This window comes from Ranitomeya imitator, chromosome 2, assembly GCF_032444005.1.
Source record: "Ranitomeya imitator isolate aRanImi1 chromosome 2, aRanImi1.pri, whole genome shotgun sequence".
In the NCBI taxonomy this organism is placed as follows: domain Eukaryota; kingdom Metazoa; phylum Chordata; class Amphibia; order Anura; family Dendrobatidae; genus Ranitomeya; species Ranitomeya imitator.
In genome coordinates this window covers 580,275,115-580,411,058 of record NC_091283.1, presented here as the reverse complement: position 1 = coordinate 580,411,058, position 135,944 = coordinate 580,275,115, and the positions used below count along the sequence as shown (strand labels likewise).

At 46.2% G+C, this 135,944-nt stretch overlaps 2 protein-coding genes across 5 annotated transcripts; one reads left to right on the top strand and one right to left on the bottom strand.

Moving 5' to 3' along the window:
- The first annotated feature begins 35,403 nt into the window (after positions 1 to 35,403).
- Positions 35,404 to 44,773, top strand: UBE2C (ubiquitin conjugating enzyme E2 C). The gene is made up of 6 exons (XM_069752223.1): positions 35,404 to 35,655; positions 35,902 to 35,929; positions 35,998 to 36,084; positions 42,391 to 42,595; positions 43,951 to 44,010; positions 44,538 to 44,773. Exons 1-6 carry the CDS (start codon positions 35,555 to 35,557, stop codon positions 44,594 to 44,596), a joined length of 540 nt encoding a protein of 179 aa, XP_069608324.1. The 5' UTR covers positions 35,404 to 35,554; the 3' UTR covers positions 44,597 to 44,773.
- A 31,812-nt stretch (positions 44,774 to 76,585) lies between these two features.
- On the bottom strand, positions 76,586 to 109,001 carry LOC138665062 (regulator of G-protein signaling 9-binding protein-like). 4 transcript variants are annotated; one of them, XM_069752221.1, is made up of 4 exons: positions 108,890 to 108,990; positions 105,400 to 105,645; positions 88,322 to 88,620; positions 76,586 to 81,590 (listed from the first exon to the last, which is right to left on the bottom strand). In XM_069752221.1, exons 3-4 carry the CDS (start codon positions 88,584 to 88,586, stop codon positions 81,058 to 81,060), a joined length of 798 nt encoding a protein of 265 aa, XP_069608322.1. In that variant the 5' UTR covers positions 88,587 to 88,620; positions 105,400 to 105,645; positions 108,890 to 108,990; the 3' UTR covers positions 76,586 to 81,057. The 4 variants fall into 4 exon arrangements, with proteins under 4 accessions (XP_069608322.1, XP_069608319.1, XP_069608320.1 ...); XM_069752218.1 differs by lacking the exon at positions 105,400 to 105,645 and having other exon boundaries at positions 108,890 to 109,001; XM_069752219.1 differs by lacking the exons at positions 105,400 to 105,645; positions 108,890 to 108,990 and adding an exon at positions 94,997 to 95,092.
- Positions 109,002 to 135,944: the final 26,943 nt, after the last annotated feature.

The following is a 135,944-nucleotide window of genomic DNA, read 5'->3' as shown; positions in this document are numbered from 1 at the left end:
CATGTAGTTGTTTGTGTGTGTCTCCCTAGTCCCTGTTCCCATTTGTCTTGCCTCATCCTCTCCATTCTTATTTCCCACTCAATTGTTTGTGAGTGGTTTTGTATGATTACGGTTTTCTTTTATCCCTGACTATTTCCCCTCTGTCTTTACAGTAGAGCAGGACTAATATTCCTGCTGTCCTACTCACGAAGCAGGGTGGTACTTCAGGTAAGACAGGGATAGGAATGTGATCTCTGCATGGGGTGAAAGAACCTGCCAGGGTGGCTCAGGGTAAGTATCAGGTGTGCCCCCTTATATTCTTCACTAGTGGCAGAGCTTCCTCTCCCTCCTGTTTTGCCTTTGGCCATCTTGCCTTGGGCAGAAGCTTGACAATGATTACATACACCTTTCATCTCAGGGCAGTCAGAGTGGGGTGAGGGGATACAGCAGAGCTGGCAGCACTGTTAGAGGAGAGCTGCTGCTGATACATGTTTGTAATGAGACATAGCAAGTAATGGTAAACAGAAAACTAGAAGACACAAAAACACATAGAGAAGTCAAAAATACTCTGTTGTAAAAAAAAAAGTCACAGTAAATAAGCAAGTGCTAGTCAAAAAATGAAAAAAATACAGGGTATTTAGTTAATACATTTTTTTGCAAAAAAACGTATGTTAAGCTGCTCCACCAATCGCCAAGGTATACCCATAATAGAGCAGTCCTATCTAATGTATATAATCCCTATCTGATGTATTTAAAAACCTGATCATCTGTATAGTACCTATATAAGCAGGGTTCAGAGAGAAAAAATATATACATGTGGACATGCAGGGTGGAACAGCTACAATGCAAATGACCCACAGAGGAGTGGTGGACTCCCCAGTCTTGTAGAAACAAGAGAACAATTATAGGACCAAAAACACATGGGCTACTTGCATAGTGAACAAGCCTGTAGAAACCTGTTCACACCACCAAAGAACTTGAAGACACAAAAACGCACAGAGAGGTCAAAAATACTCTGTTGTAAAAAAAAAGTCACAGTAAATAAGCAAGTGCTAGTCAAAATATGAAATGTACTATACAGATGATCAGGTTTTTAAATACATCAGATAGGGATTGTATACATTAGATAGGACTGCTCTATTATGGGTATACCTTGGCGATTGGTGGAGCAGCTTAACATACATTTTTTTGCAAAAAAACGTATTAACTAAATAACCTGTATTTTTTTCATTTTTTTGACTAGCACTTGCTTATTTAGTGTGACTTTTTTTTTACAGCAGAGTATTTTTGACCTCTCTGTGCGTTTTTGTGTCTTCAAGTTCTTTGGTGGTGTGAACAGGTTTCTACAGACTTGTTCACTATGCAAGTAGCCCATGTGTTTTTGGTTCTAAACAGAAAACTAGTCTGAATTGGTGCATAACCAAAAACAACTTACATAGCAAATAGCTAAATGGCTGCACTCAATTGTACCAAAGCAAGGGAATGTGTAATACATGAATTGTGAATAGCATAATGGCTTGTGAAGTCTATGAAAAAACACATGAGATGCTTAGCATAAAATTTGGCCAAAAAAATGTGAGCCCATCCACCAACATCAAGATAATCTCATGGATCGGATGGGTCCCTGACCTAACTGCCTAGTGTGAACACTTACCTCTGGCTAATGTCATGGTAAAGCCTGCATTTATAGGAAGGTCGGAACCATCTGTGTTTGGATGTAATTAAAATCACAGCTTGGTGAAGAGCGGGGCGTTCAAGTAAAAAAAAAAAAAAAATAGTACATCTACAGCTCCTACTGTTATTAGCAGCAGCAGGGGAAGGCTGATGGGAGTAATGGTCTCATCAGCCGCCGCCTGTTGTCTCTTTTATTACTTAAATGTAACTCTCATCATTCTCCCCTGCTTGCGCCGATCGCCGGCAGAGCAGGGAAGAATGAGGAGAGCCGTGTTCAGCATCCGGCGCCGGGCAACAGTGCTTACTGTTACACTTTTTCCCTGGTGCCGATGCGTGTCACGTGGATGACATCCATGTGTGTTATGTGTATTCACGTGTGTGGGACGTTTCATGGCCCGTGCTGACATTAAAAAAAATGGACATGTCAGCGTGTTTTGCCCATGGACACACGGTCCGTGGAAACACACTAAGGCTACGTTCACATTAGCGTTCCGCTAATGTGCGTCGCTGTTGCGTCGGCGACGCAGCGGCGACGCGCCCCTATGTTTAACATGGGGGACGCGTGCGTTTTTTTGTTGCGTTTTCCGACACGTACGTCGTTTCCGACGCTAGCGTCGGACGCAAGAAAATGCAACAAGTTGCATTTTTCGTGTGTCCGATTTTCGTCAAAAAACGACGCACGCGTCGCAAAACGCAGCGTTTTTGCGCGCGTTTTTTTGTGCGTCGTGCGTTGCGTCGCCGACGCAGCGGCGCGCAACGCTAATGTGAACGTAGCCTAACATGCACAGACCCATTCACTTCAACAGGCAAATAGCACTCCGTTCCTCCCGAGTCTCTCCGTATGGCTAAGTAGCACTGTACAGCCACATATGGGGTATTGCACATTCAGTAGAAATTGTGGGACACATTTTGTTGCCATTTTTACCCACTACTTGTGTGAAAATGTAAAATCTTTGGCTAATACAAAATTTTGATGATAAAAATGTAGTTTTGTTCTCACTGCTCAATGGTTTAAAATTCTGTGACACACCCATGGTGTCAATATGATCACTGCACCCCTAGATGAATTCATTGAGAGGTGTAGTTCGTAAAATGGAGTCACTTATGGGGGGGTTCTGCTGTCCTGGCACCTCATGGGCTCTCCCAGTGGGTCATGGCACCTGCAAACCATAACAGTAAAATCTGGCCTCCTTGCCTTCCGAGCTCTGCCATGCGCCCAAACAGTGGTTTATCCCCACACATGTGATATTAGCATACTCAGGACAAATTGCTCAATAACTTTTGGGGTTCAATTTCTTTTGTTACCCTTGGGAAAATAAAAAATTGGGGGCGAAAAGATAATTTTTGTGAAATTTTTTTTTTATTTTTACAGCTCTACGTTATAAACTTCTGTGAAGTTCCTTGGGGGTCTAGTTTCCAAAATGGTGTCACTTGTGGGGGGTTTCTACAAAAGGTATAGTGTGCACTACACAGATAGGCATAAATGACCTATAGATGGGTGCAACACCATGCATGAACGGAAATGTGCCAGAAAAAAAGAAAAAGATCAATGCGTGGAAATGGTGCACTCAAGAAAAAAATATTTTTTTTGCAAAAAGGTATAAATTTATTAACTCCGTGACATACAGAAACACCCAAAAATGATTAAAAACAGCACAACCACATCCCTAGGATTAATCCATAGAAAAGTCAATAAAGACTATAATATAAGTGGACAATAAATAGGACTGTCTCCGTTTATACAACTCTGGAATAACAAGGCAGATATCCTGCCTTGTGGGGGGTTTCCACTGTTTAGGCGCATCAGGGGCTCTCCAAACGCGACATGGCGTCCGATCTCAATTCTAGACAATTCTGCATTGAAAAAGTAAAACGGCACTCCTTCTCCTCTGAGCTCTGCCATGCGCCCAAACAGTGGTTTACCTGCACATATGGGGTATCGGCGTACTCAGGGCAAATTGTACAACAACTTTGCACAAAAATTGCACAACAACTTTTGGGGTCCAAAAAATTGGTCTGAATTTAATTTTTTGTGAAAAAAAGATAAATGTTCATTTTTTTTTTTTTTTTTTTTTAAACATTCAAAAAACTTCTGTGAAGCACCTGAAGGGTTAATAAATATCTTGAACGGTACTGGAGAAATCGGTACCGGAGTTATCCATGTCCGTGTGCTCACGTAGCACATCAGTGTGGCACACGTTCGGCAGCTGTGTGCCGACTGAGGACCACATGGACCGTGCAGGAGACAGCGCTACAGTTAAGCGCTGTCCCCTGCTTTTGGTGCTGAAGTCAGCATTCATTCCTTCTCCCCATCAGCATTCGCTGGAGAGAAGGAATGAAAAATCAAGGTTTTTTTTTTTTTTGTGTTAAAAATAAAGTTTGTGGGTCACCTCCCGCCTCCCATCCCCTGTGCGCCCGCCCGCTTGCCGAGAAATACTCACCCAGCTCCTGTGATGTATGCTCTCAGCGCCGGCAGCAGGTCCTGTGTGAGCGGTCACATGGTACCACTCATTACAGTTATGAATATGCGCATGCGAATGCTGCTGGGGAGAAGGAATGAATGCCGGCTTCAGCACCACACGCAGGGGATAGCGCTTAACTGTAGCGCTGTCTCCTGCACGGTCAGTGTGGTCCTCGGGCGGCACATGGCTGCCGCACGTGTGCCACACTGATGTGCTACGTGAGCACACGGACACAGATAACTCCGGTACCGGAATTATCTGGACGTGTGAAAGAGGCCTAAGGCTGCATTCTGTGAAGGTGGTTCTTATGTTGTTTTATCCCTATTACCGCAGAAATAATGACTTTTATAAATTTGGCGCCAATTTGGTACATTTTCTCCCCCTGACTCAGCCGCCTTGCAACCATCCATCATCCCCTCAGTGCATCGGGCGCCTCCTTCTCTGTGTCTCCTCACGTCACCGTGCGCGCTGCCCTGGAACTTACACGAACTGATGTACGGAGATTGCGCCTGCGTGTAGCGCAGGCCTCAGATCCCACCCCGCAGTGTGCTATGATTTATTCACACTGCGGGGCTGGGAATCTGGCACCTGCACCGTGAGTCTCTCTTCAGCTGTCCCTATCTCCCTCCTGCGGGGCTGGTAATCTGGCGCCTGCGCAGAGACTCACTGCGCAGGCTCCAGATTCCCAGCCCCGCAGTGTGAATAAATCATAGCACACTGCGGGGCGGGATCTGGGGCCTGCTACACGCAGGCGCAATCTCCGTACATCAGTTCGTGTAAGTTCCAGGGCAGCGCGCAAGGCGCATGCCCGAAAAATGGTTGCACAGCGCAGGCGCCGGTGACGTGAGGAGGCGGCGCCCGGTGGCCAAAGGAGGATGATGGACGGATGTGAGGCGCTTGAGTCAGGGGGAGAAAACGTACCCCCTGGATTCAATACAGGTATGGCACCAAATTTATAAAATACATTATTTCTGCAGTAATAGGGATAAAAAAACAGAACAGCCACCTTCACAGAATGCAGCCGTCGTGCTGCAGAAGATGTCTCTTTTACCTTAATAGGGCCTGGGGGTGACAGGTTCCTTTTAAAGTTGTTTTGATTAAACTACTTTTTTTTTTTTATATGGCTCATGTTTTCTGTCTGGAAAGAAGGAACAATTTGGATTGTGTGACTTGAGAAGTGCGGCTCCAGGAAAGCAGGAGGATAGCTCTGTCTATGTTCCCATATTTAAACAGTGTCCTGATTGGATTGAAGCAGATGCCTAGAAAAGAAAGATATGCAAATTGCCTCTCCAGAGAAAAAGAGGACTTGAACTCTATAGCGCCACCTGTTGGAAGTAGCGATCCTACAAGTCACAATCAACCCTTTAACAAGTCTTGCAATATGACTAAGGCCGGAGTCACACTAGACCGTAATACGAACGAGTGCTATGCGATAACAAATCGCATAGCACTCGGCCCAATGTTAATCTATGGGGCAGCGCCTATCATCCGTTGTTTTCTCGGCCGTATTCAGGATCCGAGTGAAATCGCAGCATGCTGCGATTGTCAGCGTATCTCGGCCGAGACTCGCCAATGCAAGTCTATGGGTGCGAGAAAAACTTGCACACCACACGGACCATCAGTGTGACATCCGTATGGCATCCGTATGCAATGCGATTTTAACATGAGCTTTTACATAGAGAGAACTGCTGTATGTAAAAGCTCATGTTAAAATCGCATTGCATACGGATGCCTTAGGGATGTCACACTGTTACTAGATGCGATGAAATCACATCCTCGCATTGCACACCGATGACATACGGATCACTGTTCAGGAACATTTGTGCGAGTTTCGGCCGTCAAAATCGGACCGTTTTTTTTTTGTTTTTTTTATACGGTAAGTGTGACTCCAGCCTAAGGCTACTTTCACACATCAGGTTTTTTCCCTCTGGCCCAATACGGCTCTTTTTTGAAAAACCGGAACCGGCGAAATCAAAAGCCGGATCAGGTTTTTCCCCATTGACTTGTATTAGCACCCGATTGTGCCGCATGGCCCACCATTCCTTACTTTATTTTTTCTGGATCTGGCGAAAAATTCCATTCCGGCGTATTGAAAAAACGTCTGCAGGAACTTTTTTTTGTCTGTGGCGAAAAAATGGAAAACATCGGATCCAGAAAAAGACGACTCATCCGTTTTTTTTAATCTGAGCATGCTCAGAATCAATTGGCCGGCCCCCAGGAAACATATATAAACAATGCCAGTGAGACTCTCACTCATTACCAGCCAGCAAGTCAGCCAGCCACAGAAGACCACGGCCATCAGCCATGTCTTCTTGGAGCCCTCCCCCGCGATGGCAGCGCACTGAAGTAAATAAACTTTTGTTTTTAATGTTTTGGTTTTTTTTTGCCATATCTATCTATCCCATATCTATCTATCCCATATCTATGTAATATATATATATACCGGTGTATATATACAGTGCGTACAAGTAGTATTCAACCCCCTGCAGATTTTGCAGGTTTAATAAGATGCAAATAAATTAGAGCCTTCAAACTTCAAACAAGAGCAGGATTTATTAACAGATGCATAAATCTTACAAACAAAAAAGTTTTGTTGCTCAGTTAAATTTTTGTAAATTTTAAACATAAAAGTGTGGGTCAATTATTATTCAACCCCTAGGTTTAATATTTTGTGGAATAACCTTTGTTTGCAATTACAGCTAATAATCGTCTTTTATAAGACCTGATCAGGCCGGCACAGGTCTCTGAAGTTATCTTGGCCCACTCCTCCATGCAGATCTTCTCCAAGTTATCTAGGTTCTTTGGGTGTCTCATGTGGACTTTAATCTTGAGCTCCTTCCACAAGTTTTCAATTGGGTTAAGGTCAGGAGACTGACTAGGCCACTGCAACACCTTGATTTTTTGCCTCTTGAACCAGGCCTTGGTTTTCTTGGCTGTGTGCTTTGGGTCGTTGTCTTGTTGGAAGATGAAATGACGACCCATCTTAAGATCCTTGATGGAGGAGCGGAGGTTCTTGGCCAAAATCTCCAGGTAGGCCGTGCTATCCATCTTCCCATGGATGCGGACCAGATGGCCAGGCCCCTTGGCTGAGAAACAGCCCCACAGCATGATGCTGCCACCACCATGCTTGACTGTAGGGATGGTATTCTTGGGGTCGTATGCAGTGCCATCCAGTCTCCAAACGTCACGTGTGTGGTTGGCACCAAAGATCTCGATCTTGGTTTCATCAGACCAGAGAACCTTGAACCAGTCAATCTCAGAGTCCTCCAAGTGATCAGGAGCAAACTGTAGACGAGCCTTGACATGATGCTTTGAAAGTAAAGGTACCTTACGGGCTCGTCTGGAACGGAGACCATTGCGGTGGAGTACGTTACTTATGGTATTGACTGAAACCAATGTTCCCACTGCCATGAGATCTTCCCGGAGCTCCTTCCTTGTTGTCCTTGGGTTAGCCTTGACTCTTCGGACAAGCCTGGCCTCGGCACGGGAGGAAACTTTCAAAGGCTGTCCAGGTCGTGGAAGGCTAACAGTAGTTCCATAAGCCTTCCACTTCCAGATGATGCTCCCAACAGTGGAGACAGGTAGGCCCAACTCCTTGGAAAGGGTTTTGTACCCCTTGCCAGCCTTGTGACCCTCCATGATCTTGTCTCTGATGGCCTTGGAATGCTCCGTTGTCTTTCCCATGTTGACCATGTATGAGTGCTGTTCACAAGTTTGGGGAGGGTCTTAAATAGTCAGAAAAGGCTGGAAAAAGAGATAATTAATCCAAACATGTGAAGCTCATTGTTCTTTGTGCCTGAACTACTTCTTAATACTTTAGGGGAGCCAAACAGAATTCTGGTGGGTTGAGGGGTTGAATAATAAGTGACCCTCTGAAAAGACTTTTCACAATTTAAAAAAAAAATAAACAGAGAAATAACATTCTTTTTTGCTGCAGTGCATTTCACACTTCCAGGCTGATCTACAGTCCAAATGTCACAATGCCAAGTTAATTCCAAATGTGTAAACCTGCTAAATCTGCAGGGGGTTGAATACTACTTGTAGGCTCTGTATATATATATATATATATATATATATATATTCATGGCCAAAAGTATTGACACCCCTCCAATTCTGTCAGATAATACTCATTTTCTTCCTGAAAATGATTGCAAACACAAATTATTTGGTATTATTATCTTCATTTAATTTATCTTAAATGAAAAAACACAAAAAGAATTGTCCTAAAGCCAAATTGGATATAATTCCACACCAAACATAAAAAAGGGGGTGGACAAAAGTATTGGCACTGTTCGAAAAATCATGTGATGCCTCTCTAATTTGTGTAATTAACAGCACCTGTAACTTACCTGTGGCACCTAACAGGTGTTGGCAATAACTAAATCACACTTGCAGCCAGTTGACATGGATTAAAGTTGACTCAACCTCTGTCCTGTGTCCTTGTGTGTACCACATTGAGCATGGAGAAAAGAAAGAAGACCATGAACTGTCTGAGGACTTGAGAAACCAAATTGTGAGGAAGCATGAGTAATCTCAAGGCTACAAGTCCATCTCCAAAGACCTGAATGTTCCTGTGTCTACTGTGCACAGTGTCATCAAGAAGTGACAAGAGATTTCAACGCAAGATTGTGCGAATGTTGGATAAAGAACCTCGACTAACATCCAAACAAGTTCAAGCTGCCCTGCAGTCCGAGGATACAAAGTGTCAACCCATACTATCCATCGGCGTCTGAATGAAAAGGGACTGTATGGTAGGAGACCCAGGAAGACCCCACTTCTTACCCCGAGACATAAAAAAGCCAGGCTGGAGTTTGCCAAAACTTACCTGAAAAAGCATAAAACGTTTTGGAAGAATGTTCTCTGGTCAGATGAGACAAAAGTAGAGCTTTTTGGGCAAAGGCATCAACAGAGTTTACAGGAGGAAAAAGGCATTCAAAGAAAAGAACATGGTCCCTACAGTCAAACATGGCGGAGGTTCCCTGATGTTTTGGGGTTGTTTTGCTGCCTCTGGCACTGGACTGCTTGACCGTGTGCATGGCATTATGAAGTCTGAAGACTACCAACAAATTTTGCAGCATAATGGAGGGCCCAGTGTGAGAAAGCTGGGTCTCCCTCAGAGGTCATGGGTCTTCCAGCAGGACAAAGACCCAAAACACACTTCAAAAAGCACTAGAAAATGGTTTGAGAGAAAGCACTGGAGACTTCTAAGGTGGCCAGCAATGAGTCCAGACCTGAATCCCATAGAACACCTGTGGAGAGATCTAAAAATGGCAGTTTGGAGAAGGCACCCTTCAAATATCAGGGACCTAGAGCAGTTTGCCAAAGAACAATGGTCTAAAATTCCAGCAGAGCATTGTAACAAACTCATTGATGGTTACCGGAAGCAGTTGGTCGCAGTTATTTTGGCTAAAGGTTGTGCAACCAAGTATTAGGCTGAGGGTGCCAATACTTTTGTCTGGCCCATTTTTGGAGTTTTGTGTGAAATGATCAATTTCAAACTATTACAACACCATGTGTCTTTATTTCATTAAAATACTTTTTTCCTAATGTGTGTGTGTTTTATTAACCATTTACCAGTATTGGATTAATAATGGATTGGTGTCTTATTGACATCTCTCCATTATTAACCAGGCTTAATGTCACTTTACAATAGCAAGGTGACGTTAACCCTTTATTACCCCACATCCTACCGCTACACGGGAGTGGGAAGAGAGTGGCCAAGTGCCAGAATAGGTGCATCTTCCAGATGTGCCTTTTCTGGGGTGGCTGGGGGCAGATGTTTTTAGCCAGGGGGGGCCAATATCCATGGTCCCTTTCTTGGCTATTAATATCTGCCCTCAGTCACTGGCTTTATCACTCTGGCGGAGAAAATTGCGCGGGAGCCCACTCCAATTTTTTCCATGATTTAACTCTTTATTTTAACAGCCCCAAATTTTACACAAAGACACTTACATTAGTAGTCATGTATATGTAATAAAATAAGGGATATGAAATGGTTTACTGTATGTAAACCATTTTTCATCCTGTCGGGTTTGTGAAGGAGATAGCAAAAGCCGTCAATTGAATTACTGGCTTTTCTGCTATCTATCTCTGCATTAAAAAAATAGAATTATTCTTACCGTTAATTCGGTTTCTAGGAACCTTCCACGACAGCAGTACTGGAGGATGTCTCCCCGCCCTAATGGGGGACAGGAAACACAAAGAGGTTAAATACCCTCCCCTTCCTGCCACCTCCAGTGTTTTTTCTGGACACAGTAGTATGTATAGTTACCACTTAAGTGCAGGAATCATCCAATAAAATCATCAGATAGGGAGGGAAATTAGTGCTGTCGTGGAAGGTTCCTAGAAACCGAATTAACGGTAAGAATAATTCTATTTTCTCCAGTCACCTTCCACGACAGCGGTACTGGAGTAGTACCAACAAATAATTTCTAGGGGGGGACAACCGCTTGCAGAACTGTTCTGCCGAAAGTTAAATCCCGATTGAAATCAAGCCTGTAGTGCCTGGTGAACGTATGTACTGATGACCAGGTGGCGGCTCTGCAAATCTGCTCCATAGAAGCATCACCTCTCTCTGCCCATGATGTTGACACCGACCGTGTAGAATGGGCCTTCAGTGATGGAGGAGGTGGTAGATTCTGGGATGAGTATGCCAGAGATATGGCTTGTTTAATCCAGTTGGCGATAGTATTTTTCGTAGCCTTTCTGCCTTTGTTCTTCCCGGAGAGTTGAATGAAGAGATTTTGGTCAATCCTCCAACTCTCTGTTTGTGAAAGATAATGTAGAACCACTCTGCGAACATCCAGAGTGTGGAAGGACTCCTCTTTTATATTAGAAGGATCCGGGTAGAATGAGGGCAACACTATGTCCTGACCTCTATGAAAGTCTGATGTTACTTTAGGTAGGAAGGTAGGATCTAGACGAAGGATTATACTATCAGATGTTACCCTTAAGTAAGGCTCTTGTATGGATAGGGCATGTAGTTCTCCTATCCGTCTGGCAGAGGTAATAGCCACTAAAAAGACCGTTTTTAGGGTAAGAACCTTTAATGAAGACTGAGATAAAGGTTCGAAGGGGTCCCGAGTTAGACTATTAAGGACCAAATTAAGGTCCCAAGGAGGAGTATTGTTGAGAACTCTGGGACGGATTCTACTTGCTGAAGTTACAAAACGCCTGATCCACCGATGTTTGGCTAGTTCCTGATCGAAATAGGAGCTAAGTGCTGAAATCTGTACTTTTAAGGTGTTAGGCCTAAGACCCAACTCTAGACCCTTCTGTAAGAAGTCCAGAATTTTGGCAATATTTGGATGAAATGGGTCTGGAATATCTGGAAGATACCACGATGAAAACTTCTTCCAGATTTTGGCATAAATGGCATTTGTTATGGGTTTTCTACTGTTCTGGAGAGTATGAATTACTCCATCTGAGAGACCTCTTGCCTTTAGTATCTCGGCTTCAGAAGCCATGCTGAAAGATTCAATCTGTGAAGGTTTGGATGCAGCAACGGTCCCTGATGAAGAAGATTTTCCTTCTGAGGTAGACATATTGGACCTTCCTGGGCCATGTCTAACAGGGCGCTGTACCAACTCCTCCCTGGCCATGTTGGTGCGATTAGAATCGCCGTAACTCGTTCCGATCGGATCTTCTGTAGAGTTTTTGATAGCAATGGGATCGGAGGAAATGCATAAACGAGGTTGAACCTCCACGGGTGAGAGAACGCATCCATGCCCAGAGCTCTGTCATATTTAGGGAGAAATAAGTTTGCAGCTTGGCATTCTGACTGTTGGCAAAAAGGTCTACCTCTGGGATCCCCCATCTGGAAATCAGGGAGAGAAAGACCTCCTGGTCCAGACACCATTCCCCTGGATGTACATCCCTTCTGCTCAGGAAATCTGCCTGGGTATTGGCTGACCCCTTCAGGTGAACTGCTGAAATAGAGAGGACGTGCTTCTCTGCCCAGAAAAAAATGTTTGAGGCTAAGGTTTTTAGTTTCCTGAATCTTGTGCCTCCTTGATGACGAAGGTATGCTACCGTGGTCATATTGTCGGAATATATTCTGACATGGTGTCCCTGAACAATGGAGGATGCAGCTTTTAATGCTTCTTCCACCGCTTTCAGTTCTCTGAAGTTTGAAGAGCTTGTTCTGATGTCTGGGCCCCAGGTGCCCTGGATTTAGGATCCCTCGACTATAGCTCCCCATCCCCTTTGACTGGCATCCGATGTTAGTGTCTTTAGCGGGATTTGATACCAACTGACCCCCTGTTGGAGGTTTCGGAGCCGTAGCCACCATGTCAGGGATGTTTTGACATGATTGGGAAGGCAAATTCTCTTGGAGAGAGAACTCTGCTGTCCATCCCAGGATGATAGGATATGGGTTTGGAGGACTCTCGTGTGGGCTTGAGCCCAAGGTACCATCTGGATACAAGATGTTAGAGATCCCAGTATAGACATGGAATGTCGTAGAGTAGGAGCCTTCAGGGTTCTGAATGCTGTTATCTTCTGTACCAGATCGAGTTGACATTCTCTGGGCAGAAAGGAACTCCTCGCCTCTGAGTCCAGAAGGACTCCTAGGAACTTCTTCCTCCTGGAGGGACGAAGGTCCGATTTCTCTAGATTTGGGATCCAACCCAACGACTTTAGGATTTCTAGAGATCTTGTTAAGTCGGCTCTGAGGCGGGAGACTGAGGGAGCGACAATGAGTAGATCGTCTAGATAGGGTACTATGCAGATCCCATGAAGACGGATGAATATAATGGCTTCTGTCATGATCTTTGTAAAGACTCTGGGAGCTGAGGCGATTCCGAAGGGAAGGGAGTTGAACTGGTAGTGTACTATCTCCCGATCCTGAGATATTGCGAATCTTAGGTACTTCCGGAATTCTGGATGGATTGGGACGTGGTAATAAGCGTCCCTCAGATCCACTGTAGCCATCGCCCAGTCCTGTCCTATCAGAGGGATCGCTGTTTTGACCGACTCCATCTTGAACCTCCTGTAGGTTATTACTTGATTCAGGGGTTTCAAGTTGATTATTATTCGGTGCTTCCCCGAAGGTTTCTTGATCAGAAACAGGTGGGAATAGTGTCCTCTGCCAATTTCTTGCTGAGGTACTGGGGAAATTACTCCTTCCTGGAGTAAGTTCTGGAGGCCGGAAACGAATGCGCCCTGAGGGCTGAGACTCTGCAATGAGGTTATCCTTATGTGATGAGGGGGAGGGCTCTCGAACTCTAATTTTAGTCCATTCTGGATAGTGTCGAGTACCCACTGGTTCGACGAAATGGACCTCCACTGGTTGATGAAGCTCGAGAGACGCCCCCCAACGCCCTGGGCGTAGTCACTGTTTGTCCGGGGTCTGCTGGGACTGGGGAACCAGGATGTTCCTACCCTTCCCTCCTTTAGGATAGCTCCAGCGTCCTGTTTTGCCTTTCCCTTTGAATTCCCATTGGAAGTGTTGCTCTTTTGAGGGACGAAAAAACGTTTCTTCGGATTTCTCTGTTCCGGAAGCGCTTTCTTCTTGTCCGTTGCTTTATCCAGAATATCATCTAGGGCCTGCCCGAACAGATAGCGGCCCTGAAAGGGAATGGCACAGAGTTTTGTTTTGGACGTTATATCCCCACTCCAAGACTTGAGCCATAGAGCTCTTCTGGCTGAGTTAGAAAGAACTGCCGACTTTGCAGCCACTCTTACGGACTCTGCCGAAGCATCGGCAAGGAAGCCCGTAGCTTTTTGGAGAAGCGGGAGAGAATCTAAGATTACTTCTCTAGATGTTCCCTGGGTAAGGTGGTCTTCCAGCGTGCGGAGCCAACGAAATAGGGATCTAGCCACGCAGGTGGACGCAACGTTTGTTTTAAGGAGATTGGTAGAAGTCTCCCACGATCTTCTTAGTAAACTCTCCATCTTGCGGTCCATAGGGTCTCTGAGTTGGGAAGAATCCTCGAAAGGGAGGGTCGTCTTTTTTGACACTCTAGAGACCTGCACGTCTACTTTAGGAGTATCCCACAGGGAGACATCTCCATCGAGAGAAAAACGATTTTTAAGCTCAGAGGGAACAGTAAGACCCTTTTCAGGTGATTCCCATTCATGAAGGATGAGACTCTGTACATTCTCATGTACAGGAAACCCCTTTAATTTTTTAGGTTTTAACCCACCGAACATCTCATCCTGCACTGATGGCTTCTCCTCCTCCTCCTCGACACCCATTGTCCCCCTGACCATACCAATTAACTCCTGTATGTCCTCTGAGGCAAAGTAATATTTTTTACTCTCCTCTTTGGGGGTGGAAGTGGAGCCCTCATTCTCCCACAAATCCTCCGAGCCGGAGGAATGAAGTTCACCAGAATCTGAATCAGAAGTAACCGTTGCCATCTTCCTTTTTTTAGGAGGAGGTGGCGGAGGTAACAGAGACTGGGAAAGGGCCGATACCGAGGACTGAACTTCCTGTTTAATGAGGGATTTAATGCTCTCAAACAAGGATGGCTGTTCTGAGCGAATTATTTCGTCAGTGCAGGGCTGGCACAGTCTCTTCTTGTAAGAAGAAGGTAGCTTTGATGCACAAACGCCACATTTTCGATCTTCCGATTTTGTCTTGGAAGATCTGTCCTTCCTAGGGGCAGAGGCCTTGTCTCCCTAAAAAAGAGAGAGAAGGGGGACTAAGTATATGGCACCCTAAGGAATACAGGGATAGAGGGACCTTATCCCACTACTCACGGTAGGAGGGAGGACGCAGGGCTCGGCAGAAGCAGAGATAGATCTGTCACCGTCCATGGTCAGTCAGTACTGTAGTCCAGTCAGTCAGACAGGGGGCCTTACCTGGAGGTGACTACCAGGGTTAAATACCGTGGAAGCTGCGTCCGATCTTGTGCTCCTCCTCCCGGTCCCAGGCGTAGGGGAAAGACCGCTATGCCGCCATCAACTGTAGTCCGACGCGCATGCGTTCCACCGCTGGAATGCACAAGCCATGAACCGGAAGTTCGGGTACTTCCGGTTCGCGCGTCCACCGTATCCGGCCATGAGGAGAGGAGGAAATGCCGGGGAGCCGCGCGGGGACCCCGGCTGCACCACACCGCTCCGCTTTACTTCCGAAGGAGCGCGGGAGGAGCGGAGAAAGGGTCCCGAGTCCGCATCATGTGGGGAGACGGGAGCAGCGCCGCAGGGAGGAGACACATCCCGACCCAGGCTGCCCGGCTAGGTAAGACCTGAGTGCTCCGATCGCCGGCCACGGCAGCACTACCGCAGGACCTCTTCATGCCCCATAGGGGACAGGAAAAACACTGGAGGTGGCAGGAAGGGGAGGGTATTTAACCTCTTTGTGTTTCCTGTCCCCCATTAGGGCGGGGAGACATCCTCCAGTACCGCTGTCGTGGAAGGTGACTGGAGAAAATATATATATATGTGTCTCACTGACATAGAATAGGTATATACACATAAAATATATATATTCTAACCTGTCAGTGTGATTTTACTGTACACCGCGCTGAATTGCCGGCTTTTCAAAGGACATCGGTGCGTAAAAATCGGACAGAACTCGCATGGTGCGAGTGCTGTGCGATTTTTTTTTTTTTTTTTTTTTTTTCCTCGCACCCATTGACTTACATTGGTGAGTCTCGTCCGAGAATCGCAGCAATACGCAGCATGCTGCGATTTTTTTCTCAGTCTGATTTCAGCTGAGAAAAAAATCGCAGATGAGATGTCACATATTGAATAACATTGGTCCGAGTGCAATCCGTTTTTTTTTTTATCGGATTGCACTCGTTCGTTTTTCCCGCAAGTGGAAAGGAACCCTAAAGGTTAAATACTCTGGGTACAACCCAAACAGGTACACAACTTTGGTAAAATACATAAGGTAAAATACTTTGGGTAAAACAAACTGGTACACAACTTTGGTATAAAATAAGGTAAAATACTTTTGAGTACAAGGTCCAAGACAAGTTTTTCAAACTCTCTCATCCTGCCAGTCTACTCTTCCTTCAGGTGAAATAAAGTATTCTGCAAATTTGTCCCTCATTCTGGAAACTGCCACAGAACTTCTATACGTAATGTTCCGATAATCAGGCAAGGTGGTTTCTTCAGAGTGGTCATCAATGGAAATATGTTCCTTGCATATCACATAATTGTGCAGGACCACACAAGCTTTCACCACCTCGTCATCAGTGTCAGTCTTCAAGTTGATAGCGGTCAATAGAACTCGCCATTTGGCCGTCAAAATCCCAAAAGCGCACTGCACCATTCTCTGTGCTTGTGTGAGGCAGTAATTAAAAATTCTTTTAGTTGGCATTAATCCACTACTGGATAGATGGAAAGCTTCATCCCCAACACAAGCATATGGCATTGGTGGCCCAGAGACTTGAGGCAGTGGTCAGGGGGGGGAAGGAGGGGGTAATTGGAAGGTGTTTCCATAGAGATGACGCCCCATTGCAGACAATTTGAAAACTTGGGAGTCATTGGAGCGGCCATACGCCTCAATATCCACCGCTACAAATTTGTATTCCGCGTCGGCGATAGCCATCAGCACGATGGAGAAATATTTTTTATAGTTAAAATATTCCGATTCAGATCCAGCCAGTTTCACGATGCGGATATGTTTCTCGTCCACTGCACCCAAGCAATTGGGAAACTGACAAACTTGGTGGAATTTTTCAGCTATTTACAACCAACTCTCCATTGGGGGATGTGGTGTAAATTCGCCGTGCAAAGAGTCCCACAATCCACGGCACGTGTGCTTGACAATTCCCGATTTGGTGGAAATTCCCAGTCGAAATTGAAAATGTAGTGACGATAGGGATTCTCCAGTTGCAAGGAATCTGGGAATAAAAGCAAGGCAAAAATTATTACAAAATACCATCAATAACATTACAGTTAGAAGTCAGCTTTAACTGTAGGAGATACAATAAAAATAATTATTAAAAACTACCAGCAACAACATTAAGGCTATGTGTACATGTCAGGATTTCTTGCAGAAATTTCCTGAACAAAACCAGACATTTTCTGCAAGAAATCCGCATGCGGGTTTTTTTTTTTGCGTTTTTCTCACGAGTTTTGCGCAGGTTTTTTTGCGGGCTTTTTTGGAGGTTCCCAATGCAATAATATAGTGGGAAATCCGCAAAATTAATGAACATGCTGCGTTTTTTTCCGCAATGCGTTTTTTTCACGAGAAAAAAACGCGATAAAAACTCTTTAAAAATGCATACCTATGCATCCCATCATTTATAATGCATTCAGCAATTTTTGTGAAAAAACGCAACATATGCACAAAAATTGCTGAATGCATTATAAATGATGGGATGCATAGGTATGCATTTTTAAAGAGTTTTTATCGCGTTTTTATAGCGAAAAATCCTGAATGTGTGCACACAGCCTAAAGTTGTAAATGTGCTTTAACAGGAGGAGATACAACAAAAATGGCTTACCGAAGAGTGACCATCAGACGCTCCGCCGGTGAAATGGAGAATCGGCAATACGTGTCACTCCTTCGGATGAGATGTCCAATTCGGTCCACCAATAGATCGAAGTTCTCCGCTTTCATCCGCACATGTGAGAAAAATTTCTCAGGGTCTCATCGTAGCTCCAGGTACAGTGTAGATAACACCCCACGCCTCATTCTCTGTGCGGTGATGGGGTGGATCCACAAACGCCTTCGGCGCAGACGCATAATGCATTGTCTCTCTCGCTCCTCCAGAACAAGCTTTCAAACGATTCGCCTCCACAGTAAAATCCACGTTGATCTTCACAATATTCGCAATAACGCTTTCCATCTTGCTCTCCAACCTGCTCCTCTACAACCTGTCACAGATGGGCTGTAGGAACACTGTATATATAGGTTTTCAGTAGACAATCACATTTTGGAGCCTCCCAGGGGCGTTTTTTAAAAATGGATCCGTCAAAAAATGGATACAAAACTGATGAAACTGATCCGATTTTTCGCCGGTTACACTAGTTGCATCCGGCGGAAAACCGGATCTGTTTCATCAGTGTTCCACATTTTACGCCGGATCCGGCGCGACGCCGAAGTCAGCATGACTGCAAAAACCTGATGGGTGAAAGTAGCCTTAGGGTAAGAGCCAAATCAGTATCTCAATTCGCCGACATGCAGAAATAATCGCTCTGGAATATTTGTGACTGTGGTAATTTGCTACTTACAAAGAGTAAGTGCTTTAATTTTTATGTTTTTTTTTCTTAACTTTTTCTGCTGTCAGTGTACAGCTGGGTGAGTGTGAGTGATCCCAATAAGATTTAACTTTTTTTTATTTTTACCTTGCATATATAGCCTATTTCTCATGACTTTACAAAGTAAATACACCAGTCTCATCAGATCTTTGATATCCGTTTAACCACTTCACGACATATGAAGTACATTTTTGTCATATAGCGTGTCCCTGCTTTTGATGCAGACTTGCACACTGAGCCCACATCTTTCCTAGAACATGACAGCTGATTTAATCATCCATTATGTGCCTTTAACAGCGGTATGCGGAGCGGTGCTCTGCCGAGGGATATTCATCTGTTAAATCCCGTGGCATTTAACAAGCATTGAGCACGTCATTCCTAGCTGCCATAAGCTCACCCATGATGTGCTCGTGGGGCGCCAAAAGTTGCCATGACAGCTGGGGCTCTGCTGATGACCCCGTTCCTGTCATTATGATCCTACCATGAACGCTGGCCCGTGGTCGGCGTTTATAGGAGATCGTCATTTCTGCTATACATAGCAGGGTTGAAGCGCTGTTATGTGTAGCAAAAGCGATCAGATGATTTCAGCTTCAACTCTCCATGCGGGACCATTAAATACACATAAAAATAAAACAAAAAAAAGGTTTATAAAAATAAAAAAACAAAAAAGTTCAAATCACCCCGTTTGCTCCATTGAAAATAAAATAATTAAAAAAAGGTGAAAAATACACATTTTGTATCACTGGGTTCATAAATGTCCAATCTATTAAAATATTAAATAAATTAATCCAATTGGTAAGCGGCGTAATGAAGAAAAAAAAATTCAAGAATTACATGTTTTTGGCAGCTGCAACATTGCAATAAAATGCAACAAGAGGCGATTAAAGCATCATATCTACCTTAACATGGTATCAGTAAAAATGTCAGCTAAGGGCACTGAAACTAAACCATCACCCAGCCCCAAAACCCAGAAAATGAAAACGCTATGGGTCTAGGAAAATGGTGACAAAATTTCTTACAAATTTCTACATTTTTTTCACCACTTAAATAAAAAAAACTATGCATGTTTGCAGGGCCGCCATCGGGCATTACTGCCCTTACTGCTGTATGGGGCCCGGTGAGCAGCAGCGCACACAGGGGGGCCCGGTCCCATCTCTTATGCTTCTGCTCACCGGACCCCATCGCACTAAAGTGCTGTGCGCTGTGGTGCACACCTTGGCGCTGGGGCCTCGGAGCTCCACAGCCATTAATCTTGATGGCTTTGCAGCTCCCGCTCCCTCCGCCTTCTCTGCACTTCCAGTCAGGTGACGTCCGACATGTATGAGGATGCCAGAAGCAGAGCTGCGCCTGCAGGGGATCATCAGTGAGGTAAGTATGAAAAACATTGGTGAAGGGACAGGGACTGAAAATCATGAAGTGAGGGGGACAGCAAATGATGAAGTGAAAGGGGATTGCAAGTGATGAAATGAAGGGGGAAGGGGACTGCAAATGATGAAGGGGAGGGGGACTGCACATGATGAATTTGGGGAGAGGGACTGCAAATGATGAAGTAGTGGGACTGAAAATTATGAATTGGGGGTGGGGGACTGCAAATGATAAATTGAAGGTGGGGAAGGGGACTGCACATGATGGGGGACTGCAAATGATGAATAGAAGTGGGGGAAGCAAATGATAACCTGAGGGGATAGCAAATAATGATGAATTTTGAGGGTGGGGGAGAGTAAATGATGTATTGAATGTGGGGGTGGGTGAGAGAGAGAGAAGGCAAATTATCATGAATTGGGTCGGGGGCATGAATCAGGGTTAAGGTTAGAGCGGAAGGTACATAGTGGGGGGGTTTCAGGATGCAGTGACTGATAATGAATTGATGGAAAGAGTACAGGTGCTAATTAATTTATATATTAGGTGGGGAAACTGGCTATGTATAGTTAGTAGGGGCACAGTGGCAGATTATAATTTGTATGTGGAATGGTGGATTGCATAATAACCAATTATATATTAATGGTGGGTGCACATCTGTATTCAGATGTGTAGTATAGAAGAAATGGAAAAAGTGGGGAATGTGCTCTGGAAGCAGTGCTCTAAGTAACTGTGTTATTTTATGCAGAGGTGAGTCCTGGCTGGAAGTAGTGATGGCGGTCTGCACTGCATGAAAAAGAAAAGCAAAGATGAACTACTTCAGCTAGAGACATCACTGGTGAGTTAGTGTGTTACCTGTACACTGACACTATACACTGTATATTATATATAGCGGTCCTGTGTATAATGTCAGTGGGGATCACTGTATTATGTGTGCACTGACATTATAAACAGAGCTCCTGTGTATAATGCCACTGGTGATCCCTGTATTACCTGTACAAAGACACTATATACAGAGCTCCTGTGTACAATTTCACCAGTGATCACTGTATTACCTGTACACTGACACTATATACAGAGCTCCTGTGTACAATTTTTCACTTGGACAAATATATACATATTTGCACTCTGCTTACCCATGTATTCTTTTGGGTCAAGTTGCAGAATATCGTATCAACTTTTTTCTGGGTACCATTACTCCTTGAGAGATATCTGAATTATTAATTTTTGGTTTTTTTTTTGGTTACTTTTTTCATTTTTTTCTTACGGGTACCAGGGTGGTATTTGGGACATTACTTTCTGTCTATCTTGATTGTAGGGATTGTGAGGGACCCTAGGATCAGCCACCGCTGAGTGGGGGCACCTACCGCAGTAAATTAGGGTGTCTACCTCCACTGCCAGGCAGATGGTATCATAGGGATTGCGCTTCAGGGCTCACCAGTTTTCCTGTATTGCAGGTACTCTTTAGGGATTTAAAGGGTGAGCCGTCGAGGAGTGGGGGCGCCTACCACAGTAAATTAGGGTGCCAACCTCCACTGTCAGGCAGGATTCATTGTAGCTTGATATAGGGTTTTGTTGAGGTATCCTTGTTGTTCTTCTTGGTTTTGATATGTTTCTAGGATTCTGATTCATTATATCTTGTTTTTTTCTGATCCCTGTATTACCTGTACACTAACACTATGTACAGAGATCCTGAGTATAATGTCACCGCCGGTGATCACTGTATTATCTGTACACTATGCAAAAGGAGGCTAAGCGCCACACTCCAAAAAGACTGGGTGCACAAATAGGAATTCACTCATTAAATAATAGAAAAAGAATTTGGCACTCCCGATGTCAAATGCAGTGAATTTGTTTCACAAGTAAGTCCATTAGCAGTGCAAAGACAGGTGATGTAGTATTCAATTTAACATTTCTGCCATAATGGCCTTCCTCAGAACTTCAAAAGAAAAATAATCCCAACGCTTCTGTACACTATGCACAATATATAGAACTCCTGTGTATAATGTCACCAGTGATCCCTGTATTACCTGTACAATAACACTATATACAGAGCTCCTGTGTATAATGTCACCGGTGATCAATGTATTATATTTACACTGACACTATATTCAGAGCTCCTGTGTATAATGTCACTGGTGATCCCTGTATTACCTGTACACTGACACTATATACATAGCTCCTGTGTATAATGTCACCGGTGATCCCTGTATTACCTGTACACTGACACTATATACAGATCTCCTGTGTATAATTGTTACTGGTGATCACTGTATTACCTGTACACTGACACTATATACAGAGCTCCTGTGTATGTCACTGGTGATCCCTGAATTACCTGTACACTGACAGTATATATTATTATTATTATTATTTATTATTATAGCGCCATTTATTCCATGGCGCTTTACATGTGAGGAGGGGTATACATAATAAACAAGTACAATAATCTTGAACAATACAAGTCACAACTGGTACAGGAGGAGAGAGGACCCTGCCCGCGAGGGCTCACAATCTACAAGGGATGGGTGAGGATACAGTAGGTAGAGTAGAGCTGGCCATGCAGCGGTTTGGTCGATCGGTGGATACAGAGCTCCTGTGTATGTCACTGGTGAGTCGCTGTATTATCTGTACACTATACACTATATTGCGCTCCTGTATATAATGTGATCACTGTATTACATGTACACTGACACTACACTATGTTCCACATTATTATGCAGATGACATTTTTCTCGGATTTTCCTAAATGGTCGGTGCAAATGACAGTCAGTCTGATAAAAGTCATCACTAGTGTTGAGCATTCCGATACTGCAAGTATCGGGTATCGGCCGATACTTGCGGTATCGGAATTCTGATACCGAGATCCGATACTTTTGTGGTATCGGGTATCGGTATCGGATCAATAGGGATGTGTAAAATAAAGAATTAAAATAAAAAATATTGATATGCTCACCTCTCCGGCGGCCCCTGGACATCACGCTGGTAACCGGCCGGCTTCTTTGTTTAAAATGAGCGCGTTTAGGACCTGCGAGTGACGTCGCGGCTTCTGATTGGTCGCGTGCCGCTCATGTGACCGCCACACGACCAATCAGAATATATGACATATATATGGACAATATACTACGTGACTGGGCAATATACTACATGACTAGGCAATATACTACGTGGCTGGGCAATATACTACGTGGCTGGGCAATATACGTGACTGGGCAATATACTACGTGACTGGGCAATATACTACGTGACTGGGCAATATACTACGTGGCTGGGCAATATACTACGTGGCTAGGCAATATACTACGTGGCTGGGCAATATACTACGTGACTGGGCAATATACTATGTGACTGGGCAATATACTACGTGGCTGGGCAATATACTACGTGACTGGGCAATATACTACGTGACTGGGCAATATACTACGTGGCTGGGCAATATACTACGTAGCTGGGCAATATACTACGTGACTGGCCAATATACTACGTGGCTGGGCAATATACTACATGGCTCTGTGCTGTATACTACGTTGCTGTGCAATATACTACGTGGCTCTGTGCTGTATACTACATCACTGGGCAATATACTACGTGCCTGGGCAAAATACTACGTGACTGGGCAATATACTACGTGACTGGGCAATATACTACGTGACTGGGCAATATACTACGTGACTGGGCAATATACTACATCACTGGGCAATATACTACGTGACTGGGCAATATACTACGCCACTGGGCAATATACTACGCCACTGGGAAATATACTACGCCACTGGGCAATATACTACGCCACTGGGCAATATACTACCCGACTGGGCAATATACTATGTGACTGGGCAATATACTATGTGACTGGGCAATATACTACGTGGCTGGGCAATATACTACGTGGCTGGGCAATATACTACGTGACTGGGCAATATACTACGTGACTGGGCAATATACTACGTGACTGGACAATATACTACGCCACTGGGCAATATACAGGTCCTTCTCAAAAAATTAGCATATAGTGTTAAATTTCATTATTTACCATAATGTAATGATTACAATTAAACTTTCATATATTATAGATTCATTATCCACCAACTGAAATTTGTCAGGTCTTTTATTGTTCTAATACTGATGATTTTGGCATACAACTCCTGATAACCCAAAAAACCTGTCTCAATAAATTAGCATATCAAGAAAAGGTTCTCTAAACGACCTATTACCCTAATCTTTTGAATCAACTAATTAACTCTAAACACATGCAAAAGATACCTGAGGCTTTTATAAACTCCCTGCCTGGTTCATTACTCAAAACCCCCATCATGGGTAAGACTAGCGACCTGACAGATGTCAAGAAGGCCATCATTGACACCCTCAAGCAAGAGGGTAAGACCCAGAAAGAAATCTCTCAACAAATAGGCTGTTCCCAGAGTGCTGTATCAAGGCACCTCAATGGTAAGTCTGTTGGAAGGAAACAATGTGGCAGAAAACGCTGTACAACGAGAAGAGGAGACCGGACCCTGAGGAAGATTGGGGAGAAGGACCGATTCCAGACCTTGGGGAACCTGAGGAAGCAGTGGACTGAGTCTGGTGTGGAAACATCCAGAGCCACCGTGCACAGGCGTGTGCAGGAAATGGGCTACAGGTGCCGCATTCCCCAGGTAAAGCCACTTTTGAACCATAAACAGCGGCAGAGGCGCCTGACCTGGGCTACAGAGAAGCAGCACTGGACTGTTGCTAAGTGGTCCCAAGTACTTTTTTCTGATGAAAGCAAATTTTGCATGTTATTCGGAAATCAAGGAGCCAGAGTCTGGAGGAAGACTGGGGAGAAGGAAATGCCAAAATGCCTGAAGTCCAGTGTCAAGTACCCACAGTCAGTGATGGTGTGGGGTGCCATGTCAGCTGCTGGTGTTGGTCCACTGTGTTTCATCAAGGGCAGGGTCAATGCAGCTAGCTATCAGGAGATTTTGGAGCACTTCATGCTTCCATCGGCTGAAATGCTTTATGGAGATGAAGATTTCATTTTTCAGCACGACCTGGCACCTGCTCACAGTGCCAAAACCACTGGTAAATGGTTTACTGACCATGGTATTACTGTGCTCAATTGGCCTGCCAACTCTCCTGACCTGAACCCCATAGAGAATCTGTGGGATATTGTGAAGAGAAAGTTGAGAGACGCAAGACCCAACACTCTGGATGAGCTTAAGGCCGCTATTGAAGCATCCTGGGCCTCCATAACATCTCAGCAGTGTCACAGGCTGATTGCCTCCATGCCACGCCGCATTGAAGCAGTCATTTCTGCCAAAGGATTCCCGACCAAGTATTGAGTGCATAACTGAACATTATTATTTGTTGGTTTTTTTGTTTGTTATTAAAAAACACTTTTATTTGATTGGATGGGTGAAATATGCTAATTTATTGAGACAGGTTTTTTGGGTTATCAGGAGTTGTATGCCAAAATCATCAGTATTAAAACAATAAAAGACCTGACAAATTTCAGTTGGTGGATAATGAATCTATAATATATGAAAGTTTAATTGTAATCATTACATTATGGTAAATAATGAAATTTAACACTATATGCTAATTTTTTGAGAAGGACCTGTACTACGCCACTGGGCAATATACTATGTGACTGGGCAATATACTACGTGACTGGGCAATATACTACGTGACTGGGCAATATACTACATCACTGGGCAATATACTACGTGACTGGGCAATATACTACGCCACTGGGCAATATACTACGCCACTGGGGAATATACTACGCCACTGGGCAATATACTACGCCACTGGGCAATATACTACCCGACTGGGCAATATACTATGTGACTGGGCAATATACTATGTGACTGGGCAATATACTACGTGGCTGGGCAATATACTACGTGGCTGGGCAATATACTACGTGGCTGGGCAATATACTACGTGACTGGGCAATATACTACGTGACTGGGCAATATACTACGTGACTGGGCAATATACTACGCCACTGGGCAATATACTACGCCACTGGGCAATATACTATGTGACTGGGCAATATACTATGTGACTGGGCAATATACTATGTGACTGGGCAATATACTATGTGGCTGGGCAATATACTACGTGGCTGGGCAATATACTACGTGGCTGGGCAATATACTACATCACTGGGCAATATACTACGTAACTGGGCAATATACTATGTGCCTGGGCAATATACTACGTGACTGGGCACCCTTACAATTTTTTACGTGTGTATCTCCATGCTGGTGTGCCTTTTAGTCATTCACCTTATCCTCAATATTGGTATTATCTGATGTTTCACTTTTTTGTTTTTGTACTTTGTTAATAAAATTTATATGTTTCACATGAAACTGATGATGTTACGCATTATTTTTCTGAGGCATTATGCTCTTGGTTGTTTATTGGTATATATGTATGTGGGAGTTTTGCCCCTCCCCCTCCCCATTGGAGTGCAATGGGCACTTCCAGTAGAAGGGATTATGTTACTAACAATTGTATCCGCAAGATCGGTGTTTGTTATAAGGTACATACAAATATACCTAAAAACTAGTATTGGATATTATAGGAAATATTTAATAGGTTAGAGTAGGGCCTGGCCAAAAGAGTCTACCTTGTCGTGGTGGCGGCTTAAAAATTCTTTTGGCCAGAACAAAAGCTGCTGATTATGAATGTTATCTTTTGTTTGCTGGGAACTGTTAATATATGATTGGTGAGAACTGGTGGAGAAGTTGAGTTTTTCTAAAGGTACCTTCACACTAAACAACTTCACAACGATATCGCTAGTGATCCGTGACGTTGCAGCGTCCTGGCTAGCGATATCGTTGTGTTTGACACGCAGCAGCGATCAGGATCCTGCTGTGATGTCATTGGTCGCTGCAGAAAGTCCAGAACTTTATTTCGTCGCTGGACTCCCTGCAGACATCGCTGAATCGGCGTGTGTGACGCCGATTCAGCGATGTCTTCACTGGTAACCAGGGTAAACATCGGGTTACTAAGCGCAGGGCCGCGCTTAGTAACCCAATGTTTACCCTGGTTACCATCGTAAAAATAAAAAAAACAAACACTACATACTTACCTTCTGCTGTCTGTCCCCGGCGCTCTGCTTCTCTGCACTCCTCCTGCATCCTGTGTCAGCGTCGGCCAGTCGGAAAGCACAGTGGTGACGTCACCGCTCTGCTTTCCGGCCGCTGTGCTCACAGTCAGTGCAGGAAAGCAGAGCGCCGGGGACAGACAGCTGAAGGTAAGTATGTAGTGTTTGTTTTTTTACTTTTAAGATGGTAACCATGGTAAACATCGGGTTACTAAGCGCAGCCCTGCGCTTAGTAACCCGATGTTTACCCTGGTTACCGGCATCGTTGGTCGCTGGAGAGCTGTCTGTGTAACAGCTCTCCAGCGACCAAACAGCGACGCTGCAGCGATCGACATCGTTGTCGGTATCGCTGCAGCGTCGCTTAGTGTGAAGGTACCTTAAAGGGAACCTGTCACCTGAATTTGGCGGGACCAGTTTTGGGTCATATGGGCGGAGTTTTCAGGTGTTTGATTCACCCTTTCCTTACCCGCTGGCTGCATGCTGGACGAAATATTGGATTGAAGTTCATTCTCTGTCCTCCGTAGTACACGCCTGCGCAAGGCAAGATTACCTTGCGCAGGCGTGTACTATGGAGGACAGAGAATGAACTTCAATCCAATATTGCGGCCAGCATGCAGCCAGCGGGTAAGGAAAGGGTGAATCAAACACCTGAAAACTCCGCCCATATGACCCAAAACTGGTCCCGCCAAATTCAGGTGACAGGTTCCCTTTAAGAGTGGGTGGTGGGACTGTGGAAGGTTAGAAGGGTGGAGGTGAAGCCTGGGCGAAGTCACAAGGGAGCCCGAATATTTTGCCAGTATGGGTCCACAAAATTCCAAGTGGCAACCTTGGAAGAGCCACATACAGCAGAGTGCATCATGTAGAGCAGGGGTCCCCAACTCCAGTCCTCAAGGCCCACCAACACGTCATGTTTTCAGGATTTCCTTTGCATTGCACAGGTGATGCAATTATTACCTGGGCAAGACTAAGGAAATCCTGAAAACATGACATGTTGGTGGGCCTTGAGGACTGGAGTTGGGGACCCCTGATGTAGAGGACCTGTCACCAGGATGAGGACGGGGGTCACACTACCATTATTCTCTCATGCTAATGACACTGCTCAGTCTCTGGTCATAGTGTCACTTTACTGTGATCCCATTCTCTCACATGAGAGAATTGCAGCGCAGGTGCAGAGATGAAAAACTTAATTTTTCCGCTGAAAAACATTATAAAATCTTCAAAGCTTTATTTCAAAACATTTCAGGTATGAACTGCCCTTGATCACTGAGTATGAGCACTTAGCCTTTCTATTTAGTCTTAAAGGGAAGGTACCGCGTTTGTAGATCATTAATTAATCAATGTAATGTAGCATAACATGCTGTTATAACCCAGATATGAATGCATGTAAAACAGATTCCGTGTGATATATGAGTAGAAAGAAGGAACTGGGGGCTGACATCTTGGTTTTGCAGCAGTAGCAGGTCACTATCAGTGTCAGATTACGGCACACCATGGACATAGGAGATAATAGACCGGCTCGGACCCTATCTGTAACATTGTAGCAGCATTAGCAGTGAGCTGGGCACGCCTCTGTGGGCTGCACAACTCACTGCTGTAGGTGTGACTAGCTGCCATTTTATTAGAGCCCTGTGCTATCTGCCGAGCTTCACTTACTCTCTATCGCAGGACAGAAGCACTGACTGCTCCTCTGTACTTCAGGCACTGCAGGTTCTGGGCAGACATCCTCTGCTCTCACACTCTGCCGTGTGCTTCTCCTGCTCTGTCTCCGCCTCCCCACTTGCACAGAGTCCCAGTGATCTCCGGTAAACTGCACTCTCCCCCTGTGTCGCTCTCCCTCTCTGTGCGGCGTGTTGGGGTCTCTGTGCGGCGTGTTGGGGTCTCTGTGCGACGTGGGGGGGTCTCTGTGCGGCGTGGGGGGGTCTCTGTGCGGCGTGGGGGGGTCTCTGTGCGGCGTGGGGGGGTCTCTGCGGTGTGGGGGGATCTCTGCGGCGTGGGGGGATCTCTGTGCGGCGTGGGCGTGGCCATTCTGAAGTCTGGAAGGAGGGGGCGGAGTTTTGGCAGCGCATGCGCGGTAGAAAATGGCGGACGCGCTGGACAAAAAAAGTTCACTTGAACGTTTTTTCGTGCCGACGGTCCGCCAAAACACGACGGATCCGTTGCACGACGGACGCGACCACGCGACGTGTGGCCATCCGTCACGATCTGTCGCTAATACAAGTTTATGGGAAAAAAACGCATCCTGCGAGCACATTTGCAGAATCCGTTTTTTTCCGCCAGACCCGTTTTTTCCACCGGATCCATTTTTTCCCGCCGGATCCGTTTTTTTCCGCCGGATCCGTTTTTTCCCGCCGGATCCATTTTTTCCTGCTGGATCCGTTAATTCCCGCCAGATCCGTTTTTTTCCGCCGGATCCGTTTTTTTCCACAATTTCCTTTTTTTTTCTGCCAGATCAGGTTTTTTTCCCATTGGATCCTTTTTTTCTCGCCGGATCCGTTTTTTTTCCACAATTTCCTTTTTTTTCTGTCAGATCAGTTTTTTTTCCCATCGGATCCTTTTTTTTCCCGCCTGATCCGTTTTTTCCCGCCAGATCCGTTTTTTTCCACAATTTTCTTTTTTCTCTGCCAGATCAGTTTTTTTCCATCGGATCCTTTTTTTCCCGCCTGATCCGTTTTTTTTTTCCGCCGGATCCGTTTTTTTTCCACAAGTTCCTTTTTTTTCTGCCAGATCAGTTTTTTTCGCCGGATCCGTTTTTTCCTGCCAGATCCATTTTTTTCCGCCTTATCCGTTTTTTTCCGCCTTATCCGTTTTCTCCCACAATTTCCTTTTTTTTTCTGCCAGATCAGTTTTTTTTTCCATCGGATCCTTTTTTTCCCGCCTAATCCGTTTTTTCCCGCCGGATCCGTTTTTTTTCCACAAGTTCCTTTTTTTTCTGCCAGATCAGTTTTTTTTCCATCGGATCCTTTTTTTCCCGCCTAATCCGTTTTTTTCCGCCAGATCCGTTTTTTTTTTCCACAATTTACTTTTTTTTCTGCCAGATAAGTTTTTTTTTCGCCGGATCCATTATTTTCTCATTGAGTTGTATTAGCGCCGGATGGCCACACGTTTCATCCGTTTTTTGCAGGATCCGTCAAAACAGCTGTTTCCGCCGGACGGAAAACACATACAGAGGAACGGTTGAATCGCGATCTCACCCGCCGCTATTGCGGGCACATGTCAGTCATGTTTTTTTTTATTGACAGATTGGGCGATTTTGAATGCGGCGATACTAAATATGTGTAGGTTTGATTTTTTTATTGTTTTATTTTTGATGGGGCAAAAGGGGGGTGATTTAAACTTTAATTTTTTTTTTTTCATATTTTTAAAAACATTTTTTTTTACATTTGCCATGCATCAATAGCCTCCATGGGAAACTAGAAGCTGGCACAACTCGATCGGCTCAGCTACATAGCAGCGATCATCAGATTGCTGCTCCGTAGCTGAATTACAGGCTTGCTATGAGCGCCGACCACAGGGTGGCGCTCACAGCAGGCCGGCATCAGTAGCTATAGAGGTCTCAAGGACCTCTATGGTGACCATCCTGACGCATCGCCAACCCCTGATCATGTGACGGGGGTGGACGATGCGCTCATTTCTGGCCGCGCGGCTGGAAGCGGTAGTTAAATGCCGCTGTCAGCATTTGACAGCGGCATTTAACAGGTTAATAGCGGCGGGTGAATTGCGATTTCACCTGCCGCTATTGCGCGCACATGTCAGCTGTACAAAACAGCCGACATGTCGTGACTTTGATGTGGGCTCACCGCCAGAGCCCACATCAAAGGAGGAGACACGACATGCGCAGAACATGTTGCGTTTCTTACTGCGATGCGTTTTTCCCCCAGAAAAAATGCAGCATATGCACAAAAAATGCGGAATGCATTATAAATGATGTATGCATTTTTAAATTGTTTTTATCACATTTTTATAGCGAACAAACGCAAAAAAATGCGAAAAATCCTGAACGTGTGCACACAGCCTCAAGGTGTATCTCCCCATCACACTCCATATGTGTCTCACTCATCATACTTCACGTCTCTTTCTCTCCCATCAGTCACTCTTAGGCCGGGGACACACACAACGTATAAAAAAACGGTCCGTTTTTGACGGACGAGAATCGCACAAATGTTACCAAAACAGTGATCCGTGTGCAGTGCGAGGATGCGATTTTCTCGCATCCAATGATCCGTGTGACATCCGTATGGCGTCCGTATGGTGAGATTTTCTCACACACTTGCAAAATGAGCAAATAATGGCTGAACCTTTCCTGTCACCTGCCCAATGCCTGAGAATTTCTCACAAGTCACACTGATGGGCCGTGTGCTGTGCTATTTTTTCTCGCCCCCATAGACTTCCATTGGCGATTCTCAGCCGAGAAACGCTGACAATCGCAGCATGCTGCGATTTCACTCGGATCCTGAATACGGCTGAGAAAATATCGGATGATGGGAGCTGCCCTATAGATTAACATTGGGACGAGCGCTATGCGATTTTTTTTATTGCATTGCACTCGTCCGTATTACGATCTAGTGTGACCCCGGCCTTAGCCATACAATGCATCTCTCCCCTCCCTCCATAATGCCTGGCTATTCACTGCAGAGCTGGAGCTCCCACACAGCTCCTAATGCTGCTCCATGCACACCACATGTCTTCACTCTTCTGGGGTCCAGATGCTGCTGAGCCCACTGTGTTCTGCTCCTCTGATGCAGTAACTGCTGGTGATAGCAGGTCACAGGGCAGTCACACACAAAATGGCCCTGCCCTGTGATGCTGCTCTTCATTCTTACTGTTGGGGCAGTAACTGCTGACATCACCATTTCCCTCCCCTTTTGGGTGGTCTAATATCCCTGGGGCAGAGCTGCTAAATCTTACTATAGCTGCTTGAGGTCTAAAACAGAAAATGCTCCCCCTAGTGGTAAATATGTATATTTGTAGAAAAATATATAATATTTTTCATATAGAAATGTTTGCAAACAGTGCAAACATTGCATTAATACATTTTAATTACTATTTTAAGCTTAATTTCACAAAAAAACAAAATACAAGAAAACTGGTGGCACCTTCCCTTTAATGCTTATCGTCTTTACAAGAGGGCAGTGCTAATAGAGTAATAATGCAGAGTAGCCTAAAGACACGTCCCCTAGAGGATCCGGCAATACACGCCCCTAGATAATCCTGCAATACACACCATCAGAGAATCCTGTAAGACAAGCTCCTAGAGAATCCTGTAAGACATGCCCACGGGAATCCAGTAAGACACGCCCCCAGATGATCCTGTAAGACATGCACCCAGATAATCATGTAAGACACGCCCCAGATGATCCTGTAAGACGCGCCCCAGAGAATCTTGTAAGACACGCACCCAAAGAATCCTGTAAGACACGCCCCAGATGATCCTGTAAGACACGCCCCCAAGAATCCTGTAAGACACGCCCCCAGAGAATCCTGCATTACATGCCCCTAGAAAATCCTGTAAGACATGCTCCTACAGAATTCTATAAGACATGCCCCAGAGAATCTTGTAAGACATGCCTCCAGAGAATCCTGTAGGACATGCTCCCAGGGAATCCTGTAAGACATGCCCTCAGAGAATCCTGCAATATATGCCCCAGAGAATACTGTAAGACACGCCCTCAGAGAATCCTGTAAGACACGCCTCCAGAGATTCCTGCAATATACGCCCCAGAGAATCCTGTAAGACCTGCCCCCAGAGAATCCTGCATTACATGCCCCCAAGAATCCTGCAATACATGCCCCTAGAAAATCCTGCAAGACAAGCTAGAGAATCCTGTAAGACATGCTCCTAGAGAATTCTATATGACATGCCCCAGAGAATCTTGTAAGACATGCCTCCAGAGAATCCTGTAGGACATGCTCCCAGGGAATACTGTAAGACACGCCCTCAGAGGATCCTGTAAGGCACGCCCCCAGAGAATCCTACAATATGCACCCCAGAGATTCCTGTAAGACACGCCTCCAGAGAATCCTGTAGGAGGCGCCCCCATGGAATCCTGTAAGACACGCCCCCAGAGAATCCTGCATTACATGCCCCCAAGAATCCTGCAATACATGCCCCTAGAAAATCCTGCAAGACAAGCTAGAGAATCCTGTAAGACATGCTCCTAGAGAATTCTATATGACATGCCCCAGAGAATCTTGTAAGACATGCCTCCAGAGAATCCTGTAGGACATGCTCCCAGGGAATACTGTAAGACACGCCCTCAGAGGATCCTGTAAGGCACGCCCCCAGAGAATCCTACAATATGCACCCCAGAGATTCCTGTAAGACACGCCTCCAGAGAATCCTGTAGGAGGCGCCCCCATGGAATCCTGTAAGACACGCCCCCAGAGCATCCTGTAAGACACGCCCCCAGAGCATCCTGTAAGACACGCCCCCATAGAATCCTGTAAGAGGTGCCCCATAGAATCCTGTAAGACACGCCCTCATAGAATCCTGTAAGACACGCCCCCAGAGAATCCTGTAAGACACGCCTCCACAGAATCCTGTAAGACACGCCCCAGAGAATCCTGTAAGACACGCCCCAGAGAATTCTGTAAGACACGCCTCCAGAGAATCCTGCAAGACGTGCCCCCATAGAATCCTGTAAGACACGCCTCCAGAGAATCCTCTAAGACGTGCCCCCAGAGAATCCTGTAAGACGTGCCCCCAGAGAATCCTGTAAGACGTGCCCCCAGAGAATCCTGTAAGACGTGCCCCCAGAGAATCCTGTAAGACACGCCCCAGAGAATCCTGTAAGACACGCCCCAGAGAATCCTGTAAGACACGCCCCCAGAGAATCCTGTAAGACACGCCCCCAGAGATTCCTGTAAGACACGCCTCCAGAGAATCCTGTAAGAGGCGCCCCCATAGAATCCTGTAAGACACGCCCCAGAGAATCCTGTAAGACACGCCTCCAGAGAATCCTGTAAGAGGCGCGACCATAGAATCCTGTAAGACACGCCTCCAGAGAATCCTGTAAGACACGCCCCCAGAGATTCCTGTAAGACACGCCTCCAGAGAATCCTGTAAGAGGCGCCCCCATAGAATCCTGTAAGACACTCTCCCAGAGAATCCTGTAAGACACCCCCCCGAGAATCCTGTAAGACACGCCCCAGAGAATCCTGTAAGACACGCCTCCAGAGAATCCTGCAAGAGGTGCCCTCATAGAATCATGTAAGACACGCCCCCATAGAATCCTGTAAGACACGCCCCAGAGAATCCTGTAAGATGTGCCTCCGAGAATCCTGTAAGACATGGCCCAAGAATCACGTAAGACCCGCCCCCTTTTAAGGTCCTTCAGAATTAGCCCTACATAAGGTACCAGAACCAGATCACTGAAACCAGATGGTGGATTTACACTAAACTGAATACTCAGCAAAAATGAAATAAAAGCACAATCGAACCCAGGGCCGGCGTCAGCACCCGGCGTTCCCGGGCAAGTGCCGGGGCCCTGGCGAGACAGGGGGGCCCATTCAGGGCTGGCGTTAGGGGCAGGCAGCTGCCAGTGCCTAGAGTTCCCGCTCCCCCAGGGGCCCTCAGCTAGCGCCACATCACACAGCTGCTATGGGGCCCCTGTGAGGCAGGGGGGCCCACCTGTCGCAAGCGCCAACTCCCCCGCCGCTGCTTTGAACTTTACCGGCGTCCGCCGGGAAAAGTTCAAAGCAAATGATGGAGGAGAGGCGTCACCTGACGCTCCCTCTCCCCTCATTCCCCACTCTGACACTGCGGGTGTGCGATGACGTCATCGCGCACTCACTGTGTGTCAGGCAGTGCAGCGGCAGCCCCGAGACAGAAGCAGGGAGGGAGCAGCGAGGCTCTGGAACGTGGAGAGGTGAGGAGTGTTTTTTTTTTATTTGTAACTATAACAGTGAGTACTGGACTATGGGGCCATTCTTGGGGGGCTGTGCTGTATACTACATGTCTGTGCTACATGGCTGTTCTATGTACTATATGGCTGTGCTATATACTACACGGCTGTTATATACTACGTGGCTGTGCTATATACTACGTGGGCTGTGATATATGCGATCATGAATCATGTTATGTGTTAAAGGGGGGGGGGGAGGGGGGGCACTGAGACTCTTTCACCCGGGGCCCTCGAAAACCTGGAGCCAGCCCTGATCGGACCCCTTGGGTGGGTGACAGGGGTTATCCCAGTTACATCTGTCACCTATCCCCAAGCTAGGTGGCACCTGTTTGTCTCAGACCCCCCACCTAGCTCAAGACCTGGGGCCCAAAGTGCACTATGCGCCCCCAGCACCCTGCTGCCAGTGAGAGGACCACTTGTGCACATGCTCACTAGGGCTCCAGGTCCTGTGTGTGGAGGGGTCCCAGCGCAGGACCCTCAGCATATAGGTGACAGATGGTGTATACATGGCACGGCAGCCATCTGCTATCAGTATAGTTCCGTGCAGGCTGCACCCCAGTATCAGCGCCCTGCGGCGGCAGCGACCAGGAAGCAGTGACTAATCAATCCTCTCTTATTTCCGGCACCCAACGGGTTAGTGACGCCAGGGGAGGGGATGATGGACGTTCAGCTCCACGTATCACAGTGAGCACACCAGCAGCCAATCGTTGGCCTCCTTTTTAAACGTTCCCTATGAGCCCAAGCCACTTATCACCTTGGTGACTACCGAAACAACGCACACTGATTGGTGGAGTCAAAGCCTTTCACACAGGCGATTGGTTGGCGAGAACGAAGTTTAAAGCTTTCAAACTGAGAGCGGTAGGATCAGTGGTGAAGCGTCCGGAGAGGAGAGCGCAGCTCGGCAGCAGTCCCAGCCTCATACACTAATGGCCTCACAGAATGTAGATCCAGCGGCGGCGCCTTCCGCCACTGCCCGGAAAGGGACGGAGGCCGGAACCCAGGCGGCCCGCGGGTCTGTCGGGAAGAGGTAGGAGAGGGGGGGAGCGGGCACCCGGGGTAACGCTGCTGCCGGGGGTAACGCTGCTGCCGGGGGTAACGCTGCTGCCGGGGGTAACGCTGCTGCCGGGGGTAACGCTGCTGCCGGGGGTAACGCTGCTGCCGGGGGTAACGCTGCTGCCGGGGGTAACGCTGCTGCCGTGGGTAACGCTGCTGCCGTGGCCGGGGGTAACGCTGCTGCCGTGGCCGGGGGTAACGCTGCTGTGTTGTGTTGCAGGCTGCAGCAGGAGCTGATGACGCTGATGGTGAGTACACGCTGTGCGGCGCTGCCGGGGCTGCGGATTGGAGGCTCACTGTGCTGTGTTGTCCGCAGATGTCTGGAGATAAGGGGATCTCCGCCTTCCCCGAGTCCGACAATCTCTTCCGGTGGATCGGGACCATAGACGGAGCTGAGGGGACGGTGAGGAGGCGCTGTGTGCGCGGGGGCTCTGCCCACCCTGTACCTGCGGGCATGTATGATATACGGGCTGTGGGGAAAGGGCCTTATTCCTTCCCATCCCTGGTGGGCGGTCCTGTGGGTGAGTGACAGCTTTCTCTACCTGTACGCAAGGAGCAAAACCAAAAAACTGACAAGAGACCTAAAAAATATGTTTTAATATAATGATTAAAACCAAACAACGATAATACCATATAGACCAATAGTAGAGAACCTGCAGGATTTAAGGTCTCCGGTGTGTGTGTGTGTGTATATATATATATATGTTTTTTTTTTTTTTTTTTAAATCGGATTTTTTTTCAATAAACTGCTTTTTGAGGAAAATATCTTACCATCCAAAGGTTCTTCCATCATGAGATAAAGCTGAGTTGTTTAACTCAGTAGAATAAAGGCTGTATATGTGTAACATTCACAATGCCATGCTCTTCCAGAGGTTTCTGTAGGATTAGTGGGCAGTTTCTCTCCTATATTATCACAGACGATCGCTTTACTTACACAGTTCTCAAAACTGAATTTGACTCCGCAGAGGTCCCAGCCTCTTCTTCACGGCAAAAATGTTACAACATGAACAGAGTTGAGAAAAAGATCTTAATCCTATTGTTCTACAAACCTATGAATACAGAATCAACCCCTTCAGTGCCAAGTCCAGCCTCTTCTTCAACATCATGAGAAGTGCGGTGATGAAGATGAGTCATCTTCATCACCGCACTTCTCATGATGTTGCCTCATTCGCACCACCAGGCCTTGCATCTCTTTGTTGCATCGTTTGCATTTTGCACGCATGCCTGCCTTACCAATAGGCGAAGGAGCTTCATTAAAATATTCCCAAACTGGGTCTCTTTTACGGCCTGCTGCCATTATAACGAAAGAATGAAATAAACCTCAGATCGTACACACAAACAGATCCAGACTTGTCTGTCTGTGGCTATGCTGCAGTATTGTGCTCAAAGTTTCACTTTCATTTTCTTGTCTGCTTGCCCTTCCTCCTCCTCACACTTAGATTCACATTCTTCTTGTGTTGTGCAGATCTATTCCACTCCAAACAATCGGAAACATATTGTCTAATTTCTTGGACTTGGCACTGAAGGGGTTGATTCTGTATTCATAGGTTTGTAGAACAATAGGGTTAAGGTCTTTTTCTCAACTCTGTTCATGTTGTAACATTTTTGCCGTGAAGAAGAGGCTGGGACCTCTGCGGAGTCAAATTCAGTTAGGTAGAAACCTTGATTTAAATCACTGATTTAAATCAAGCCTTACTGACTAGTGATTTAAATCGTGATTTAAATCAGTTAGATTTAAATCAAATCCACCCTGTTTTATATCTATCATTTTTTTTTTTTTTTTTTGCCAGAAAAAATATAAATATCGGAAAAGGCTAGGGAAGATAGACGTGCCTATCCCTAAAAGATTTCCCTTCCTGACAGCGGAGGTTGGCACCCTGGGATACGATATGGCGCCCCCGCTCATTGTAGGCTGACCCTAGAAGACCCTAACAAGGTATCCCTACCAAAAAGCCACCACCAAAAACTCCACCACAAAAAAGAAAAAGTGTGATAGTGTAAACTAACAGTGCTGCTAAGTGCTGGCTATTGGTGCAGAGGTAGCACAAGTAAGCTAATATTCAGTTCACTCTGGCGTATAACGTGAGCTGAAGATGAATAATGGTGCTTACAGAGATTAATAGTGATGTTATATTCAAATATCAAGAAAATCTCAAAAAAATGCTCTTATTGTGTAGTGTGCAAGCACTACAGAGAGGAGAGACCAATATAGTGCCCAATATGTCCCAAGTACATTCACTTTGATATTAAGGACATAAAAAAGGTCTCAAACCCCTCTATATGGTATTGCCCTTTCAGAACAGTATGACTTATATGGATGACAAAATAAACAATGCTATAGAAAGTAAGTCACATCTGAAAGTATTGGCATTACTGCCATAATATCAAAGGCATAACCACCAAAAAGAATGCTCATTAGAACGCACCTCATATGATAACTCATATATGGACTAGATTTGTCATACTGCAGACTTTGATGAATGCAGAAATAAACGAGTTAGTTACTCAGTTTTATAACCTAATGGCATCACCGCCAGATAAGAAAATTCATTCAGATGTAATGAGGGGCATCCTCGCCAGAGATAATAAAATACTTGATGGCATCAACGCCAGAAATATATGCACGGAGTATCGATCACCTGGTCACAAGGGCTAATAGGTTCACATATAAGGGCATCCCCGCCAGCTAAAAAAATAGTTTGCAGATAAATACTTATATGGCATCAACGCCAGAGAAAAAGAAAAGGAAATGCCCAAATAGTCACCTAATCAAAATCCCAATGGCATCTTCGCCAGACAAAAACAATGTTTCCTGCATATAGAGGCACCATTGCCAGGGATATGATTAATCAGGGCAAATAGCCCCTCAACCAGGACCGGTATGTACTCCACACAGTGATAAACAGGTAGTCAAGTAAAGTTAACGTTTGTGCTTAATAGCCAACAGTATTCATATGGCGTAATGGACGAGCGCCAGCCCAACAGCACATGTGTGTACTTTCAATGCGCTTATCTCAAAGAGACTGATGTCTCATCTGACGCGTTTCGCCCCATAAGGAGGTCCAGAGGGGCTCATCAGGGGATTGCCAATCATAGGCATAAGCAGCGGGCGATGTGGGCGCTGCACGCGGTCCAGAGAAAGCTGTCAATCACTGGTAGGACCACCCTCTGAAGATTAATGAAGCCATATCAAATTTATTAACAGAAATGTTCAAATATATAATGGCGAGAGGCAGGGGCGGAAGTGCCAATCCCTTTGGGCCGGTCATGGAGGGGTATAAGAGTAGACAGGACCACAGGACAGGTAGTGGCTACATGAGTGTATTGGTGACGTGTGGCAGGGGATAAGAGGATGGCCTCAGCTGGCGTGGCTTCCTCCGCTTAACAAGTGTGTGTGTGTGTATAAATGATTGGCCACACCGAGCGCCTGTACTTGGTTTGCACAGTCATTCTGTGCTGACAGTCCCTGTAAAGTGGTTGTCTGAGACTTTTATATCGATGGTCTATTTTTAAAATAGGTGATCAATATCTGATCGATGGGGGTGCGACACCCAACACGCTTGCCGATCTGCTGTTCCCAGTGCCAGTTGAATGTGTACAGCACCACTAATTGCATAGTGGCCGCGATCAGGTACTGCACATTTCCCCCTATTCAAATCAGTAAGGGGCAGACGTGCAGTAGCCGGCAGCAGCCACTGATGGAGCTGTGCAGCTCAGCCCCACTAGCCACCAGGATAAGGTGATCAGCGGGGGATGTCCGGTGTTGCATCCCCACCAACCAGATATTGACCATAGGTGTAAAAGTCCCAGACAACCTGCTGTGACACTGCACAGCTTCTAAAGATGACTTATTAAGTTTGCTGTTTGGGGGGTTTGACATACTTGTGGAAACAGTACCTATATGGCCGACCGACCGTTTGCCTACCGGATTTTGATGGTCAGGCTCTTGCCTGTTGTGAGTGAAGCAGTGCTCCTCTAAGTTGGGGTGCTCTTACTTTGGCTGATTATTGAGCATTATCAGGAACACTTGTTTCCCAATAACAGACTGCTGATCCTCGCGCAGCTCCTTACAGAGTGTAGTGGCCGCGGCAGTGCATCTATGCTGAATTTTAGCACCTGGCAGTGGCTGCTACTCTTTGAACAGAGCAGCTGAGCACATCTTTATTCAAAGTGTTTACATTCAACCATGGGTTAAGCAAAAAAACAAGCTGATCAATGGGGGCGCCTCACTAATCTGGAGCTAGGCCATCAAATCCCCTATGCCCGGATTACCCCTTTAATGGTCACAGGTCAGCCAGTGGAAATATGGATAAAGGTGCATGCACACAAGATATAGATAACCTGAACTAAAAGATTTGTACTTCTAAAGTTCATATCACAAGGCCTCATTAAAGCGCCACTCCAGTGTTTTTTTATTGCATGGTTGGAGTGGTGCTTTAATTGTAAGTTCCCTGTCTGATACTCGCCTTCCAGTGTGTTTCACCGCCGCTCCCGTCAATCTCCGGCAAAAAGTGACCTGCCTGCAGCACCAGTATTTCATGGAGTGGCGCAGAGGTCACTTTTACATACCGTATATACTCGAGTATAAGCTGAGATTTTCAGCCCAAATTTTTGGGCTGAAAGTGCCCCTCTCTGCTTATACTCGAGTCACGGTCGGCGGGTGAGGGGGAGAGAGCGTGTCACATACTTACTTGCTCCTGGCGCTGTCCCTGCAGTCCCATGGTCTCCGGGTGCCGCAGCTCTTCCCCTTTTCAGCGGTCACGTGGGACCGCTCATTAGAGAAATGAATATGGACTCCACTCCCATAGGGGTGGAGTCGCATATTCATTTCTCTAATGAGCGGTAACGGTGACCGCTGATAGAGGAAGAGGCTGCGGCACCGAAGACCAGCTGTCCGGGGGAAGGAGCGGGACGCCGGGAGCAGGTAAGTATTACATATTCACCTGTCCACGTTCCACACGCCGGGCGCCGCTCTGTCTTCGCGTCTGTTCAGGTCAGAGGGCGCGATGACGCATATAGTGTGCGCGCCGCCCTCTGCCTGATCAGTCAGAACGGAGAGACGCCGGGACGAGACGCCGGGAGCTGCAAGCAAGAGAGGTGAGTATGGCTTTTTTTTTTATTTTATTTTTTTTATTGCAGCAGCAATGGCACAGCTTTATACGGAGCATCTATGGGGCAATAATGAACGGTGCAGAGCACTATATGGCACAGCTTTCTATGGTACATCTATGTGGGGCAATAATGAACGGTGCAGAGCACTATATGGCACAGCTATGGGGCAATAATGAACGGTGCAGAGCACTATATGGCACAGCTTTCTATGGTACAGCTATGTGGGGCAATAATGAATGGTGCAGAGCACTATATGGCACAGCTATGGGGCAATAATGAACGGTGCAGAGCACTATATGGCACAGCTTTCTATAGTACAGCTATGGGGCCATAATGAACGATATGGAGCATTTATTTTTGAAATTCACCGGTAGCTGCTGCATTTTCCACCCTAGGCTTATACTCGAGTCAATAAGTTTTCCCAGTTTTTTTTTTTTTGTTTTTTTTTGTGGCAAAATTAGGGGGGGTCGGCTTATACTCTAGTAGATATGGTACAAGTCTGATGGTCTCGTTCTGGTTCTCATTGACTTACACTGAGAGCTTGTGATGCAACTTCTCACTCCTGGCCACTCAGAAGCTGCTGTGTTACAAGATGGCGCCACAGTGAAAAACGGGGAACACATCGGAGGGTGAGTATCTGACCTGGGACAGAGGACTTAGATTTAAAGCGCCAGTCATTGGGGCTGCTGCTGTATAAATACAAATAATGTTCTACTTACCGTAACATGACATGACGCACTGCCGCTTCTAGCACTGTTCCAGTCTTGGACCCATTTCCTTCAGCCAGTGTGACAACATGCTTTAAGGCTAGGGGTATATTTTAATGGGATTTTTCATTGCTCTTCCAAGAGTGCCAGTGAACATGAATTCCTGTAAAGTAAAGCATCACTTGCCTCTATGAACCACTTCTAGCCCATTGGGGTCCATCAGACCCAGAACTGTTGCTATCCGGTCTATAAGTCACCTAACTGACGCAAGGACAGGATGGCGTTACTTTTCACCCAGCAAAGACCACTGAAGCGGTGCGGCTCAGAAATGAGGAATCCGTTCTCTATTTTCCAACAGTTCTTCTCCTTTGGTCTCTTTTGAAAGAGGGCTGCTGCTTTCTGATTAATCTTGATGAGCTGCACCTTCAGGTAGTTTGCAGTCCGCTCACCATGTCCTATGAGGAACAGATAAAGGATCTGGGAATGTTTAGCTTTCCAAAAAAGGCTGCAAGGAGACTTAATAGCTGTCTACAAATATCTGAAGGGCTGTCAGTGTAGAGGGATCATAATTCTCATTTGCACATGGAAACACGAGAATCAATGGAATGAAATGGAAAGGGAGAAGATACAGATTAGATATTAGAAAATTTTGACAGGGTGATCAATGAGTGGAACAGGCTGCCACGAGATGGTGAGTTCTCCTTCAATGGAAGTCTTAAAACAGAGGCTGGACAGACATCTGTCTGAGATGGTTTAGTTACTGGGGGTTGAATACGAGGACCCTGGAGGTCCCTTCCAGCTCTAACATTCTGAGATCTTTAGTTTGTAACTTGACAAGAAGAGGAAATGTGGGAATCCAGGTGCCGGTATTCATTGTCTTTCATTTTTAGGTTTATGAGAGCTTAAGGTACAAGCTGTCTCTGGAGTTTCCGAGTGGCTACCCCTACAATGCTCCCACTGTGAAATTTATCACCCCGTGCTTTCACCCGAATGTGGACAGTCATGGGAACATCTGCTTGGACATCCTAAAGGACAAATGGTCGGCTTTATATGATGTCAGGACCATCCTGCTTTCTCTACAAAGCCTTCTAGGAGGTGAGATTTGTTCCATCTATTCCTGACTCTGTGTATAGGTTGACATGAGTAGTCTTGTGATAGATATGACTGTGATTAGTGATGAGCGAATATACTCGTTACTTGAGTTTCTCCGAGCATGCTCGGGTGTCCTCCGAGTATTTGTAACTGCTCGGAGATTTAGTTTTTAACGCAGCTGCATGATTTACGGCTGCTAGCCAGCCTGAGTACATGTGGGGGTTGCCTGGTTTCTAGGGAACCCCCACATGTACTTATGCTGGCTAACAGATGTAAATCATTCAGCTGCATCGATGAGCACTAAAAATACTCATCACTAGTTATTTGGCATACTGAATTCTGCGCTGGAGCATGGCCGTAATCTTGTGTTCTCATGGTTCTCTGCGCACATCCAGTGGCTCTTCTCTCAGATAAATTATTTACTCACTTCTGAAATATGAATGTCTGTGTGCAGATGCACTGACCTAGACCAGTGAGCAGGGTGCTGGTGGGCTCTGGCCGGGGCTTCTGCACTAGGGGCGGCAGACTGCCCTTATCAAAGTAGGCAGCTCTCGATCGGATGGTATACCTTGCCCACATCTCGGCATCACAAGACCGCTGTGATGAGTCCCTGGATTGGATACAAACTGGTTTGTGAGTAACAAGGTTGAACTTGAGTCTTCTTTCGTGGAGAATGAAGCCAGCCTTACACATTAGAGCTTTGGTCTGCTGACTGCTATCCCTGCCCCCTCTCCCATACACGGTGCGCTCTCTCGACCCAGCCCTCCTGTATTCTCTGAGAAAGCCGCTGACAGACATCTCTGGGAGAAGGAGATCATGCCCCATAAACATCAGTGTTGGCCCCATTGGTCTGTAGTGGTGTTCAGCTGACATTAGTCTGTGTATGGTGTACATTTAGATTATACTGTCTAATCTAAGATATTCCGTGATATTACCATTGAAATGAGAGGGTTTGGGGGTCTCATTAGACAAACGTGTTTTGTGGCACCTTGGAAGCTGACAGATCTGTGAGGGCACAATTCAGTGTTCTTAGTATTCAGTATTGCAGTCTAAGGCCGGGTTTACACGTGATCTCACTGTAATCGGATGCACGAACTGACTGGGGTCTCCTGACTCAAACGTGACCTCCCCTTTGAATTTTAATAAGGCTGAGTTCAAGTCAGGAGACCCGCGGCCGGTCTGTGCACCGCGGCTCCAGGGCGTTCAGAGAAACACAGATGTGATCTTGGGCTATGAAGTGCTATAAGAAACTGGTGTCACTCTGCTTTCAGAACTGCTCACATTTGTGACGTGTTCTCTGAACAGAGTTAATCTCTTGAGCATTTTGTGACTTGTGCTGTTTTTTTTTTTTTTTCCAGAGCCCAATAATGAGAGCCCCTTGAATCCACATGCTGCAGAACTCTGGCAGAATCAGATAGGTAAGCGCCCAGCTCCGTATACATTGCCATTAGCGTTATTCATCGGGATCAGATTGGATTTAGTCTCCATCTGTAGTTTTCACACCACACAGGTGTTGTACGTAGTTGTAGATTATCAAATTTTTGGACTGCTTTCACAAGTGGCATAAATATTAGTCAATAAGCCTGCATAAGATTCAATATCCAACCGGTCGCTCCTTTCTAACAGGGATAAACGTTTCCTGTTCTGCTGATCACTGCGGCTACCAGCGGTCAAACCCCCACAATCCACACGTTATCCCCCCCCATCCTGTGTCTAGGTGGCCTTGTTTCCACCACACAACCCCTTCTCACTCTAATAAATCATTACCCTCCTATATTCCTGCACTGTGCTGACCCGCTGCTATAGTAATCTTGTTACCAGGGATTTTAGGAAATGTCAACCATGTAGATTATCTCTCCCCCTTCCCCGTCTCAATCCTGGGGTTGGTCTATTTACTACCCAAGAATTCTATAGCTTTTATGTTGAGACTTTTCTGTTCTTGCAGCATACAAGAAGCACCTACATGAGCAATACAAGAAACAGGTGAAGGAGAAAGACATCTGATGTGCCAGCTGTATGTTTTGCACTGTACATGACTGCTGTAATATATGCCTAAGTTAATACGAGTTTTCTTTGTTTGTACAATATAAGTGGTTTTATGATTGTTTTTTGGAAGTGCGCTCTGTTTACATGTGTCTTGTTGGAAGCGGAGTTAAATAAAAAGTGAATATTTTTACATCATTATTGCAAGCTTTGGTCTTTGTCTTTGTGCAGTCCTCACCCAATTATGGTGCATGTTACTGATTAGGCTATGTGTACACGATGTATTTTCACGTGTGTAATTAGTCCAAAAATGCAATGGAATGCTAAAGCAAGGTAATGCAATGACAATCCTGAAATGTTGTGCACATGATCTGTAAATTTCCATCCGTATTTATAGCGTTTTATTTCCTGCGATTTGTCAAAGGGAAATGTCAGAAGGAGGAAGAGTGTGTGTGTGTGTGTGTGTGTGTGTACACCCAGGTGTTGTCTGATGGGACTACTACTCCCGTCCGGCTACATCTTTTAGTCACATATAACACCGCATGAGCCGATGATGGAAGAATAGTCTCATCATCTGGCGCTTGTGTTCAACTGTTAAAAAAAAAAAAAATGTACATACTCGCCAAACACCTAATCCCTGACTACAAACAACCAAAAATAATAAACCAACATATACCTAACTTTTCCATCATAGTCCATTTTAATACAAAGTGTCCCACGTCGACCTCACCCAGCTCAGGCGATACTGTGGGAGCGATTACCTCCCGTCAGTGTATCACTGAGCTGCCGTGAGTTCACCGGAGTACATCAGCTCCGGTGATCTCACGGCACCACTGCAGGGGAAAGTTCTCACACAGTGGTGCTATATAAGTGAGAGCACCGGAGCTGATGAACTCCGGTGAACTCTCACAGCGGCTCACTGATAACACTGACGGGAGGTAATCACTACCGCAGTGTATCGCCAGGGGCCGGGTAGAGCAGTCACATCTCCCGATGTGACTGTTCTACACGTCTGATCGATGTGGGACACTTTGTATTAAATGGACTCAATCAGACAGAATAGTAAATGTTGGTTTATTTTTTGATTGTTTGCAGGAGACAAGGGCGTCGGGGAATTAGGCGTTCAGTAAGTATGGTAAATTTAGACTCCATAAAGGAGTCTGTGAGATTATTTCATATAAAGGACTTTTTTACCCCTCGCCACGACAGCACCCTACAGGAGAGAGAGGGATCTGCCCCACAGGAACAGGAAACCTACAGAAAGATAAAAGGGGGCGGTCCGCCTTTCCTCCTCAGTTTAGGTTTCCTGTTCCTGCGGGAACGACAGGACTCTAGAAGCTACAGAAGTACCTGGGCATGCACGCCGCCTGTGCAGTCTCTTCGGAACGGCAGGGGCTGCAGCCTGGAAGCAGCGTCGGGGGAGTTCCGCTAGACGGCTCCCTCCTCGTCTGGGAGGCATACAGATGGCCGGGTCTGGAGAAAGCCGCCCGGCATCTGCATTATGCGGCGGCTTCAGCGTGGGAGTTCCTCACCCGGCAGAAGGGGTGAGTGAGAGGAGCTTCCTGCATGGCGGTCCGGGGACTGGAGGCCGCTCCGCGCGCGCTGACTGCCATTAGCAAGTTCACCCCGGAAGTAGATGCTAAACTTCCGGGGTAAGCAGGCCGAGATCAGCGGTGGGGGTAGCGTGAGTTCGCGCATGCGCAGTACCGCTTAAAAAAAAAAAAAAAATGGCGCTCTATATAAACTGGCTAACCACTGTTACCTGCGATGCAAGATGTCCTCTCCAGGTGCCATGGATCCTGCAGCAGGAGACCCAGTTCCCTCCAAGGACCGCTCCAGCAGAGGATCATCAGATGCCGGTCGAAAGAGCGACACAGTGGATAAATCCAAAGGATCTCGGCCGTCTGATCCGGTAATAAAAAGCTTCACTGGGTGAGTTTATAACTCTGCCTATTAAGCTGACGCCGTCTCACCTCCTTTCTCTCTTTCTCCTCCTCTCGCTATGTCTTATCTGGATCAGGCCAAAAAACGACAAAAAAACAAACATAAGGAATGCGCCTTATGTAGCCAGCCCCTACCAGACTCATACCCCAAAAAACTCTGCAAAGATTGTATAGCAGAAACCACACAAGGAGTAGCGGTGTCTATTACGGACTTACGCGCCATTATAAGAGAGGAGTTAAAGGCTATGTCACAGGATAAACCACAAAAAAGTAAATCCAAAAAGCCAATACCTTTATCAGACTCTGATAGTGAGCAAGCCGTACTCTCAGATATCTCTATAGCCTCTTCATCATCATCATCTTCAGAAATTGAGGGACGTTCATGTTTCCCTTTAGATAGTGTGGATAATCTAGTGAAATCAATAAGAGACACTATGGGGTGTGAGGAGACAAATGGCGCACAAACCACGCAGGATATAATGTTTGGCGGAGAGGAAAAGGAAATGCTTTCCAGTCATTTCAGCAGTGAAAGCATTAATAAAAAGAGAATGGGAGAAACAAGATCAGAGAAGTTTTTTGCCCTCGGCGTCAAAACGGAAATACCCGTTTAGTGACGATGAGTTACTTACGTGGACCAAAATCCCTAAGGTTGACGCAGCTGTTGCCTCTACCTCTAAGCCGTCCACATTGCCTGTTGAAGACGCGGGGTTACTCTCAGACCCTCCAGATCGTAAAGCCGAGTCGTCCCTTAAAAGATCCTGGGAGGCAACTACAGGCATATTTAAGCCAGCAATAGCGAGCACTTGTACCGCCAGGTCAATGCTCATCTGGATTGACCAGCTAGACCAAAGCATTGAGAATAAAATGACACGGGAAAAATTACGAGCTGCTATTCCCTTAATACGAGGTGCAGCAGCCTTTATGGCGGACGCGTCTGCAGATTCTCTCCGCCTAGCAGCTAGATCCGCAGGTCTGGTAAACAATGCAAGACGGGCGTTATGGATGAAGAGCTGGAGAGGGGACGCACAATCAAAATCTAAGATATGCGCAATCCCATGTGAGGGTGAGTTCCTCTTTGGAAAAACCTTAGACGACATACTCAAGAAGGCAAAAGACAGGAAAAAGGCTTTTCCTGATACCTCTATTCCCTTTTTATAGGAGAGCCTTTTAAGAGAAGGCCATTCGGCAAGAGAAGGCAGACGGACAGGTCAGCAACATGGTTCCCTAAAGGTACTGTCACACTAGACGATATCGCTAGCGATCCGTGACGTAGCAGCGTCCTCGCTAGCGATATCGTCCAGTGTGACAGGCAGCAGCGATCAGGCCCCTGCTGGGAGATCGCTGGTCGGGGAAGAAAGTCCAGAACTTTATTTCGTCGCTGGACTCCCCGTAGACATCGCTGAATCGGCGTGTGTGACACCGATTCAGCGATGTCTTTGCTGGTAACCAGGGTAAACATCGGGTAACTAAGCGCAGGGCTGCGCTTAGTAACCCGATGTTTACCCTGGTTACCATCCTAAAAGTAAAAAAACAAACAGTACATACTTACCTACAGCCGTCTGTCCTCAAGCGCTGTGCTCTGCTCTCCTGCACTGGCTGTGAGCGTCGGTCAGCCGGAAAGCAGAGCGGTGACGTCACCGCTCTGCTTTCTGGCTGCCCGGCGCTCACAGCCAGACCAGAGAAGCAGAGCGCCGAGGACAGACAGCGGTAGGTAAGTATGTAGTGTTTGTTTTTTTACTTTTTAGGATGGTAACCAGGGTAAACATCGGGTTACTAAGCGCGGCCCTGCGCTTAGTTACCCGATGTTTACCCTGGTTACCGGGGATCGCTGGTCGCTGGAGAGCTGTCTGTGTGACAGCTCTCCAGCGACCAAACAGCGACGCTGCAGCGATCCGGATCGTTGTCGGTATCGCTGCAGCGTCGCTATGTGTGACGGTACCTTAAGGAAGATAAACAAAGAGGTACCATGTTCAGAAGACCCAACCCCCCCAAAAGAAAGCAAATACTGAGGATATAACCATTCCAGTAGGGGGCAGATTAAAATTTTTCACTCCCCAGTGGGAAAATATTACAACTAGTTCGTGGATTTTAAATATAATCAGAGATGGAATAAAATTACAATTCTCTCGCTTTCCCCACGAATCATACATTATAACATCTCTCAGCTCGCCTATACAACAGGAGGCCCTTGAAAGTGAAATCCAAACCCTATTATCAAAACGGGTTTTAGTCCAAGTTCCGGAAGGACAGGAGACTAGAGGATTCTATTCTCCTGTATTCTTAATTTCCAAACCCGATGGTTCATTCAGAACAATCCTAAACCTCAAAAAGCTTAATTCATTTATTAAAAATGATACATTTAAAATGGAGTCTATAAAATCCACCATAAAGCTACTCTTTCCAAACTGTATGATGGGGGGCATTGATCTAAAAGATGCTTACTACCATCTCCCTATTCATGACAGATACCAGAAGTTCTTCAGGGTAGCGGTGACAATCAAAGGCAAGATTTGTCATTTCCAGTATGCAGCCATGCCCTTCGGCCTTTCTACAGCGCCAAGGATTTTCACCAAAGTGATTCTAGAGGTGATGGCTTATCTTCGCCAAAAAGAGACATTAATTGTGCCCTACTTAGATGACTTTTTAGTCATCGGAAATTCAGTTTCTCAGTGTGCTGACCGTTTAGCTCATGCAGTTTCATCTCTACAGGATCTAGGTTGGATAATCAATATCGACAAATCCAGACTGACTCCACTGTCACTTCAAGCGTTTCTGGGGTTCCATCTAGACTCCATAACTCAAAAATGTCTGCTCCCTCAGGTAAAAATCTCACTCATCAGACATAGTCACAACAGCAATAAATAATCCTCACATGACCCTAAGAAAAGCCATGTCATTACTGGGATCTCTTATTTCCTGTATCCCTGCAGTCCAATGGGCACAATACCATACCTGGACACTGCAGCACCAAATCCTCCAAGAGGAAAGACGGCGACTTAGCTTAAATGCAAAGATAACGTTGTCCCAGGAAGTTTTATCTTCTTTAACGTGGTGGCTGGATTCTAACCATTTGAGTGGTGTTCCATGGGTAATAACACCATCTCATACTATAACCACTGACGCCAGTCCTCATGGATGGGGCGCTCATATGGGAAATGATTTTTGCCAAGGGTTATGGGACACGGAAGAATGCCACAACTCATCTAATCTGAAAGAACTAAATGCAGTAAGATACGCCTTATGTCATTTTCTCCCACAGCTGCGGGGAAAAGACGTCCGAATCCTTTCCGACAACACCACCACAGTGGCTTATATAAACAGACAAGGAGGTACTCAATCAGAGACTCTGATGTCTTCCGCTGGGAAAATTCTGGATTTGGCAGAAAAACATCTATTATCCCTCACTGCAGTTCACATAAAGGGGAAAAACAACCAGCAGGCAGACTTCTTAAGTCGACATACCCTAAGGCAGGGAGAGTGGTGTTTAAACCATCATATCTTCCAACAGATAGTATCCCTATGGGGTTGTCCGCAAATCGACCTCTTCGCCACGAGAAAAAACAGGCAAGTCCAGAAATTTGCATCCCTATCGTTAGCAGATCATCCGGACATTCTAGACGCTCTCCAAACCCCTTGGCAATACAGTCTAGCGTACGCCTTCCCTCCGATAATATTGTTACCACAGGTTATTCGGAAGATCAGGGAGGATGGAGCGAGAGTTGTACTAATAGCACCATTCTGGCCCAAAAGGCCATGGTTCTCATGCCTACAAGCCATGTCGGTTTCGGACCCTTGGGTCCTCCCCTCGACACCCAACCTTCTCTTCCAGGGTCCGTTTCTCCACCCCCAGGTGGACAATCTCCATCTGACGGCCTGGAATTTGAGAGGCAGATGCTAAAATTAAGGGGATTTTCCGAGAGACTAATTGACACACTCCTCCAAAGTAGAAAACGTTCTACCACAAAAATTTATACAAAAATCTGGAAAAAATTCCTACAGTTCCATAAATCTCCCAACACATCAGAAATTCCAGTACAATCTATATTGGAATTCCTTCAAAAAGGGAGGGAACTACGTTTAGCTGTAAATACGTTAAAAGTTCACGTATCAGCACTGGGAGCCCTCTATGGCCATAATATTGCAGGAAATAGATGGGTATCCCGATTTATCACGGCTTGTGAAAGGATAAATCCTGTTAATATACCTAGAATTCCACCCTGGGATCTAAATTTAGTTTTACAAGCCCTAACAGACTCTCCATTTGAACCAATAGATTCAGTATCCATTAAATATTTATCACTTAAAACCGTCCTCTTGGTAGCACTGACTTCAGCTAGGAGAATCAGTGACATCCAAGCTCTTTCTATAGATCCACCTTTCCTGCTAACTTTTCAGGATAAGTTGATTCTTAAATTAGACCCTTCCTATCTTCCCAAGGTAGCGAAGAAATTCCATAGGTCACAAGAAATAGTCCTACCCACCTTTTTCAGTAACCCTTCCACTCCTGAGGAATGTAAATATCACACTCTAGATGTTAAAAGAGTAGTTTTAAAATACATTGAAAGGACCAGTAGCTGGCGACAGTGTAGGGCTCTGTTTATATCCTTTCAGGGTCACAAGAAGGGTCATGCAGTCACAAAAAGCACCTTATCACGGTGGATCAGGGAGTCTATCACACTGGCTTACTCCGCGAGGAAAGAAAACCCTCCGGAAGGCATAACGGCACACTCTACCAGAGCTATGGCATCCTCCTGGGCCGAAAGAGGAGACGTCCCAATAGAAACCATATGTAAGGCGGCAACTTGGTCAGATCCTTCTACTTTCTATAACCACTATAGGCTTGACCTATCGTCAACTTCTGACCTAGACTTTGGCAGGACTGTCCTCAGTACGGTGGTCCCCCCCTAGGTGATGGTCTCTGAAAGATCTCCTGTAGGGTGCTGTCGTGGCGAGGGGTAAAAAGCCGGATTACTCACCGGTAATACTCTTTTACTGAGTCCACGACAGCACCCTATTACATCCCTCCCTAGGTTAATATAGTATATACTAATAAAGTAAAAAGTTCCTCTTACTAAATATAGTGCAAATAAGTTTAAACTTAAATAATGATATTTCTCTGATCGCCCATGACGGCACCACGGAGAGAGGGGATCCGCCCACCAAGGACAGGAAACCTACGGATAAAAAGGCGGTACCACTCTCCTGCATCAGTTGGTTTCCTGTCCTTGATGGGAGACCTACGGACTTACCAGTCGTCGTTGGAATTCCGGGGCCAACCAGTCCGATTCAGGCAGCTGGGGTCCCTCTGCCTCGGCTAGGGTGGTGACCCGAAGCGCCACTGCTGGGAGCCAGTGAGCCGACAGGGTGTGCGGGGGAGGTGACAAGGAGTTCGCGGTCACCTCCCCAGGTAAGATGCAGCAGCGGCAACATCCAGGGGGGTCCCTCTGTGGTTGCGGGAGGTGCAGCGCGACCCTCACTAAAACAAGCGTAAGTCTGCACGCTGCACCGCCACCGGGCGTGCAGAGAAAGCGCTACAGGGTCTGCATAGGACCGGGGGCGCCGGTCAGCAGCGCCATTCTGCTTCCCGTCGGGCTGGTCTCACGGTGCGCCGGTATGCGCCGGGCGCTTCATGCATGTTTCCCCTGGCCGGCGGGCCTTCCGGCCGGGCGCTTGGTGCGCTTTGCGCAGGCGCCGGCATGTCTTCCGGCCGGGCGCCTGGTGCGCTCTGCGCAGGCGCCGGCGGGACTTCCGGCCGGGCGCTTGGTGCGCTTTGCGCAGGCGCCGGCGTGTCTTCTGGCCGGGCGCCTGGTGCGCTCTGCGCAGGCGCCGGCGGGACTTCCGGCACCGGCGGGGTTCCGGCTTGGCGCGGTCTGCGCAGGCGCCGGTGGGTCGGCTATTAGAGCGTTCTTGGCACCACGGAGATTAATGCGCAGGCGCCGGCGTTTGGCGGTCGCTACTGCGCAGGTGCGGGGAGCGGCGTGAGGATTCAAATAGCAGAATCCATATCCTCCCAGTGGCTCTGCAGTAATAAGCAGGAGCCTCAAGAGAAAGGAGCGCCAGCTAAGCTCGAGGCAGCATCCGCAGACCAGCAGCAGTATGAGCGACCCGGCATCACCTTTGCCCGAATCACCTCCACCTGCAGCATCGCCACAGCAGCAGCAGCAAAAAAGGCGACAGCAGAAAGGGCACCAGGACACCAGCAAGGAACGCCAAAGGTCTCAACACAGTAAGGAGTCCAGTACGGCGTCGGGGAGAAAGCCAGAGGCAGAGAACCCCCAACCGGTATTTATGGGTCCTGGAGGTGGTAAGTGGATCTTCGTGAATGTCAGAGACAGTAAGAGTGTTATTTGTCTCTTTTTATGGGAGGAAAAGCGTAGCTAAAACTAAGCACAAAAGTTGCGCCATCTGTAGAGAGGATCTTCCACCTACATGGGATAAGAGACTATGCAATACTTGCATTCAGCAGACTGTATCTGAAAACCTTCCAGGGTTTGGAACAGATCTTAAAAGCCTAATTAAGGAGCAAGTAGAGGACACCTTTAGGTCACTAAAAAGTGGAAAAAAAAGGAGAAAGACCAAACACAGGTCCCCATCTCCAGTCTCAAAATCCGAAAGTGATAGTGAGAGTTCAATGTCATCAGTCTCCTCCGATTCATCTGCATCATCTACTTCTTCCTCAGGGGGACATAACTGTTTCCCTCTAGAGGATACTGATGGCCTCATAAAGGCGGTGAGAAGTACCATGGGGCTGGTAGACTCCCATCCTAAAAAAAACAGTACAAGACATCATGTTCGGGGGCCTAGAACAGAAAAAGAGAAGAGCTTTTCCGCTTAATGAAGCAATCGCGGCCTTGATTAAGAAGGAATGGAAGAAGTCCATGAGGAAGACTCTCTTAACGCCAAAAAGGAAATACCCCTTTGAGGAGGAATCGTGCTCCTTTTGGGAGAAGGCCCCCAAATTAGATGTAGCAATTGCTAAAGCCTCAAAGAAATTCGCCCTCCCGTTTGAGGACATGGGGGTTCTAAAAGACCCCATGGACAAGAAGGCAGATGCCTTTCTCAAGGGGTCCTGGGAGGCCGCAGGAGGAGGCTTGAAGCCGGCAGTTGCAGCAGCATGCACTTCACGCTCGCTGATGATCTGGCTGAACCAACTAGAGAGTCAATTAAAGGGGAAAACTTCCCGGGACTCAATTCTGAACACGTTACCCGTAATGAGAGGGGCCGCGGCTTTCCTAGCTGACGCCTCGGCCGACTCCATCAGGCTGTTTGCCAGAGCAGCAGCGTTTGCTAATGCGGCCAGGCGCGCCCTCTGGCTTAAGAATTGGCCAGGTGACCTGCAGACGAAAACGAAACTGTGTACCATCCCTTGCGAAGGAGAGTTTCTGTTCGGGTCGACTCTAGATGACATCCTGGAGAAAGCAGGGGACAAGAAAAAGTCCTTCCCCTCTCTGGGTCTCCCCTCTTATAGGAAGCCCTTTCGGAACAAGAGGTTTTTCCGTAAGAACCCAGGGAGAGGCCAGGGGAAGTGGGAAGATAAGAAGAACAAGAATAAAGGATTTATCTTCAACAAAAACCTCAATGACAGCAAGAAACCTCCACAATGAAGGTTCGCCCCAGGTGGGAGGGAGATTATCTCTTTCTCCCAGCCTGGGAAAAGATTACCTCCAGTCAATGGATCTTAAACATCATAAAATCAGGACTGAGATTAACATTCCAGAGGTACCCTCGTCCCTCTTTCAGGATAACATCTACAAGATCCTCGGCAGAAGAGCAGTTAACACTAGAGAACGAGATTGTGGGGTTAGTAAAAAAAGGAGTACTCCTGGAAGTTCCCCCTCAAGAAAGAGGGCAAGGGTACTATTCCCCTCTGTTCCTGAGAAAGAAACCGGACGGTTCCTTCAGGACTATTATCAATTTGAGGAACCTAAACAATTACCTAGAGGTTCAGGCATTCAAGATGGAAACGATAAAATCATCAATCAAAATGCGGTTTCATCACCAAAGATTCCTCAGAATGGCAATCCACATCAAGGGAATCCTAAGCCACTTCCAGTTCACAGCCCTACCATTTGGCCTAGCAATAGCTCCAAGGGTCTTTACAAAGTTGGTCGCGGAGGTAATGGCTCACCTCAGGGAAGAAAACACCCTGATCGTACCATATCTGGACGATTTTCTGGTGATAGGCTCCTCCCCGCAACATTGCAAGAATCAGCTAGATTTAGTGATTCATTCTCTAAAAGACCTGGGCTGGCTAATAAACCTAGAGAAATCCAGATTGGTGCCTTCTCAGGTTCAGGAGTACCTAGGTCTCACTCTAGACTCCAGGAAAATGGAATGCCGGCTCCCAGAGAGCAAAATACAAAAGATAATGAGCTTAACGTTAAGCGTACAATCTCTCCCCTCTATAACTCTCCGTCAGGGCATGTCCCTGTTAGGCTCTATGACCTCTTGCATTCCTGCGGTCCAGTGGGCCCAACTACACTCAAGAGATCTCCAATGGCAGCTACTTTCAGAGCAAATCCTCCTAGGAGAGCATTTAGACGGGCGGTTAACATTATCTCCTCGCACCAATCACTCTGATTTGGTGGACATTGCAGGAAAATCTTTCCCAGGGAGTTCCATGGGTAATCCCGATATCAAAGGTCCTAACCACGGACGCAAGCCCCTCAGGGTGGGGAGCTCATCTGGGCGACTTGGTAGCTCAGGGCATTTGGTCTCCTTCCCTTGCAAACAATTCCTCCAATATGAAGGAACTCCTGGCTGTAAAATTTGCCCTTCAGGAATTCTCGGTAGTCCTTCAATCTCACCATGTAAGGGTGATGTCGGACAATCGGGTGGTAGTGTCCTACATAAACCATCAGGGGGGTACCCGTTCCAAAAGCCTAATGGAAGTGACCAACTCGATCCTTCAATTAGCCGAGAGCAACTTTCTATCCCTGACAAGCCTACACATAAAGGGGGTAGACAATTACAAGGCAGACTTCCTCAGTCGATCCAGCCTAAAACAGGGGGAATGGGAACTAAATCCAGAGATATTTACCCAGATCACACAAAAATGGGGTGTTCCCAAAATAGATCTCTTCGCGAGCCATTTAAACAAAAAAGTAGCCTCCTTTTGCTCCCTATCTCCCCTGGGGAACCCGGTAGCCGTGGACGTGTTCCTGATTCCTTGGGGTCACCATCTGGTCTATGCCTTTCCTCCCCTCATTCTGATTCCAGCAGTGCTGAGGAAGATTCGGGAGGACGGGGCGCTGGTCATTCTTATTGCCCCGTTCTGGCCGAAGAGACCTTGGTTCTCATGGATGAGGAAAATGTCAATATCCGACCCTTGGGTATTACCAGACCTCCAGGATCTGTTGTCACAGGGCCCAATCTGTCATCCACAAGTAAAGAACTTGCACTTGACAGCCTGGCTCTTGAGAGGAAAATATTAGAAAGCAGAGGGTTTTCTTCTAGGTTAATCTCAACTCTGTTAAAAAGTAGGAAGCCGGTTACAACAAAACAGTACGGCAAAATATGGAAAAAGTTTGTCCTTTTCAGGTGCAAAAATAGGGAAAGAGATTCCCATCAATTCCATATTAGAGTTCCTACAAAACGGGTTGGATATGGGTTTAGCCACCAGTACCCTAAAAGTTCACGTGGCAGCATTAGGAGCCCTATTTAATTTTGACCTTGCTTCAAATAGGTGGGTCTCTAGATTCATTAGGGCAGCAGGAAGATCAAGGCCTCTGCCAGTAAAAGTGGTTCCTCAATGGGACTTAAACTTGGTCCTTAAAGCCCTGACCAGTCCTCCATTCGAACCATTACATGAATCTACAATAAAAATGCTATCCCTCAAAACAGCTCTATTAGTCGCCCTCACTTCTGCCCGTAGGGTCAGCGACTTACAGGCTCTTTCAGCCAACCCTCCTCACACACAATTTCTAGAGGACAGGGTTGTCCTAAAAACAGACCCAGCATATCTCCCGAAAGTGGCTTCAAAATTTCACAGGTCTCAAGAGATATCTCTCCCCTCCTTCTGTCCTAACCCTAAGGACAAGGAGGAACAAACACTACATACACTAGATGTAAGAAGATGTCTCTTACACTACCTAGAAGTCACTAGAGCGAGTAGGGAGGATTCCTCTCTTTGTGTGTTTCCAGGGTCCCCGGAAGGGGAAAAAAGCATCTAAAGCCACCATAGCAAGATGGATCACAGACGCCATCAGTCTATCATATTCAGCAAGTGGGATGTCCGTTCCCGGGGAGGTTAAGGCTCACTCAACGAGGGCAGTAGCAACTTCCTGGGCGGAGAAGGCCGGAGCTTCCATAGACCAGATATGTAGAGCTGCTACCTGGTCCTCACCATCCACATTCTATAGGCACTATAGATTGGACCTAATCTCCTCTTCAGACCTTACTTTTGGTAAAAGGGTTCTGGAGGCGGTGGTCCCTCCCTGAATGTACTATCTATGCAATTCTCTCCGTGGTGCCGTCATGGGCGATCAGAGAAAAATATAGTTCTTACCGATAACGGTATTTCTCTGAGCCCATGACGGCACCCGTACATTCCCTCCCTTCACTTATGGGTGCACACATTGAAATAGTGCCATAGTCCTTTTATAGTTTAAAGTCATGCGGTATCTTGTTATGCTAAACAGTTAAAATTTTTTTACAAATGTCTTAGTAGTCTCCCATCGTTATCTATGTAAACAAACTGATGCAGGAGAGTGGTACCGCCTTTTTATCCGTAGGTTTCCTGTCCTTGGTGGGCGGATCCCCTCTCTCCGTGGTGCCGTCATGGGCTCATAGAAATACCGTTATCGGTAAGAACTATATTTTTTTGCCTAATACTGGCGGTCCTCCGGGTACTCTGAAATCAAAACTGAGGAGGAAAGGCGGACCGCCCCCTTTTATCTTTCTGTAGGTTTCCTGTTCCTGTGGGGCGGATCCCTCTCTCTCCTGTAGGGTGCTGTCATGGACTCACTAAAAGAGTATTACCGGTGAGTAATCCGGCTTATTCTGGCCGTGTCTTTATTTACTATGCAACTATAGGATTAGTAATTGATGGGTGTCTTATAGGCGCTTCCATTACTAACCTGTGGGCTTGATGTCACCTGACAATACAAAGTTGACATCAACCCCACAAATATGAACCCTACTTGCCACTGCTACAGGGCAAGTGGGAAGAGCGAGGCTAAGTGCCAGAATTGGCACATCTATAAGATGCGCCATTTCTAAGGTGGCTGAGAGCTGACGTTTTTAGCCTAGGGGGATACCAATATCCATGACCCCTTCCCAGGCTATTAATATCAGCCCGCAGCTGTCTGCCTTGCCTTTACTGGTTTGATTTCATAGGGGGACCTATTTTCTTGGGTCCCCTGTAAACTAGCCAGTAAAGGCTAAAGCAAACACCTGCGAGCTGATATTAATAGCCTGGGAACCTTTTGGCTATTGGCTCCTTCCCAGAATATTAACATCTGCCCTCAGCTGTCAGCTTTCCTTCTTCTGGTTATTAAAATTATGCGGGAGCCCACGCAATTTTTTTTTTTCTACCTTTTCTTTTTTTTTTTTTTTTTTTTAAATACATTGCATTTCACGCAGATTTCTGACAGTTGCTTTACAGCATATGTAGGTTATTTGTTAATGCTCCTACATAGGCTGGGGTGTGTGTCTTTAATATTAACGAGGGTATCTGGCTGAAGTGGTTGAACAAGGAAATTACATCACTATTTTTTTTTTTTTTTAAACTTCTTCAGCTCTATGAAAAAAAAATGCATAAACGTGTGTATTTCCAGCTGTGTTCTTCTGCCAAGAGATGCAGACATTTCTGCAAGCAAATAAGCAACGCTCGCACATAGCCTTAATGTAAAACCTGGATACCAAGATTCCTTAAGTATTCGCATACCGATTTTAGTCTGCTCTAGATTTTCTGGATCAGTTGGCACCATGACGTGCTCTAGTGTTTTGTCCGACTTGTTACTTGCATGATCTGCTTGTCTGACACACATTTGAGAGATTTGCACTTGTGCAGGATATCGATCCCTACGCCTGTATTAGAGGAGAGGCTTTTTGGACTCTTTGATTAGGTTAGTAATGGTCTCTCCCCTGTGTACACAGCTAGAATATCCCAATTAGCGTAATGCTTGGATTGAAGATGGAATCTCCTGGGATGCGTTTAATGACAGTCTTTGAAATTAAAGTGTCTTCTTTCAGCTTCTGAACGTTGCAAATGGATTTAATCGCCAAAAAAAAAATTGCATTACTTTATTATTAGTAAAGGCCAGGAGCTGCGCTTACTGAAGCCCTGTAATGTTCATCAAAGGCTGGGGTCACACTACCGTAGAATACGGCCAAGTGCTATGTAAGAAAACATCGCATAGCACTCGGCCCAGTGTTAATCTATGAGGCAACTTACATCAGCTTTTTTTTTTTTTTTTAATTGGCTGTGAACTCCCAGGACCTGTCTAATGGCACCACAAGCAGGAGAACTTTCTCACTCTCATGGTGCCATTAGACAGGGAATAGGAGTTCAGAGAGACACTGAGCAGCATGTGCTCGATGACAAGCTGTGTGGTCGCATCATACAACCATGCAGCCTGCCCTCTAGATGTAGCAGAGCTAGACCAATTTGTCCCACAATCGATTATCATCTCTGCAGAAAGGTGAGGAATATTGTTGTGCTTTGTTTTGTTTTGTTTTTTTTCTTTTAACTCTTGCAGAAGAAAATGGCATTGGTGGAATTGGCGAGGTCGTAAGTATGGTTTAATTAACATTCATTAACCCCTTTACCCCCAAGGGTGGTTTGCACGTCAATGACCAGGCCAATTTTTACAATTCTGACCACTGTCCCTTTATGAGGTTATAACTCTGGAACGCTTCAACGGATCCTGGTGATTCTGACATTTTCTCGTGACATATTGTACTTCATGATAGTGGTAAAATTTCTTTGATAGTACCTGCGTTTATTTGTGAAAAAAACGGAAATTTGGCGAAAATTTTGAAAATTTCGCAATTTTCAAACTTTGAATTTTTATGCAATTAAATCACAGAGATATGTCACACAAAATACTTAATAAGTAACATTTCCCACATGTCTCCTTTACATCAGCATAATTTTGGAACCAATTTTTTTTTTGTTAGGGAGTTATAAGGGTTAAAAGTTGACCAGCAATTTCTCATTTTTACAACACCATTTTTTTTTAGGGACCACGTCTCATTTGAAGTCATTTTGAGGGGTCTATATGATAGAAAATGCCCAAGTGTGACACCATTCTAAAAACTGCACCCCTCAAGGTGCTCAAAACCACATTCAAGAAGTTTATTAACCCTTCAGGTGTTTAATAGGAATTTTTGGAATGTTTAAATAAAAATGAACATTTAACTTTTTTACACAAAAAATTTACTTCAGCTCCAATTTGTTTTATTTTACCAAGGGTAACAGGAGAAATTGGACCCAAAAAGTTGTTGTCCAATTTGTCCTGAGTACGCTGATACCCCATATGTGGCAGTAAACCACTGTTTGGGCGCATGGGAGAGCTCGGAAGGGAAGGAGCGCTATTTGACTTTTCAATGCAAAATTGACAGGAATTGAGATGGGACGCCATGTTGCGTTTGGAGAGCCACTCATGTGCCTAAACATTGAAACCCCCCACAAGTGACACCATTTTGGAAAGTAGACCCCCTAAGGAACTTATCTAGAGGTGTGGTGAGCACTTTGACCCACCAAGTGCTTCACAGAAGTTTATAATGCAGAACCGTAAAAATAAAAAATCATATTTTTTCACAAAAATTATATTTTTGCCCCCAATTTTTTATTTTTCCAAGGGTAAGAGAAGAAATTGGACCTCAAAAGTTGTTGTCCAATTTGTCCCGAGTACGCTGATACCCCATATGTGGCAGTAAACCACTGTTTGGGCGCATGGGAGAGCTCGGAAGGGAAGGAGCGCCGTTTGACTTTTCAATGCAAAATTGACAGGAATTGAGATGGGACGCCATGTTGCGTTTGGAGAGCCACTGATGTGCCTAAACATTGAAACCCCCCACAAGTGACACCATTTTGGAAAGTAGACCCCCTACGGAACTTATCTGGATGCGTGGTGAGCACTTTGACCCACCAAGGGCTTCACAGAAGTTTATAATGCAGAGCCATAAAAATAAAACAAAATTTTTTTCCCACAAAAATTATTTTTTAGCCCCCAGTTTTGTATTTTCCCTAGGGTAACAGGAGAAATTGGACCCCAAAAGTTGTTGTCCAATTTGTCCTGAGTACGCTGATACCCCATATGTGGGGGGGAACCACCGTTTGGGCGCATGGGAGGGCTCGGAAGGGAAGGAGCGCCATTTGGAATGCAGACTTAGATGGAATGGTCTGCAGGCGTCACATTGCGTTTGCAGAGCCCCTAATGTACCTAAACAGTAGAAACCCCCCACAAGTGACACCATTTTGGAAAGTAGACCCCCTAAGGAACTCATCTTGATGTGTTGTGAGAGCTTTGAACCCCCAAGTATTTCACTACAGTTTATAACGCAGAGCCATGCAAATAAAAAATATTTTTTTTTCCACAAAAATTATATTTTAGCCCCCAGTTTTGTATTTTTCCAAGGTTAGCAGGAGAAATTGGACCCTAAATGTTGTTGTCCAATTTGTCCTGAGTACGCTGATACCCGATATGTGGGGGGGAACCACCGTTTGGGCGCATGGGAGGGCTCGGAAGGGAAGGAGCATCATTTGGAATGCAGACTTAGATGGATTGGTCTGCAGGCGTCACATTGCGTTTGCAGAGCCCCTAATGTACCTAAACAGTAGAAACCCCCCACAAGTGACCCCATATTGGAAAATAGACCCCTCAATGAACTTTATCTAGATGTGTTGTGAGAACTTTGAACCCCCAAGTGTTTCACTACAGTTTATAACGCAGAGCCGTGAAAATAAAAAATCTTTTTGTTTTCCCACAAAAATTATTTTTTAGCCCCCAGTTTTGTATTTTCCCAAGGGTAACAGGAGAAATTGGTCTACAAAAGTTGTTGTCCAATTTGTCCGGAGTACGCTGATACCCCATATGTTGGGGTAAACCCCTGTTTGGGCACACAGGAGAGCTCGGAAGGGAAGGAGCACTGTTTTACTTTTTCAACGCAGAGTTGGCTGGAATTGAGATCGGACGCCATGTCGTGTTTGGAGAGCCCCTGATGTGCCGAAACAGTGGAAACCGCCCAATTATAACTGAAACCCTAATCTAAACACACCCCTAACCCTAATTCCAACGGTAACCCTAACCACACCTCTAACCCTGACACACCCCTAACCCTAATCCCAACCCTATTCCCAACTGTAAATGTAATCTAAACCCTAACCCTAACTTTAGCTCCAATCCTAACCCTAACCCTAGCCCTAACCCTAGCCCTAACCCTAACCCTAGCCCTAGCCCTAACCCTAGCCCTAACCCTAGCCCTAATGGGAAAATGGAAATAAATACATTTTTTTTTATTTTTCCCTAACTAAGGGGGTGATGAAGGGGGGTTTGATTTACTTTTATAGCGAGTTTTTTAGCGGATTTTTATGATTGGCAGCCGTCACACACTGAAAGACCCTTTTTATTGCAAAAAATATTTTTTGCAATACCACATTTTGAGAGCTATAATTTTTCCATATTTTGGTCCACAGAGTCATGTGAGGTCTTGTTTTTTGCGGGACGAGTTGACGTTTTTATTGAAAACATTTTTGGGCACGTGACATTTTTTGATCGCTTTTTATTCCGATTTTTGTGAGGAAGAATGACCAAAAGCCAGCTATTCATGAATTTCTATTGGGGGAGGCGTTTATACCGTTCCGAGTTTGGTAAAATTGATAAATCAGTTTTATTCTTCGGGTCAGTACGATTACAGCGATACCTCATTTATATCATTTTTTTATGGTTTGGCGATTTTATACGATAAAAACTATTTTACAGAAAAAATAATTATTTTTGCATCGCTTTATTCTCAGGACTATAACTTTTTTATTTTTTTGCTGATGATGCTGTATGGCGGCTCTTTTTTTGCGGGACAATATGACGCTTTCAGCGGTACCATGGTTATTTATATCTGTCCTTTTGATCGCGTGTTATTCCACTTTTTGTTCAGCGGTATGATAATAAAGCGTTTGTTTTTTGCCTCGTTTTTTTTTTTTTTCTCTTACGGTGTTTACTGAAGGGGTTAACTAGTGGGACAGTTTTATAGGTCGGGTCGTTACGGACGCGGCGATACTAAATATGTGTACTTTTATTGGTTTTTTTTTTTTTTTCTGCTCTGAGCAGGCTCTGTGAAGCCTCTGTGAAGCCACCTCCCTCCCTGCAGGACCCGGATCCGCGGCCATCTTGGATCCGGGGCTGGAGGGAGCAGGGAGGGAGGTGAGACCCTCGCAGCAACGCGATCACATCGCGTTGCTGCGGGGGGCTCAGGGAAGCCCGCAGGGAGCCCCCTCCCTGCGCGGTGCTTCCCTGCACCGCCGGCACATCGCGATCATCTTTGATCGCGGTGTGCCAGGGGTTAATGTGCCGGGGGCGGTCCGTGACCGCTCCTGGCACATAGTGCCGGATGTCAGCTGCGATAAGCAGCTGACACCCGGCCGCGCTCCCCCCGTGAGCGCGGCCGATCGGCTATGACGTACTATTCCGTCCAGGGTCAGATAAGCCCAGGGCACCTCGACGGGATAGTACGTCTAAGGTCACAGAGGGGTTAAAGGAGTCTGTGTCATTCTTTCAATTAAATTATTTTTGTAGGTGTCTTTTTATACAGCATGACTATGGGGTTAGTTAGGGGGTGTCTTATTGATTCCTCTCCGTTATTAACCCCTGAGCTTGATGTCACCTGACAATACAAATGTGACATCAACCCCCCCGCAACTATCACCCCAATTGCCACTGCTACAGGGCAAGTGGGGAGAGCGGGGCTAAGTGCCAGAATTGGCACATCTTAGAGATGAGCCTTTTCTGGGGAGGCTGAGAGCTGTTTTTAGCCTGGAGGGCAGTATCCATGGCCCCTGCCTAGGCTATTAGTATCAGCCCGCAGCTGTTTGCATAGCCTTTGCTGGTTATTTAATTATAGGGGGACCCTACTTCATTTTCTTTTTTTTTTGAGAAGGGGTCCCATTTTAATAGCCATTAAAGGCTAAATATACAACTGTGAGCGGATAGTAATAACCTGGGAAGCTCCATGGGTATTGCCCCCTTCCCAGGCTATAAACTTCGTCTCCCTCTGCTGGTTAAGAAAATTACACCGGAGTCCACTGGTTTGTTTGTGTTTTTTTTCCCAGAAAAAACTTGTATTAAATACATGTATAGTAAGCGGTACACTGTACTAATTGTATTTGTCACTGACCTCTATATATCTACCTATATATGTATTTACTGTATGTAATCCATCTATTCTTTCCTGTTGGCTCCTGCTGTGATGTTGCAGTAAGCGGCTGCTGAATTGCCAGGTTTCTATCTAGAAGAATATTTTTCCATCATACATGACGGCACCACGAGAGAGGGGATCCGCCCTTCAAGGACAGAAAACCTTAAAGAAGATAAAAGGGCGGCTCCTCTCTCCACATCAGTTGGTTTCCTGTCCTTGATGGGGAACCCTCAAGATGGAAGACTTCTGAAGACAGAAGAGGATGCCTGGGTCGGAAGGTTTTGGGCAGGCACTAGCCTGCTGCTTCAGTCACCTCGGGGGCCATGTAGTCACGATAAGTGACCAGCAGAGGCTGGACTGCAGCAATCATGGGGCGTGCGCAGGATCAACCAGGTAATCAATCAGTCAATAAAATCAGCATACCAGGTGCGCGCACACAGACTGAAGCGCTAAGCGGCCAGTATAGGCAGGATCAACCAGGAGATCTATTAAAAAAAAGAAAATGAGGCTATTTAAAGGAATCAGAAGTGCTTCCCTGTGTCACTAACCAGTCCAGGTTGATTGACTGCTCTTGTTACGTGATAGTTTGTAAGATGCAGAGTTTTTTGCCGGAACATTTACTGCCACAGCAAAAGGTGCAGGAGAGATGGTCTCGCTCAAGTGAGAAGAGCCAGATATGCCATGGCAGCAGTAGAAGCGGCTCGGAAAGCGTACGGACGGATCGCCATACCAGTCCAAGAGAAGATGACAGCCGGGTGTAGTAGTATCAAAAAGATTTATTGTGCCATGGAACAGCGACGTTTCGACCAGAACGCTGGTCTTTTTCAAGCATACACAAAAATACAAAATGCCGGCTTATATGGTGTGGATACCACGCAGGGCACCAATCACCAACCAGCCACTAATTACTCATAAAAGTGTAACATATAACACAGATCAGACAAATACAAAATCCATATAAATAGACATAGAAACATCCACAGCATAGATCATTATGAAAACATTACAGAATAAATATAATGCAACAATAATGCAATGTTTATCTTCCGTCGAGCCAATCACATTCCAGCACTGTCGCATCCATGGTTACAGACCACCAATGTCACTGCTCCTATTGCGATCCTCATATCCAATCCGGATCCTCCATGGAGTTGGCGCCGAAAGGCAAAAACAGCCTATCCCACTTCCATACACATCAGGAGATGACCTAAGCAACAAATCGGGCAACCACTTACATAGTGCGTCCATACCTGCATCATATACCTAGCGAACCACAGGGTCGCAAAATGCCCAGAAACCCCCTGGTGAGCGTGGCTGCACGTCACGGCACAAGAACACCCACATCACATGACCGCAGGATGGACCCGCCCAGTGATGTCGCGTCTGACACCAACCCAGAGTGGGAACCTCCACAGGCGTGCGCAGGCGCACCATCGCCGGGAACAGCCGCATCACATGACGCGACACGGGCCGGCCCAACGATGACGCGACTGCCACACCCCCGCAGCGTTGACCGCACATTAGGAGCGCAGGCGCGCCACCCCCGAATCACCCAAACCACTAAGTCACGACGTAGGTGTGTCAAGCGCGCAAGCGTACAGACCACTATCGGATCTGCGAAGCCACGACCCCAGTAGGTTGCCAAGGTGACCTGAAAAACACCAAAAGACTGTATGAATCCCATCCATACATCAAGGGATCAAGGAGCCCATATAGCTGGTAATAGTAAATCTAGCATATTATTCAAGGCAGAAGAATATGAAGAGGCAGTGAGGAGACAAATGGATAAGAGGCATATAAGCCATCCCATTATATAAATCTCAAGAATACCACACGGTATTTTCCAAAGGTCTCCAACCACTGCCACCTCAATCACCTATGTCAGGGAAAGTAAAGACAAGTGATGACATTTATACTAAAAACATAATGTATTAAAAACAAAACACTGATGAGAATACTATGTCGAAGAGGGGAATAGAATTATCTGGGGATACATACCTGCAGGTTAAAGTCCAAATTCGACCCCTGGGTTGTAATGTCCCCAATGTATAAATCCATCTCATTTCCTTCTTTCTGAGTAGTAATAATCTACCACCTCCCCATCTTAAGGCCGGAACACTATCAATTACCCTAAAACGTAGTTGATTAACCGAGTGTTTATTATCCACAAAGTGCTTCGGGATTGGCAAATCGGTGAGTCCTGTTCGAATCGTGCTTTTATGTTTACTGATTCGAGCCCGCACCTCCATTGTGGTCTCCCCCACATGTACCAATCCACACGGGCACGTAATCATGTAAACAACAAAGCTCGAGGAACAAGTGTAGCGTTCTTTGAAAAGGATCTTCTTACCCGTATGGGGATGATAAAAGAACTCCCCTTTAAGCATATTATTACAACTAGCACAACCCAGGCATGGAAAATTTCCATACCTGGGTGCGCTCAAAGTCGTCTGGATAGAAATTTTAGATGTCCCAATGTCTGATTTAACTAGACTATCACCCAAATTGCGTCCCCTTCTGTATGACATCATCGGATAATAATTAAACGCTGGTATCGATGGTAAACCACGTAGACCAAACCAATGTTTCTTTAAGATCCTGTCCACTTGATTACTGGCTGAGTTATAGGTCGACACAAATAGGATACGCTCACAGGAGCGTTTAAGAGAACTCGATTTACGGATTGATTCCCGTGACAGATTACGGGCTTTTTGGCTAAATCTGCCCAACTCTTTCTTTGGATAACCCCTGTTTGCAAATTTAAGGCACATCTCATCAAGCCTCCGGTCAACCACAGTGTCATCCAACACTATCCTCCGCACCCTCAGGAGTTGGCTCCATGGCAAGGAGTTAACCATTCTCCGTGGATGGTTGCTATCAAATAGCAACAGGCCATTTTTATCGGTTTCTTTTACAAAGATATCCATCTTTAATTTGTCACCCTCCTTGTACACAAGGGTATCCAAGAATTGAAGATGGGTAGTAGAATGTGTCAAAGTAAATTGTAATTCTACATACACCCCATTAAGATATTGATGAAACGCGTCCAGCTCCGTCAAAGTACCGTCCCAAATCAAAAAAAAATCGTCAATGTAGCGCCAGAGGTTGGAACCGTACACGTACCTGTCCTCGAATACCGCCATATAGATGTTGGCATAAGTGGGGGCCACATTGGACCCCATGGCGGTACCCCTCAACTGTAAAAAGAACTCATCCCAAAGAGGAAATAGTTCCTCCTGAGGATGAATTCCAACAGTGTAAGGACAAGTCGTGCACACTCTGGGGCCACGTCAGAGCCCGATAGCGCACATGACACTGCATCGAGTCCCTTATCATGCTCGATCGATGTGTATAAAGATACATTGAATGATGCAAGAACAGTGGACTCAGATACAGTAACATCATCAAGTTTGTTTAGAAAATCATTCGTATCACGAATGTATGATTTCGCTGATACAGCATAGGTACGTAATATCCGATCCAAGAAGATAGCAGTCTTATTAAATAAAGAGCCCCTCCCCGACACAATCGGTCTTCCGGGGGGGTTTAACAAATCCTTGTGAATTTTCGGTAACACGTATATTACCGGTATAACCGGTGTCTCAACAATCAAATATTCTGACAACTTGTGGTAAAACGAGTAGTAGGATTACATGATAGTTTCTCATAAACACAATTTATCCCAGTTGTCGCAAAATTTCTGCTCTATACTTTGCACTATCCATAACAACCATCGCCCCCCCTTGTCGGCTTGTTTAATAGTCAGCGAAGTATTATCCGCCAATGCCTTCAAAACTATTTTATCAGCCAACGTCATATTATGATTACCCGGAGGATTAAAAGTTCTCTTTAGTTTTTTTATGTCTCTCTGTACTAATTCAATATAGGATTCCACAAAGTGGTCCCTATTGGGTGGTTGAAAATCACTTTTGACATATAGCCCCACCTCCCGTAGAGAGAAACCCTGTGATGGTTCTTCTATGATCACAGTCCTATCACTACGTTTATCAGAGAAAAATGACGATAATCTCAACCTCCTAAAAAAGGCATGAAGATCAATCTCTAATGCAAACCAATCGGGGTTACTGGACGGACAAAATGACAGACCTTTAGATAGTACTTTAAGTTCAACTTAAAGTACTATCTAAAGGAACTGGGAAAAAAGAGGTTCCCCATCCCTGCTCTAAAGCATAGAGACTAGGGATGAGCGAATATACTCTGTACTCGAGATTTCCAGAGCACGCTCGGGTGTCCTCCGAGTATTTGTAAGTACTCGGAGATTTAGTTTTCAGTGCTGCAGCTGAATGATTCACAGCTACTAGCCACCATAAGTGCATGTGGGGGTTGCCTGGTTGCTAGGGAATCCCCACATACTTATGCTGGCTAACACATGTAAATCATTCAGCTGAGGCAATGAAAACTAATTCTCCGAGTACTTACAAATGCTCGGAGGACACCCGAGCGTGCTCGGGAAATCTCGAGTACCGAGTATGTTCGCTCATCACTAGTCTCTATGCTTTAGAGCAGGGATGGGGAACCTCTTTTTTCCCAGTTCCTGGGGACCGCAGTGCTCGGGCACTCATGTTTTGCCAGCCCTTTAGTTGCTCTTTACACAGCAAACATGGGCTCGTAGCATTCACTGCTGAACACTGTGGCCCATGCAATGAAGGCCTACATCCTGACACATACCAGTGCCAGCGCCAGGACGAACTTTGCGGGAGGTGTCAGCGTGCTCTGTGTTTCAATGCCACCGACAGCAGCCCCAGCATTTCAAGCTGTGATATATCCCAGCGTCTCATTGCTGATACATATGTTCTAGCGTCTCTCTGGTGTAAATTTATATGCCCTTGTGTCTCCCTGCTGTGATGTATATGCCCCAGTGTCTCCTATGTTGCATATGCGGCAGCGTCTCCTGCTGCTATGTATATGCCCCAGCATTTCCTGTGATGGCCCAGACTCTCCTACTGTGAATTATATGCCCCAGCGTCTCCTGCTGTGATGTATATGTTCCAGTGTCTCCTGTTATATATGTGCCCCATTGTTTCCTGTGTTGCCTGTCACGCTGGGTGAGGTAGAAGTAAGGTGCACAACAACAAGGAAAGGGAGGAGAAGCCCAAACACTAGGGAAGATGAGAGTGGAGACCCCCTAGGCAGATCTAGCAACACCATAAACATCCCTAAACAGACTGGCACAATTCTGGAAAAACAGCTGCGAATAGTATAATCTCTACCACCTAACGTCACATGCCTTAAACAAGAGAAGCAGCTCAAGCCATCACATTAGGTGTGAGTTAATTAAATGTTTGACTAAATATAGCAGGATCGTTTTCAAGTTAATATTTCACTATGAAGCTGGCTGGATCTGACAAGCCTCGGTGCTTTTGTATTTCTCCCATTCCAACGGCCTGGGAGTAAATTCAGTCTGGACCAGCAACGCAACCATGTCGCTGTCCGAACTGTCAATCTTCAGGAACACAAGGTGGCTGGGAGAGGTACAGAGAATGATCAGCATAATTAGACAGTTTTTATCAGATGGAGAACATATGGTCGTCTGCACCTTCCCTAAAGGTACCTTCACACTCAGCAACTTTACAACGAGAACGACAACGATCCGTGACGTTGCAGCGTCCTGGATAGCGATCTCGTTGTGTTTGACACGCAGCAGCGATCTGGATCCCGCTGTGCCATCGCTGGTCGGAGCTAGAAGTCCAGAACTTTATTTGGTCGTCAGGTCGGCGTGTATCGTCATGTTTGACAGCAAAAGCAACGATGCCAGCAATGTTTTTACATGGAGCTAACAACCAACGAGAACGATAAGTACGTCACTGGATCGCTCCTGCATCGTTCTGCTGTTGCTGTGTTTGACGTCTCTACAGCGACCTAAACAGCGACGCTGCAGCGATCGGCTCATTGTCTATATCGCTGCAGCGTCTCTGAGTGTGACGGTACCTTAAGGCCGGCTTCACACTCAGCGTATGAAAATACTGTCCGTATATTACGGCCGTAATACGCTGAAATGTCCCGAAAATAGTGGTCCGTAGCTCCTCCGTAGGCAGGGTGTGTCAGCGTTTTTTGCGCATGGCATCCTCCGTATTTAAACCGTATGGCATCCGTACTGCGTGGTTTTCTCGCAGGCTTGCAAAACCAACATACCGCTATAGAAATGATCCATGTGTCCCAAAAAGAAAAAAAAATATATATACTGTATATATATATATATATATGTCATTAGACACATATATGTATATATATTAATATTTTTTCCAGCGCTATACAGCTTGAAAGCCGGTAATTCAATTACCGGCTTTTTCTTTCTCCTTCCTAAAACCCGACATGATTTGAGACATGGTTTACATACAGTAAACCATGTCTTCTCTCCATTTTTTTTGCAGATTCCACACTACTAATGTCAGTAGAGTGTATCTGCAAAATTTGGCCGTTCTAGCTCTTAAAATAAAGGGTTAAATGGCGGAAAAAATTGGCGTGGGCTCCCGCGCAATTTTCTCCGCCAGAGTAGTAAAGCCAGTGACTGAGGGCAGATATTAATAGCCTGGAGAGGGTCCATGGTTATTGGCCCCCCCCTGGCTAAAAATATCTGCCCCCAGCCACCCCAGAAAAGGCACATCTGGAAGATGCGCCTATTCTGGCACTTGGCCACTCTCTTCCCATTCCCGTGTAGCGGTGGGATATGGGGTAATGAAGGGTTAATGCCACCTTGCTATTGTAAGGTGACATTAAGCCTAATTAATAATGGAGAGGCGTCAATTATGACACCTATCCATTATTTATCCAATTGTAGTAAAGGGTTAAATAAAACACAAACACATTATTTAAAATTATTTTAATGAAATAAAAACAATGGTTGTTGGAGTATTTTATTCTACGCCCAATCCAGTCACTGAAGACCCTCGTTCTGTGAAAGAAAAAACATAATAAACCAACAATATACTTACCCTCCGCAGATCTGTAACGTCCAACGATGTAAATCCTTCTGAAGGGGTTAAAACATTTTGCAGCAAGGAGCTTTGCTAATGCAATGATCTATATTCAATGATCTATATTTAGCTTCATTTGTGGTGAGGCGCCCTCTGCTGGATCGTGGGAACTTACCTAGAAAGCCTGGGAGCTTTGCATTGCATTAGCAAAGCTCCTTGCTGCAAAATGTTTTAACCCCTTCAGAAGGATTTACATCGTTGGACGTTACAGATCTGCGGAGGGTAAGTATATTGTTGGTTTATTATGTTTTTTCTTTCACAGAACGAGGGTCTTCAGTGACTGGATTGGGCGTAGAATAAAATACTCCAACAACCATTGTTTTTATTTCATTAAAATAATTTTAAAGAATGTGTTTGTGTTTTATTTAACCCTTTACTACAATTGGATTAATAATGGATAGGTGTCATAATTGACGCCTCTCCATTATTAATTAGGCTTAATGTCACCTTACAATAGCAAGGTGGCATTAACCCTTCATTACCCCATATCCCACCGCTACACGGGAATGAGAAGAGAGTGGCCAAGTGCCAGAATAGGCGCATCTTCCAGATGTGCCTTTTCTGGGGTGGCTGGGGGCAGATATTTTTAGCCAGGGGGGGGCCAATAACCATGGACCCTCTCCAGGCTATTAATATCTGCCCTCAGTCACTGGCTTTACTACTCTGGCGGAGAAAATTGCGCGGGAGCCCACGCCAATTTTTTCCGCCATTCAACCCTTTATTTTAAGAGCTAGAACGGCCAAATTTTGCAGATACACTCTACTGACATTAGTAGTGTGGAATCTGCAAAAAAAATGGAGAGAAGACATGGTTTACTGTATGTAAACCATGTCTCAAATCATGTCGGGTTTTAGGAAGGAGAAAGAAAAAGCCGGTAATTGAATTACCGGCTTTCAAGCTGTATAGCGCTGGAAAAAATATTAATATATATACATATATGTGTCTCACTGACATATATATATATATATATATATATATATATATATATATATATATATATATATATATATATATATATATATATATATACCTATTCTATGTGTACACATTTATTCTACCTATTCTACTGTAAGCTGTCAGTGTGATTTTACTGTACACCGCACTGAATTACCGGCTTTTCTCTCTAACAGCGCTGCGTATTTCTCGCAAGTCACACTGCTTGTCCGTGTGTAATCCGTATTTTTCACGCTTCCATAGACTTTCATTGGCGTATTTCTTGCGCAGTACGGTGACAAACGCAGCATGCTGCGATTTTGTACGGCCGTAGAAAGCCGTATAATACTGATCAGTAAAATACGGCAGATAGGAGCAGGGGCATAGAGAATAATTGTGCCGTATTTTTTGCGAGTTTTACGGACGTAGTTTCTGCGCTCTTACGTCCGTAAAACTCGCAAGTGTGAAGCCGGCCTAAGATGTGCAGATCTGTTACACCAATGAGTTCTACTGCATCTTTACTACAGAATTGTGCTGCTGTAGACGCCTTGGTTTCTGCCCCCTACCCAACTGTAGAAGAATTGTCGAGGTGACGGTGCACTGCCCAGGAAAAAATATACTAAGGTAATAATATTCGCTGAATTCCATAATTTGACAGATCACAAACCAGTTTTCTGCTCCAGCCAGGAGCCTTTGTCAGGTGATTACGTAATCATCTGACGAAGGCTCGTGTCCACCGCCAAAAACCGGTTTGTGATCTGTCAATTTGTGGACTTAAATAAAGGTAATAATATTCACTGAATATTGCACTACATTTTTATCCTAATTCTTCTATCCAATGTTAACAATCTCTGAGTGCATTCTCCCCTAATGCTGTCTCCCAACCGGCAAAGTGAAGTTGATCTAACCATTAGCACGTTCTACTGTGCCACCCGAGCACCACCTACGGTAAATTGTATTTTTCTACCCTACCCAATTGTGTGTTATGTTTTAATACATCCATGTGTATTTGTACTGAAACTGTCAGCAGAAATTATTGATGCGGTTTGTGTGCTAAAAATCTGCCATGGTTGTACTCCTAAGAACTTCCCACTATCTCGTAGGAGGTCTTTGGTCATGAAGACAATTCCAGACTTTTTCCTTGATTCATTGTTGTGTTTGAGCCTTTTTTTTTTTGAAGCACCACTCCCCAGTCATATAATCACCATCCGGCGTCTTCACCCTTTTTCAGCACCACTCCGGTCCTGCGGTGCCATCTTGTGAACGTAACTTCTGACTGACCGGAAGTAAGAAGCTACAGCTCAAGCTCTCAATGTAAGTCTATGCTTGTATTGAAAAGTGACCTCAGGTGCCCTCCATGAAACACTGGAGCTCCCGGCAGGTCACTTTTCGCTGGAAACAGACGAGAGTGACGCAAGAAAATTATGATGGAGGTGGCAATGGGCCGGGGAATTTATTTAATGCACCACTCCAGAGGTGAAATGAAAAAAAAACTGCTGGAGTGGAGCCTTAAGGGTATGTTCACACGTTCAGGATTTCCATCCTTTTTTTTTCAGGACTGTTTTTTTAAAAAACTGCAGCTCTTGGCAGAAAACGCAGGTCCTTTTTTTGGTCCTTTTTTGATGCGTTTTTTGATCCTTTTTTTTTATGCAGTTTTCTAACCCTACCCCTAACCCTACCCCTATTCTAACCTTAGTGAAAAAAAAAAAAAAAATTCTTAATTTTTTTATTGTCCCTACCAATGGGGGTGACAAAGTGGGGGGGTGTCATTTACTATGTTTTTATTTTGATCACTGAGATAGGTTATATCTCAGTGATCAAAATGCACTTTGGAGCGAATCTGCCGGCCGGCAGATTCGGCGGGCGCACTGCGCATGCGCCCGCCATTTTGCAAGATGGCGGCGCCCAGGGAGAAGACGGCCGGACGGACGCCGGGTAAGTATAAGGGGGGGAGATTAGGGCACGGGGGGGGCATCGGAGCACTGGGGGGGGGCATCGGAGCACGGGGGTGGCATCGGAGCACGGGGGGGCAGCCACACTCCGCCCACGCACTTCCGCCCGCTCCCCCGCACTTCCTGCTGCAGCGGTTCTGCACATCAAATCGCAGTAAAACCCGCAGATATATTTTTGATCTGCGGGTTTTACTGCGGTTTTGACCTCACAATGGAGGTCTATGGGTGCAGAACCGCTGCGGTTCAGGAAAAAGAAGTGACATGCTCCTTCTTTTTTGCCGCAGCTATTCTGCGCGGCTTTTTAAACGAAATTCCGGATCATGTGCACAGCAGTGACTGTTTTCCATAGGGTTACATTGTTATGTACCCTGCATGGAAAACAGCTGCGGAACCGCAGCGGCAAAACCGCTGCGGTTCCGCAGTAAAAAACGCACTGTGTGAACATGGCCTAATAGTAACACTTTGTTGTTGGCTATATTTATCTAATTTTTTTTTGTAGCCAGGGGTGTTAGTTTTGTTTGTTGGGCTTTGCGTTTTGTGTTTTAATATTTTGCATTATTGCCGCGTTTTCCTTATCTCGATGTCTTAGCCTAATGAATTTGCGACTTTTGAAGTATTTGCGCAATTGTACTCCAGTACCTTAAGGCAGGGGCGTCAAACTGCATTCCTCGAGTACTGCAAACAGGTCATGTTTTCAGGATTTCCTTGTACTGCACAGGTGATAATTTAATCACCTATACAAATAATGAGTTGGTGATTAAATTATCACCTGTGCAGTACAAGGAAATCCTGAAAACATGACCTGTTTGCAGCCCTCGAGGAATGCAGTTTGACACCCCTGCCTTAAGGTACCGTCACATTTAGCGACGCTGCAGCGATCTAGACAACGATCCCGATCGCTGCAGCATCGCTGTGTGGTCGCTGGAGAGCTGTCACACAGACAGCTCTCCAGCGACCAACTATGCGAAGTCCCCTGGTAACCAGGGTAAACATCGGGTTACTAAGCGCAGGGCCGCGCTTAGTAACCCGATGTTTACCCTGGTTACCAGTGAAGACATCGCTGAATCGGCGTCACACACGCCGATTCAGTGATGTCTGCGGGAGATCCAGCGACGAAATAAAGTTCTGGACTTTTTGCTCCGACCAACGATGGCACAGCAGGATCCTGATCGCTGCTGCCTGTCAAACTCAACAATATCGCTATCCAGGACGCTGCAACGTCACGGATCGCTAGCAATATCGTTCAGTGTGACGGTACCTTTAGTTTTCAGCTAATAAAATTCGACTTTGTGCTCCGCTAACATGCAACATTTTAAAAGGTTATATGACTTTTTGTTCTAAAAATACTCAAATTAAAAGGGGTACGGGGAAACTTATTTGGTTCAAAACTTATCAACCCATGTACACTTTTTAAAAAATAACTTGGTACAAGAAAAGGCAATGAATACCACTAAATAAAAAGAAAAAAAAAACTAACATTAAAATGGCAAATAAAATCAGCCTTCTAGTTCTGTGTTTAGGATTACTTCAGAAACCACAGCACTCTTGTCTAGCAACTATGGCTCTGATTCACCAATTGCATTTTTAAGTGATGTTTCTGTCTAGTCTTTTTTCCCTGCCTAAATTGATAAACAAATGAAATACAAACAAAATTGCGTAAAAATTTCACAAGCCATAATGAATTTGGTGCAAAAATAATAATGCTTAAACTAGAAAAAAAATCACTCCAAATAGACCAATAAATCAGAGCCTTTGTCTTATATTGCAGCTCTGTGGCATCCAACTGAATGGACTTGAGCCATACCAATATCAGACCCAGCGAGAAGAGATCAGTAGTAGAAATGCCCGGCGGTGCCTTGTACATCTCTGATCCACTTCAAAAGTCTAGTTACATGCCCTGTAATTACAGTACATATGACAGCTGTATAAAAAAAAAATAAAACTCATGACCAATGACTTGGGTGCCTGACTGTGATTAAAGGGAAGGTGCCACTAGTTTTCTTGTATTTTGTTTTTTTGTGAAATTAGGCTTAAAATAGTAATTAAAATGTATTAATGCAATGTTTGCACTGTTTGCAAACATTTCTATATGAAAAATATTATATATTTTTCTACAAATATACATATTTACCACTAGGGGGAGCATTTTCCGTTTTAGACCTCAAGCAGCTATAGTAAGATTTACCAGCAGCAAAATTGGGGCAGTAACTGCTGACATCACCATTTCCCTCCCCTTTTGGGTGGTCTAATATCCCTGGGGCAGAATGAAGAGCAGCATCACAGGGCAGAGCCATTTTGTGTGTGACTGCCCTGTGATCTGCTATCACCTGCAGTTACTGCATCAGAGGCACAGCTTGTTTACAGAGGAGCAGAACACAGTGGACTCAGCAGCATTTTTTGTGAATAACAGTCTTGCCATCCCCCTTCCCCCACCTTAATCCCTGTCCTATCAGCCGCCTTGCTCTCTCTCTCCAGGTGTCACCTCCCTCTCTGCAGGCTGTGAGTGCAGCTTACCAGAGATCACAGGGACTGTGTGTGAGGGGGAGACACAGCAGGAGAAGCACACATTGCAAACACTTTGCAATTTTAACCACATAAGAGCTTGAATAACCCATTTAAGGGGGTCTGAAAATGGCTTTACATACATAATCACTTTTTGGGCCAGAATATGGTGATCATTAACCAGTTATACAATTTAGCAACCAAACCATATTGGTAAATTTTGAGAGAGTCTAATGTAAATACACAAAATAGTATCAGTGTTTGTGTCTTCTCTTATGTTGTTGTCAATCAATCACATAAATGATGGTGTCACAAATATTTTCTGGATATTTTTATGGTTTACAAAGTTTTTATTTGAGATCTCTTTGACAAACAATTGCACATGTATAAGAACACACATAGAGAGGCTATGTTCTCCAGAAATGGTAAAGTGCAGAAAAGTACAATTACATAGCGCAAAACAGACAAAGTATTAAAGTGTCTAGAATAGAACGTATGACAAAATGAAATATGCAGGACCGGGGGAGGAGGTTGCGGACATTAATAGAGGGTTTTAAGAAGGTGAAATGCCAATCGACAATCAGGTGGAAAGAGAGGGGGGCCTCTGAAGTGAGACCATGGGAACCATTTGGGGTAGAAAGCAGAAGATGTAGTCTTCTGCCTTAATCTCATCCGTGCACATAAAACAAACCTTAGCACATCACCCTTATTTGGGATGGGGTCGATTTCCACTAGCTAGGTATAATTTGCCCCATACCAAATATCTAAGAAAATTGTTTCTGAACTTAAAGCTTGGGCCTGGAATTGCTGAATATGTACTCCTTTTTTCAACGCTTGGCCACCAATGTACTTATAAGGTGCAAGCTCCTTCTCAAGGCTGCTACAGATTTCTTCCTCTGCACAATAAGGATGCATTTATACAGATTGTAAATTTATGCCACTGATGAATCCAGCTAAAAATCCGCCATGTCTTGTGTGAAAACTTTATGCGGATTTTACCCCAAGAGAGGACAACATAAAGGCGCTACAGTAATTGGGTCCCTTTAAAACTTTGCATGGCACTGTAAAATAGAGCCTAACACTCACCAACTAATCTTACCCTCCTTACTTCCCTAAGCTACCAGGGATGTAATTACCGTACCCTCCTTACTTCCCTAAGCTACCATGGATGTAATTACCCCCCTCACTGCCCTAAGCTACTAGGAATGTAATTACCCTCCTTACTTCCCTAAGCTACCATGGATGCAATTACCCCCCTCACTGCCCTAAGCTACTAGAAATGTAATTACCCTACTTACTTCCCTAAGCTACCAGGGATGTAATTAGCCCCCTCACTGCCCTAAGCTACTAGGAATGTAATTACCCTCCTTACTTCCCTAAGCTACCAGGGATGTAATTACCCTCCTCACTTCCCTAAGCTACCATGGATGTAATTACCCCCCTCACTGCCCTAAGCTACTAGGAATGTAATTACCCTCCTTACTTCCCTAAGCTACCATGGATGTAATTACCCCCCTCACTGCCCTAAGCTACTAGAAATGTAAGTACCCTCCTTACTTCCCTACGCTACCAGGGACGTAATTACCCTCCTTACTTCCCTAAGCTACCATGGATGTAATTACCCCCCTCACTGCCCTAAGCTACTAGGAATGTAATTACCTTCCTTACTTCCTTAAGCTACCAGGGATGTAATTACCCTCCTCACTTCCCTAAGCTACCAGTGATGTAATTAGCCCCCTCACTGCCCTAAGCTACTAGGAATGTAATTACCCTCCTTACTTCCCTAAGCTACCAGGGATGTAATTACCCTCCTTACTTCCCTAAGCTACCATGGATGTAATTACCCCCCTCACTGCCCTAAGCTACTAGGAATGTAATTACCCTCCTTACTTCCCTAAGCTACCATGGATATAATTACCCCCCTCAATGCCCTAAGCTACTAGAAATCTAAGTACCCTCCTTACTTCCCTACGCTATCAGGGATGTAATTACCCCCCTTACTTCCCTAAGCTACCAGGGATGTAATTAGCCCCTCTCACTACCCTAAACTACTAGGAATGTAATTACCCTCCTTACTTCCCTAAGCTACCAGGGATGTAATTACCCTCCTTACTTCCCTAAGCTACCAGGGATGTAATTACCCTCCTTACTTCCCTAAGCTACCAGGGATGTAATTAGACCCCTCACTGCCCTAAGCTACCAGGGATGTAATTAGGCCCCTCTCTGCCCTAAGCTACTAGAAATGTAATTACCCTCCTCGCTGCCCTAAGTTACCAGGGATGTAATTAGCCCCCTCACTGCCCTAAGCTACGAGGAATGTATTTAGCCCCTTCACTGCCACTGGTCTAGGTATCCTGGGATATAAACTTATCCTATTCATTGCTGTATGCCAACAGGGATGCCGAGAGTAACACATCTAAATGAGCTATCCCACTAGGGAGATAGACTTTCACTGCCCTAGACCAGCAGGGATGCATGTATAAGCCTATTTAATGCCTTAGGCCACCACAAATGCAACCATTAAGCATCTTCAGTGCCCTAGACCACCAGGGAAGCAAGTTTGGCCTATTAGCTTCCCTAGGCTACTAGGGATGCAGACATTAGCCAATTAACTACCCTAGACCACCAATTTCACTGCTTTGAGCCACTAGGGCTGCAAGCATTAATCCAGTTCCCTGCACTAGGTCACTGTGATGCAGCCGTTAACCTACATCACTGCCTTTGACTAACAAGGATACAAGCATTAGCCCATTCACTGGAATTGGACAACACTAATACGAACATTAACCCCATTCAGACTTTGCACATTTTCCTCCCAAGAACACAAGGGATGCAGACACTAACCTATTCACTGCCTTAAGCCACCAGTGAGGCAGCAATGTGCCATTCATTGCATTAGGCCGCAGGGATTCAAACAGTGAGTAAAAGCACCAGGGATATAGACTTAGCCCATTCATTGCCCTAGGCCAGCAGGGATTCAAACATGACCTCCTCCAGTGAGTTGAAAGCATCAGGGATATAGACTTAGCCCATTCATTGCTCTAGGCCAGCAGGGATTCAAAGATGACCCCCTCCAGTGAGTAAAAGTACCAGGGATATAGACTTAAGGTACCGTTACACTAAACGACTTACCAACGATCACGACCAGCGATACGACCTGGCCGTGATCGTTGGTAAGTCGTTGAGTGGTCGCTGGGGAGCTGTCACACAGACAGCTCTCTCCAACGATCCGGGGAAAGACTTCGGCATCGTTGAAACTGTCTTCAACAATGCCGAAGTCCCCGGGTAACCAGGGTAAACATCGGGTTACTAAGTGCAGGGCCGCGCTTAGTAACCCGATATTTATCCTGGTTACCATTGTAAAAGTAAAAAAAAAAAAAACACTACATACTCACATTCCGATGTCTGTCACGTCCCCCGCCGTCAGCTTTGACAGCGGGCGATCAGCGACCAAAAAAAGGTCCTGATCATTCCCCAGCGACCAACGATCTCCCAGCAGGGGCCTGATCGTTGGTCGCTGTCACACATAACGAGATCGTTAGCGGGATCGTTGCTACGTCACAAAAAGCGTGACGTTGCAACGATACCGTTAACTAAATCGTTATGTGTGAAGGTACCTTAAGTCCATTCATTGCCCTCGGCCAGCAGGGATTCAAAGATGACCCCCTCCAGTGAGTAAAAGTACAAGGAATATAGACTTAGCCCATTCATTGCCCTAGGCCAGCAGGGATTCAAACATGACCTTCTCCAGTGAGTGAAAGCACCAGGGATGCATTAGCTGAATTAAGAGCATAGGCTATCATGGGTTCAAACATTAGTCCATTTGCTGCCCTAAGCTAGTCCACAACACATTTTATCTCATAGAGGAGACCCCAAATTGCATGGGCTGCTCCAATTTTTAAAGCCTTTGTATGCTATAGTTCTCTAGAGCTTGTAGAAATCCTGCACTCTGAATAAAACTCTTTAGCGAGACGCTTTGTGGCACTGCAACTGGCAGAATATGGCTAATTAGTAGAGCGCTCTAGGTTAAAAGGAACATTACATACCAGTTAAATGAATATAAACTCCCATACATCCCAGCAGATTATTCTCTTAATGCTCGTGTCTACAGCGTGATCCAGATAGTGACACATATAAAAGGAATTGACGCAATTCCTTGATATGTTATTCATAATGAACCTTTTTACTATAATCAAAGGATGTTTCCTATTAGCACAGACAAATGTAGGAGGTGACTTGGACTGGCAGCCGTGAATCAGTTCAGCCTTCTTCGACACAGAAGTGGTTAATGAGGACCATTAAAAAGATAGACTGAGAAAATCTATAGTGCTTAATTAATTATGGACGTCCCTGAGGAAGACTGCATGCATGATTATATTGTTCACTCCAATTGAAAAAACAAAGGTCTAAGGCGGTGAATATATACAGATGTATACACCATTGCCATTAATTTACTATGATTATTGATTATCCTCACAATGCAGAATCAGATATGTGCCCCAAATGTCACATGAAAGCTGACATCTTCACTCCTTATATCATTTCTGGAAATTATCCGCAGGATGACTAGATATCACAATGCCAGAACTGTCCACAGTCCTAACCGGCCATGTGGGCTGCCAACATCTTGGGAGTCCACACCATATCACAAGATAGTTTTATAAATGAGTAGATGAGAACCCCAACATCGGCCAAACTGATCTGATGACACCATCATGCAGCCTAATTTCCGTAATTTTGTAGTCACGTTTTTGGGCGCCAGGTCCAGCTGTTTTTAAGAACTCAAGGATAGCTGTTCGTTACGAAACCATACATAAAGGACGAGTCAGTGATTGCCTTTGAGCGCAACAGCCCCTGCTAGAAATATCCTCCCCAGCCAGTATTTCATTGTCTGAACCCTCATCTAGGTCACAGGCTGAGCTCATCTCTGCCCAAGCCTCTTCGGTGGCCTCTACCGTCCATATAGGAATGCTGACCTTCATCTGCATGTCATGAAGCATCCTTTCCACATGCTCAATCTGACCGGCCAGATCCGGGGAGCAGGGTCTGTCGACTCTTTGTGGGTTCTCCCGTACCCTGCTGCTACTGGGAGACTTTATGTTCCTGGCTCTGCAAGCAACTTCTGATGTTTTACCAATAACGCCTGTGTTGACCAGTCTTTTTCGTCTACCATGCAAAGGAAAGAGTTGGCAAAGGTGGTGTGCTTTACACAAATCCTGCTGGAAGAGCTCTAGGGTAGAGAGGAATAGTACCCAGGTCCGCTCTAGCTCTACTCTGTCTTCCTGGGTCACCTCTTGCTCCATCAACAGGTCCATCAATGTGTTCATCAGATCTATTGGAAAATATATAAAGAGATTAGATTAGCTCTTCAACAACATATATCTTACCATGTGACCACTGCAGAGAAATTGTCCTTCTGCCATCCATATTGCTCTACATTTCTCAAAAAAGCAAACAAGTCTGTAAGACATGAGAATAAGACAAAAGCTAATATGTAGGTTACGTGCACACTGCATTCACAGAGCTTTTTCTAACATATAATTACGTTACCAAAGTCCCCCATTAACCAGACGGAAGCTACAAGGGTGTTCTTTTGGCCTCAGTCTGGCCGATATGTGTCGATATGCCACTTAATAAAAAGCATGGGAGAGCACGCAGCAAACTGCTGTGTCCTACATAGAGGGTCATCCGAGAGAAAAATGGCTCGTCACTGGCTCTCTCACTTAAAGATGTATCCGATTCGTCCGAAGGATGGGAAAAGAAGTCAGCGCTGACTGGCCGCAGGTATCGCGTGACATAATATCACACAATCTCCAGGAGAGCCAGTGTAAATAGCGCTGACACAACGCCGACACCAGAGGTATTAGTGTAATTATTTTAAAAAGGGAAACATAGTGATTGACAAGGGGTTGTCTGAATAGTGGCGAACCCCTTTATAGAGGACCTGTCACTTGCACACAAAAATGGAGATAAATACCTTGTAAAGAAAAATCCCTTAGCTCCCCTAATTCTGCCATTCTTTTCCAACTTGCGCTGCGTCACTATTTTTGGAGCGCAACATGTGAAATCTCTGCTTGCAAAGCATCTGGCCGTTTCTTTACAGTTCTCTCCTACGCTATATCACAGCTCAGCAGAGTTTGAGACTGCTAGACCACCTGCCGAGCTGTGATTGGCAGCATCTGAGAAATAGGGGGTAAAAGCGCACACCCCCAGGGAAAACTCTGAAGAAATACACAGTTGAAGAGATTTCAGATACTGCGCTCCAAAAGCAGCAAATGTGAATATTTCTGCAATGGAGCAACCAAGCACAAAAACGTAAAAAAAAGTGTCAGAATCAGGGGAGCTAAGTGATTTTTACAAGGTATTTAACATGATTTTTGTAAGCAACTGACAGGTCTTCTTTAAAAAATAAGTATGGTTTTACGTAGTGTTACTTGTGTTTCAAGTCTACAACCTATCAAATTCTAATTTACATGCAGAGGATGACTTGCGGGCTACCACCGCCATGTTATCTATGTAGACAATGGAGGCTATGACTGATGGAGCTTAGGTAGCATCTACATCTTTTGATTTATTACTACTTTCTAATATTGTTTCCAGGCTCCATTACTTTATCTATGCATCTAGCCATTTTCTGTCTACAAAGTATCTGTCCACCCACTCCCTCTGAATCATGCTTTGTTGCTCAGGATTCATGTACGATTATTCTACATACATTAGATCTGCACACATAAGCCAGCGCACATACTCTTATACTGCCGATGCAGCTCCAAACCGTAGTCCTGAGAGTTGTTGTGTCTATGGTCAAACAAATGATCAGTTCTGGACAATGGACGTTAAGGTCTTGTCTGATAATACAGCCCAGTTAATGCCCGTCATTAAGGTCAGACACTAAAGGGCAATAGAGTGAGGAGCATGGGGGCAATAAATAGCTGACCTCTACTGATCTACATGCATTCTGAAAATAGCAGATAAAAGAGCTAGAAACAAAAGCCGATCTGGAGAAAGCTTATGGTCATCAAGGCATCCACTGGACATACAGGTCCTTCTCAAAAAATTAGCATATAGTGTTAAATTTCATTATTTACCATAATGTAATGATTACAATTAAACTTTCATATATTATAGATTCATTATCCACCAACTGAAATTTGTCAGGTCTTTTATTGTTTTAATACTGATGATTTTGGCATACAACTCCTGATAACCCAAAAAACCTGTCTCAATAAATTAGCATATTTCACCCATCCAATCAAATAAAAGTGTTTTTTAATAACAAACAAAAAAACCAACAAATAATAATGTTCAGTTATGCACTCAATACTTGGTCGGGAATCCTTTGGCAGAAATGACTGCTTCAATGCGGCGTGGCATGGAGGCAATCAGCCTGTGACACTGCTGAGATGTTATGGAGGCCCAGGATGCTTCAATAGCGGCCTTAAGCTCATCCAGAGTGTTGGGTCTTGCGTCTCTCAACTTTCTCTTCACAATATCCCACAGATTCTCTATGGGGTTCAGGTCAGGAGAGTTGGCAGGCCAATTGAGCACAGTAATACCATGGTCAGTAAACCATTTACCAGTGGTTTTGGCACTGTGAGCAGGTGCCAGGTCATGCTGAAAAATGAAATCTTCATCTCCATAAAGCATTTCAGCCGATGGAAGCATGAAGTGCTCCAAAATCTCCTGATAGCTAGCTGCATTGACCCTGCCCTTGATGAAACACAGTGGACCAACACCAGCAGCTGACATGGCACCCCACACCATCACTGACTGTGGGTACTTGACACTGGACTTCAGGCATTTTGGCATTTCCTTCTCCCCAGTCTTCCTCCAGACTCTGGCACCTTGATTTCCGAATGACATGCAAAATTTGCTTTCATCAGAAAAAAGTACTTGGGACCACTTAGCAACAGTCCAGTGCTGCTTCTCTGTAGCTCAAAAGTGGCTTTACCTGGGGAATGCGGCACCTGTAGCCCATTTCCTGCACACGCCTGTGCACGGTGGCTCTGGATGTTTCCACACCAGACTCAGTCCACTGCTTCCTCAGGTTCCCCAAGGTCTGGAATCGGTCCTTCTCCACAATCTTCCTCAGGGTCCGGTCTCCTCTTCTCGTTGTACAGCATTTTCTGCCACATTGTTTCCTTCCAACAGACTTACCATTGAGGTGCCTTGATACAGCACTCTGGGAACAGCCTATTTGTTGAGAAATTTCTTTCTGGGTCTTACCCTCTTGCTTGAGGGTGTCAATGATGGCCTTCTTGACATCTGTCAGTACAGTGAAGGTACCTAAACATTATGGGCCAATTCATCATTTGTATTTTTTAAATCACTTTTTCTTTTTACTCTTGTCCTATTCGCTGACATTTTTTACACCAAAATCATCAAAAATGTTCTTTATTTCTGTCATTAAAGGGAACCTGTTACCCCGAAAATCGCGGGTGAGGTAATCCCACCGGCATCAGGGGCTTATCTACAGCATTCTGTAATGCTGTAGATAAGCCCCCGATGTTACCTGAAAAAGGAGAAAAAGACGTTATATTATACTCACCCAGGGGCGGTCCCGCTGCTGGTCAGGTCGGATGGGCGTCTCCGGTCCGCTCCGGCGCCTCCTATCTTCTTTCCATGACGTCCTCTTCTGATCTTCAGCCACGGCTCCGGCGCAGGCGTACTTTGCTCTGCCCTCTTGAGGGCAGAGGATAGTACTGCAGTGCGCAGGCGCCGGAAAGGTCAGAGGCCCGGCGCCTGCGCACTGCAGTACTTTGTCTGCCCTCAACAGGGCAGAGCAAAGTACGCCTGCGCCGGAGCCGTGGCTGAAGATCAGAAGAGGACGTCATGGAAAGAAGATAGGAGGCGCCGGAGCGGACCGGAGACGCCCATCCGACCTGACCAGCAGCGGGACCGCCCCTGGGTGAGTATAATATAACGTCTTTTTCTCCTTTTTCAGGTAACATCGGGGGCTTATCTACAGCATTACAGAATGCTGTAGATAAGCCCCTGATGCCGGTGGGATTACCTCACCCGCGATTTTCGGGGTGACAGGTTCCCTTTAAGCTGGAGTATGTTTGCTGCAAATTTTGTGACTTTTCAAAAATTCACAGATGACGAATTGCGCAAAGAATATCGTTAAACTCTAAACTCGGTCCACAATGATGAGCATTAAAAAAAAACGAACACATAAAAAAATGACTTTAAAAGGCGCAAATGGAAAGATGAACATGCCGGAAACCAAAAAAAAAGGTGCAAAACAATAAAAATGCAATAAAACTGGTGAAAATGCGACCAATAATGAATTGGGCCCCATATGATAGCAGTAATGGACTACCCAACTGACTGACCCAACACTGCACCATAGTCTCCATCTGGATATAAAACGCAGGATATAAACCCCCAAACTGCGGCCAGAGGGCCATGTAAGGGGTGCTCTGTGCTTTCCATTTCTGAATAGTGGCACAGTATGAGAAAAATCTGTTTGCGCAATTTCCTAATCTGCCATCTAAATTTCCTGGTGTCTCCCTGGGTCTGAAAAGGATTTCAATAAATCTGAAATAACTACTAAAATGTTTGCTTTGGGAATATACATATCCAATAAGGCCAAAGCCTCCGGATGCCATTAGTAATAACAAGCCGGAAGATCCTGCCCGGCAGCAGTCATTATACTGATATTTCTGGGTGGATGGACGGAAGTAAAATCATTGTAATAGTGGGATAAGCATCACCAGTGTAAAGGTGGGCATTCACCAAAGACGTATTATTCCCTGGAGCGTCGGCAATGACTTGATTCTTTCTAGGTGTTCTTGTTGGCACCGAGCTTGATAGGTTAGTGGAGTAGGCAAATTGATGTATTGGTCCAAAAAAAAAAAAATATATATATATATATATATATCTATATAATTTATTATTATTATCATTACTATTATATATATAGATAGATAGATAGATAGATAAAAAAGAACACAGCAGCACATGTGTATGAATCTAGGCCATGTGAAAACACAGACATATTTAGTCAATATAGATTATACCTCTCAAAAATATTTTTTCACAAATTTTTTTTCCATAAAACTTACAGTAATAGATGAAATGAAATTTGCCAATTCATGTGTGCCCATCAACCACGGCAAGGTGACCTCCCTCCGATGGGTTCTACTCTACCGTACATGCCACTTTTGGCCCACCAGCCTACAACTATGGACAGAACATGTCACTCTAGGGCTAAGCCTGCACGTGTTCACATTAGGAGTGCTGGTTGTTTTTTTTTCCCTCCCTCTCTCTCTTTATATATATTTATAAGGACACACACACACATATATATTTAAATTACAATTAGGTCCCTGATCCGAGAATGTATATAGAAGAGTTATACAGTATATATGCAGGAATGTATGTGTGCAGATGAGTGTTTTCCCATACATATGCCTTGTTGGTGCCTCACCACAATAAAAGATAGCTAAGGCATATAATGGAACTAGCCGTGTCTATATCCTCAGGATCAATATGGAAATAGCTGTGGAGGATATCCACTAAATTAAAACATAACCTTTAATAAATGTAATTAAAATACTCGGATCCTAACAAAACACATACATAGACACTAAGCAACGTGCTCAGGTGAACCAGTGCTCAGGTGAACCAGTGCTCAAGATAAAAAATTGGAACAGTCTTACCAAATTAGACGGACATATAGAAGAAATCCCTCAAATTCTGTAAGGGAGGTGGTTCCAAGACAAACATCAGGCCAAGGGTATGGAAATGATATATCACCACTGTCTTCCCTGTAAACCCTCAAAGAGCTCCTGTCCTAACAAGGACAGGCCCCAAGTATGCCCTGCTATAGACACCCACCAACCAAATAATAACCTAAATGTCTCTCTTCTCCCAACGCGTTTCAACTCCAATAGAGGAGAATCATCAGGGGAGTTATATAAAGTGCAGGAAGAGACCAATGGGTCTCCTTAATAGTCCAGAAAAGACAGTCCATTAAAATCCATACAGGTCCGTATGAGTCCGTGCAGATTGGGTCCCGCAGTGGCTAGGAGTCCCAAGAAAAGTCAGCAAATACTAGCTGTGTCCGCAGCTGCGGGACCCAATCTGCACAGACTCATACGGACCTGTATGGATTTTAATGGACTGTCTTTTCTGGACTATTAAGGAGACCCATTGGTCTCTTCCTGCACTTTATATAACTCCCCTGATGATTCTCCTCTATTGGAGTTGAAACGCGTTGGGAGAAAAGAGACATTTAGGTTATTATTTGGTTGGTGGGTGTCCATAGCAGGGCTTACTTGGGGCCTGTCCTTGTTAGGACAGGAGCTCTTTGAGGGTTTACAGGGAAGACAGTGGTGATATATCATTTCCCTACCCTTGGCCCGATGTTTGTCTTGGAACCACCTCCCTTACAGAATTTGAGGGATTTCTTCTATATGTCCGTCTAAATTGGTAAGACTGTTCCAATTTTTTATCTTGAGCACTGGTTCACCTGAGCACGTTGTTTAGTGTCTATGTATGTGTTTTGTTAGGATCCGAGTATTTTAGTTACATTTATTAAAGGTTATGTTTTAATTTAGTGGATATCCTCCACAGCTATTTCCATGCCTCACCACAATACAAGCTTTAGATGAGACTTAAAGGTCTATTCTGGTCTAAGTAAATTATCACCTCTCCACTGTATAGGGAATAACTGTTAAATCAGTGTGGGTCGGACAGAGACCCCCATGGATTAGTCCTGGTCTTGCCTCTGCCTGCACGACTCAGGGGTGCATATGACATACCACTCCGTTATCTTCACATCTTAGCATTATACTTTGGGTTGGTGGAGCACATTCATGACTAGTTGCTCAATTCAACTCTGCTGGGGCACCCACCCATCACCAGAACTGGGGGCTGCTGTACCCCATTCTCCTCTGGTCACAAATGAAGAGAGGTGATGCTTATATGGGGAGTGATTCAGAAAATAAAAGTGGCGGGTGCTTACCATGCCCTAACCTAATGTGGTGGTGGCTCCATAGTTGAGCCCTACATGCTAGGTATCTGCCCCTGTCCTGGTCTCCCCACTACCACACTCACCCGTGCTTAGTTCAAAGGCTTTCTTCCTGCTCTCCTCCAGCTCCTCCCGCAGCCGAGGACAGTCCGACGTCCCCCCAACACACATCACCAGCTGCCGGTAACAGGCTGTCACCTTATTTAAGGAGTTATGAACCTTCTTGCAGTCTGCAACCGTGCCATGCCCGCCGGTCTCCGTTGTGTGCCCACGTATTCCCCGCAGTGTTAATGTTCTGGAGATAGGGTGCAAGTGAGGGGGTGCCGGGCTGGCACCATCCTGGACTGACATGCTTAATTTGTATCTTTCCTGGCATAGGGGGCACCTGGCAAACAAAACAAGAAAGAAATCACATTGTTATGCCATTAATACAGACGATCAGCCAATCTCTCCAGCCACATTACATAATTCCTGGCATTTCCAGAAGCCATTGGCGTGGACGAGAACGATGCAGCTATAGACAGCAGCTGCTTTTCACACAACCCATCACTCCGCAGGAATCAATAATGTGCCAGCACATAATGAGGATGACGATCGGGGGGGCGACTCGCAGGCAGCTTGTTGACATCTCTCATTGATGGGTTTACTATATTTACAGGTCAGTGACATACACGCTGCTAATCTGCCTACTGACCTCGTCCTTACCTCCTGCCATACACCGGAGAAAACACCACACTTCATTGCATGCATAATATTAGATGGCATTTGTGCCATACTACCCAGTGGGATGGCATTATGAGCCATTTCCTAAATGAATAACATTGTCAGGACTAATCACTCTACAAACGGAAGCGATCCAGTGCTAAAGTCTGTCTGCGTGCCTTGTCTGCCCATGAGAGAACTCCATTCATAGAATCCTGACTGCATACAGAGGATGGCAGGACAAATGCTTAATAAATGATAAATGTATGATTACTGGCATCAGAGACCACAGAAGTGAATGGAGCAGTGGTCACACAGGGACTATTGATCCAGTCATGCAGATCCCTCTTCTAACGACATACTCTTTAATTAATCAGTGTTCACAAGTAGGGGAAACTCAAAAGTGGCAGAATGGGGTCACATCAGCAGTAGGTGCCCAGATCTCTCCAAACCCCATCAGTTGAATGGCACAATGACAAAAACAACACTACATTAGGTAACTGTCCATTATGTCAGTGATGGGGGCCTGAGAAGTGGAGGCTCCTCATCGGTCACTCCCTAGTCTTAAATAGCCATAAAGGAAAAAGCTGAGTGACCACGCTAACATGGATGAAGGACGTCCAGAAAAGAGGACTCGGCGCCAAAATTTTTGGACCAGGTGGATCCCTGTGGTCAGACTAGCAGTATTCAGGGCAAAATATAGTGACATTATAGCCAACGCTAGCTGGTACATGAGCCCACATAACATCAGGCACTGGCCATCTCCATGTCACCCATCCGAATACTGACACTGGTCACCTCCATGTCACCCATCTGAGTCCTGGCACTGGCCACCTCCATGTCACCCATCCAAGCACTGGCATTGGGCACCTCCATGTCACCCATCCAAGCACTGGCACTGGCCACCTCCATGTCACCTATCCGAGAACTGGCACTGGCCACCTATCCAAGCACTGGCTATATCCATGTCACCCATCCAAGCGCTGGCACTGTGGCCACCTCCATGTTACCCATCTGAGTCCTGGCACTGGTCACCTCCACGTCACCCATCTGAGCACTGGCCACATCCATGTTACCCATTTGAGCGCTGGCACTGGTCACCTCCATATCAGCCATCCGAGCACTGCCACTGTGGCCACCTCCATGTCACCCATCCGAGAACAGGCACTGGCCACCTCCATGTCACCAATCCGAGAACAGGCACTGGCCACCTCCATGTCACCCATCCGAGTACTGGCACTGGCCACCTCCATGTCAGCCATCCGAGCACTGGCACTGTGGCCACCTCCATGTCACCCATCTAAGTCCTGGCACTGGTCACCTCCATGTCATCCATCCGAGCACTGGCACTGGTCACCTCCATATCAGCCATCCGAGCACTGGCACTGTGGCCACCTCCATGTCACCCATCTGAGTCCTGGCACTGGCCACCTCCATGTCATCCATCCGAGCACTGGCACTGGTCACCTCCATATCACCCCTCCGAGCACTGGCACTGGCCACTTCCACGTCACCCATATGAGCACTAGTCACATCCATCTAACTCATTCGAGCACTGGCACTGTTGCCTCCTCAATGCTACCCATCCAAGCACTGGCACTGTGGCCACCTCCATGTCACCCATCCGAGTACTGGCACTGGCCACCTCCATGTCAGCCATCCGAGCACTGGCACTGTGGCCACCTCCATGTCACCCATCTAAGTCCTGGCACTGGTCACCTCCATGTCATCCATCCGAGCACTGGCACTGGTCACCTCCATATCAGCCATCCGAGCACTGGCACTGTGGCCACCTCCATGTCACCCATCTGAGTCCTGGCACTGGCCACCTCCATGTCATCCATCCGAGCACTGGCACTGGTCACCTCCATATCACCCCTCCGAGCACTGGCACTGGCCACTTCCACGTCACCCATATGAGCACTAGTCACATCCATCTAACTCATTCGAGCACTGGCACTGTTGCCTCCTCAATGCTACCCATCCAAGCACTGGCACTGTGGCCACCTCCATGTCACCCATCTGAGTCCTGGCACTGGCCACCTCCATGTCATCCATCCGAGCACTGGCACTAGTCACCTCCATATCAGCCATCCGAGCACTGGCCACATCCATGTAACTCATTCGAGCACTGGCACTGTTGCCTCCTCAATGCTACCCATCCAAGCACTGGCACTGGTCACCACTGGACTACTAGAGCCATGACTGGCAGACTTGGGAGGTTCCTGTCACCCATCTCCGCAGCATCTCCCTGACTATAATGTGCCAGGCTGGGGACAGTGAACCCAGGGTGACTTTTAACCCTGTCCTGCCCACTTCAGAGTCTCTGCCCTGCGCCTGCAGCTTCCTAGTATCAGAGTCCTGGCACTTACCTGCCCCCGAGGGCGCCTCAGCGGCCAGCGTCTCCGGTCACATCTCTCCCTGGGCCGAGGCTTAGCTGGAGTGTGAGGCTCAGGCTGTGTAATAGGATAATGGCAGCAAGCTGCTGCTCTGCTGACTAAACCTCATGGAGCCGGATTCCCGGGGAGAGCGCGTCCGTCCCTCAGTGTGGGAACTGCACAGCACCGAGCACAGGTCCCGCCCCCGGACCGCAGCGCCCGCTCCCCACTCCCCAGTCCCCACAGCCGCCTATGGGAGGGGGCATGCTTCGCCACACTCCTCCGTGCTGCTGACACCTAGGACAGCACGGAGGAGCACAACTCCCAGCATGGGCTAGAATATGCAGGACATCCAACCCATAGATTACAGAATTCTGGGCAGGGATGTAACTCCAACAGGCGCAGGGGTTGGGGTCGCACCCAGGCCCTGGAGCCAGCTGAGGGGCCTAAAAGTCCCTTTGGCCTATAGAAAAAGAGTATTGCTATTAAGGAGTTAAAATATTTGGGGGCCCCGTTGGAGCTTTCGCATCGGGCCCATGAGTTTCAAGTTACACCAGGGATTCTGGGGCATTTATCATCCATAGAAGCTGAGGCCAGCCATAGGGTCTCCAATGGATAGAAATCCCAACGTGCCCCAGTATCATTGTTTTCCTAGGATTCTCGCCCATAGATTTTAATAGACATCCATCTTTAACGGATCATTAGGAAAGATTACATGGGAAACTGTAAAACTGGCGCATTATATGGGTGGACGACTGGACGTGTACATATGACATACCCATAGCATATGGACCAATGTTATCTAATAGGGTGGTCCAGATGACAGTAAGTCGCAGCATGCACTAGGTACTTCTGTATTTTGGATGAGACTCGTTTATTCAAGTCTATGGGTGTGCGAAAAACCCAAACGTCTGCTTTTTACATATACATTTCAATTATTAACATAGGATTCTATTTGGTCTTGTAAATTGTATTAGATGTTGATGTATAAAAACATGTAAAAAAAAATCACATATAGATAATACATGACACACAGAAACAATCGTCCATTTTGCCAGGTGAAAATGGGACAGTTTTTCATACCTTTTTCTTACCCCGACCTTAGACCTCAATATGGATGGGGAAAAAAAGAGTCCAGTGCCTGAAGGTGACAGCGAGGAGGAGTGTGGCACCGATATGCCTGTGCATACCGCCATCCCCATATGTATTGTACAGGATGGGTGAGCATATCATAGGATGGGTGAGCATATCATAGTATGGGGAGCATATATACCAGGCTGGGGGAGCATATACCAGGCTGAGGGAGTATATTCCAGGCTGAGGGAGTATATACCAGGCTGGGGGAGCATATACAAGGATGGGGGACCATATACAAGGCTGGGGGAGCATAAACCAGGCTGGAGGAGCATATACAAGGATGGGGGAGTATATACAAGGCTGGGGGAGCATATACAAGGCTGGGGGAGCATATACAAGGCTGGGGGAGCATATACAAGGCTGGGGGACCATATACAAGGCTGGGGGAGCATATACAAGGCTGGGGGAGCATAAACCAGGCTGGAGGAGCATATACAAGGCTGGGGGAGCATATACAAGGCTGGGGGAGCATATACAAGGTTGGAGGAGCATATACAAGGCTGGGGGAGCATATACAAGGCTGGGGGAGCATATACAAGGCTGGGGGAGCATATACAAGGATGGGGGACCATATACAAGGCTGGGGGAGCATAAACCAGGCTGGAGGAGCATATACAAGGATGGGGGAGTATATACAAGGCTGGGGGAGCATATACAAGGCTGGGGGAGCATATACAAGGATGGGGGACCATATACAAGGCTGGGAGAGCATAAACCAGGCTGGAGGAGCATATACAAGGATGGGGGAGTATATACAAGGATGGGGAGCACATACAAGGATGGGGGAGCATATACAAGGATGGGGAAGCATATACAAGGCTGGGGGAGCATATACAAGGCTGGGGGAGCATATACAAGGATGGGGGACCATATACAAGGCTGGGGGACCATATACAAGGATGGGGGAGCGCATACAAGGGTGGGGGACCATATACAAGGATGGGGGACCATATACAAGGATGGGGGAGCATATACAAGGATGGGGGACCATATACAAGGCTGGGGGAGCATATACAAGGCTGGGGGGAGCATATACCAGGCTGGGGGAGCATATACAAGGATGGGGGAGCATATACAAGGATGAGGGACCATATACAAGGCTGAAGGACCATATACAAGGTTAGGGGACCATATACAAGGATGGGGGAGCATATACAAGGCTGAAGGACCATATACAAGGTTAGGGGACCATATACAAGGCTGGGGGAGCACATACAAGGATGGCGAGCATATACAAGGATGGCGGGCATATACAAGGATGGGGGAGCATATACAAGGATGGGGGACCATATACAAGGATGGGGAGCATATACAAGGCTGGGGGAGCATATACAAGGCTGGGGGAGCATATACCAGGCTGGGGGAGCATATACAAGGCTGGGGGAGCATATACAAGGTTAGGGGACCATATACAAGGATGGGGGAGCATATACAAGGCTGGGGGAGCATATACAAGGCTGGGGGGAGCATATACAAGGATGGGGGACCATATACAAGGCTGGGGGAGCATATACAAGGTTAGGGGACCATATACAAGGATGGGGGAGCATATACAAGGCTGGGGGAGCACATACAAGGATGGCGAGCATATACAAGGATGGGGAGCATATACAAGGCTGGGGGAGCATATACAAGGATGAGGAGCATATACAGGGATGGGGAGCATATACAAGGATTAGCTATTGAACCTGTTCTACACCATTGTGGCGAGCATTTTTATTGGTACATTTTTGTGCTATGTTGTTGTGCTGTTAAGTTAACCTGCAGATATGCGGTTAATGTGCAGGCTAATAGCGCTATTATTATTCTGCCCAGCGAGAAAAGTAACTTTATTCTCCCCGCCAGCCTTTGGCTTCAGTCATGGAGGCAGGGACGCCACAGGTTCAGTCATTGCTCTGAAAATAGAGACCCGCGGCTGTTATCGCGCACCTGGCTCTGACTGACAGCTGGCCTCAATGTAGAGGGGGTGTCAGTCAGGGCCGGGGACGTGGTTATAGTGGCCGCTTTATGTACCCAGAGCAATGATTGAACCAGCGGCACTCCCAACTCCATGACTATAACCGACTGCTGGAGGGAAGAATAAAGTTAATTTTCTCCGCGCTACATTTGGCTGTATGGAGGCACCAATAAAAATGCTCGCCACCCAGACGTAGAACGGGTTCATTATCTAGTCCATTATAACCAGAAGTTAAAATGCTTTACATATGCTTTTTTTTTTTTTTTATTCATTTTTAATTGATCCACTGCTATTTGTCAGTGTATAAAAAAGGCTAGACAGGCTACTTCTTTCAGTTTGTAAAGACAGATGAGAAAAGAATGATGACACACGTAAGAAAAAAGGAAAATGGATGTATGATTGTAACATTGAGAGTGCTGATCTGATTTGCAGCCATTTTTGATCCACGTCCATTGTTACAATCACAATGCAGCATACCTTATTCTAATATGCAAATAAAAAAAATATATTCGAGGCTTCTCACACCCACTAAACAGTAGAAAACAGACAAGACTCGGATGACAAACGGAAGGAACCAGTATGCTTACCTGTTTTCTTCTTTTGAATACTTGTTGAGCTGCATGGTCAAGGTTGATCCATGACTCGGATCAAAAAATGGACATCACTGGAGGGCTTTTTTATCTGCAAAACAAAATGAACGTGTGAACAGCCCCATAGACAGTTAATGTCTATAAGAGCTCTTTCACACGTCCTGATGTTACCAGTACTGGAAAAACCAGTACCAGAGGTATCCGTGTCCGTGTGTTCTATATGTGTGGCAGCTGTGTGCCACCTCAGTATCCCACCTACCAGCGCCTGAGAAAATCCGGCACAGTTCGAGCCGCTCTCAGGCACCGGTGCTGAAGATAGCTCACATCATTGTCCCCTGATCTCAGTGGGGGCAGGGGACAATGTTGTGAGTTGTCTTAAGCACCCAGCGCCGGGGATCAGCACAAACAATACCGCTGATTCCCAGGCGCCAGTACGTGTCACACTGATGACACACAGATGTCATCTGTGCGTCATCAGTGTAAATGTGTGCGGGACGTTTTGCGGCTGTTAAAAAACAGACAGGTCAGCGTGTTTTGCCCACAGACACACGGTTCATGGAAACACACTGATATGTGCACAGACCCATTCACTTGGGTCTATGTGTGTAATTGTTTCCGGTACGTGTGAAAACTGTCACCACTTGTACTGGAAACACTGACATGTGAAAAAGCCCTAAGATGTATTGCGTTCATGTTCTATCTATGAACAAAGCAAGTACAATAAGTATGTGAAAAATGGATGTCTGAATGAGGCCTACATGGCAAATACAATGTAGTAGGGGAGTCTTGGCTTGGAAACATTGAGAAACTGGTCTGTAATGAAGGACATTGGAGTTCATGTTCTTCTTACCAAGTCATAATGTACTTTGGGCAAACTTTCCAACTCTCTCGAACATCTTATCCTACAACAAACTATGGAGTAAATAGTCCCATACAAGAATATAAAAAATGTAACAAGGACACAGACTACTGTAATCGCAATATGGGCTGAACAGGCGCGAAACGCGCGTCGGGGCTGCTGGAGACACACACTGGCATAGATTCATGGGTAAGATGAGCGGTTCACTTCCTTTATTCATTTCCCTTCTGACCATATATATGGTATGAATTACATGGAGACTTCATTACTTATAGGGATCCAGAGAGATTGTGTGTGGTGATGTGTTGGGGGGCGGGATTGTGTGTGGTGCTGGTTTGGGGTCGTGATTGTGTGTGGTGATGGGTTGAGGGGCGAGATTGTGTGTGGTGATGTGGTGGGGGGCGGGATTATGTGTGGTGATGGGTTAGGGGGGCGAGATTGTGTGTGGTGATGTGTTGGGGGGCGGGATTGTGTGTGGTGATGTGTTGGGGGCGGGATTGTGTGTGGTGATGGGGTGGGGGCGTGATTGTGTGTGGTGATGGGTTGGGGGCGTGATTGTGTGGTGATGGTTGGGGGGCGTGATTTTGTGTGGTGATGGGTTGGGGGGCGAGATTGTGTGTGGTGATGGGTTGGGGGGAGAGATTGTGTGTGGTGATGTGGTGGGGGGCGGGATTATGTGTGGTGATGGGTTGGGGGGGCGAGATTGTGTGTGGTGATGTGTTGGGGGGCGGGATTGTGTGGGGTGATGTGTTGGGGGGCGGGATTGTGTGTGGTGATGGGGTGGGGGGCGTGATTGTGTGTGGTGATGGGTTGGGGGCGTGATTGTGTGTGGTGATGGGTTGGGGGCGAGATTTTGTGTGGTGATGGGTTGGGGGGCGAGATTGTGTGGTGATGGGTTGGGGGGCGAGATTGTGGTGATGTGTTGGGGGCGGGATTGTGTGTTGGGGGCGTGATTGTGTGTGGTGATGGGTTGGGGGGTGAGATTGTGTGTAGTGATGTGGTGGGGGGGCGGGATTATGTGTGGTGATGGGTTGGGGGCGAGATTGTGTGTTGTGATGTGGGGGGGCGGGATTGTGTGTGGTGATGTGGTGGGGGGCGGGATTGTGTGTGGTAATGAGGTGGGGGGTGGGATTGTGTGTGGTGATTTGGTGGGAGGCGGAGCTACTGTGCAGGGGGCAGGATTAGCGAGTAATCACGATGCCTCATATATATAGATGTAGAACTACTATTTAAAAAAAAAACATATAAGTTGTCAAAAGGCATATTAAAGATAACAAAGACAATTGAATGTCTGCATTAGAGCAACTGGGGGTTTGATTGATGAGTATATGAATATATTTATTAATGTACAAAACTTGGAAATAATTGAACTTCCTCCAACATCCTGTAGGGGAATCTCATACATTGACCATTTTGTCGGACAATCCCTTTTAAAGGGAAGGTACCGCGTTTGTAGATCATTAATAAATCACTGTCATGTAGCATAACATGCTGCTATAAGCAAGTTTTAAATGCATGTGAAACAGATTTCATGTGTTATATGAGTTTAAAGAAGGCACTGGGGGCTGACATCTTGGTTTTGCATCAGTGTCAGATTACGGCACCCCATAGACATAGGAGATAATAGACCGGCGCTGACACTATCTGTAACATTGTAGCAGCATTAGCAGTGAGCTGGGCACGCCTCTGTGGGCTGCACAACTCACTGCTGTAGGTGTGACTAGCTGCCATTTTATTATAGCCCTGTGCTATCTGCCGAGCTCCACTTACTCTCTATCGCAGGACAGAAGAAGCGCTCACTGCTCCTCTGTACTCCAGGCAGGCAGTCCTGGGCAGACATCCTCTGCTCCTCACAGGCTGCCCTGTGTGCTTCTCCTGCTGTGTCTCCGCCTCACCCCTCACACACAGTCCCTGTGATCTCAGCCTGCAGAGAGGGAGGTGACACCTGGAGAGAGAGAGCAGGGCAGCTGACAGGACAGGGATTAAGGTGGGGGAAGGGGGATGGCAAGAATGTTATTCACAAAAAATGCTGCTGAGTCCACTGTGTTCTGCTCCTCTGTAAACAAGCTGTGCCTCTGATGCAGTAACTGCTGGTGATAGCAGGTCACAGGGCAGTCACACACAAAATGGCGCTGTCCTGTGATGCTGCTCTTCATTCTGCCCCAGGGATATTAGACCACCCAAAAGGGGAGGGAAATGGTGATGTCAGCAGTTACTGCCCCAATTTTGCTGCTAACAGTAAAGCTGGTAAATGTTACTATAGCTGCTTGAGGTCTAAAACGGAAAATGCTCCCCCTAGTGGTCAATATGGATATTTGTAAAAAAATATATAATATTTTTCATATAGAAATGTTTGCAAACAGTGCAAACATTGCATTAATACATTTTAATTACTATTTTAAGCTTAATTTCACAAAAATTTCCCTCAGGACGCAGGAGTGCTATCCCCCATCCACTAAGGGTATTAAGCCTACATGTCCACCAGCAAGACGCAGATGCGCCGCTGTTACCCCTCTACAAGGCTTTATCCAGAACTGGCAAATCCATTAAACCACATACAACTTACCAGCAATTTAAGGCTGATACGCTGGCACCTGCAAAAAAGGTTGTCTCCAGTGACATACCAACTCTCTATATAAATCGCATATGCAAACAGCAGCAGGACGCTGATGCACCACTGCTATTCCTCAACAAGGTCACACTAAGAAAAAATCAACTATTAGGCCATACTTGGTATCAAAGGGACTGTACCTGCCCCCTGACACTACAGGGACAACATCCTCTTTACCATAAGAGCTACTCATAAATCCTGGATTAAGTGCAACTTTAGAGTATGACCCGGGAGGGTCGAAACGTCACATCAGATTGAGTCGCTTGTACCTACTATTTGATCTGTCACATTTGATTGATTTCTGTTTTTCACTTGAATAAATTAGCAAGTTTCAAAAAATCCTTTTGTTTCTAAGATATTCCACACAGGGAGTGCGGTGGATTTCAGTAATATTGGGTGAGCTGACTGCTATTTTCTCTTTCCCATTTGAGCTGCCCTGCATTATTATCCTGTGAGCCCTTGGTAAAGATCATAAAATTTTGCACCAACAAAAAGGTCCATATCTCTGCAACCGTATGGTGGGCTTAAAACCCATCCAACAGGAAATAAGAGCTCATGAGACCATAAGAGAGCTCCAACCCCAAACATCTATTTACCATGCAGCATTTTCATGTATACGGACTGTTAGATCCCGGTAATAATACCTCAGGCTTATTGTAGCATACATGTCTGTGCCTGCACATTATAAATATCAGTCCCCGAACACTACAAATGGAAATCCTTAGGGGTTCTCCCGCTTTTTCCATAAAAACCTATGCGTCTCCCTCCTCTCCCTTTTTTCCACTGAAGTGTACTTGTCAGCTTTGGAAAAAGATGCCGCTTGTAGCAGACCAAGTATACAGCGCCGCAGCACATGAGCTGGGTAGGGACCTGCTGCTACTCGCACCACCGTTACCTGGCAACGAGGCAGCTTTTAACCATTTCTACAATTCAATAACTGCGCCAATATAAAACAACAGGAAAACAGTTTCCATCATTCATGTCGTACACCGTCCTCTTGCATTTAAAAAAACATGAACGGAAGAAATAGGAATTATGAGCATGAAGATATGGTAAATAACAATTGACAGCTCACTGAAAAACATGACAGACATTACAAATTGCACAGCTGTCACATTGCCAGTCTAGGTCTGACTGATGCCAGCTATAATGGGTATTACAGTCATCATGTCGCTGCAGCAGTAGATCAGTCATAGTGTCACTGAGTATCTGCTTATTCAGCATTTATTCATAACCTGCAAAAATGTAGCCACATTGATCTGCAGATGGGCTGATACACAAATATGCAACACGTAAATCCAGACTATTTGTAACACTGCTTTATTTTCTATTTTTGATGCAGAAGCTGACATAGACAGAACACCCATTTGCAAGAACAATATATGAGCCCTGTGCAGTCCAATAACTCATCATAATGCACAATGCCACCTGCTTTGGAGGTAGAAGTGGCCTCCTTACCTCTTGGGTCCCTGTGTGGCTGCAGGTTGCACCAATGGCATGTGCGCCCCTGTTTAAATGCATTGGAGCACTAAAAATTGATTACAAAAATGCATATTTAATGGATTGGTCACAAAATTTCATAATACAAGCTGCATATATTATTAAAGGGTTAGTCCAAAATAGTAAGTTATCCACTTACTGATGGCTGAGGGGACCAACAGTTGAATTCCTAGTGATCTTCAGAACTGGGCTTTAGACCCGTACTCTGCAGAGCCCCATCTTGAATGGAGTTCCATCTCGCCCTTCACTCTGTTCATTGTTCCAGAGCCCCATTCTAGGGATAACTAGGGGTCCCAGCAATCAGACCCCAGAGTTCCAGTGATCAGTAAGTTATCCCTTATCCCCAGAATAAGGAATAATGTACGATTCAGGGAAAAAAAACCTTTAAATAGATGTCTATGACCTGATTAGGCTGGTGTACCAACTTTGATAATGTCAGAATGGCTGTATAATCCTTTTTGAATATTTAAAGGGAATCTGTCACAACATTTGACCTATTTAAACTATTAATATGAACATACAGGTTATACATTGCTGAAAAAAGTCCTCCCTGTATGTCACATATCAGATATCTTGTGCTGAGAAATCTCCTTTTAACACTTTATGTAAATTACCACTTCCAGGTTCTTTGGAGTATGGTCCCCGGAAGATAACTCTGCCTCCAGAGCTTATTTTACATGAAGGGGGTATTACCATTGTGTTATACAATGGCCGCTCTCTGCTCTCCTGACCTCACTGCAGAGCTGAGTGTGATTATACCTGACACAACTTTGGGCTCCTTTCAGCTTTTTCTTCCAGCTCATAGGCAGACCGGGTTGCAATATTATTGCAATACAGCAGAGTTGAGAGAGAAGTAAAAAATGTGTTTCCAAGAAGACATTTAATTTCTCCTTTTCTGTGTTGGTTCCTTATCTCACTCTGGTAACCAACTTCCCCTTCAGGTAAAATAAGCTCTGGAGGCAGAGTTATCTTCCAGGCACCATTCGCCCTAGAACCTGGAAAAGATCATTTACATATAAAAAAAACATGGATTTTTCTATAATAAGACATCATGTCATCTTATGGATGCACTAAGCACATATGAAACAAAAAACTGAGATCCTAGGGAGACTGATGAATCCGACAGAACCAAAATAGAGCACAATACAACTCCAATATAAAAGTCACAATTTTTATTAACCCCTTTCTGGGGTAGTACGTCTGAGGTCGGATCCCCTGCTTTGATGTGGGCTCCGGCGCTGAGCCCACATCAAAGCCGCAACATGTCAGCTGTTTTGTACAGCTGACATGAGCGCGCAATCCACCCGCCGCTATTAACTAGTTAAATGCCTCTGTCAAATGCTGACAGCGGCATTTAACTACCGCTTCCGGCTATCCGGCTGGAAATGCGTGCATCGCCGACCCCAGTCACATGATCGGTGGTCAGCGATGCGTCGGCATAGTAACGAAAGGTCTCCTTGAGACCTCTATGGTTGCTGATGCCGACTTGCTGTGAGCACCACCCTGTTGTCGGCGCTCATAGCAAGCCTGTAATTCAGCTACATAGGAGCGATCTGATGATCGCTGCTATGTAGCAGAGCCGATCAGGCTATGCCAGCTTCTAGCCTCCCATGGAGGCTATTGAAGCATGGCAAAAGTAAAAAAAAAAAAAAAAGTTTAAAAAAATATGAAATAAATAAAAAAAATATAAAAGTTTAAATCACCCCCCTTTCGCCCCATTCAAAATAAAACAATAAAAAAAAATATGCACATATTTGGTATCGCCGCGTTCAGAATCACCCGATCTATCAATAAAAGAAAGGATTAACCTAATCGCTAAACGGCGTAGTGAGAAAAAAATTTGAAAAGTCTGAATTACGTTTTTTTGGTCATCGCGACATTGCATTAAAATGCAATAACGGATGGTTAAAAGAACATATGTGCACCAAAATGGTATCACTAAAAACGTCAGCTCACTGCACAAGAAATAAGCCCTCACCCGACCCCCAGATCATGAAAAAATGGAGACGCTATGGGTATCGGAAAATGGAGCAATTTTTTTTTTTTTAGCAAAGTTTGGAATTTTTTTTCACCACTTAGATAAAAAATAACCCTGACATGTTTGATGTCTATGAACTCATAATGACCTGGAAAATCATAATGGCAGATCAGTGTTAGTGAACCTAGTAAAAAAGCCAAACAAAAAACACGCATAGAATTGCACTTTTTTTGCAATTTCACCGCACTTGGAATTTTTTTCCCATTTTCTTGTACACGACATGGTAAAACCAATAATGTAGTTCAAAAGTACAACTCGTCCCGCAAAAAATAAGCCCTCACATGGCCATATTGACAGAAAAATAAAAAAGTTATGGCTCTGGGAAGGAGGGGAGCGAAAAACAAACACGGAAAAATGGAAAATCCCAAGGTCATGAAGGGGTTAAAATGTCTATTAAAATCTATCTATAAACTGTTAAAGTATATAATAGGGTACATAATAGCTATTATGTACCCCATTATATACCAGTTTAATTATTATTTACTGGTTTATAGATACCTCTGTGCCCCAACTTCTTAGGCCGGCCTCACACTACCGTGTTTTACGGACGTAAGAGGTGCTGAAAATACGGATTGCATACGGTACAATGCTTCTCTATGCCCCAGTTCCTATCAGCCATATTTTACTGATCCGTATTATACGGTCTTCTACGTCCGTAGAAAAACGCAGCATGCTGCGTTTGTCACCCTATTGCACAAAAAATACGCCAATGAAAGTCTATGGGGACCAGAAAAATACGGATTACACACGGACCAACAGTGTGACTTGCGAGAAATACGCAGCGGTGTTCTATAGAAAAGCCGGCAATTCAGTGCGGTGTACAGTAAAATCACACTGACAGGTTAGAATAGAATAGCTAAGTGAAATGTCTACACATAGTATAGGGGTATAAAATATATATATATATATATATATATATATATATATATATTATACATATATATATATATATTTATGTGTCAGTGAGACACATATATGTATATATATTAATATTTCATACAGCGCTAGATAGCTTAAAAGCCGGTAATTCAATTGCCGGCTTTTGCTATCTCCTTCCCAAACCCGACATGATATGAGACATGGTTTACATATAGTAAACCATCTCCTATCCCTTTTTTTTTTGCATATTCCACACTACTAATGTTAGTAGTGTGTATGTGCAAAATTTGGGCGCTCTAGCTATTAAATTAAAGGGTTAAATCGCAGAAAAAATTGGCGTGGGCTCCCGCTCAATTTTCTCCGCCAGAATGGTAAAGCCAGTGACTGAGGGCAGATATTAATAGCCTGGAGAGGGTCCATGGTTATTGGCCCCCCTGGCAAAAAACATCTGCCCCCAGCCACCCCAGAAAAGGCACATCTGGAAGATGCGCCTATTCTGGCACTTGGCCACTCTCTTCCCATTCCCGTGTAGCAGTGGGATATGTGGTAATGAAGGGTTAATGTCACCTTGCTATTGTAAGGTGACATTAACCCAGATTAATTTTGACACTTATCCATTATTAATCCAATAGTATGAAATGGTTAAAACACACACACACACACACATTATTACAAAGTATTTTAATGACATAAATACACAGGTTTTTGTAATATTTTATTATACTGGTAATCCACCTGAAGACCCTCGTTCTGTAAAAAAGGTAAAATAAAAAAACAACAATATCCCATACCTTCCGTCGTTCTGTCACATCCCACGATGTAAATCCATCTGAAGGGGTTAACTAATTTTACAAGCAGAAGCTCTGCTAATGCAGCTGTGCTCCTGCCTGTAAAACCCCGGGGAAAGAATGGAATGTAGGTCAATGACCTGTAGTTACCTTCAGTCGCGGTGATGCGCCCTCTGCTGGATGTCCTCATATGAACTCGAGCGTGGGAAAATATTCTGAAAAGTTCCCAGGCTCGAGTTCATATGAGGACATCCAGCAGAGGGCGCATCACCGCAAATCGATGTAATTACAGGTCATTCACCTACATTCCATTCATTCGCCGGGGTTTTACAGGCAGGGGCGGCTGCATTAGCAGGCTTCTGCTTGTAAAATTAGTTAACCCTTTCAGATGGATTTACAGCGTGGGACGAGACTGATCATTGGAAGGTATGGAATATTGTTTTTTTTTTTTACATTTGTTCCAGGTGACAAGGGTCTTCAGGTGGATTACCAGTATAATAAAATATTGCAACAACCTGTGTATTTATTTCATTAAAAGACTTTGTAATAATGTGTGTGTGTTTTTTTTTAACCATTTCATACTATTGGATTAATAATGGATAGGTGTCATAATTGACGCCTCTCCATTATTAATCTGGCTTAATGTCACCTTACAATAGCAAGGTGACATTAACCCTTCATTACCCCATATCCCACTGCTACACGGGAATGGGAAGAGAGTGGCTAAGTGCTAGGATAGGCGCATCTTCCAGATGTGCCTTTTCTGGGGTGGCTGGGGGCAGATGTTTTTAGCCGGGGGGGAGGGGGATGGGCAAAACCATGAACACTCTCCAGGCTATTAATATCTGCCCTCAGTCACTGGCTTTACCACTCTGGCGGAGCCCACGCCAATTTTTTCCGCGATTTAACCCTTAAATTTAATAGCTAGAGCTATATATATATATATATATATATATATATATAGACAGTATATATGTTTTTATGATTATTTGAGCCCATGGATCCATTGTATGTCCGTATGTCGGTTTTGCAAGCCTGCGAGAAAATCTTGCAGTACGGATACCATACGGATTACATACGGAGGATGCCATGCGCAAAATACGCTGACACACCCTGCCTACGGATGACATACGGACCGCTATTTTGGGGACTTTTCTGCGTATTACGGCCGTAAAAAACGGACCGTATTTTTATACGCTGAGTGTGAGGCCGGCCTTAGAGCAACTTCTTTGCTTGTTCACTAGTTATTAAGTATCTAGATTTTAATAGACACTTTAATAAAAACTATAAAGTTTATATTGGAGTTGTATTGTACTCTTTTTGAGTTCTGTTGGATTTAGCAGTCTCCTTAGGATCTCAGTTTTTTAGTTTCTTGTATAGCAAACTAGAAATTTCTTTCTGCCATGAGTTTGCACGTTTGTCACTTTCTCAGACTCCAGATCCCAACAAACTAACAGCATCATAAGGTCCTATTAAACTGGCAGTTTGGGTGAGTAAATGTGTAGTCAGACCAGCACATCTGCCAGTAGAACATATTCAGAAATGTGCCCATATTCTGCATATGTGAAATTGGTTTTAAATAATAAAAAAAGCTCATAAAATAACAAAAAGAAAATTATTGCTGGCGGCCTGGCTGTCCTCTAGGTGTATGTTAAAGGAGCTCTCCTATCAAAGTTTTATCCGCTTAATATATTGAAGTCATATTATATGGTGCTGTGTACTTACGGTACAATTGCTCATTTTTCCTTTCTACCCAGTAAATTCTTCTCTTTTTTCCACTGTATGTAGAAATAGGAAGTCTCTTGTCCCTGCATTTTTCATTCCCCTATTCAACTTCTGACCCAGCTATTCTGCTCCTCCCTGTCAGGGACTTTTGCAGGGACTCATGAATCATGAAAGTTGACCTCCTGTTTCTGCAAAGAGCTTAGAAGGATTCAGCTAGTCAGTTTTTAATCACGTGATGTCATAGACCTAATGGAAAAGAGAAGGATTAGAAAGGCAAAATGAGCAATTGTAAGTACACAGTGCTATATAATATGATGATTGCAATTTATTAGGAGCATAAACAATTTTGACGGTAGTGCTTCTTTAAAGGATTATTGCAGTCAGTTATCTTTTACTCTTAAAAGAAGCAATGTTTCTGAGAAAACATAGTATGGCTAGTCCTAGGCAGGTCCCTGGTGGCTTTTTCCTGCCTTGCTGACAGGTCTCTTCCTATACAAAATCATAGGGAGAAACTTATCAGTCTAGGGTAAACCTGGGCAAAGTGCGGCCCATGGGCCACATCCGTCCCTCTGGCTGTCTCAGTCCGGACCGCGGACAGAGACAGCCATGGGGCTGGAAACCAGAGGCCCACAGTGCCTGCCCACTCGCTGTCTCTGTTGTCTCCATAGGTGCTGACTGTATTGGTGGACGCGATGACGTCATTTCATCGGGTCAGCTGTGTACAGTGGAGAGCCACCGCACCGCAGGCAGGGAGAGTTCCCGGGGGAGAAGCAGAGCACTGGGGAACAGGACCGAGGTGAGTATGTGGTGTTATTTTTTTTTTCACGTGTATGGGATGTTTGGGTGGGCATGGGGAGTCTATGAGGGTGACATGCTGCACATGGTGCTGCATATGGGGGTGATGTGCTGCACATGGTGCTGCATATGGGGGTGACGTGCTGCACATGGTACTGCATATGGGGGTGACGTGCTGCACATAGTGCTGCATATGGGGGTGATGCACTGCTGGCTATGGGGTGACATGCTGCACATAGGGAGACTATGGGGTGACATGCAGCACATGGGGAAGCTATGGGGGTGTCATGCTTCACATGGGGAGGCTCTGGGGGTGACATGCTGCACATGGTGCTGCATATGGGTGTGACGTGCTGCACATGGTGCTGCATATGGGTGTGACGTGCTGCACATGGTGCTGCATATGGTGGTGACGTGCTGCTGGCTATGGGGGCATCATGCTGCACATGGCAAGGCTATGGGGCGTTATGCTTCACATGGGGAGGCTATGAGGGTGACATGATGCACATGGTGCTGCATATGGTGGTGATGTGCTGCTCGCTATGGGGGTGACATGTTGTACATGGGGAGGCTATGGGGTGTCATGCTGCACATGGGGAGGCTATGGGAGTGATATGCTGCACATGGTGAGGCTATTTGGTGACATGCTGCACGTGGGGAGGCTATGGGGGCGTCATGCTGCACATGGGGAGGCTATGGGGTTGACATGCTGCACATGGGGAGGATATGGGGTTGACATGCTGCACATTGGGAGGCTATTGGGCCTCATGCAGTATATGGGGAGGCTATGAGCGTGTCATGCTGCACATGGGGAGGCTATGGGGTGTCATGCTGCACATGGGGAGGCTATGGGAGCGATATGCTGCACATGGTGAGGTTATTTGGTGGCATGCTGCACATGGGGAGGCTATGGGGGCGTCATGCTGCAAATAGGGAGGCTATGGGGTTGACATGCTGCACATGGGGAGGATATGGGGTTGACATGCTGCACATGGGGAGGCTATTGGGCCTCATGCAGTATATGGGGAGACTATGAGGGTGTCATGCTGCACATGGGGAGGCAATGGAGGCGTCATGCTGCACATGGGAAGGCTATGGGGGCATCATGTTGCATATGGAGAGGCTACGCTCATGTAGTGTATATAGGGAGGCTGTGTGAGGCTCATGCTGTATATAGGGAGGCTGTGTGGGGCCCATACAGTATATAGGGGGCTGTGTGGGGCTCATGCAGTGTATATAGGGAAGCTATGTTGGGCTCATGCAGTGTATATAGGGAGGCTGTGTGGGGCTCATGCAGTATATTGGGAGGCTGTGTGGGGCTCATACAGTATATAGGGATGCTGTGTGGTGCTCATGTAGTGTATATAGGAAGGCTGTGTGGGGCTCATGCAGTGTATATAGGGAGGCTGTGAGGGGCTCATGCTGTGTATAGGGAGGCTGTGTGGGTCTCATGCTGTGTATAGGGAGGCTGTGTGGGGCTCATGCCGCATATGGGGGAGGCTGGTGTGGGGCTCATACAGTATATAAGGAGCTTGAGGGGGCTCATACGATATACAGAAGGGTTTGTACTTGGGTTCAAACGATATATAGGGGGATGTCAGCATACTTAATTCTCAATGTTAAAGGGACTCTGTCACCTGAATTTGGCGGGACTGGTTTTGGGTCATATGGGCGGAGTTTTCGGGTGTTTGATTCACCCTTTCCTTACCCGCTGGCTGCATGCTGGCTGCAATATTGGATTGAAGTTCATTCTCTGTCCTCCATAGTACACGCCTGCGCAATGCAATCTTGCCTTGTGCAGGCGTGTACTATGGAGGACAGAGAATGAACTTCAATCCAATATTGCAGCCAGCATGCAGCCAGCGGGTAAGGAAAGGGTGAATCAAACACCCGAAAACTCCGCCCATATGACCCAAAACCAGTCCCGCCAAATTCAGGTGACAGGTTCCCTTTAAAGGATGCAATTAATGTTATTATAATTATAAATAATATAAAAATTATAATATATTGATATTAATATTGAGCAGAATTAGTTTTGGCCTATTGGTTTGGCCCTCCACAACAGTCACGGTCTGTCATGTGGCCGCTCAGGAAAATTAATTGCCCACCCCTGGTCTAGAGGGATGGGGAGAAGATTTGGCAGCATGGACCGGCTATCAAGTTTCCTTTAAAGTGTACCTCCATTTATATAAAACAAATGATTATAATACAGATGATTGCAAAGAATAATACATTCTAGAAATTCTTATAAATTCCGCTGGCTGCACATGCCTGAGTTTCCTGGTCCATGTACAGACCAAAATTTGCACATCCACCACAGGTCTCCACAAAAAAAACTCAAAAGCCTAATAAGTCTTTAGGAGACTACAAAGGAGACTTCCGATGTTCCCGTATCCATTATGGCAGGGTCACATTACAACACCCAAATATTAGATTTTATTTAGATTAAAAAAAAAGTAGTAAATAACTTTCAGAATAAATGACCATTTAGTGCAATTTTCATGCTTGTTTGTCCCCACAAGTGCCAGGTATGGAAATTATGATTATACGAAGCCAACACAGAGTTAGACACAGAGAAATGAAATGATTTCCATGACGCCACCTCTTTTGCAGACCCCTTGTTTTGTGATATCATGCAAATACAACAAGATATGCTATAATGTAACATTTTTTCAGGACCCTATAAAGCACTGACCTTCGCCTTGCCCCCATCTGTAGTGTCCTACCTATCATATTTTCCCTTGCCGCCATATATCAGTTACTGCTGGAGAGGATAGTAACTTTTCTTAGTTCAGGGATGTTTATGTTCTTACTCCCTTCTTCTGTAAATCCCTCCCTCTGTTCTCAAACACTGCTTCTCTCCCCACATGGAATGTATCTATTTTGGGAAGACACTACAGATCCCCCTCCTTCGTCCCTATGGGCTGACTCTCCCTAATTATAAACAAGCTGAAGAGGGACATGCAGGCCTGTAGGCTCAGAATAGTTCACATTCTTCTGAGAAAAGATCTCCAAATGCTGCACCTGCCTCCAACCATCCCACACATGTTGAGCAGAACATCTACTGCTCTCTTACATCCGGAGGGCGCTGTACATCTGTCACATGATGGGTGTCTTTCTGTTTGGAGGATGACTGAACTGCTTATTTAATAAATAAGACACTGCCCCAGATGTAGTCAAAGAATGATTGACTTGATCGTAGAGAAAGTTGCTAAGATATATGCCACCTTTATCCACAAATAATTTTTTTAGGTCAAGATACAATTTAGTAAATACCCCTGAATTCAATGACTACGAAGAAATTTTAAACACTTCACTAAAAATCAATCTTGCGTTTTTTTTTTTTAGTCCAAAACAGATTGGCACCCTAAGGCTAGACATTATAGGTGAGACTGCTGAATTAAATTAGGATCAAGCACAAATATTTCTAATTTCCTTGGCCACACTGAAGATAAACTTCAGTTTTATGAGACTCACTATGGTCAGCCAAAGCAGAGTTGCGGCAAACAGAAACTCATTTTCTGAAGGACTAAACATGACAATGTATTATATGGTTGACATTTCATTTAAATAGCCACCATATAATGCTACAACCCCAATTGCAAAAAAGTTAAGACACAAGATGTAAAGAAAAGAAGATTACAATGATTTGTACATGTCTTTTAGGGTTCATACTAATTTGTGCGAGAAACGGACGAGTGCAATCCGGTAAAAAAATTGGATTACACTCGGACCAATGTTATTCAATAGGTGACATTACATTTGCAAGTTTTTTCTCAGCCGAAATTGGACTAAGAAAAAAAATCGCAGCATGCTGCGTATTGCTGCGATTTTCGGACGAGACTCCCAATGTAAGTCAGTGGTGCAGTAAAAAAAAAAAAATCGCACAGCACTCGCACCATGCGAGTGCTGTCCGATTTTCACGCATCGGTGTCCTTTGAAAAGCTGGCGTACAGTAAAATAGCACTGACAGGTTAGAATTAGTGTTGAGCAATACCTTCCGATATTTGAAAGTATCGGTATCGGATGGTATCGGCCGATATCCAAAAAATATCGGATATCGCCGATACCGTTACCCGATACCAATGCAAGTCAATGGGACACAAATATCGGAATGTATCCTGGATGGTTCCCAGGGTCTGAAGGAGAGGAAACTCTCGTTCAGGCCCTGGGATCCATATTAATGTAAAAAATAAAGAATAAAAATAAAAAATATGGATATACTTACCCTCTGATGAACCCTGGCTGTTACCGCTGCAATCGTCTCCCTCCGTTCATAAGAATGCAGAGAGTGAAGGACATTCGATGACGTCGTGGTCAGGTAACCAGTCACCTGACCGCTCACCTGACCGCGACGTCATCGAAGGTCCTTCACTCTCTGCATTCTCAGGAACGGAGGCAGACGCTCGCAGCGGTGACAGCCAGGGTTCGCCGGAGGGGTGAGTATATCCATATTTTTTATTTTTATTCTTTATTTTTTACATTAATATGGATCCCAGGGCCTGAAGGAGAGTTTCCTCTCCTTCAGACCCTGGGAACCACACGCACCGCACACGCCGAAGATGACTGGGAACTTCCGATTCCGATTTCCGATATCACAAAAATATCGGAACTCGGTATCGGAATTCCGATACATCAAATATCGGCCGATACCCGATGCTTGCAGTATCGGAATGCTCAACACTAGTTAGAATATATATATATGTATATATATATTCTATGTCAGTGACACACACATATATATATATCTTAATATTTCATAAGGCCGGTTTCACACGTCAGTGGCTCCGGTACATGAGGTGACAGTTTCCTCACGTACCGGAGACACTGACACACGTAGACACATTAAAATCAATGTGTCTCTGCACATGTCAGCGTGTTTTCACGGACCGTGTGTCCATGTGGAAAACACGGACACATGTCAGTGTTCGTGGGAGCGCACGTATTACACGGACCTATTAAAGTCAATGGGTCCGTGTAAAACACGTACCGCACACGGATGTTGTCCGTGTGCAGTCCGAGTGCCATGCAGGAGACAGCGCTACAGTAAGCGCTGTCCCCCCAGCGTGGTGCTGAAGCCGCTATTCATTTCTTCTCTCCAGCATCGTTCTCTGGAGAAAAGATATGAGAAATCTTTTCTTTTTTTTTGGGGGGGGGGGTACTTACCCGGCTCCCTCACTGCTTTCTGTCCTCGCCGCAGCTTCTCCCGTATGAGCAGTCATGTGCCGCCCATTACAGTGATGAATATGCAGCTCCACCCTTATGGAAGGTGGAGCCGCATATTCATCACTGCGACCGCTCATACAGGAGAAGCTGCGGCGAGGACAGGAAGCAGCTGCCAGCGAGGGAGCCGGGTATTATATTAACAGCGGGGGGGGGGGGGGGGCACAGGGGGTGGGAGGGGGTTGGGGACAGGGATCTTTTTTTAAACCTCCACCCCCCCCCCCCCCCAAAAAAAAAAAAAGGTTTTTCATATCTTCTCTCCAGCGAACGATGCTGGAGAGAAGAAATGAATAGCGGCTTCAGCACCAGATGCAGGGGACAGCGCTTAACTGTAGCGCTGTCTCCTGCACGGTGCGTGTGATCCTCAGTCGGCACACGGGCGGCACACGGATGTCGCATTTGTGCCACACTGGTGTGCCACATAAACGCACGGACACCGATAATTCCGGTACCGATTTTTCCGCTACCGGAATTATCTGGACGTGTGAGACTGGCCTAAGAGAGATAGATAGCAAAATAGCCAATAATTCATCTGTCGGCTTCTGCATAATCATTGTAGAACCCGACAGGATATGAGACATGGTTTACATACAGTAAACCATTGCATATCTGTTATATTTTATTTTTATATATCCCTCACTAATAATTTTAGTAGTGTGTGTGTGTAAAATTTTGGAGCTGTTGGTGCTAAATTAAAGGATTAATTCACGGAAAAAACTGGTGTGGGCGCCAATGCAATTTTCTCCGCCAGAGAAAATAAATAAAAAAAAATTATATATATATATATAGAGAGAGAGAGAAAAAAAAAATTGGAACAGCATCAGATACCACCTTGATGACGTGCAAAGTTTCCCCAACCAATATTCAAATGGCTTTAAAAAATAGAAATGAAAAAGGAAAACAGCACAAAAAAATGAAAAAAAGTGTACTTTATTGCCCAAATGGCGTGGCAACGTTTCGGATATAGTATCCTTTCTCAAGCTTGAGAAAGGATACTATATCCAAAACGTTGCCACACCGTTTGGGTAATAAAGTCCACTTTTTTTCAGTTAGTTGTGCTGTTTTCCTTTTTATATAACAAAGATTATTCAACATAGTTGTTCAGGGGAAGGATACAAAAAAGCTGTCTCAGAGATTTAACCTATCAATTTCCACTGTGAGGAACATAGTAAGGAAATGGAAGAACACAGGTACAGTTCTTGTTAAGGCCAGAAGTGGCAGGCCAAGAAAAACATCACAAAGACAGAGAAGAAGAATGGTGAGATCAGTCAAGGACAATCCTCAGACCACCTACAGAGAGCTGCAGCATCAACTTGCTGCAGATGGTGTCACTGTGCATCGGTCAACTATACAACGCACTTTGCACAAGGAGAAACTGTGATGCGAAAGAAGCCGTTTCTGCAAGCACGCCACAAACAGAGTCAGCTGAGGTATGCAATAGCACATTTGTGGACTGATAAAACCAAGATTGAGTTGTTTGGTCATACATAAGGGCGTTATGCATGGCGGCCAAAAAACACAGCATTCCAAGAAAAACACTTGCTACCCACAGTAAAATTTGGTGGAGGTTCCATCATGCTTTGTGGCTGTGTGGCCAATGCCGGCACCGGGAATCTTGTTAAAGTTGAGGGACGCATGGATTCCTCTCAGTATCAGCAGATTCTTGACAATAATGTTGATGAATCAGTGACAAAGTTGAAGTTACGCAGGGGATGGATCTTTCAGCAAGACAATGATCCAAAACACCGCTCCAAATCTACTCAGGCATTCATACAGAGGAACAATTACACTGTTCTGGAATGGCCATCCCAGTCCCCAGACCTGAATATCATTGAACATCTGTGGGATCATTTGAAGAGGGCTGTCCATGCTCGGCGACCATCAAACTTAACTGAACTGGAATTGTTTTGTAAAGAGGAATGGTCAAAAATACCTTCATCCAGGATCCAGGAACTCATTAAAAGCTACAGGAAGTGACTAGAGGCTGTTGTTTTTGCAAAAGGAGGATCTACTAAATATTAATGTCACTTTTCTGGTGGGGTGCCCATATTTATGCACCTGTCAAATTTGGTTTGAATGCAGATTGCACATTTTCTGTTAGTACAATAAACCTCATTTCAAGGCAGAAACATTACTGTGTCCAACAGTTATTAGATATATGAAACTGAAATAGCTGTTGCAAAAAAAACTATTTTTATAAAACATTAAGCTTAAGATTAATAGGGGTGCCCAAACTTTTTCATATAACTGTATCATGCTTCAAACATAAGGATACCAAATGTAAATTTTAGGTGAAGAATCACAAGTGGAACACAATTGTGAAGTTGAAGGAAATGTAATAGTTATTAAAAAATTTTGTGGAAATTCAAAAACTGAAAAGTGGGGCGTGCAATATTATTCGACCCCTTTACTTTCAGTAATGCAAACTCACTCCAGAAGTTCATTGTGGATCTCTGAATGATCCAATGTTGTCCTAAATGCCTAATGATGATAAATATAATCCACCTGTGTGTGTAATCAAGTCTCCGTATAACTGCACCTGCTCTGTGATAGTCTCAGGGTTCTGTTTGAAGCACAGAGAGCATGATGAAGACCAAGGAACATAACAGGCAGGTCCGTGATACTGTCGTGGAGAAGTTTAAAGCAGGATTTGGATTTAAAATGATTTCCAAAACATTAAACATCCCAAGGAGCACTGTGCAAGATCATATTGAAATAGAAGGAATATCATACCACTGCAAATCTACCAAGACCCGGCCGGCTCTCTAAACTTTCATCTCAAACAAGGAGAAGACTGATCAGACATGCAGCCAAGAGGCCCATGATCACTCTGGATGAACTGCAGAGATATACAGCTGAGGTGGGACAGTCTGTCCATAGGACAACAATCAGTCGTACACTGCACAAATCGGGCCTTTATGGAAGAGTGGCAAGAAGAAAGCCATTTCTCAAAGATATCCATAAAAAGTGTTGTTTAAAGTTTGCAACAAGCCACCTGGGAGACACACCAAACATGTCGAAGAAGGTGCTCTGGTCAGATGAAACCAAAATTGAACTTTTTGGCAACAATGCCAAACGATATGTTTGGTGTAAAAGCAACACAGCTCATCACCCTGAACACACCATCCCCACTGTCAAACATGGTGGTGGCAGCATCATGGTTTGGGCCTGCTTTTCTTTAGCAGGGACAGGGAAGATGGTTAAAATTGATGGGAAGATAGATGGAGCCAAATACAGGACCATTCTCAAAGAAAACCTGTTGTAGTCTGCAAAAGACCTGAGACTGGGACGGAGATTTGTCTTCCAACAAGACAGTTGTAACGGGGTCTAACATCTGGGATACCTCTTTCAGTACCACCCCGTGTTTCAGGAGGTCCACTCTGCTTTTGCCGGATTCTGAATGAAGGACGCTGGCTGGATTTCCTTGGTTACGTGAGAGCATATAAAAGCTGACTGCTACCCCACGTATTTCCAGTCTAAAATAACTCACTTTATTTACAGCACACAGAATATATAACACAGATACACAGGGCAGGCCAATAGAAAAAACAGGCCAGACATACATTACAATAGCCGCAGGGGGCCGGAGCCTGCTGATATTTACTGGGAGAATTACAAAGGTGGGGGAGGACAGAAGGGGGATATCTTGTCCTCTCTGCCCAGGGGCGCAGCCTGTGGACTGATGCATTTCACATGGAACCTATTATACATAATATATACTGCATAACATATTCTTGGTGCTGGGGGTTCTGTAACACGGCTCCCCTTTTCAGCGACGCGATCGGCATACACAGTCTGATCCTTAACGGATCGGTTTGGGGATGACCGAAGTTTATGGGGTTGGTACAAGTTCCGTTTGTCGACTTAGTCCATCGGCATTACCGTTTTGTTTGCCGGGTCTGTAGTGGATGGTGAAGTCCAGAGGTTGTAGGGCTAAACTCCACCGCAGTAATCTGGCGTTATCTCCGGAGACCCGATTAAGCCAGACTAGGGGATTATGGTCCATTAGGAGGGAAAACTGTCGTCCATACAAATATGGTTGTAACTTTTTGAGTGCCCATACTATTGCCAGGCACTCCTTCTCGATGGCCGCATAGCTCACTTCACGGGGCAGTAGTTTCCGACTCAGGTAAGCTACCGGGTGCTCTTGGCCGTCCGGCCCGACTTGGCTTAGAACTGCCCCCAATCCAAACATAGAAGCGTCTGTGTGAACAAGGAAACGTTTAGTTGGATCGGGTGCGGCCAATACAGGGGTATTGATGAGGGAGTCCTTTAGCTGGCGGAAGGCTTCCTCACACTCTGGGGTCCAGGTTACCTGGCGGGGTTGGTTCTTATGGGTCAGATCAGTGAGGGGCTCGGCCACGCTGCTGTAATTGGGAACGAATTCCTGTAATACCCTGCTGTCCCTAGAAACGCCATGACCTGGGTTTTAGTGCGTGGGGTGGGCCATTTGGCTATGGCCTCAATCTTGGCTGGTTCTGGTCTCTGTTTCCCACTTCCCACCCAATGCCCTAAATACTGAACCTCTGCTTTGCCCACGTGACACTTGTTTGGGTTCAGGGTGATTCCGGCCTTGTGTATCCTGTCTAATACTGTCTCTAGGTGACTTAGATGCTCTTCCCATGTCGCGCTGTAGATTGCGATGTCATCCAGGTAGGCACACGCATAGTCCTGGAGACCATCCAGAAGCCGGTCAGCCAGCCTCTGGAAGGTCGCCGGGGCAGTCTTCATCCCGAATGGCATAACTCGAAACTGGAATAAGCCAAACGGGGTGACAAATGCCGACTTGGGAATAGCATCAGGACTAAGGGGAATCTGCCAGTAGCCTTTGCATAGATCGATGGTGGTCAAATACTTTGCCCCTGCCAGCCGGTCTAACAAGTCATCCACACGCGGCATGGGATACGCATCCGTCACTGTTTTCTCATTGAGCTTACGATAGTCTACACAAAACCGTGTAGTCCCATCCTTCTTGGGCACTAACACTACGGGGGATGCCCAGGGACTATCTGACTCTTCAATGACCCCTAAACGCAACATCTCTTGTATCTCTTGTCGCATCCCTTCTCGTACAGACTCAGGGACGCGGAAGGGGGGTTGTCGCAGGGGCGTCTGATCCTGGGTCTCAACCTTGTGTTGGGCAAGGTGAGTGTACCCGGGTTTCTCCAAAAACATCCTCTGTCACTGCCTCAACAACTCCTCCGCCTGCTGTCTCTCCCAGGGACCTAAGTCTTCACCCCAGTGTACCTGGTCCCATGTTTTAGACTGAGTCCTCTCCCCTAAGACATCAGGCAAGGGAAGTCCGGCTAAATCCTCTGCTTCAGGTGCACAGATGGCCACTACCTCTTCAGGGCGCTCCCGATAGGGCTTCAGCATATTCACGTGGAACATGCGGATAACCCTGGGGTCGTCACAATCGGCGACATTATAGGTGGTGTCGGCTATTTTCCCCACTACCTGGTAGGGCCCCTGCCATGCAGCTTGAAACTTGTTCTGCCTAGTGGGCTCTAACACCAGGACCTTCTGCCCTATTTCCAAGGTGCGCTCTCTGGCCCTCCGATCGTACCATACGTGCTGGCGCCGCTGGGCCACCTGCATGTTCCCACGTACAGCCTGGGCCAGCTCCTGTAGGTGGTCCTGGAATTCCAGCACATAGGGTACAATAGGTACCCCTTCTATGATGCCCTCCCCTTCCCAGTGTTCTAGCACTAAGTCTAGGGGTCCCCTTACCCGTCTCCCGTATACCAGTTCGAATGGGGAGAACCCCGTGGATTCTTGGGGCACCTCTCGATAGGCAAACAGGAGGTGAGGCAAGAATTTCTCCCAGTCCCTGTAGGTCCTGGTAAAAGTCCCAATGAGTTGTTTTAACGTCCCGTTAAAGCGTTCACACAACCCATTGGTTTGCGGGCGGTACGGGGCGCTTCTAATGGACTTTAAGCTGCACAGCTTCCACAGTTGGTTGGTCACCTCTGCTGTAAACTGGGTACCCTGGTCTGAGATAATCTCCTGGGGAAATCCAACCCGTGAGAAAACCTGGAGCACGGCAGCCGTCACCATCTCTGCCAGTATGTTAGGTAACGCAACCGCCTCTGGATACCGTGTGGCATAATCTACCACTGTCAATATATACCTTTTCCCTGACGGACTGGGTTTGGCTAACGGCCCTATCAGATCGACCGCTACTCAGCTAAATGGTTCCTCCACAATGGGGAGGGGGCGTAATTTGGCCTTGCATCGATCTCCCCTCTTGCCAATGCACTGGCAACTGTCACAGGTCTGGCAGTATTGACGAACATCATAGGTTACCCCTGGCCAAAAGAAGTTTTGTGTCAGACGATGCCTGGTGCGACTGACGCCGAAGTGCCCGGCCAAGGGTATGTCATGAGAGATTCGCAGTAACTCCTGTCTATACTTCTTGGGAACTACCAGCTGTCGTTTTATAGTGGGGCTCGTCCCTGTGTGGTGCTGCTCTGTGATCCGGTAGAGGAGTCCCTGCTTCCATATAAACTGTTCCCCTTCCAGTACCCCTCTCCCCTCCTGTGCCTTCCCATGATATCCCTCCAATGAAGGATCCTCAAGTAACTCCCTCTTAAATTCATCTGGGGTGGCCCAAGAAATGTGTCTGGCTATGGGAATATGTGTAGGGCTGGGATGTCTTACCTGGGCCTCCTCTGAGTGTGATTCCGCCTCCGCAGCTCGAGCTTGTCTCCGGGTGGTCACAGGATATGTCTCAGCCAGAGGGGCAACCGAGAAGGCAGACATGGGCCCCAAGTCATTTCCCAGCAAAATGTCTGCAGGCAAATCCTCCATCAAGCCGACCTCAACAAGGCCATCCCCAACTCCCCAGTTCAGGTGAATCCTGGCAGTGGGCAGTCGATGTATGGCTCCCCCTGCTACACGGACTGCCACTGTCCGGTCCATCTTCTCTTGGTCCCGGATGAGATGAGGCTTCACAAGGGTCAAAGTTGCTCCTGAATCTCTTAGTCCCTGCATGCGTTTTCCATTAACCCACACGACCTGTTGATGCTGTTGTCGATTATCTGCCCGGGCTGCCTGCACGGGGTCTACTTCATGCAGAACTTCCTCCATGTGTTGTGAATTCTGCTTTTGGGCTCCCTCCGGTGGTTGTAGGTGGTAATGCAGTTGTCCCTGGGCTGCAGTCTTGGACAGGTGTATCTACTGATTGCTATTCTGACTGGGGTATTTAGGTTTGCAGGACTCATTTGTCCTTGCCAGTTGTCAATGTTTCTTAGGAAGTGTTGGATCTTTGTCTGGCTTCTCCTGCTTAGCTGCCAATTCAGCAAAGATAAGTGTCTGTTTTTTTTTCTGTGGCACACAAGCTGTGTGCTTATATTCTGTGCTATTCATTTGTTTTCTCTTGTCCAGTTTAGACTGTGTCAGTGTTTTCTCAGTCTTGTTGGATTCTCTGGAGTTGCAGATATACGCTCCACATCTTTAGTTAGATGGTGGAGTTTTTGTATTTTCTGCTGTGGATATTTTTGGAAGGATTTTAATACTGACCGCTTAGTATCCTGTCCTATCCTTTCCTATTTTAGCTAGAGTGGCCTCTTTTGCTAAATCTTGTTTCCTGCCTGCGTGTGTCTTTTCCTCTACTACGTACAGTCAATATTTGTGGAGGGCTGTCTATCCTTTGGGGTTCTGCTCTGAGGCAAGGTAGAATTCCTATTTCCATCTATAGGGGTATTTAGTCCTTCGGCTGTGACGAGGTGTCTAAGCTTTGTTAGGCACACCCCACGGCTACTTCTAGTTGCGGTGTTAAGATTAGGATTTGCGGTCAGTATAGTTACCACCTACTCCAGTGAAAGTTTTCATGCTGCTCCAAGGTCACCTGATCATAACACCATGTCTTCCACCCCTTGGTTAGTTGTAGTGCCCAATGCCGGGTCAGCTTCGCCTTGGTAGCAGTGTACAGCGGCCCGGCGGAAGGTAGCTGTTCCCGCCTTTGGCCACTGGGTATGCTGAGTCCGGTTGGGACATTGTCTTTGCAGGTGGCCCAGCTGACGGCAGGTGTGGCATCGCGCCCCAGGGGAACTGTGGTAGGCCAGGTTTCTAGCTGGTCCCCCTACAATCTTCGGTGGTTTGGGGCCCTCCAGGTCCATGGGCGGACCCCTAGTGACCATCTTTGATCCTGACAACTGAGGCCTCCTGGCGTCATGATGTTCATCGGCCAGACGAGCGGCTTCCTCAAGAGTCATTGGTCGCCTGTCCCGAAGCCATTCTTGTGTCTCGGGGTTTAGTCCATTAAAGAATCGTTCTAACAAGAAGAGCTGGAGGACGTCCTCCTTAGTGGTTGCTTGGCTCCCTTGTACCCACTGTAGCAGTGACCGCCGTAATTTACAGGCCCATTAAGCGTGGGTATCGGTTACTCGTTTTATGAGTCCGAGGAACTTTTGGCGGTATGCCTCTGGTGTCAGCGCATACCGGGCCAAGATCACTTCTTTGATCCGCTCATCGTCCATACAGTCTTCATCAGGTACCGTGCGATAGGTGTCCGCTGCCCGGCCTGTCAGCTTACTTGCCAGAATCTGAACCCGTTCCTCCGGCTTCACTTGATGAAGGGCACACTGCCGCTCAAAGTCCTGCAGAAAGCCATCAATGTCTTCCTCTGCCTCCCCTAACTGTCGGAAGGCATTATTCTGGATCTTTTTGTGGCTTACTGTTGAAGGTACCTGGGCGGAAGCCAGAGCTCCCCTTGCTTGCTGACTCTCCTCTCTCCGCTCTGCCATCTCCATCTTGGCCAGCTCCACTTTGGTCCGCTCTGCCATCTCCATCTTGGCTAGCTCTATCCTGGTCCACTCGGCCATCTTTTCCTTCAGATCAGTACGCGCATCAGCCATCACCTCTCGTATGATCTCTACTACAGGGTTTGGGCCATAGAACACCAGTCTGTTCTTTACCTCCCTCTGGAATTCAGTCTCCTCCACGTTCACATTGGGGGGCGTTGCACTGTCGTGTTCCATGATGGCTGCTATCAAATCCGCTTTTGTTTTGTTGCTGGCGATTAACCCTCGGGCTTCCACCAGATCTTTTAATGTAGTCCTCTTTAACTTCTGGTAGTTGTCTTCCATTCATTCCTTTCCTCCTGTAGAAGGGGTATCAGATCCCACTGCTGCCACCAGTGTAACGGGGTCTAACAAGCTGGGATACCTCTTTCAGTACCAACCCGTGTTTCAGGAGGTCCACTCTGCTTTTGCTGGATTCTGAATGAAGGACGCTGGCTGGATTTCCTTGGTTACGTGAGAGCATATAAAAGCTGACTGCTAACCCACGAATTTCCAGTCTAAAACAACTCACTTTATTTACAGCACACAGAATATGTAACACAGATACACAGGGCAGGCCAATAGAAAAAACAGGCCAGACATACATTACAGTAGCCGCAGGGGGCCGGAGCCTGCTGATATTTACTGGGGGAATTACAAAGGTGGGGGAGGACAGAAGGGGGATATCTTGTCCTCTCTGCCCAGGGGCACAGCCTGTGGACTGATGCATTTCACATGGAACCTATTATACATAATATATACTGCATAACATATTCTTGGTGCTGGGGGTTCTGTAACAACAGTGATCCCAAACAAAGCAAAATCTACAATGGAATAGTTCACAAATAAACGTATCCAGGTGTTAGAATGGCCAAGTCAATGTCCAGACCTCAATCCAATTGAGAATCTGTGGAAAGAGCTGAAAACTGCTGTTCACAAACGATATCCATCAAACCTCACTAAGCTCGAGCTGTTTGCCAAGGAAGAATGGGCAAGAATTTCAGTCCCTCGATGTACAAAACTGATAGAGACATACCTCAAGCGACTTGCAGCTTTAATCGCAGCAAAAGGTGGCGCAACAAAGTATTAAGTTAAGGGGGCCGAATTATATTGCACGCCCCACTTTTCAGTTTTTGATTTTCCACAAAAATTTTAAATAAACAATAAATTTCCTTCAACTTCACAATTGTGTTCCACTTGTTGTTGATTCTTCACCAAAAATTTACATTTGGTATCTTTATGTTTGAAGCATGATGTGGGAAAAGGTTGAAAAGTTCCAGGGAGCCGAATACTTTCGCAAGGCACTATATAGTTGGAGCGCCCCCAGACACAGGGCCACAAGTCACTCGGTACCGGTCCCTTCTTCTTCGGTTCTGCGGTTGTCACGGTGGCTGGACCCGGTCGTGACCCTGCTAAGTGGCGTCCAATGAAGGAGGTAGTACAGTCTGTCAGGGGTTCATGACGCCACCTGTGGTGTTCGGTCAGGGTGACCGACGCTGCTGTGGGGTCCGCTGGGGTGATGGAATGGCAGCTGGATGGTGTACCTTCCCACAGGTGATGTATATCCTCAGGGCTTCCCAGTAAGGTGGATGGTGATGGTGTGAGGTGCAGGCAATAACAAGGACACAAGGTTGCAGTCTCTTTACCTTTTTACTGAAGGCTTCAATATACTCAGTCCAGAGCACGTTCAACCGGGCTATCAGAGACCGGCCGGTCCAATGGGCACATCCAGAGTTTCCCTCGCAGATGGAAATCGTTGCCTACCAATAGCGCCTGTGTGTTGTAGTCCTACCCTGCTGAGCATTCGGAATAGTCCTCACAACTGCTGTTCTCGTTCATTCGTTCTCTACAGCTTTTTCTCTCTCTCTCATTCTTTAGTTCCAGATGTTGCTAGTTTCTAACGTCCCCCAGGTATATTTTGGCTAGGACGTCACCCGTTTAACGGGAAGGCTTGGAGGTCTTCCGGGACCCTAGAGACGCCCCTCTCCCAATGTGCCCCCTATGTCTTCGTAGGTGTAGAAGATAGACAGCCAACTTATAATCAACTGTCCAGCGGAATTTGAAGTAAGGCCTGAAGTCAGTTACTCCTACGGTGATCCGGCCACCGACTATGCGCCTCAGTAAGATGTTGCCTTCCTCTCTCGGCACGACTCTTACTGGCTCTCCTTTGTGCTGATCTCGTTTACACTGTTCCACAATATTCTTCCCTTCTTGTCTTTCTCTTAGGATACCGCCACAAGGTGTGCAGGCGCGGTTCCGTTACGTTCTGTTCGCTAGGCACCTGCCAGGTTCCCACGCCTGACAGGGACCCCCCTGTGCCTTCTCCCTGCAACACCCCCTGCCACGGGATGTTGCCTGGTTCCAACCCAGTCAGCTTCTGACTAACTTCCTCCCCAGCCCCTAGTTTTACCAGTGTGAGGAGTGGCCCAATAAATAAAGCCTTTTTCTCCCCCTAGTGGCCGGAGTGTGAAGTGTAATGTGTTCTGGTGATACCTGGTCAGGAGAACTCTTTAGTGCCATCAGACGTACCGCTGCTCCCCTTAGTGGCAGAGCGCTATACTGCAGCGACCAGGTCTCTGGGGCGCTGCATATATATATATCTACTATATAATTGTCTAAGAGTCACTTCCGTCTGTCTGTCTTTCTGTCTGTCTTTCTGTCACGGATATTCATTAGTCGCGGCCTCTGTCTTTCATGGAAATCCAAGTCGCTGACTGGTCGTGGAAAAACGCCCACGACCATTGCCACGATCAATCAGCGACGGGTGCAGTCCGGCGGCAATATGGCCGCTCCTTCCTCCCAGCAGTCAGTGCCCGCTCCATACTCCCCTCCAGTCAGCGCTCACACAGGGTTAATGGCAGTGCTAATGGACCGCGTTATGCCGCGGTGTAACGCACTCCATTAACGCTGCTATTAACACTGTGTGACCAACTTTTTTACTATTCATGCTGCCTATGCAGCATCAATAGTAAAAAGATCTAATGTTAAAAATAATTTAAAAAAAAATTAAAAATCATCATATACTCACCTTCCGGTGCCTTTCCCGCTCCTTGCGACGCCCTGGTGACCGGTCCATTCATTACGATCTCACGAGATGATGACGTAGCGGTCTTGCGAGACGGCTACGTCATCATCTCGCGAGACCGCAATGCACTCTTGAGACCGGAGCGTGCGAGGAGCGTCGGTAAACGCTTCCTGGATCCAGGGGCCAACGGAAGGTGAGTATATAACCATTTTTAATTTTAATTCTTTTTTTAACAGGGATATGATGCCCACATTGCTATATACTACGTGGGCTGCGCAATATACTACCTGGGCTGTGCAATATACTACGCGGGCTGGGCAATATACTACGTGGGCTGGGCAATATACTACACGGGCTGGGCAATATACTACGCTGGCTGTGCAATATACTACGCGGGCTGTGCAATATACTATGTGGCTGGGCAATATACTGCGTGGTTGGGCAATATACTATGTGGCTTGGCAATATACTACGTGACTGGGCAATATACTACATGGCTGGGCAATATACTACGTGGCTGGGCAATATACTATGTAGCTGGGAAATATACTACATGGCTGGGCAATATAGTACATGACTGGGCAATATACTATGTGGCTGGGCAATATAGTACATGACTGGGCAATACAGTATGTGACTGGGCAATGTACTATGTGGCTGGGCAATATACTATGTAGCTGGACAATATAGTACTTGACTGGGCAATATTCTACGTGACTGGGCAATATACTACGTGACTGGGCAATATACTACGTGACTGGGCAATATAGTACGTGACTGGGCAATATAGTACATGACTGGGCAATATAGTACTTGACTGGGCAATATACTACATGGCTGGGCAATATACTACGTGGCTGGGCAATATACTACATGGCTGGGCAATATACTATGTGGCTGGGCAATATACTATGTGGCTGGGCAATATAGTACGTGACCGGGCAATATAGTACGTGACTGGGCAATATACTATGTGGCTGGGCAATATAATATGTAGCTGGGCAATATAGTACGTGACTGGGCAATATACTACGTGACTGGGCAATATACTACGTGGCTTGCCAATATACTACGTGGCTGGGCAATATAGTACGTGACTGGGCAATATAGTACGTGACTGGGCAATATACTACGTGGTTGGGCAATATACTACGTGGCAATATACTACGTGGGCTGTGCAATATACTACGTGGACATGCATATTCTAGAATAACCGATGCGTTAGAATCGGGCCACCATCTAGTATGTATAAGTATCTAATATATATATATATATATATATATATATATATATATATTATATATTTGGACACACCTTCTCATTTAAAGATTTTTCTGTGTTTTCATGACTAGGAAAATTGTACATTCACACTGAAGGCATCAAAACAATGAATTAACACATGTGGAATTATATACTTAACAAAAAAGTGTGAAACTATTGAAATTATGTCTTATATTCTAGGTTCTTCAAAGTAGCTACCTTTTGCTTTGATGACTGCTTTGCACACTCTTCGCATTCTCTTGATGAGCTTCAAGAGGTAGTCACCGGGAATGGTCTTCCAACAATCTTGAAGGAGTTCCCAGAGATGCTTAGCACTTGTTGCCTTCACTCTGCGGTCCAGCTCACCCCAAACCATCTCGATTGGGTTCAGGTTTGGTGACTGTGGAGGCCAGGTCATCTGGCGCAGCACCCCATCACTCTCCTTCTTGGTCAAATAGCCCTTACACAACCTGGAGGTGTGTTTGGGGTCATTGTCCTGTTGAAAAATAAATGATGGTCCAACTAAACGCAAACCGGATGGAATAGCATGCCGCTGCAAGATGCTGTGGTAGCCATGCTGGTTCACTATGTCTTCAATCTTTAATAAATCCCCAACAGTGTCACCAGCAAAGCACCCCCACACCATCACACCTCCTCCTCCATGCTTCAGGGTGGGAACCAGGCATGTAGAGTCCATCCGTTCACCTTTTCTGCATCGCACAAAGACACGGTGGTTGGAACCAAAGTTCTCAAATTTGGACTCATCAGACTAAAGCACAGATTTCCACTAGTCTAATGTCCATTCCTTGTGTTCTTTAGTCCAAACAAGTCTCTTCTGCTTGTTGCCTGTCCTTAGCAGTGGTTTCCTAGCAGCTATTTTACCATGAAGGCCTGCTGCACAAAGTCTCCTCTTAACAGTTGTTGTAGAGATGTGTCTGCTGCTAGAACTCTGTGTGGCATTGACCTGGTATCTAATCTGAGCTGCAGTTAACCTGCGGTTTCTGAGGCTGGTGACTCGGATAAACTTCTCCTCAGAAGCAGAGGTGACTCTTGGTCTTCCTTTCATGGGGCGGTCCTCATGTGAGCCAGTTTCTTTGTAGCGCTTGATGGTTTTTGCCACTGCACTTGGGGACACTTTCAAAGTTTTCCCAATTTTTCGGACTGACTGACGTTCATTTCTTAAAGTAATGATGGCCACTCGTTTTTCTTTACTTAGCTGCTTTTTTCTTGCCATAATACAAATTCTAACAGTCTATTCAGTAGGACTGTGAGCTGTGTATCCACCAGAGTTCTGCACAACACAACTGATGGTCCCAACCCCATTTATAAAGCAAAAAATCCCACTTATTAAAGGGAACCTGTCACCTGAATTTGGCGGGACTGGTTTTCGGTCATATGGGCGGAGTTTTCGGGTGTTTGATTCACCCTTTCCTTACCCGCTGGCTGCATGCTGGCCGCAATATTGGATTGAAGTTCATTATCTGTCCTCCGTAATACACGCCTGCGCAAGGCGTCACACAGGGTTAATAGCAGCATTAATGAAGTGCGTTACACCTCGGCATAACGCGGTCCATTAGCGCTGCCATTAACCCTGTGTGAGCGCTGACTGGAGGGGAGTATGGAGCAGGCACTGACTGCGGGGAGGAAGGAGCGGCCATGTTGCCGCCGGACTGCGCCCGTCGCTGATTGGTCGTGGCAATGGTCGTGGGCGTTTTGCCACGACCAATCAGTGACTTGGATTTCCATGACAGACAGAGGCCGAGACCAATGAATATCCGTGACAGAAAGACAGACAGACAGACAGACGGAAGTGACCCTTAGACAATTATATAGTAGATATATATACACATACATATACTATGTGTATATTTCAATTTTATCTATTCCATTCTAACCTATTCTATACTGTTCGCGGCATCTACAGGCTTTTTTTCTATATATCTACGCATGTCATACGCATGTTCCGAGGAAAAAAAATAAAAAATCGCATGACACTCGCATAGCATTCGTACGTTTTTTCTGTCCGGAAATCGGACCTTTTTTTTCTCGCAAATGGGTATGAGCCCTTAGCCATATTCAGGGGCGGACACAGACAGCTTGAAGCCCCTGTGCAGGAAATGTGTCTGGGCCTCCTCCTTTTAAGGCGACAAAGCTATATATGTATGTGTGTATATATATATATAATCTACATACACACACACATGTATATATTACATAGTCTCCTTTATTATGTATATTGCCGTCCCTTACATATTGGATTTTCTAGAGACCTGATTTTTATTACATACCGTCCTGTCTTGATAGCTGTATAATGCAATGATGGCTAATGGAGCATGGGAAAGCTTCTTTTCCAAAAGAGGAGCTGATGGACTGGTCGTCTGGTCACCGTCTCCTCCATCAGTAGTCATTTTACATCTAACAAAAGAGGGGACTATGTAATAAAAGAGGGCGCTATGAATAACAATAGTATCCAGAGGGAGATATGATGTGCACATTGTAACGTTCAGGATAGAGGGTGCTGGCTGGACCTCAAAGGTCAAATATACAAGAAAAACAGCCGCACTCAAGTCTTTGCGTTTATGTAGAAAATTTTAGTTGCTTTTATTCATGTGCACAGGCACCACCAAATAGTTTATAAAGAAAAAAGAGGATGATTGCGGACAACAAGGTTAACGTTTCGACCAGGCACGGTCTTTCTCAAAACCTCACTTAAGTAAGAGGAGTGAAATGAGAAAATAGGAGTATAGGAGGAGAGTCCCAGAGAACTGCTCCTGGTAGAGTTCAGGGGAAGGGTGTCCGTCTCATTGGTGATGCCTAACAAAAGTAACAAGAATACACTATGTAAGAGACAGCACTGCACATAACAGCAGAGGAAGCTATATAATAAGGGACGCCACCATATATAACTAGAGAGGATGGTATATAATAAGGGATGGTTATACATAACAAAAGAGGAAACTATGTAACTAAGGATAGTGTTATAGATAATAAGTGAGTACACTATACACTAAGGCAGAGGTCCCCAACTCCAGTCCTCAAGGCCCACCAACAGGTCATGTTTTCAGGATTTCCTTTGCATTGCACAGGTGATGCAATTATTACCTGGGCAAGACTAAGGAAATCCTGAAAACATGACCTGTTGGTGGGCCTTGAGGACTGGAGTTGGGGACCTCTGCACTAAGGGACTGTGCTATACATAAGTGAATACACTATATACTAAGGGACTGTGCTATACATAAGTGAGTACACTTTATACTAAGGGACTGTATTAGACATAATAATCGATAATAACGTCTTCCTCCACCTCCCCCTGTTCCTAAATCCATTATAAATCTCCCATCCCAATCCCCCACGCCCCTCATTGTCCTCCTCCCCCTTATCCCATATTGCCCTCTCCCCTACCAAAATGATTGCCCTCTTCACCACCTCCATCATTGCTTTCTCCCCAACACCCCATTATTGCCCATTCCACCACTTCTATCATTGCCTCCTCCCCACCACCCCATCATTGTCCTTTCCACTGCCACCAACAGTTGCCTTCTCCTCCACCACTCCATCATTACCCATTCCACCACCTCCATCATTTCCTCCTCCCCCACCACCCCCATCATTGTCATTTCCACTGCCATCATCATCTTCTCCCCATCACCCCATTATTACCCATTCCACAACCTCCATCATTTCCTCCTCCCCACCACCCCCATCATTACCCATTCCACAACCTCCATCATTGCCTCCTCCCCACACCCAATCATTGTCCTTTCCAATGCCATCATCATTGTCTTCTCCCCATCACTACACATTCCACGACCTCCATCATTTCCTCCTCCCCCACCATCCCCATCATTGCCCTTTCCACCACCATTGTCTTTTCCCCACCACCACCATCATTGCCCATTACACCGCCTCCATCATTTCCTCCTTCCCTCCACCCCTATTATTGCCCATTCACCACCTCCATCATTTTCACCTCCCCAATCATTGCTTTCTCCCAAATCACCCCCATCATTGTCCTCTCTGTCAACACAATCATTGCCCTCTCTGTCAACACAATCATTGCCTTCTGCCCTGTCACCCCCATCATTGCCCTCTCCTTCACCTATACACACACACACACACAGGACCATTCACTTCTCTGCATACACACACACCCACACACACCCCTCACCTCACCTCTGAGCACGGTATCCGGAAGTCCCACCATCGCCGACAGCTTTCTGTCTCGTACAGTGGCGGCACTGAATGATGATGTCATTCAGCCGCTGCTGTGAAAGACAGGAAGCAGGACGGATCCATTCGCTGCAGCTCCGGTGCCATTTTCTGTTGCAGGCAGTGAAGCTGCAGGGATTGCTCCCTGCCCGCTGCACATGAGGGCAGTCTGGCCAGGGGCCCCTCGGAGCTTCAGGGCCGGCTAATTTGGCCAGATTGCCCTCATTAATAGCCACCCTGAAGGGGTCCCCCGGAGCCTCCGGGCCCGGATGCAGCCGCACCGGTTGAACCGGCAATGTGTCCGCCCATGGCCATATTTAATCCACAGCAGAAGATAGAACAATAGTCCGATGGTGAAAAAAAAACTGATGTAATTTAGAAATTGATTATAGCAACACAAATAAAATAAAAAATGGGACAGGGCGATGTCTACCATTGTGTAGCATCCATTTTCCAAACTAAAGTTTTTGGAGAGGCGTGTTGTCCCACTGTTGCAGGATGTAGGATTCTAGCTGCTCAGTAGCCCTGGGTCTTTGCTAGATTTTTTTTACAAAATACGCCAAATGTTATCTGTTGGTGAAAGGTCTTGACCGCGTATGGCCAATAAAGGATCCTTTCCGTAAGGCATACCCCACCCCAACTACCCTGCACCCCCTTAAACCCTTCTGTTTATTACCCAAGAAAACACACCACCACGTTAATTTCTTTTTGGATAATTTGGCCACAGCGGCCATTTTATTAACAAACAAATACATAAATAACAACATGTAAACAGTAAATATAAAACCTCGAGGGGGGGGGCTCTTGGAGCTAAAAAATCTGGCTCATAATAGGCAGAGAGCCTACCCAAAATTTTAACCAAAAAACACGTATTTACCCTCAGTCGTAACCACCAGCTCGAGGGCACCATGTAACCCATTTCGGGCAAACCAACCACAAAGCTCCCGAGGTAAACACCCCGTCCAGAGCCCGTACCAAAAGCCAGATCAACCCTATAAGCATCATCACCAACTCCAAGAACCCCACCCCCCGCCACACACGAACAGCCCTGACCACCTCAGGCTCGTGAGTGCCCCACCACCGCCAAAGCTCTTTCTACTCCTTCTTGTAGACCGTGCGCCCATAAATCCATCCCGATCTCGTTAAGATGCACTCCATCATCCCTCCAGAAATTACCAACCCTGGCCTCTAGCTCGAAATGTCTCACGGCAATACCCCCATTCCGGGACACAAAACTCGCCACCATGCTGTTCAATTTTACCCTGGCTCTGTTAATCCCTTTATGGGAACGGGCCTCCCGCCACGTCTTCCGTGGCACAATGTCCGACCACACCGTCAGCATACCGGGAAAAGATACCCACAGCCTCAACAAGTCGTACCGGATATCCCGAATGAGTTCCCTCACCGGTTTTGCCCCCAAATCGTTACCCCCCAAATGAACCACTAGAATGTCTGGGGGGCGATCCAAACGGGCGGCGCGGGAGAATTCCGGCAAGAAGCTACGCAACGACATACCACGAGTCCCCATCCAACGGATGATCACTGCCTCCCTGCCGAAACCCAGTTGCCTACCATTCGCGCGTGCATCGGCCCGGAGAGCGCCCCAATATACGAAAGAGTGTCCGACAAACCACGCCAAAATGGGGGCACGACCTTGAAAACACAACCACAATTAACAATCCGCAAAAAACGCACTTCCCCCCCCCCCAGCATTGTTAATTTAATGCCGCACATAAGACAGGTAACGATTAGAACTCCACCTGCCTATTTTCTTGATCACCTCCGGCCCGAGGCCGAAACCATCGGCCTCGGACGCGGCCCCAATCCTAAAAGAGTGCGTGCCGAAATTTTCCGGGTTAACACCCAGTAAACCCAAGCCCTTCTTCAAAATGGCTACAAACTGGAAACGTGACAAGAAATCCCCTTCTTGGTGTTGCAACAGAGGGCCTGACCTGACCGATGACAAATTCCAATATGCCTCTAAACAGCGTTGCGGACACATCCCGCTACCCGCCACCCTTCCTAGCACTACTTTCTTTCCCCTACCTAGCTGATCCGTCTTTGAACGCCTTATCCAAAAAGCGACTCTCCCGTCCCAAAAAACCACATCTTTCGCCAAAAGACCACCCGACCTGTCCTTGCTCGGGGAAACCAATTCACCCAGACGCAAAGCACCAAAAAACGCTAAAGAAAAGGCCAACCGAAACAGTACCACCTCGAACTGAGATGAACAAATGACACCCAAAGCCTCCCCTAACCGCTGCAACATCCCAAAAGAAATGGGCCTACGTTTATCAAAAGTCGAATTACCCTTACGAAAACCCTTAAGCGCCTGCCGTATAACAAAGTCCTTTGTGACGTCCCTCAATCCTTGCAAATGAAAACCAAAAGCCAAACCTGCTATAAACTTGTTTAACCTAGACACGGACCAACCCCACTCCACGACCTTACCTACCAGTGCCAATAACGCCATTGCCCTATCGCTATCTGACTCAGCCGAGCCGCATTGAAACAACCAACTTTCCCACATGGCCCATGACGCCGCATAATCTGACCATGTCCTGTTTGACACCGAAGCTTGGATCAATCGGCCTCCCCTTCCGTAACCACCTGCCACAGATGCAAAGGACATGCTGCTCCTGCCGCCTCCGAATCTGGAGCCAATTCCCGGAATCGGTCCCACTGCAAACGAGACAAGGCGTCAGCTATATTGTTCTGAACTCCAGGCACGTGCACCGCCGAAATCCATGCATTCAACTCCAAGCATCTCAAGACCAACTCCCTGACCAGCCTAATTACTGGGGGGGAGGAAGAAGATAGGCTGTTGATCACGGACACCACGCTCGAGTTATCGCAATGAAAACGTACTCGCCGGTCACGAAAACTGTCACCCCAAACAAACACCGACACCACAATTGGGAACAACTCCAACAATGCCAAATTCTTGGTAAGCCCCTTCTTTCGCCAATCCTCTGGCCACACCCCGACGCTCCATTTTCCTCCACAGTAGGCCCTATAACCAACTCCACCCGCTGCGTCTGTGTAGATCTCGCAATCAAAAGCATTCAGATCCTCCTGCTGAATAAGCGACCTGCCGTTATAGCCTTCCAAAAAACGTTGCCAAACAAGAAGGTCATCCTTATGCTCTCTACCCAAACAGATAAAATGATGAGCCGACCGGACTCCAGCCGTCACCCTGGACAATCTGCGGCAAAATATCCTGCCCATTGGCATAATACGACAAGCAAAATTCAGGCGGCCCAGCAACGACTGCAACTCCTTCAAAGAAGTCTTCCGCAATTTTCCAATCTGACTCACCTCTTGCTTAAGCAACACCAACTTATCATCCAGCAACCTACACTCCATTTTTTCAGAATCAATGAGAATCCCTAAGAAACTCAGGACCTTGCAGGGGCCCTCCGTTTTATCCTGTGCCAAAGGAACCCCAAACTGTCCGGCCACCCATTCCATGGTACCAAGTAGATGACCACACACTGCCGAATCCGGTGGACCAACAAACAGAAAGTCATCCAAGTAGTGAATGACTGAAGGAACAGCCGATACGTCTCTCACTACCCACTCCAAAAAGGTACTGAAAGTCTCAAACAATGCACAAGAAATCGAACATCCCATAGGCAAACACCTATCCAAGTAAAAAACCACCCTCCCACCAACAACCTAACAAAGGAATGCTCCGGCAAGAGCCTAAAGGCCGACTCGATGTCCGTTTGTGCCAACAATGCCCCAGGCCCGTACTTTCGCACCCACCGAACAGCCGCATCAAACGATGTGTAAACAACGGAGCACAACTCCTCCGCAATCCCATCATTAACTGAGGGTCCTTTGGGATACGACAGATGCTGAATTAACCGGAACTTGTTCGGCTCCTTCTTGGGCACCACCCCAAGCGGGGAAACAATTACGCCAGCCATGGGCAACGAACTAAACGGCCCCGCCATTCTTCCCAGTTCAACCTCTTTTGCCAATTTAGCCGAAACAACCTCCGAATGCAAGCTAGCTGATCTCAAATTTTTTGTAGAAAAAGGAACCACGTGCGTTGGGTGAGGGATCTTAAACCCCTCAAGAAAACCGTCCCTAATAACCTCCGCCTTTTTAACATCCGGGTATCTACTTAGATAGGGGGCCATCTTTTGAACCCTCACCGGAGTCACCCCCTTGACCGCCACCCACTGATGGCTTAGGCTGGGTTCCCATTGCGTTATGGGAACGCGCTTAACGGACAGCGTTGCACGGCGAAATTAACGCCGTGCAACGCGTCCGTTAACGCGCCCATTCACGGCAAGCGCTAAACGGGTTGCACTAACGCAATGTGACCCTAGCCTTACCCCGTGATTTCTTGAAACACTTAGCGGCTCCGTGAGAGGCCCCGTTGCAGTGGGAGCACACGTGTTTAAATTTACAGGTGGTGCCATACTTGCACTGGCCCTCATTAAACTGCCAGCGTGTCCCAGTTTTTTCCTTTGCACCCTGAGACCCGTGTCCTCCGCCTTGTCCTGACTGCAGTCTGCTACTCCCCCTCCCCCCTGAAAGGACTGCCCATATCGCACCGGAGCCATCACCTTCAACCACAATCCGATGTCTTTTTGGTCCCACCTTATCTCCGGCCTCACCGCTTTTCGCTGCCTGAACTGTTCATCGTATCTCAGCCAAGCCTGGCCCCCTTAGGTACGATGCGCTTCTCCAATAGCATCCAAATAACAAAACAGGCCTGAGCAATTCTCGGGGAATTTCTCCCCTATAACACTCACTAGAATGGCAAAGGCCTGCTGCCAGTTAACAAACGTCTGAGGAATAAGGCGCCAACGCCTCTTTTCTTCCTCTTCCTTTTTGCTGTCGTCTTTCTTTCCTTTATCCAAATAAAATTTTTCTAAAGGAAGGAGAGAAAAAATCTCTACGTATTCGTCTTTCCAAATCCTTTCCTTCACTTCCTTCTTCAAATGGGCCCCCAGCGGACCCTCAAAACACACATAGACCTCGCCTTTTGCCCTATCGTCTAACTTAACGGTATCACCTTTTCCCGTTTCTGTTTGAACCGACACCGACACCCCGCCGCAGAAACAGGCGGCCCACTACCCGAGCTCGCAATCTCGCTCGAACCCCCTGCTACACCCCCAGCAACCGACACCCAGGCCTCAGCGGGCGACGATCCCACACTATTAGCAACTGAATTACCCCCGTCCCCATCCAATCTACGCAAAATCTGCGACAGACCCGCTAAAAGTTCTCTAACACCCGGAACCTCATTACTGCCCCCACCCCGCTCTACTACACCCGAAACACCCGGCACTGGAAAAAGACTGGACATATACTCACGTGGCTGCGCAGGTGCTGTGTCCCCACCAGCCGTGCATCCTGAATCCTGCCGGTCCCTTTCGTCGCGATGTTCGTTCCCGGAATTGTCGCTGCCGCTCATCTGCCCCAGGCCTGCGCCCCTGGCCTCCACGTCACCAGGGGGGACCGAGACTGGCGAAGGCGACCGGTCCCTAGACCTTCTGCTGGATCTGGATCTGTCCGGCTCCGTGAGTCCTCTGTTTCCTGACGTTGGACTGTCTCCTCTGGACGCCGCTCCTGCGGCGCGACCGCTACCCGTTCCCTGCCATGATGCCGCCGCTGTCCTGCACGATAATCTGCTCTGCCGTCCTGTCGCAGAGCCAGGTGCACTGGGGGGATGGGATCCGGGTGCACCCGCCGCAATACTCCCCGGCTCCTGCCTCGTGGATGCTACCGCCGCCGCTGGGCTCCTCCCCTGCCCCGTCGCTCACGTCGCTGCCACCGCAGGAGATGCTCCCCGGCGGGTAGAGGCTGCAGATCTCGGTGCTGCGGCGCCGCCGCGCCCTCTGCCAGGCCGCACTGGAAGGGCGGCCCTGGCATCCTGTGCAGCGCCGGCGCCACCTCGCGCCGGCAGGGCCGCCAGGTGGATTCCTGCCGGAGGGGGGGCGGGCAAGGTGGATCCGCCACGTCCCCCAGCCCCTGCAGGGTCCCGGGAGGGGCTCCGCGGCCTGCGCCTGCCGCACGGTGTAGTGTCGGGGGACAGCCTCTCTGGCGGCCTCGTCCGCCTGGTTCTGCTGCCCCGGCTCCCGCTGTCCTGGCTCTCACTGTCGCCAAGCAGCCCTGTGAGCTGCTCCTCCAGCCATCCGGCCCTCCTGGATCTAGCCTCCCGGCGAAGCTGAGCGACCAGGCTGTCCATGGTAGACATGGTAAGTGGCTGTGGCAGCAGTTCCACTCACTTCGCCTGTCTAAGGTGACTGATCCCCCTTTTCTCGCACTTTCCCAAGCCCCCACCTCCCTTTTGCATAAATCCACACCCCCAATCCTACTCTACCAATCCCCGGGCCCCCTTTCTCCTATTTTAAAAACCTACTGCACTGCTCCCCATGGCAACGCAGTCATGTGGGGGCCTCCTTTTAGCTGCGCCCCATACAGCCCCCCCTCTGGACTGCAGGCGGCCTGTTCATCACCCAAGCTCTTCTGTGAAGCCATGTTGATTTGATGGATTCAGTATGTAGCTTAGCATTGTCTTGCTGAAATTTGTAAGGCCTTCCCGGAAATAGACATTGTCTGCATAGGAGCATATGTTGTTCCATAACCTCCATGTAATGCTCAAAATTGATTGTGCCTTTGTAAGCTGAAAATTTAATAGGCACTAATGCAGCCCCATACCAACAGAGATGCAGAACTGTGTGCTAGTAACAAGCTGGATTGTCCCTCTACTCTTAAGTCCACAGGAAACTGTGGTTTCCATAAAGAATTTAAAATTTTGATTCTTCTGACCACAGAACAGTTTTACATTTTTCCTTAGTCCATTATAAATGAGCTTTGACCCAGAGAGGACAGCAACGTTTCTAGATTGGGTTGATATATGGCTTCTTGTTTGCACAATAGAATTTGACAGGGCATGGCAACTCTTTCTATTCCAAGCCTTCCCTCTCCTTAGATAATCGTGCCCTTCCAACCTTTACCTAAAAATAACACAAAAGAGATTAATTTGGCCACAGCGGCCATTTATTAAAGGGAACCTGTCACCCCCAAAATCGAAGGTGAGCTAAGCCCACCAGCATCAGGGGCTTATCTATAGCATTCTGGAATGCTGTAGATAAGCTCCTGATGTATCCTGAAAGATGAGAAAAAGAGGTTATATTATACTCACCCAGGGGCGGTCCCGGTCCGGTCCGATGGGTGTTGCGGTCCGGTCCGGGGCCTCCTATCTTCATCAGATGATGTCCTCTTCT

Coding starts and splice junctions, on each gene's coding strand:
- UBE2C (XM_069752223.1), top strand. CDS start 35,555: ATGGCCTCACAGAATGTAGATCCAGCGGCGGCGCCTTCCGCCACTGCC. Junction 36,085..42,390: donor TAGACGGAGCTGAGGGGACG/GTGAGGAGGCGC, acceptor TTTCATTTTTAG/GTTTATGAGAGCTTAAGGTA. Junction 44,011..44,537: donor ACTCTGGCAGAATCAGATAG/GTAAGCGCCCAG, acceptor CTGTTCTTGCAG/CATACAAGAAGCACCTACAT.
- LOC138665062 (XM_069752218.1), bottom strand. CDS start 108,945: ATGGCGGCAAGGGAAAATATGATAGGTAGGACACTACAGATGGGGGCA. Junction 88,621..108,889: donor CAGATGGGGGCAAGGCGAAG/GTCAGTGCTTTA, acceptor TTTGTTTGCCAG/GTGCCCCCTATGCCAGGAAA. Junction 81,591..88,321: donor AGCCTTTGAACTAAGCACGG/GTGAGTGTGGTA, acceptor ATTTTCCAATAG/ATCTGATGAACACATTGATG.